Source organism: Phyllopteryx taeniolatus, chromosome 1 (genome assembly GCF_024500385.1).
Source record: "Phyllopteryx taeniolatus isolate TA_2022b chromosome 1, UOR_Ptae_1.2, whole genome shotgun sequence".
Taxonomy (NCBI): Eukaryota; Metazoa; Chordata; class Actinopteri; order Syngnathiformes; family Syngnathidae; genus Phyllopteryx; species Phyllopteryx taeniolatus.
In genome coordinates, this window is record NC_084502.1 from 14896019 (window position 1) to 15040197 (window position 144179).

The following is a 144179-nucleotide window of genomic DNA, read 5'->3' on the forward strand; positions in this document are numbered from 1 at the left end:
AAGTGTGTCTGAATCAATGCGCCGGGAAAAAGGAAGGTCATTACCTTTGTCTACATCTCGGAGTCAAATTACTGATCAGATTCTAAAGTCAGTCTCGGGGACTGCAGCAACCTCTACAACAGAACTAGTACTATCACTACTACTACTACTACTACTACTACTAGATTATTCTGGTTATAGTTAGCAGTTGTGGATAACAGAATATGATATATTGCATCATTATCACGTGGCACAGAATCGAAATCCAGCTCCGTGTCTAAAACCAATCAAAATATCATCTTTGCAACATTTGGCTATCTGGTACACTACTCCTTTTTTGGATGAAGACTCACAACCGCATCAAGGAGAACTAGACAGACTTCCATTACTTTGTGTCAAGTGCAAAGAAGCTTTTGTTTTGAACAGACGATTGACAAATTAAAAAGGTACCATATATGAGGTCTGTCAGAAAAGTTCTCAGCAGGGTGCCACAAAAGATATATTTTATGTTTCAAACCCAAACTAAGAGTTTTCCACTTCGATGTGGGCTGGACAATCAACCAGCCAGATCCTATGGGGTTTGCTTTGTTCAGTCCATGAGAAGAGCAGAGAGTTGTGGAGGACAACAATGCCTAGAGTATCAGACGGAACATCACCTACTCACTCGACATGGCTCCATGGAATTTTTTTCCAGCTTTCCCAAATTCAAGGGGGTCAGCAAGGGGACCCGTTTTGAAGACAAAAAAAACGACAAAGATGGATGGGACGACAGAGCTGCGGAGGTCCCAGAAGAATCCTTCCAAGAGCGCAAGAAGGTGTGGCAGAGAAGCCTGGAAAAGTACATTAGACTCCAAGGGGATTACTTTCAAGGAGAAAACTAGTAGTTTGGATTTTAAATATACTTTTTGTGACACCAGTGCTAGAGCTTTTGACACCTTATAAGTCACTGCAGAGTGATTGACACACCAAGGTCAAAACCGGATCAGTAAATTTCATAAAACAATTGTGCTGAATGTTGAGTTTAAAGGCAATGGTTTTTGGGTTTTTTTTCAAATCACAACCTTTGTGAAGAAAAAGTGCTGCTTTACTTTGCACTCTATCATTAAATGTAATAATTTATTACATTTAAAACCCAAATGCACATGCAACATACGATGACTGACAAGATGCATTTACATTCTGCTGCTAAATATGCAAACAGTTTTCATTCAATACTTGTTAGATTGCTCAAAATTTCATAAAAAGACATCACTGGTTCATAAAATTTTTGATGGCAACATGAGAAAGGTAAGTTTTTCAATTAATTCATGTGGTTGGTTTTTGAACGCTTAATGTCCCTCTGTTTTGGCTGCAATTTTCTATTGGAGCAGATTTTCTTCAAATACATCTATGATCATATAATTGCTGTATCATGACATCATTGTCAAAATAATCAAATCATGTCCCAATTTCCGATTCCCACCCCATTTGCAGTGTCTGCTTCGAGCTACACCAAAATGATTGTGCGAATGACAGTGCTTGCACCCCACAACAACAAAAAAAGAAAACTGTTCAAATGATTTTCCAAGCAAGTATAGTTTAATTAGAGAGCATAATAATAAACTAATATTGCAATAGTTACCTCCAAAGTTCTTTTACTATCAAGTAAATGATGGACTTTAAATCTTTAAGCCACATTGATTGTCTTCTTAATTTGTTTATGCCAATCTGTTTTTGATTTATGAGGGCTTTGTCAACACCGCTTAACAATTCGGACAGCTAAGGATTAGCTTGTGTTTTCCACAATGTCATAGTAACCATAGCCATAAATCAAAGTTTACAGAGTAGTGATAACAGTTTCTGCCAATCACTGAAAGGAACGCTGTTTCGAGGAACAAAATGTATGGCATGCTGTTCATCATTAAAGTCTGACAATTCTATCTACGACACTGAAACACATCACACGCCCGTCCATAATAAAGGTCACCACCCGTGAGAAAAAGGCAGTGTAGGTATACCTGTACATGTGAACGCAGTATTGCACTGTACAAAAAGTAGTTTGACGCCGGTGGACATTCCACATCAATCTGTGAAACTATAACAGATTACCGTTACAATGTACTAGAGAAAAATCTGTCCGTCATCTCTGCATTACAACAGCAGTTTAGAAATCAGATTGAACAGCTCTACAGAAGGACATTAAGCCCTCCAGACATGAACTCCCATTGCTACTGGATCATCTATCTGGTCAATGTTCTGCATTTGAATTAATGGCGTGGACATGGAGCAGAGGGTGCTTCTGATTGAAATTGTGGGTCCTGCGGTGATAGTATCCCCTTGTGGTGCTGTATCAGTAATAGCGGTACCGGGTCAGTCACAGTGCACGATGTCTGCTCCACCAATTGGGACTCGGGGGGGGGCTCCAGGCCCAACGGAGGTCATTGTTGACAGTAGACTACCTCAGACTTGACCTGAATCTGTGCAGGTCACTCGCAATGTCAGAAATCATTGCTAAAAACTGATAACATTAAAGGTTGGGTTAGGATAATACAGACATGCAGGTTTATTTGTCATGTAGTTAACATTTACAAATGGCTGGAATGGCTGCTTCGTAAAAGGAAATAGTCAATACACACACGCACACACACACACTTCAGCTTCACACGCGGCTCCAAACCGTTCCAGTGAGAGTTGAGATCACGGCTTGATGAAGCCAACAGAACCACATCATCTACAAAAAGCAGGGATAGCAATACTGAGGTCACCAAACCAGACCCACTCTATGCCTCAGCTGCGCCTAGAAATTCTGTCCATAAAAGTTATGAACAGAATTGGTGACAAAGGGCAGCCTTGGCGGAGTCCAACCCTCACCGGAAACGAATCCGACTGCCAGCAACGCAGACCAAACTCTTCACACCGGTCGTACAGGGACCGAAAAACCCGTATCAGGGGATTCGGTACCCCATACTCCCGAAGCACCCCCCACAGATCTCTCCGACGGACAGGTCGAACGCCTTCTCCAAGTTTTGCGGACATAAAACCCAGTTTAACAAAACTAACCTCCTCCCTTGTGCTTTGCTGACGTTAAAGAACACTCTATAGAATTATTGATTAGGACACTGGTGCCACCAAAGGAACCACGATTAATAGTACAGATACAACTCTGATAAAGCACCATGGACACTGATATGGGAGAGAGAGACACTCCCCACCTCCCGGCTGTGTGGCTGACAGCGCTGAGATCACATTGCAAGTGTGTCGAGTACACACAAGGCGAACTGCGTCACGCAAGCATGCAACACGCATAACCCGCTTCTAATTTGAATAAAGTCAACAACGCTTGACTTGCCAAAGCAGTCAATATGTAAAAAATAAAAATAAAAAAGTACAGTGTTCCCTCACTAAATCGCAGTACACCTATTGCATAATTCGCCACATCGCAGGACTTTGAGTCTGTGCTGTATTTTTTTGTGGTAAAAATAAAAATCATGAAAACACATATTACAAGGAACAAAATGTACATAGTATGTACTACTTTTAGAGCTTAAAAGGTGTTTAAGAGAATAGAAAGTGTTTATAAGGGTAGAGGTCAACAGAGGTTCGAGGAAGCTTAAGAGTTTGGGAAGCTTCATAAAGCTTTAAAATTAGTATAAAAAATTAGCGGTGGCTACTTTGCAGATTTCACCTATTCCAGGGGTGATCTAGAACTTAACCTCCGCGATAAACAAAAACAAGGGATTATTGTATAAAGGGAAATAAAAGTAAGTGACTCTCACACCAGCCGTGGAACCTGCTCCGGCTGAGCCACTTTCAGGTTGGTCTGGTTTCGGGCCTTATACTGCGTAATCCTCGAGGGTGCTCCAACCACAGCTTCACACCGACTCGTGGGCCCCTTCTTGACAAACCAATCACCCATAACCCTCCTTCCCCCCCACAAACACTTACCCAGCACCTTCTGTCTGTGTCGGCCACAGATCCACCCCCACCCTCACACATCACTGTCAATGGTGGAGTACCCACGTCGAATAAACACATGACGGCAGTGACATAATTCCTTCATAATTCCCACGAACTGAGCAGGCACGTTGAAATGCACACCCTTGGGTGGTGGTACTTTGATGAACTTACCGGTAATTGTTTCGATGAACAGTTTCCAAATTTCATGTCACGATCAGTTTATTAGATTGCTGACTGGGAGAATAAAATAGTCTAGATTGATTGAGGAGTGAATGTGTGTGCGAATGGTTGTTTGTTTCTATGTGCCCTGCGATTGGCTGGCAACCAGTTCAGGGTGTACCCCGCCTCCCGCCCAAAGATAGCTGGGATAGGCTCCAGCAGCCCGCGACCCTAGTGAGGATAAGCGGTAAAGAAAATGGATGGATGGATTGTCAAGCAAAATTTGACAAAACAGGTTTTTCTATGAATGTGTCATTTTAGTTAGTCGAGTCCTAATTGCATTGTCCCCTTTCAAATAAACTGATTAACAAATATCAGGAACACTAGCAAAGTACAACCACAATCATAATCATTGCTAAATGAATATTTGTGAAGGCAGAATATTTGATAAAGATCGTAGATTTGGATATCATTATATTGTGCAAATGGTCATAATGCAGTTGTTGCATGCATACATTTTGGCAATACAATAATTGACAGTGTTCATTTAACATGCTAAAACCAAACCAATGTAGGTCAAGATACGCTTTGCAGTTAAATATTTATAGGGGGAGGGAAAAAAAAAAAAAACAACTAAATATCAGCTTTGGGTCACTGATTGTTACAAACTAAATAGTTAATATTACAATTACATCAGTCATATCTTGGAAACTTCAATCAGCAGTTCAACTTCTCATGACTTATTATTTTCTAATCCTCCTTCCTGTTCCTATGCGGATCATGTTAACGTTATACTTAGAACGTGCAATAGACTAAAAATGAACTGCCAAATGGTTCTCTGGCCAGACTTGATTTAGACAAAATGCGAAATTCCTAAAATGCTCATTTCATGACTGTACCGTCTTGAAAACATGAATAATAAAACATAAGGGGGTGCACGTAAAAAAGACAATATGATAGGAATAGGATTTTGCTTTCATGTAAGATTAGTGGCAAGTTGCAACAAGGGAAAAAAGTTTATAGAGATTACAGTAAGCGTGGCGTTGCACAACCATTAAATTGTGAAAACTTCAATACTTTATGTCTTGTTTGCGGTGGAGGCGATTTACTGTACTTAATTAGATTATTCAGGTATCTGGTATCAGTACTTGAGTATTTATCAGCGATTTTCAGCCACTGACAATTTTCAGCCAAAAATGGCCCAAAAGTGCATTTTTGTTTTTTTTTTGCATGAAAGACTTTTGTGGCCGAAAAACAACGTAATGATGCAAGCAAAAACTGTAGCCAGCGTGCGCTTCTCTGGAGGAAGCTCAGACGGGCCACCAACAACGAGGTGGCGTGCTCTATCTGAATCTCAGGCTCACTGTCGAGCGGCTATGGCTTGGCCACCACAGTCCATCCATGTTCTGACAGACAATACGAATAGCTAATAATTTGAGTTGCTCCACGCTGAACCAACCCTGTATCATCAATAGAACCATGCCAAGTTAGGTTAACACAGATGCAGCACATTAGCAGCGCCACGCAACAGACAGTCATGTTTGTGGTCTACTGCTGCAGCCGTGGGGGAGCACTGGGGTTTAAAAAAATAAATAAACATGTTAAAATTATAAGGCGCGTTTCCTCAGAAGAAACATTGGGAGACAGCCGAAGCCTCAACAGATGACATTGTTGACAAGAAAGGGCAGAAAAATCCGGCAGTGTGGAGTTATTTTGGTTTTGTAAAGTCTGGCAGGAAACAGTAGCGTACACCCCCTCCCCCCACATCCAAAAACAACAAACAAATTGTATCGTTAAAGTCTTGCTACCACTAAGCACAGTTGAAAATAAGGGATTCAAGTGGATGATTAAATGTATTGACCTTCGTTACCAACTCCCTGGGCGTAAATTGGAACTGGAAAATGGTCACATTTCAATTTATAAATATGTTTTACTTGTTTTACAGTTGTATAATGTTCCATGACATGTTCATCCAGATCTCCAAACAGCAAATGAATGAGGCATCTTCAACGATCTTTCCACTTTCCCACATCCACTATGCCGAAGAGGCTGGATTCAGAGTCCGAGCTGGTGTCTATTTATATACTGTATGATGTCTGTGGCATTAACAATGACGACGCAACAGAGTCGGTAGAAGCAGGATATTCCCCATCCATGGGCTTATTTAAGAGATTTTCTTATGCTGTCAGCTAAAAGAATGATTGGTGGTGAATGTCTTGAGGCAGCCTAAATACCACAATCTTCTGGCATTTAACAATTCTCTGTCTCATCTGAAAAAAAAAAGGTATTGTGTATTTTTTCAGTGGTTATCATTAGCTAAGTGAGCATGTTTTGTTAACACGCTCATTTTTAAAACGTAAGGAGTAGAAAGTACAGATTTGTGTAAAAAAGTGAAGAGTAAAAGGTCACAAGAAAAATAAATGCAATTACCATTACCTGGGGGGGAAAAAATAAAAAATAGAACAAGTACAGTAACGAAGAACCGTATTTTCACGACCATAAGGCGCACTTAAAAGTCTTAAATCTTCTCCAAAATGGATGGGGCGCCTTATAATGCGGCGAGCCTTGTGTGCACCGAGTTCCAACATCTATAAATGTTGTGTGATGAGCGCTCCCAGCCACACCCCCAGTAGGGATATAGCGCCGGGGTGTGCGTTGTGCAAAACAACATCGGTTCGGCTAAGGGCCCCCGAGCAGCCGCGAGAGAATTCAAGATCAACGAATCCATGGTTCGCAAGTGGAGGAAGCAGGAAAACGAGCTTCGCCAAGTCAAGAAGACGAAACTGAGTTTCCGCGAAAACAAAACAAAACAAAAAAACACGGAAACAAGGTGAGGTGGCCCGAATTGGAAGACCAACTCGAGCAATGGATTAATGAGCAAAGAATAACTCGGGGCTTGCCATCATTCCGGGAGGTTTGACGAACCGCTGGACATCCGTGTAAACAGGGCGTTCAAAGTGTAGTTGCGAGCGGCGTGTAAGCGCTGGATGACAGATGGCGAACACATCTTTACTAAGACTAGGAGGCAGCGCCGGGCGAGCTACGCCACCATTTGTGAATGGATTGTGGATGCTGGGCTAATGTGTCTGCTTGCACTGTTGTTCGAGCTTTCGCACGGCAACGAGACTGACTCGAACCTGCCGTGTTTGATTGAGAACTTGCCAAGCTGTTCATTTCGGATACAGAAGATGAGGACTTTGATGGATTTGTGGATGACGATTTATAAAAAAAAATAACGTGAGTAAATTGTTAAATACTTCAATAAAGTACAACTGAACTCAGTTTTGCTCCCGCTGCCTTTTTAAAAACATCGTTTTAGCGTGCATGCATGCTACCATATGTTTTAAGCTAGGTATGTTTTACCTTGCCCGGGCCCAATAATACGGTGCGCCTTATGTATGTGCTAAAATGCAGAAATAGACCCTGTAACTGAGACTGCGCCTTTTAATACGGTGCACCCTATGGTCGTGAAAATACGGTACTTGTACTTCATTGCTTGACACCTCTGGCTTCAGGTTTAACTACACCAATTGCAAATTATTCATACAACGGCTAACGACTAGTTTCATAATAGATTAAACTATTATTTTTTTCCATAAATTGATTACGGTTCAGTTAAAGGTTCGGTCCATAATATGAGAATATAGGGAACAAGATCATTGTTTTCTAAAATAAAAGGCATATGTTTGCAAATGTCTTATTTTGCTCATCAGTCTACTTGCATGAAGAACTACTGTAAAGATTTCAGAGAATATTTACTTTTGAGAGTCTGGAATCAGAGAATTTGGACAATTTTACGTTAAACAAGGTCTCTAAACGATGAATAGACTTTCAAAACAGTTGATTAATTTTATAGTCGATTAATCGTGAGACCTCCACTTTCCACCACTTGCACTTGAGCACATTTCAGATTTTGTTCTTTGATTTCAGTAAAAGAGTTGAATCAATACAATCTGAATCAATCTATACTATTCTTTTTTTCCCACAAGTATCTGCTTACTATTTAAATGCAGAGAGTGACTACTTTTACCATCTCTGCTTGTGGGGGCACAGTGAGCAGCTGGTATTATCTGCAAGCAGCAGCGGGCTAGACCCGACCCGACCGTAGAAGCGCCCCGAAAGACTCCCACTTGCCCCATTTCCATCACAATGCACCCAGACTTGAACTGTGACTCCCTGTCTGGGGTTTGTGAATACACGGCGGTCGTCAGCCCATGCCAGCATTCACGCACCGGGCAAGCACCCTTTTCACTCCTTTACAAACGGGCACCAATGCAATAGCTGCCAGTGTTTACTCCCAAACAACACATTTCAGCCACTTAAGTAGGTTAGGCCTCCATTCGGAGAGCGCCCCCCCCCCCCCCCCCCCCCCTCCCTAAAAAGCACATTTGAGCACGTTTAACGAGGCTGCTGAGTCGTTAGCAGCACAACACACACACACACACACACACACACACCCGGAGATAAACCAGGGAGAATTGTTTAGTAAATATGGCACAAATGTGTGATAAACTTGTTCCGCACACGTCCGTGTACATATAAATAAATGAATGGTTATCTTGTTAGCTAGCAGACGCTCCGACGTAAACAAGCAACACGACCATGTTGTTATACTGCGTTTAGCTGCTCGCGCGAATGTGTCGGCAAGCTAGCAAAAAAAAAATTCCTTAATTGATACTTAAAAAAAAATATTTATATATTTTTTTGGGTCAACGCATAGCTCGACGCGGTTAACCAAATCCCCTCCAGTGCACAGCAGCAACAGCGCCGCCATGGCGGTGTGCGAACGACAACCCACACACACGCGGCACGCGCGCGCGCGCGCACGCACACAAACGGTGTGCGAGCGAGACAAAAGCCGAAGAGAGGTGCTCGGCTCGGCTCAAACTTACCGTTCCCGACGGCCAGCAGCCCGAGCAGGGCCAGCAACGCTCGGCCAGTGTGTTTCACAGCCATTGCTCGCACATTCCCATCGCTTTGCGAGCTAAACACGAGGGGAGGGAGAGGGGGGGGGGGGAAGTAGACTGGCTGCAACACAACACAAGCCACAGTCCGACCGCACTCGCCACACACAAACACACACTCCACTCTGAAGTCCACGCGTTACACGCGCACACGGCTAGCCAAGCGCGTGACGTACTTAAAGGGGCTGTGCCAGTTTAAAGGGGAGGTCCGCGTGTCCTCCTCCGAGGTCAACAACAGCAAGTTTTACGACCGCTCCACACGCAACATACTGGAAAATCAAGCCATTATTTATTTATACAGTAAAAATGTTTTTTCCCCCCGCTTATTAACACTGGCCAATAAAAGCGTGCGTGTTTGGGGTTGCATAAAAGCTGCTGAACTCATTTTCCCTTTGCGAATGGCGAGGGGAGGGGGGTGGAGGGGCAATGGCCGGGAAGGAACGCTCTTAATAATGTGTGTGCTGATCTGGATTTCTTTTTCTTTTCTTTTCTTTTTTTTTGTAATGCAGGAATTCCAGGAACAAAAACGATTTTTTTTTTGTCATTTAAAAATGTATTATGTATTGTAATGCCCTCGTAAGTGGAACAAGGATGACACGGTTGCTGATGCATTTCAGTCGTTTCATTACCACGAGCGGCAACAGAATGCACATTAATACAAGAGCTGCTATCGGGTACAATTTACAACCAGGCACTCCACACACAGATGACCAGACTTGAGCCAATCTTAAATGTACCTTTGCCCTTTCTTCTTTGCTGATGTCACAACCGCCAATCACCGGACCCGCCCATAACGGCCTACACTCAGAGCTATTAGCAGCGATATTACTGTATACTGTTTCCAATCTCAGCGCCTTCCAATGTGGCCTTGTTGCATGTACTCGTCCTGCTTAAATTGGTTTTCTCCCATACATTTTCTAAAAACATGCATGTTAGGTTCATTGAAGACTCTAAATCGTTCATTAGTGTGAATGTTGAGTGGGAAGGCGGTGGCGTGCCAGGGGGAGTGGGGGCGTTGGCTCTGGGCATCCACCTTGGGAGGGGCATCAAAATGCTAAACCCCCCCCAATGACGAAAGAATTACGTTGGTGAAATACACAATATGGAAGATAAGAAATTTTCATCCGCATACCCCAACCCTGAAGACAATTAGTGTTCATAGCCTTGTGTGTCCCAGACATCCAGACACTTTTGCACGCTATGAAAGGCAGACTACACCATGGACTGCTAAATCATGGGGCATAGTGGGTAAATGTAAAATGTAATCCTGATCCAAATTAGGATTCCTTAGCAGAGGTATTAATTTCCTGTAAGTAAGGTTTGGGTGTTTAATTCTAAACAAATACAAATTCAATTGGAAGCAATGAATTAATAATGTTTGGGAATATGACTTTTTTTAAATTTAAAAGCATTATGCAGTGTGTGTGTGTGTATTTTTTTTTGGCATAATCATATCATGAATTTTGGTGATACACTTAGCAAAAAAAAAGAACGAAGAGTAAAACAAATGTGGCCCATGTAAACCCACGTATTTAGAAACAGTATTTCATTAGAAATGACTTCCTTTCATACATTATTCAGCGATTCACAATTTACTTCAGACTGAGCCCCAGGAGGATGTTTGGTTTGAAAAAAAAACTTTTTTTGCCTCTAATTGTTGAACACCTTTCTTTATTGCTGCACAATCTTTCCATTATGCTTTAATTGGGTCATTTACATTAAATAAATAAATAAATAAACAATGGCAAACCGGAGATGATTAAAAAACAGTGCGATAAATATATCAGACATATAATTTAGTGAAACAGATCTTTTTTTGAATGAATAGGATAGTTTGAGGCCAGTACTGGGAGAGCCTGATTGGATGATGACTCTAATGATGCTTCTTTGTCTCTGGTCTTAGAGTTGAGATGTCAGTTTATGTCCACTCAACCTCTATGACTGACCATCAATTCTGCAGCTCTGGGCCACTAAGCAGACATATAATCTGGGTTTCCATCAGCAGTCCCCTGAGCCAATTCTGGGGGACCAATTTGGATGAATAAAAAATAATGTTGCATCTGCTTGCAGCATAAACTCTGCAGATGACAAAGTGAGTTTGATGCTGGTTAACAAGAATATAATGGAGCTCAGGTGAGTACAGTAAAAACATCTGCTATTGGGACTTTCTCTGTCCTTGCTACCATCGCCTGTCCGACCGACTCTCCGGAATGCCATAAGTGTGAGGTCAAGCATACTGTCTCCTCTTGGGATTTTCTGTCCGCTGTGCTGTATCTGCGTCTGTTTACAACAAACTCCATGCTCCTCTGGGAAAATCAAAACACATGAGAGGGAAACAGAGGCAGAAGGGAACTCACAGGCAGACAGTCAGGCCTCTCTGATACTCCAACAACACCCCTGCAGTGTTAAAAATAACCAGCTCTTCATCTGACTGACCAGACAGCCATGGGTTTGAGGGACTATTATCTCTTTGGGGTTAGTTCAACAACTACACACACACACAAACACACGCACACTACACACACACTAACTCACGCACACAAATATTCAGACAACACAATGGAACTTGTTTGTACTAACCAGAGGGTACACTTGGTTGCAGAGTTTAATTTGATTTGCTTCACATTAAATTAACTGCTTCATGCTCCAATGTGACCATGTTTGCTCTTCAAATTGGTGAGTCCAAATGGAATAGAGGGGAAATAAGGAAATAGCTAATGATGAAAACAATGCTCAACCATTTGACAGATGGAAATCATCTGAGTATTCACAGTGTGAAAAATAAACACACAATCTTGCTTGAAATGGTTCTTTATTATACTTCATTAATCCCATAGGGGGAAATTATGTCTTTTTTTAATACATCTTAACCTGTCTGGCGTTTTAATTTAAATGTGGCATTTTAATTTCATTGGCTTTTTGCTATGACTTTCCCATTTGTTTTCAAACATGTAATATAAGATGACTAAAAGGAAATGTGAATATTGGTATTATTATAGTATCTATACAATAATGCCTTTCCAATGCCAGCAATCACTTTTTAAAGAAAGAAAAAAACAACAACAACACATTAACCTGCAACACCAAATCGATTGTATTCCACTATTATTGTTTGGTGACCTCTAGTGATCAGAAATAGGATTACGTTTGATTAAAGCCTATAAAAGAAGAGTTCAGACACGTGAAAAATACGGTTTTTATTCAAAATATATAATAAAACATATGTAAATGGTAATTTGTTTCAAGAGAAGAAATCTAGAACAATACTTTGTAATAAATTGTGTTCCGTATACAGTATATACACAACTACATACTCAAGTGTCTGTGCTGCTAAAAAGGTCAAAAGGTGCTTATAGAACAGGCGTTGTGCTAGGTTGAGCATAATAATTCTTATTCTTAAATCTCTTTCTGTGTCTGTTCTCAGGAATTTTGGGAACTTTGATCAGGGGGAAGACAAATAGCCCACAGTGCACAACATTTTAACACTACTGCTGAAAATGATATTGTTAGACGAAAGTGGAGTGAGTACGTGTGTGAGTCATTATCTTAATATGTGCTCATGATATTCACCACCATGCTGGCGGGAATGTGGCACGAAATCACTTCAAGCTTCTTCGGTCTGCTTCTGGCTGACTGGAGTCCAGATGTCCTGTTTGAGTTTCTTGACGGTGAAGTCACTGTCAGGGTCTAGTTTGGAGAGGGTCTTCTTCACTCGCAAAGCTGTGAGGCGGGCTGGTGGGTTCTGGTACCAACACTCCTTCATGATCTTCACTATGGATGACATTATCTGGACACACACACACACACAATATACGGACTGACTATTAAAGTTGGAAATGTTCTGGATGTGGACAGCACTGACACTGAATGGGGCGGTTCAAGGTAGGGGCGCAAATTTGCTGGATCTCGAGGGAGTATTGTGAGTGTCTTTCATATGGAGATGTCGCAAAATTAGTGTATTACTGATGTCACAGTAGAGCCGGCATTTATTTGCCCATGTGTCTGCTGTCAGCGACAACTCCACTGGTGCCTTGAGATACGAGTGACCCAACTAATCAGTTTTTCGAGAGAAATGAGCCTTCATTTGTCAGATTTTTTGTCTTGACTTGCGAGCAAAAAATTGAGATACGAGAGCTCTATGATGGCAGTGAACTCAACTCAGTTCACTTCACAGCAAACACCAGTTTGGCAGATAGTGAACCCATCTTCCAACAACTATTTTTTAAGCTGTTTAATGCCACTCCTGGTGAAAGCTTTCAGTCAAACTAAACACGAAATAAAAAGAATTACACCTCGTGTATTTAAAACAACGACACAGCTTTGCCTTAGGTAAGTCTGCTTAGCTTAACATTAAAAAACAATACTAAACTCCACAGGCAGGCTAACAAATAGCATCAGTGCCTCTGTGTTATAACCCTTTAAGCAAAAATAAATTTGAACACAAACGGTGCAGCAACACATTTAGACAATATAACAATACTCACAGGCATATATTCTTTATCCTCTGCAAACCCCCCCCCCCCCCCAACTAATATAACTGTAGATTACTGAGACACTTACAGTAGTTGAGTGGAACGCTTCTTCGTTTGTCAACATGGCTGTATTATACTGCCGCCTGGTGGCAGAGTAGCCTTCGTGAGCCAATCAAAATGACTCATTTTGGGGGAAATAAAAACAGCCGCGTAATTGTGTTTGCTTTACAGACTTTAAAAAAACCAACATCTTCGTCATTCAGCTCTTAAATTGTGACTCCCCAAACTTGGAATATTTCAGCCCACTTCTAACTTGAGAAAACACCTGGCGGTGTTTGCTGCTTCTTCATGAAGTCATTTAAGTGAATAAAACAAATCATGTTTCTGTAGGGCCCAATGCATGTGTTGTTGGTTTTTGGGCAGTTAAAAAAGGAAATGGTGGCAGTGTGTCGACTCCCATATATTATTATTATTTTATTTGATTTGCTGTTCATGCTCTGATTTAAAAAAAAACTAATCAGATGTTACTCACAAGTTACTCTTTACTTGAGTTGTTTTTTCATTGAGTACTTTGTTACGCTTACTCAAGTAAATGTTTGGATGACTACTTTTTAGTTTTACATATTATTCTAAAGTAACAGTATTCTTACTTGAGTACAATATTTGTCTACTCTACCCACCTCATAACAAATATAATAAAACATTTGAGCCTAATGTGTTTTGTGTTCAATTACAATAAGATTTTTGTTACTTCTATGTTGAAAAACAGCATCAGGAGTTGCCACTAAACCTCCTGTTAATCCAACCTAAAGAGATGTTAGTTGGACTTTATTCATAGAAAGTGTAAATGCATTTGCCATTATTATTATTTGCCATAGTTGTTGGTTATTTCTTATTTATTTTTCCATAATTAATTTTAGCTGATACCTTTACAAGACACAAAATGAATGTGGGAAATTTGACCTGCACTGTCCAATAACCAGATATTTATTTCACAGTCACACTCGTTGAATTTTCGTGACTGAACTGATTTCCAAACCCTGAATTGTTTCGGATCATATTGTTCTGGATGAACCAATATTGTCCTTGAATCGAATCAGCAACCACGAATCGTAATATGAATCAAATTGCTGCCATAATGAATCATTCCACCTCTAGCAAACTGTTTAACTCTTTACACTCTAGTTAGTCATGTTACTACTATATGTTTTTATAAAGCATGATATCATAGCGTGCTATTACATTGGGGTTGTGGCATTTTAATTAATTTCAATGGGGTATGGTGATTTGAGATATTTTGAGTTACTGTACAAGTGTGGTCACAGAACAAATTGAACCACATATGAAGGCACCACTGTACTTCCAACACAACAGGGCGGGAAGGGGGTCAGGGGCTCCATATTCCCTTTCACCCAGCCGTTGTCTTGCATCTGTTAGACCTCTGATACTACCTCAGAAAACGGAACATTTAAGGGTCACACACAACATCAACGCAGGACAAAGGCTGTTTTCTTGGCATAAATAAGTAGTATGAAAGGGGCTTGCGGCGGGACAGCTTCTGTGTGAAAAGGAATACCGGTACTGTAACAGAAAAACCTGGCTGGGGTGTGAAGTTGACCACATGAAACTCACTTCTCCAGCCACTTTGTGTTAAAAGCAATTGTTGCTGTCTGACAAGTATCACTCCATATAATGAGCATGCTTAAACCATTTAAAAGATCAATGAAAAGCGATGTTGTTGTGAAAAAACCATGCAAGTGAACAGGGCAATTCGAGAGGGGATGTTTGAACATGTAATCATGGCCCTACTGGGTGGGAGTGCAGCCGGTTGTGCAAGATGGGCCTCTGCTGGTCCACACAGACCACTTTCTTCATCTCTTCAAAGCTGGGATCGGAGGGCACCAGGTCAAAGAAGGGAGGACGGTACTCTTCCACAATTCCTGAAAAAAAAAAAGATATAAACTGCACAACTTCTACTCTGAGAAATATTGCAACACATTCCTTGAGGCCGAGGGGGAAACTGTGCCAGCTGGAAGGCACCATGTTGTAAGAAGACTATCACCCTTGTGAGAAGACAACTTGTGAACCTCATACTGACATATTTTTTAAATCTTTGCATACATTTTGAGAACGTGGATATCTCTGCACTGCAGGCCTGAAATAGCGATCCTTATTGAGTTAGGTTTTGGTGGGAGCACATTTGATTACACAAGAACACAGGAAAAGATAGAAACTCTCAAGTGACCATGGTGGGATTAGGGAATTGCACGCACAAAATGGTATGGATGTGTGTAGGCATCTAGCACAGTCAATTATTTGTGTGTGTGAGACTATGTGCATGTATCCATCTGCATACTGGCACTCCGGCGTCTGGTGTATGTACAAGCGAGTGCTGACACCAGATAAGACTGTTTATAATTATGGTAGTGCTAATCATGAGAGAGGATAGTCGAGACAGACACAGACAAGGGAAACAGCCAAGTGCTGAGAGACACGGGACTAACTGCCTCTAATGTACATGCAACCAGCCAAACATGTCTGAGAAAACACAACACATACAGAACACAGTGTATTTGCTTCCATTCTTTCCATAAACTCATTATAAGAACTTTGAAAGTCAAACACATGACACTCGATGAATACGGCTTTCTTTGGCTTTAGAACAAATTGTTCCCACAATGCATTTAGAAATAATCTGTTTACCACTGTATCATACTCTACAAACAATATTTAAGTCATTGATTGATAATTATAAATGGTCATACAAGAATAAAAAGGAGCTATCCGCTGATAATTGTAAAATGTCAAAACAATAACTTTGACTGCAGCGTACTGACAAAAGTGTAGAGCGAGGACTGTGGACTCTGAATGAGGATTACTGCTCATTTAACCATATTGTACCGAGCAACCAGGACCGAGACCTACCATAATCCGAGATCAAGAGTCTTTGCCAAATAGTGGCTCGTGAACTACCAGTGGCTCGCCAAATATTTTTAGTAGCTTACCGAAGAGTGAAATAATATGCACATTAAAGTCTCTGCATGTTTTAACAACCATTCAATTCAGACGACACTTAAAGTCCCTGTGAAGGTCAAATAAATGTAAATGTAAATTTGACATACCACAGAGAAGAATATTGTCGTTAACCGTGCTAAACTTCAATGATTTAAAATTGACGACTACTACTCCAATTACTACCACTAAGAATGATAAATTGGTTGTATAGAGAGCTTTTCTATACATGTAAAGACAATTTACAACTAATATATATGTATACATGTGTGTGCGTGTGTTTGTATATATACATATATATAAATTGCTCTTGCATCCTTCGACTTTCCTAAAAGTTTGGGACTTTTCGTTGGGACACCCATGCTGTAGATAGCAACCAAATCTGTGGTTAAGCTCAGAAATGTTTGACTGCCGTACCATTCGACTCTATGCCATTAGTGTGGTTACCATTGACGATTGTTCTGCGTGAAATTTCCCAGAAGACCAAGGCCAGGGCCCAGATGTCTGTTTGTTTGTAGGATTCGAAGACATCCATTCGTATGCTTTCATCCAGCACCTCAGGCGCCATATAGCGTTTGGTCCCCACACGAGGGTTGTGGCCCATATCCAGATAGTCACTGGACTGAGAGTGAATCACAGCCAGACCTAACGAAGAAGTAAAGCAGTGTGGCACCCTGTACAAGTCTTGCTGATACATTGTGAGGAGCTGTAGTTGCTTGTGCTGAATTCTCACCAAGGTCAGCGATGCAGCACTGCCCGTTCCTCTTCACCAGGATATTTCTGCTTTTCAGATCCCGGTGGCCGATGGCAGGTTTGCCCTGGGAGCTCACGATCTCGGTGTGGAGGTGGACCAGGCCACAGGCCACAGACAGACACATCTTCAGGCAGCTCTCAGGCTCTAAGCTGCTGTACTGCAGGAAGTCGTAGAGTGAACCCAGCTCGTGAAAATGGGTGACGAGCCACAGCTGCGTGCTGGAATTCTTGGATGTCATATCAGAGGCTATGAAACCTGAAGTGGGAATAGAAGACAGCTGTTTATAGAATTGGCCTTTTCCCTGATGCTCCACATCTGCTGGTATGAAATGTAGCGCAGTACCCAGAATGTTGTCGTGCCTAAGCTGCACAGTATTGTAGATCTCGGTCTCTCTGAACCAAGACTGCTCGTCTCTAGAGGAAAAGATCTTGACTGCTACACTCTCCCCCATCCAAGTTCCCCTCCACACCTCCCCATACCTGCCTTTACCTGGGATGTCAACAATGAAATGTATTTGTGAAGTACAAAAATAGCAAAAAGCAACAGAAGAGGTGATGATAATTAAGACTAACCAACACATTCGACAAGAGAAATCTGCCTGGCCATAGTCCTTTGGACCAGATAGGGAAGCCCGGTCCCACTCCCTGATGTACAGAACTCATCAAATATACGCTGGAAAACAACACAAAGATTGTCTATACTCAAATTATGTAATATGCTGTAACTCTCCCACATTCAACATCAAATCCCTTACACCATAAGTGGGGTCTTCTCCGTTCGGGACCTTGGACATGGTGACATCTTGGTCATCGGCATTTTTAAGGCGGACGTGCACACGCCGGAAGCGCAGGAAGATCAGCAGGCCGCACAAACTGACAGCCATGAATAAGAGCAGCAGAGCCACGGTAATCCACAACTCTGGTTTGGTTTGCTGCGGCGCTTTTGTGGTCGTCTCGCCATCTGCATGCACAAATGCCATATTTAAGTTTCATAACATGGATGATGTTATCAGTCTAGGCTCCATTTTGACTGTCAGTAAACTGCAGCTGGTGATGTCATTATTAAAGTACAGTACATCAAGAACGGTAGTAGTAGTAGCATTTAAAATTTTCCCGATCATTTTCCCATTCAAAATACAATTGTCAAGGGGGGCGGAGGCGTTGGGTGCTGACAGATATTTTTCTCAATTGTAATACATTGTTCAAAGTGGCTCGAGGGAGTGGCTGTGTTACCCACAACTCCGGAAATTCAGCCGCATTTGGCAGGTTGGTGGGTGTACCGACTATAACCCTTACAGGTGAACTTCATTTGATCTTCTCTAAACTTTAGAATGCAACGTCCAACGGCTCAATGCTACATTACTTTTGCCAACTTTCTGTTCTGCAACAAGGAGATGAAGGTCAAAATCTCAACAGGTGTTTGATCCATGAATTGACTGGTTCAATTAGAATGTGTTTTTAAAGAGTCCTCCCATTTTGACATTTTGAGCCGAAGACAACCGCTAACAATCGATCAACAGTACGAGGCTTCAAAAAGAAAGTGCTTAAGAGTGTCACAGAATGGCATCAGCAGGTGACAACAGAGATACTGGACGAGTCACAGAAAGGCATACAAGTGGACGTCCTTGGAAATTTCAATTCAGCTCCTTGTTAGAGAACAGCAAGTTATGCAAAGATGACTAAAACACTGACCAATTTACAGGTCAAATTATGGGCAAGCTGGAATGTGTTCAACTATGTAGGTATCAAGAATATAGATTGTGAAAAGAAATAATCAATTTTGTCAGACATATTTGTTCACGTATCAGTTCACCTGTAAAAGTTAGAGTGCATTTGAGGTTTATCACGAAGTTTCACTCAATGAATACCGCTAACATGTATTTGTTCAAAGTGGAGTGGCTCTATGAACACAAAAGCACACTGACTTCAAGGTTTCAAAGTGGGAAGTTCATATACACTACTGTACTGTCAGGTTTTGGGTACTGACTGATGTTTGGAGGCGGCGTTGCAATGGCATTGCATTGGTTCTCTTTGCAGCAGTAGACGTGGAAGAGTTCAAAGGACGTGAAGCACTGCTCTCTGTAGTTGTGGTTAAAGAAGCATCCCTTCTCCTCGTGGCCGTACACCCACGTGTAGAAGCAGATGTCCCCCCTGCATGTGTCGTTCACGCACGTGCCTTTGTCATTCTCGCACGTACACAGCAGCTTCCCGTCATCCTTTGAATCTGCAAGTGATCAAGAGGTACTGTAAAGGGATGTGTTGTTTGTCCTTTCACATTTATTACCAATTTCCGGAGAAGTATGATTTGGCAGATTTTTATCCAGACATACAGTATGGTCGGATTACTAATAAAACATTCTATCCAACAAAACTTTGTGGGAACTGACTTTTATTTTTTTGCCCACCAGGAGGCAGAGGAGCGGTTCAAGATGATCACAATGGAGCGCTAGTTTTCATCTTTTGTGAGATTATAAGGTTCGCACTTGCCTTGTACATTATGTCTCTATGTGTCAGTCTTTTGACTGACAGGTGATCAATTCATGGCATTTCACCCCAAATTAGCTGGCATATACTGCACATGTAATAGAAAATGGACAGACAGATGGATGAATGGAACATCTGCATCTAGCCATCTGCAAAAATGATTAGCCGGAGAACTTTAATGAATAGTTGGCGTCATCTAAAGTGTAATAGTATATATATCTTGGATATTTGCACATCATTTCTTGGAATAATTTAATGAATCCATCCATCATTTTTGTCTGCCGCTTGTCCTCAGGGGTACACCCTAAACCAACTCCCAGCCAGTTGCAGAAGTGATTTAATTATTAATTATAATGTGATTTTTATTTTGATTTTTTAAAAGCCTAAAGGGAAGTGTCATTCACTCAGCTGTATACTTCATGTGGCATGCAAATACAGTGCAATACACCAAAAAAGGACCAGACCTCACGCTGTTTTGGAGCTTATTTTCATAACCAAAGATTTTAATCTTTATGATACAGTGTAGTATATGTATATTTTTTAAGACTATTTGAAATTTTACCCAAACTTGTATCTTGGTAACCTAATTGTTTGAAATGTAACCAAATCAACACATATTTAAATGGCAGGCTTCATCTCATTACTGTAGTTTTTTTTGCTGCTTAAACTAACTGGACACGATATTAGGTAGGGCACCGCTATGCACAGCTTTATCATTCACTTACCTGTATAGCACGCAGACATTAACAGCAACAGTCCAACTAGTACCACTGTGAAGCCAAGAGAGCCTTCCATCACTGTGAACCAGACACAGAATAATTAAAAACAGCTCATACAGTAAATGACACAATTAAAAAACCCAATTGTGATTTTGTTGACATTTTAGCAGCTCTGTGAATGAAATCTAAAGTGGTGAACAAAGCCACGGGGGAAGCTATGAGGTCCAAAACAACGGTCAGTGGGCCCAGCCTGTCTGCCTGTGTTCTAATTACTCTAGATGGGAAAAAAAGGACTTGGGGGGAAGGCGACTGTAACAGCACTCCAGAGTGTTTGTATAAGTGGGTTGAGACTGCGTGTGGCGCTGTGCTACCCAGGCTCCAGGCCTGTCGACTCCTCAAATGCCCCGCTTGCAGTGTAAATATTGATGGCGATGCTTCCTGCCATTGAGTGGCCCCACCCGGCTGGCCGGCGAGACAACGGCTGCTCATTGTTTAGGGCCGCATTGCCGGGGGTCACGCAAGTAGCACAGCCTTCATCCAATGCGGAAGCGTGCTGCAGTTGGATGATCCTTTCACATGCTTCAACTATTGATATCAAATTGCCTGATTAGAAAAAACAAGTAAAACAACATCATTTAAAGAATAATTACTTGTAATGGTTTGTTGTCTTTGGCTCCGGGGCTCCCCTACAGTTGAGTTAATGTAATAGTCCCCATTTGTATTTTATTTTTGAAAATGAACTACAAGCAGACAATGTACATGAAAACAGAAAAAAATATGTGAGCTTGCTGAAAGTGTGGACATTTTTGGCTCATGTTAGCGTTTAATGAGCACAAAGAAGGCATTTCTGTAGGGTGCCTGGTGGCATTGTGAGACACAGACAGACTTTAATATGGACTACTGGCTGTCACCGCGGACACCTGCCATCATGGCGCCGTGTCCGTAGTATTTTATCAGCATTATTTTCCAGCATATTCAGCAAGGTTTGGCTATTTAGACCTCCGTGGAGTGACTCTCTAACATGGACTTTCATTTACAAAAACACATTGGTTTTGTCATACGAGTGTCCAGAAAAGACAGCTACTTCTGTTTCACCCAGTTTTGTATCCACTTTGCCCATATTTAGCTCAGATCACCCCGCCCCCTTTCCTCTGACTGGTCGCCTCTGTGTAGAAGACCCACTTGTGAGAGCGCACGTGTTTGTTAAGTTTACAGCGCTGTCTCAGGAGTGGAGAGATTGGCGGAGATCTTCGTTAGTGACATAGATAAGATAGAAAAATTAGAATGAAAAACAGAAAACGCCTGGAACTCAGGATTGTGTGGACGATTAATTCATATTTCATGTTTACTGAGGCACCAAAAAGACAATATTGCATCCCAAATACTAGAAAAAGTTGGTTTGGCAAAATATACCCCCGTTAAATTAGCAATTGAACATAATTTGGGGGTGCTAGAGCTGTTGTGTTCATGTCAGAGTGCAAAGCAATGGGATATGATTGCTTGGGTTCATGAGGCTTCCAGGGATGTGTGTCACTCACCATTGTGTTTGTATCATTTCAAATCATGACACCCGAATAAAGTAGCAATTTTTAGCATATTAGCCACTAAATATAATTTCGGGCTGCTAGCTGTTGTTCATATGAGAGTGCATCAATATATAATAGCAACATAAGGTAGAAGATCAACTGGAACAAAGCGCTGTTTTGAAACTCAAGCCAGCTGTAATTTTTTTTATTTTACTTTCCTGAAAAGTTTTAATTTTGGAGGTGAGGGGATTTGCGACCTAAATCTACAATATATAAAATACGAGTTAATACTGCCACGTTATAGTATAGTACATTCCTTCGTCCGCATCGGTTATGCAGTTTCTCCAGTCGTTTTTTTTCATTTTTTTCCGGAAAAGTTGTCATTTTTCTACCCGACAGCGACAATATATAAAATATGCGTCAAATCAAATGTGAAATCCCTGCTGGACACCATTTCCACCTGACATGAAAATCTGATAAATACCTAACAAACTATCTTTAGACTTGACACCCAACCTGCCACCACCCCCCACTCCCTCCAAATCCGGTTAAGAGCCTCCTGGACTCCAATCTTTAAACCACACACCATATTGGCCCAAACATTAGCGAGCACTTCCTGCATTATGCAGTCTGCAAGTCAGTGCTGGTAAATCTGTAAATCTAGCATAAACACAACTCCACAAACTCAAATTATCAGTGGAGGGGCACAGCTGGGTTTCATTTATCTCGCTATCACATTATCGTTCACGGGTCCCGACATAGGAGGGGACCCTAATCGTGTCTTCCATCGTAGGCCGGTCTGACATCCGACTCCAGCGAGCTTCCTCCCTGAGCCCTCTCCTGTTTGTCTCCGTTCTGTCCAACGCTACACCCCTGTGACCCAAGGGGAAAAGATCCATTGTCATCTCTTCCTCCCATCGACAGCTTAGACTCGAGGAGGCAGATCTCTCATTCCATCTGGATGACTGTGTGTTTCGAGTGGTGGATGGTGGGGGCATGCAACAGCAAAGCAGCCTCTCTGAGCCCCCGAACTGGCCTCACTGCACAAAATCAAAACCTGAAACCGTCTTAATGTAAAGCAATCCTCCAAGTTAATAATAGACAACATTCTATTAGACCATTCCACTCAGATGTGTACAACGCTTGTGTGTTATGTGTTGATGTCGTACAACCCAAAAGTCACAAATCCAGTTTTTGGGACTTTCTGAAAATTAGAGACTGGAATGACTCAGTGTGTCTTCATCTGGCAGACAAAACAAAGCTTGGCAGGCGTCATGGCTCACGTAGTGCCTGCTTGCTCTCACATGCATGAGTGCTATGGAATTAAGCAGTATTGTAATATATGGTTATACGGTCTATATGTCAAATGTGTGTGTGGGAGCATGATGAATGAGTGGCTAGCATATCCAGGGTTTGAATCCAGGCTCCGACCTTCCTGTGTGGAGTTTGCATGTTCCCCCAGTGCTTGCCTGGGGTTTCTGTTGGTTGTCTAGCTTCCTCCTAAATTCCCAAAACATGCATGTTAGCTTCACTGAAGACTCAGAATTGTTTCTAGTGCGTGAGTATGAGTGAGCATTTATCTGCTGCATATGTGCCTTGTAATTGGCTGCCGACCATTCCAGGATGTACTTCACCTCTCACCCAAAGTCAGCTGGGACACACCCTAGTAAGAATAATTGGTACAGAAGATGACTAGATGGATATAGTATATTTATTGTAATATTTCAGCTACCCAATCTTAGCTCCATGGGAGAGGTAAAACATCTCCCATGATGCAGTGTACTTCTACACCTCTGCAAACTACCACTGCAACAAGAAATAATAAATGTTAAATGCGTCAGTCAAAACTGAGTATTGTAAAGGCAGAGTTTTGAAATCACTCTCACGAGTCTGCAAGTGTAACTAATGCAGTGTCAACTGAGTGCACTGTACAGTGATCCCTCGCTTTATCGCAGTTCACGTATTGCGGATTCAGTGCATTCGCAGATTTGTTGCATATTCGTATTGTGCATAATTCGCCATATCATGGGATTGTGAGGTTATGCTGTAATTTTTTGGGCTGGTAAAATAAACACTTCCTACCCTAAAACATTAAAATTGTAAAAATACAAAAACAAAAGGAAAAATCATTAAGAGTTTAAAAGGTGTTTAAGAGTACAGACACTTTTTATACGTGCATGGTAGAGGTTCATAGGAGTGTGGGCAAGTCTGCGGAGGTTCATACAGCTTTAAATTATGTATAAATATTTTTTTTAAATGCGGTCGATACTTTGCAGATTTCACCTATTGCGGGGGTGGGCGGGAACCTAACCCCCGCGATAAACGGGTATTCCATATAATTACTATATGCATATATAACATATTATTAACCATTGCATTTACTCAGCTAAATTATTGATTGCTGCTTTAGGAAATTTACAGTCACAACATGTCCAGCACAGTTGACATCTGAGGATCCAAAAACTGACAGTTAACAGGATAAAACTTTGGATTTGGTCTTTTAAGTCAACATACTGTACACCAGTACAAGAACCACTGAAATTTAAGTGTGAATACAAGTGAATAAATTAGGATCATGGCTCAGTCTGTTATTCGTATTCCAAGCTGTATGATAAACTCAACTGGGGCAAACAAGTAGGACACAATAAGTAAGTTTCTGTTTCATTTACATTTGAATATATTGTATAATAAAAATCTAAATCCTTAGTTACACAAAAACATTAACTGAATGAGTGGGCGAGTCCCAAATTCTGACTGATACTGTACTGGATGAAGAGGTATTGCGATGGCACTCTGATTTTCACTAGTATATATATTTTTTTATGTGATTTCTTTGCATTACATGTCTTAAATCTACACTAGTTAACACCTTGCCATACGATAATAAACTATTGAGCAGTTAACAGTTGCTGTAAGTAGCTAATAGTGAGTGCACAGACACCGGAAAAAATGTTTTGGTTTTTTTAAATCTCCATCTCAAGTGGACACTTTGACGACACCTGTTAGTTCGCTGAAAACACATGTGACTTACGGTTCGGTACGAGGTACAGTTCATACCTGAAATTAATAACATAAGTCATCCGTCAGAAGTAAAAAAAAAAAAAAAAATGCATTTGACGCCATTACCTGTTATCAGTATTCCTTTTAACGTGATGCGTGTGAACACCGCACGTCTCCCATGTCCACTTCAAGTGTCCCCCGTTTACAAGACAAACGTGTCCATGACTTTCGCGACTTTCCTTCCTCCGCGAAAAGCTCAATTGAAGATATTTGATCCAAAGAGAACCCGCATCCTTGTGGACAAAGTGGTCCTCCAAAAGCTGCTGTTTTTTTGAAATGGTCCATAAACCCGCCAGAAGTGTAAAATAATCGAAGACGCCGTCGTGTGAGATTATCTCATCTCGGATCTCGTTCCAAATCTACAGTGGCGCAAACCCAGACTGCTTCCACCCTGTGAGGGCTGCTCAAACAAATTCTGTCCCATGAAGGGAGGCCTTTTGTTGATGTCTGACCGTGATCAAAAGGCAAGATTACTTTTTTTTTTTTTTTTTTTTTTTTTTTTTTACTTAGTGTACAGTTTTGTCCCACCCCTCATTGTCCCGCTCAACTCAACTCTGCTCTGCCTGGAATGTTCTCATAGCGGTTTTCCTGTTGCTAAACCTCTCATTTTCCCTTTTCCCCTGTGGACTGAGCCCGCACTGCACACTGACAGGAATGTTCTTCAAAGACCCCTCCAACCCCCTTTTATTTGTTACTATTCGTTTTCATATTTCAAACATTTCTCCTTTAGAGAGAGAGAGAGAGAGGAGACAGAGGAAAAAAAAATTGTTCTAAGCAATTAGGACATGTAATCTTTATCGCAATGGAAAATCTGACAGTTACATTTTGGCGCTTTCAAGATTAGTGGGCAGAGTTTCAAGATCAGTTTGAAAGTGCAAAAAAAGGAAATCCAGGTATCACTCGCACACGAACACACACAGGGACACAACATCGAGCTTTAGAACATTTTATATTTGCTTTGTTTAGTTTAGTAAAAGGCCAAAATAGCAATAACAATAAACCGGACTCAATGGAAACTATTTGGAAATCTAATAAAAGAGTTGTAGCAATTCTGCTTTTACACCGATAAGAATACTGAGTTTTGATTGACAGAATCAGAAATGTAGTTTGCAGTGGTTGCAGTTTCAAAGATTTCAAAATATGATATCGCTCAGTTATTATGCTCACTCTGACGGTGTATAAATCCAAACTCGGCATTACCGGATCCCACCAGAGGATGATACTTTGGACATTTGCACTGTTGTCTCTCTTCTGAGTCCACCACACACATTTCTATTGAGATCCCATTAAGTTAAAATGTTGTGTGGTTGTATCAGAAGTTGAAATCTCAAAAAGGTCTCCCTTTCTTCAATTTGGATTTTCCACATCATTCGAATGAGGGACCTTATCCTATCGTTGCAGCCTGATAGTCTTATTGAACATCTCATACGGCAGTGATTTTCAACTTGTTTGTTTTCAAATATCCGTTGCTTAAAGGGTTATAACAGAGCGGCACCAGTGCTGCTTGTTAACACCTCTATGGCCCGTATTGTTTGTTAGCATTAAGCGAAGCAGACCTTCCTCAAAGTTGTTAGTCTAGTCACTCATTTCTCAAGGCACCACTATATTTATATTTTCCCGTACGGTTTAGAAGCATACCAAGAACACAGAACATATTAGGTAAGGGACACGAAGTGTAAAGTGTTTCCTCATATATTTTTGATTCAAATCTTGTGGATTCACCTATTCAAAGTTGTTTTTTTTAACCTCTGCTCCGTTATTTCAGAATCAGAATCAGAATCATCTTTATTTGGCATGTATGTCCATAAAACACACAAGGAATTTGTCTCCGGTAATTGGAGCCGCTCTAGTACGACAACAGACAATTTTGAGACATAAAGACATTGACACAAATAACAAAAAAACAGTCACTGAGCAATAAAGGGTTGCTAGTTATCTGGTAATGCCGGTACTTTTTTTTTTTTTTTTTTTGACAATTGTGCAAAAAGATGCAGAGCAGTTCGAATGACTAATATTGCAATAGTCCGGTGCAATGACCATTGTGCAAAGGGCGCCGAGACTTCAAGCGAGTAGTGCAATAATCTGGGACAATGTTGATTGTGCAATTGTTGCAGATTCTCCTCAGTCAGTGTGCAAATGGAGCAGATGCTACTCTGGCATGAGTGGCCAGTATTGGTCAACAACAGATACGCAAATAGTGCAGCGTGGCGAGACTACTACAATGAGTGCACGAGTAATAATAATAATAATTGGCCCGACAGAAATGTGACAACAAACTCAAAACAAAAAAAATTGCCAGCATGTTGCAATGGAATTGTTTGCTGAAAACCCTAGCTATTCAGCACTGTCGAATATAAAAGTATTGATTTGGTACCGGCAGCACGGTGGTCGACTGGTTAGCGCATCTGCCTCACAGTTCTGAGTTTGCATGTTCTCTCTGTGCCTGCGTGGGTTTTACCCGGGTACTCCGGTTTCCTCCCACATCCCAAAAAAACATGCATGGTAGGTTAATTGAAGACACTAAATTCTCCGTAGGTGTGAATGTGAGTGCGTATGGTTGTTTGTTTCTATGTGCCCTGCGATTGGCTGGCGACCAGCCCAGGGTATACCTCGCCTCACGCCCGAAGATAGCTGGGATAGACTCCAGCACGCCCGTGACCCTAGTTAGGCTAAGCTGTTTGGAAAATGGATGGATGGATGTTTTGGCACCATCTTGTGGAATCATGTTGTCATGGAACTATGTTGAAGTAAGTTGTATAGCTTCAAATAGTGCTTTGCAGCAATTATGAGCCATCCAGTATTTGCAACATACTTCCGGATTTGGCAAAATAGGTAAAATCACTTCCTCTCTGCTCTGGTAAATGGTGAAGGGGACCGTAATATAGCACCCGTGGGAACTTTAAATGTCTACAATGTCTTTTTTAACAACAGATGTCATCATAGAGCCACCGAAGATGACAATAGCCGAAGTTTAGGTTTGATTCATGTTTACATACAGCATATCTCATTTGTATAAAGAAAGCCATAAAGAAAACAAAATGTTATCAAGTTCGGCTTCAAAACAATCCTGGCATCAAACCAGTGCTCGTAGTGTAGCATACACAGGATGTCAGCTAAACCGTTTTTCGGGTTTGATCATGTGACGTTCCGCATGTAGCGGATTACAGCTCTATTCGCTGCAGGGGTCAGTCCATATCCCCAACAAATGGTGGGAGAAGACTGTACCTTCCTCACACCTCTACGAACATGTAAACAAATACAGTGCAGCTCAGCCTCGGGCTAGCAGATATCTTGGCTCGTGATATGCTTGCAAAAACGGGGAGATGCGGGTCCCGGGGTCACAACAGTTGAGAACCACTTTCCTAGGGTGTATACGAAATACAATGATGGTGGTTTACCTCTTATATGATTGGTGATTGCCTCTGCTGTATTATTGACGGCAGTCAAACTTTTTCCTGTTGCTCTTTGATGCCAGAAAGAAATGTTTTGTTGTTATTCATCTACATCCCCCAATTCGCTTGTGCTCAGGCTCTGCCATCTTTTTGCTTTCGGGCTTCAGAGACAGCTGGATGCTCTCACATGAGCTGCCGTGTAAAAAAGAGAGCACATTGTTCTTTGTATTTTACACAGGCCTGTATTTGAGGTCGCTTCATCTCAGTAAAAAAAAGCCTTATTTGTTTGGTCTGAGAGTACAATTGTAGCTGTATATTTGTAACTTTGAGCCACATTTATAAGGAGGTCACAGGTCTAATTGTGTCCATCTTGACCCAGGTCACGCCTTATTTACTCATCTAATGTGCTCCTTCACTGCACTCCGGAGATGTATTTATCCCAGCGCTGACCTAAAGTCAGCAAGTTCCCTTGGAGAAGAGGAAATGAGACATTATACTAAAAATATTCTAACGTGACGCAACAGTCTTTAAATGACCACAACAACAACACTAATGTCTTTGGTTTTTTAGCTTTCGTCGCAAACGGAGAAGACACAATCAGCCAATCGAAGTTAATTGTTACGTAACCATCCTGCACATCGGATTAAAAGATTTCTGAGGTTCAGAGTTCAAAAGCCATTGCATGCCACTTGAGCGAGTGCATTATTGGTGCCTTAAGATAACTCAGTGAAACTTAATTGTCAGTGAGTAAGTAGCTAAGGTTACGTGTCAGACAAGAGGAACATCATCCGCAGTCATTGACTGCTATGTACTGTACATTAATTCTTTTCAGAATTTCTATGAAACAGTCAACTTTTTTAAGTTCACGATTGTGGAGATAGCTTTGGAAAATATAGTCTTGTTCCAGGAAGTGGGAACTATACATTGCCTTTATGTATTATGTCACCACATTCAACACATTACGGTAATGGAATTCTTAGCTAGAGGAAGAGAAACGCAGTCTGACCGATGATGTTTGGAATAATTGTCTCCATTTAATAAGATGGACACACAGTATGTTTGAGTTAGAGATATCTTTCAGTGGTAGCATAGAAAACCTAAGATTCAGTGAAAACTAATGGATGTAACTCCCTGAGAAAAGTGATAAAAGTCCTGTCATGAGGACACAAAATGCACCTGGGTTAGGGTTAATATGCCCAAATATGACCTCATTATTACAGGTCAAAATGGTGATTTTGATCCAAATGCTTAAAGAACCTGTAAAGTGAATTGAGAGATTTTGTTTGTAAATATATTATACACGTTTGAAGATAATTTCTGTAAACGTGAAAAGACGGAACTATGAAGTAATCGTGGAGATATAGCGTTAAACCGGTTTTCACCATTTTAGTTTTCCTGATTTTTTGGGGCGTGGCTGAATCAGCACCAAGTGAGGCGCTCGGGGACATGAGCCGCCCCTACGCCACTGTATAATTTCAAACACTACAGCGTGCAGTTAGCTAGCTAGCTATGCCTAGACCTCGAATATGCATCTTCCCTGGCTGTCACAATTTACAGAACAGCTTAAATTCCAAGTGAGGAGGTGACGCCGCAGACTAGCCTGGCGTCCATCCGCCGACCAAGAGGAGCCCTGGAATCCTCTTAGCTTGCAAGCTGCTGAATCTGGTGAGTAGCACCTCCCAGATACACTTTCATACATCAAACATGACGGAATGTGTATAGCTCAGGATGTTGCTGAATGAAGTAGAATCCCTTTTTCAGCAGGACATTGTTTGATGCATTCAGCAGACATGGCCACAGAGTTTGAGAGCGGGAATAAAAGCTTGATTTTTCCCGATTTTGAAGTTTAAATTTGTATATTGGCAATTTGTTTGAACCATTCAAATTTGTCAGGGTTGTTAATGACACCTCTCTCTGTTGTGCGTCAAATTTAGAAGACATTTATGTTCACTTTACAGGGACTTTAACTTGGTAAAATAATGCCAGTGCAGCAGCAAGTGACACTTTTACTACTACTCCTTTATGTTTTATCACCCTACAGTATATAAATGGCTAAAACCTAATTGGAAAATTGCATATTTACGCCATCAGCTCATACACGAACTTTGTGTCAAAATAGTCTTCCACAGAATCAACAATCTTCTTTGGAAACGCTCAATTTGGGTCATGTTTAGTTTCTATTTTTTGGACCCCTTGGATATTCTCTCTTGCTCTAATTCCTTTTCCTTTTCCTTTTGCTTCTTCTCCCTCTTTTTTTCCTCCTTGGCCTCCTTGTACTTCCACACAGGAGGCTCCAGGTAGCCCTTCTGCCTTTTCTTCTTCTTCTCTTTCTTCGGCGTAGGCTCGCCAGATTTGGTCACTTCAATTTTCGGAACACAGCCAGAGGGGAAGATGCTGTTCCTGTGCGCCATGCTGCGGGGAATAAAGCCTCTCATGCTCCCGGGTGGGGCGCTCTCCCTGCGCTCTGCCTCCTGGCAGCAGGAGGTCAGGGATACCGAGGCGACTGATGCAGCGCTGGGAGAATAGGATGCGAGGGATCCGTTGCTGTGAGACACTGTGCTTTCCTCCAGCTCCTTGTTGCTGTGCTTCTCAAGTAGTTCGGGAAGAGCAAAGCGCCTCTTCCCAATTTCTGGGGGGCTGCTGGGACACAGCGGATGGCAAGCGGTGGCTACAAAGGGGCTGTGGATGCTTGTGGTCATACGCACCATGTGGTCCATCACCCCGTTGTCTTGGGGGTCCTGAGGGAAGCTGAAAGTGAAGCTATCGTTTAAGCGCTGCCGCAGTTTCTGACCCGTGGTTTTGGTGGCGGTGGCCTTTGCCACCAGCTGCTTGAGCTCTGGCCACTCAGGTGCGTAGCTGGCACAAAACTGTTCAGCGACAGGATGAGCCTGCAGATAACGTATTCTGTTCAATGTCTCAAATCTTCCTGTCTTCAAAACCCAATCTTTCAGGCCGCGCCCTTGAACATAGTCCATTGCATTCATATCGGCACCTGCACATTGCAAAAGAGGGAATGTATCAATTCAAGTGTATCAAGTGGGTGGCTCAGAGGACAAGAGTACTCCCAGCAACTTGAGGGTCGCTCGGTCGTACCCCGCCTGAGTGCATGTCATCGCTGTGTGGGGCAAGAATGAGTGTTTAGAAAAGTGTGATATCAGTGTAAAATATTCTTATTAGTATTATTATTATTAACTCAAATATTAATTTACAAGTATCAAGCATAATCCATTTCTGCTTCATAACAATGGCTAATGGTTCACAGTTCTGAGGTTTGAGTTTTTTTTTTTCAGTTTTCATTTTTTTCAAGAATTTCAATTCAATTTCAATTGTGTGGCGTTTGCATGTTCTCCCTGTGCTTCTGTGGGGGTTTTCCAGGTTTTTCCAGGTTTCCTCCCAAATTGCCAAACTCTAAATTGTCAGTTGGTGTGAATGTGAATGGTTGTTTGTATGTGCGCTGTGATTGGCTGGCGAAGAAGGTGTAGCTACCCCGCCTGTCGTCCAATGTTAGCAGGGATAGGCGGCAGCACACCTGCTACCCGAATAAGGATAAGAGGTACAGAAAAGGAATGGCTGGATGAACAGACATTCAAAGAACCCCACCATGTGGCCACTTTTGGAACTCAATTCATCGAGTGGATGAACACATCTGACTATGGAAAGCCCTTTTAACATTTAACAGCTAGACTGGATATGTGTTGCAGATATCTGTAATTCAGTTTTGCCTAATCAAAAAGATTTGTTTCCGATACCTGCAATTACTGTCTTCCTGACCACAATTGTCATTTTACACATCTGCAACGTAATTTTGCCAAAAGTCGAAATGCCACTTTTGCCTGTGTATGGGGTTTCTCATTACAGATATGAGATATAGTTCAGTTGCAGATATCCACTAAGTGAATTACGTATATCTGCATCTAAATTGTAGATATCTGGAACTCCAGTTTGTGATATCTACAATCTCATTTGAATAGCAATAATTTCACTTGTACAATGAAGTTGCAGATATCAGTAATTAACATGCAACTGAATTGTTTATATCTGTATGACAAACCCCATACACATGAATGGCAAAAGTGACGTCATTTGTCCAAGGCGAAATGATTGTTGCATTGTTTGACTCGTAAAAACTGGAATACAGATATCTCTATCTGTCATTTTGACTCGTCACAATTGTGTTACAGATATCCAGCCATCCATTATCTATACCACTTATCCTCATTAGGGTCACCTGTGTGCTGAGCTGATCCCAGCTAACTTCAGGTGAGAGACAAGGTGCGCCCTAGACTGGTCGCCAGACAACTGTAGGACACATAGGGACAAGCAACCATTCACGTTCACAGCGAAGGACAATTTAGAGTTCGTCAGTTAACACAAACAATTCTTTTTGGAATGTGGTAGGAAACCGGAGTAGGCTGAAGTCCGGATTCAAACCCACGACCTCTGAACTGTGAGGTGACTGTGCTAACCGGTTGTCTACCGTGCTAGGTTACAGATATCTTGAATGAAAATTCTGACTTTTAAAATGTAACTATGACTAGTCAGAAAGACATTGTTGATATATACAATCCTAATTCTGGACAGTCAAACATAGCTTGTAAATGTTAAATTTGTTTGCCATTCTCTGACACCATATTTAGCTGCAGTATCACGCAATTATACAGGACTGTTATGGGGGGTTCATTTTGAAGATTAGTTACTTAGCAGTTTAAGTTGTAATAATTCATTAACAGACCTCTTTTTTTTTTTTTAAAGAAAACAATAGCATATGTAAAACCTTTAATTATCCCCTTATTGATTGATGCATTAACTTACCATGCATGAGCAACGCCGACACGCAGTCCTCTCTGCCCTGCAGGCCTGCCTTGATCAGGGCAGTAAAGCCACGGGGATCCCTGACCTCAGTGTCCACAGCAGAGTAGTAATTGAGAATGTAGTTTAGAATAGTGACGAAGCCTGGATAAAGAAAACATCGGCCTGAAATGAATGCTGGCTTCATCCCTGGGTGTGTGGTACCCCAATTGTGGTGGAAATTACCAGCTTGGGCTGCAATCATAAGTGCAGAGTTCCCATCATTGTCTTGGTGGTTTACGTCTATTAGAGGGCATACATGCAGCGTAGTGACGATGTCCACAAATCCTTTGCTCACAGCCACCATCAGTCCACTCTGACAGGCAGCAACACAGACAAGCTACATACAGAGTGTCCCCAAAAAATGGACCCACTCTTTCACTGACCATTATTCTTATACAGTGGTGCCTTGAGACAAGAGTGACCTGACTTAAGATTTTTTTGACATATTTGCCGTTGTTCGGCTGATTTTTTTTGTCTTGACTTGCCGGCAAGAATTTAATATATGAGTGCCGTATGGTGGCAGTGAACGCAACTCAACTCATTTCACAACAGGCAGCTGTTTGGCAGATACAATTCTTCAAAAAACAAGCTTCAAGCTGTTTATTGCCAGTCCCAGTTGAAGTTTGCTGTTAAACTAAAAATAAAACAAAGAGAATTATACGTTGTGTATTAAACACAATCCGCTTAGCTTATTACTAACAAGCAATGCAAAACTCCATAAGCAGGCTAACATATAGTGGTGTCTCTGTGTTATAACCCTTTAAGCAAAATATGTTTAAAAACAGTGCAGCAACACATTTCGACAGACAATATAACAATACATATATTCTTCATCCTCGGTGAAAAACAACTGATCTTATTGCAGTTTACTGAGTTACTTTTTACATTAGTTGTAAAACTCATTCGTTTGTGTCTGCATGACTGTATTGTACTGCCCCGGGTGGCCAAGTCATGCACACCAGATGACGCTGCAATGAATTAATCAGATCCACAGACATTTTAATTCTTTACATTCAATTTAATTATGTTATTGCTATTATTATTATGTATTTATAACTTCAATGTTATAGAGTGCTATTTGCCTCATTAAAAAACAAAAAAAACAAAAAAAAAACATTTTGTTTATTTTTTTTTCAGGGAGGCTAGAACAGATTAATGGCATTTCCATTGATTTGAATGGGGAACGATTATTTGAGATACCAGTATTTAGCGTTATGAGCGTGGTCAGGTAACGAATTAGACTCATATCTCAAGGCACCGCTGTATTTTTTTAGTCTTTATTGACAGATACCAGTCTAATAAATTAGATTAAATAAAATAACAACATTTTATTGAACAACATCTTCCCATGGGCTCACGACCTATGGGTGGGGCCATAGGGGTCGGGGGCAGTGCGAGCTGGGCAGTGGCCGAAGGCGGGGACCTTGGCGATCCGATCCCCGGCTAGAGAAGATGGCTCTAGGGACGTGTAATGTCACCTCTCTGGCTGGGAATGAGCCCGAGCTGGTGTGTGGGGTCGAGAAGTTCCGACTAGATATAGTCGGACTCGCCTCCACGCACAGCTTGGGCTCTAGTACTAGTCCTCTCGAGAGGGGTTGGACTCTCTTCCATTCTGGAGTTGCCCACGGTGAGAGGCGCCGAACAGGTGTGGGTATACTTATTGTTCCCCGGCACGGCGCCTGTACGTTGGGGTTCACCCCGGTGGAGGAGAAGGTAGCCTCCCTCCGCTTTCGGGTGGGGGGACGGGTTCTGACTGTTGTTTGTGCCTATGCACCAAACAGCAGTTCAGAGTACACACCCTTTTTGGAGTCCTTGGAGGGGGTGCTGGAGAGCGCTCCCGCTGGGGACTCCTTCGTTCTGCTGGCGGACTTCAATGCTCACGTGGGCAATGACAGTGAGACCTGGAAGGGTGTGATTGGGAGGAACGCCCCCCCTGATCAGAACCCGAGCGATGTTCTGTTATTGGACTTCTGTGGTCATCATGGATTGTCCATAACGAACACCATGTTCAAGCATAAGGGCGTCCACACGTGCACTTGTGAGTCGGTGGGGACAATACTTCGAAGACCTCCTCAATTCCACCCACCTGCCTTCCCATGAGGGAGCAGAGTCTGGGTTCTCTGAGGCGGGCTATACTATCTCTGGGGTTGAGGTCAACGAGGTGGTTAAAAAGCTCCTCGGTGGCAAGGCCCCGGGGGTGGATGAGATTCACCCGGAGTTCCTCAAGGCTCTGGATGTTGTAGGGCTGTCCTGGTTGACACGCCTCTGCAACATCGCGTGGACATCGGGGACAGTGCCTCTGGATTGGCAGGCTGGGGTGGTGGTCCCCTTTTTCAGAAGGGGGACCGGAGGGTGTGTTCCAACTACAGGGGGATCACACTCCTTAGCCTCCCTGGTAAGGTCTATTCAGGGGTGCTGGAGAGGAGGGTCCGTCGGGAAGTTGAATCTCAGATTCAGGGACTTGGAGAAGGCGTTCGACCGTGTCCCTCGGGGGGTCCTATGGGGTGTGCTTCGGGAGTATGGGGTACCGAACCCCCTGATACGGTCTGTTCGGTCCCTGTATGACCGGAGTCAGAGTTTGGTCCGCATATCTGGTAGTAAGTCGGACTCGTTTCTGGTGAGGGTTGGACTACGCCAAGGCTGCCCTTTGTCACCGATTGTGTTCATAACTTTTATGGACAGAATTTCTAGGCGCAGCCGAGGTGTAGAGGGGTTCCGGTTTGGTGGCCTCAGTATTGCATCTCTGCTTTTTGCAGATGATGTGGTTCTCTTGGCTTCATCAAGCCGTGACCTCCAACTCACACTGGAGCGTGGAGTGTGAAGCGGCTGGGATGAGAATCAGCACCTCCAAATCTGAGACTACGGTCCTCAGTCGGAAAAGGGTGGCGTGCCCTCTCCAGGTCGGGGGATGAGATCCTGCCAGATACAAGTGGCTGAAATGAGTTTCCTCCGCAGGGTGTCCGGGCTCTCCCTTAGAGACAGGGTGAGAAGCTCGGTCATCCGGGAGGATCTCAGAGTAGAGCCGCTGCTCCTCCACATCGAGAGGAGCCAGATGAGGTGACTGGGGTATCTGATTTGGATGCCTCCCTGATGAGGTGTTCTGGGCAGGACAGGAGAGAATACATCCTTCGGCTGGCCTGGGAACGCCTCGGGATGCCCCCGGAAGAGGTGGATGAAGTGGCTGGGGAGAGGGAAGTCTGGGCGTCCCTGCTAAAGCTACTGCCCCCGTGACCCGACCTCGGATAAGCGGTAGAAAATGGATGGATGGATGGATGGATGGATAACAACATTTAAATTAGCAAAAAGAAAACAGCCTAAACAAAATATAAAATGAGTAAAGGTTAATTAGCGACCCAATGAGGTCCAATATAAAAGCTGTACAAAATAAATTGTTACTTACATGGCGTCTATTAAGGTAGAGCATTATTATTATCTTTGTAAAAACTGTTATTGTCTTGACGTTAATTACAATTCTTCTCACCCTGCTGTTAATGTCCAGCTCCATGGCCTCTTCCTTGGTAACGCCTCGCTCCAGTATCCTTCGCAGGGAGATGGGATCATTCCGAACACATGCCACATATAGTGTCTTAGGAGGCTCTGCATACTTGTCATCTCTCTCAAAGTTAGGAAGCGTTGAGTCATCAGAAAGGACACTTCCAGAGTCGGAATCATCCAGATTCATCTCAGAATCCTCAGATGGGCCCGCGCCCAAGCGGGGATCGTCACATGTCGAGGCCATGAGCCCCCTACCGCCCGGCTCCTTCTGCCGGGATCACAGCAGGGTGTATTGTCTTCTGTGCACCATTCTCATCTGGAACGGAAAGATATTGACACAAATATAACTTCCTTGTGTGGCCATTTGACTAACCGTAACAGGCGGGTTAATTTACAGCAACCAGAGAGAGCACACTCACTCTACTCAAAGGATCACATTTTCTATTGTCCATTTGATAACAATGGAGCACCTTTGTCGTTAACGTGTTGCAGGTTAGGTGGTGAGCTGAGACGGCTTGATGGAAGCCTCATTTCACCTCATTTCAGCCCTACTTATCCTGATTTACTTGATGCATAAGCTGCCTGTGCATTATACCTTTTGCCGGTATTTTTTCTTTTTAACTCGTCCAGACCATTAACGGACAAGAGAGGAGCATGACTGAATACCCGCTCAAATACAATCATCATTTTGACTTCGACCGTAAACTGTGAAACTACTATGAATGAGTAGGAGCATTGGAGGAGGGAGATGAGGAAGGACATACTGTAATTGGAGCATCAATGTTGGTGTATTTGGGCCGTTCCACCGAAGCAGTGTCATTTGCTTGTTGTAACCCTCGCCAAATAAACAAAATATTCTGTCTTTTTTCAACTCTAAATTTGATCATTGAAAATTTGTTTTGGCCCATATCAGGTAATTGAATTTTGTTTTATTGTACCGAAATTGTACTCATTTGAGTAACAGGACTGAAAGTAACAGCAGGGAGTCTTCAGCATACAACCCCAATTCTAATGAAGTTGGGACGTTGTGTTAAACATAAATAAGAACAGAATACAATGATTAGCAAATCATGTTCAACCTATATTTAATTGAATACACTACAAAGACAAGATATTTAATGTTCAAACTGATAAACTTTATTGTTTTTAGCAAATAATCATTAACTTAGAATTTTATGGCTGCAACACGTTCCAAAAAAGCTGGGACAGGTGGCAAAAAAGAGTTGCGGAATGCTCATCACACACCTGTTTGGAACATCCCACAGGTGAACAGGCTCATTGGGAACAGGTGGGTGCCATGGATATAAAAGGAGCTTCCCAGAATTGCTCAGTCATTCACAAGCAAAGATGGGGCGAGGTTCACCTCTTTGCGAACAAGTGCGTGACAAAATAGTCAAGCTCTTTAAGGACAATGTTCCTCGATGTACAGTTGCAAGGAATTTAGGGATCATCAAAAGAACACCAGAAAGCTAGGCTTCTGCAGCTCCGTCAAAGCTACACTAACAGATGTGGTGGGGAATTGCGAGTCAGACTGTCCAGACGTCAGCAATGCTGCTAAGTGGCATGTGGCAGGTCCGCTAGTGACTCTTCCTGACAGCCTGACGGCAATGAGGGCTGAGACAGGGCTGACGTCACATGCTGAAGGGGAATGATATTTGGGATTTGCATGGGGCCCTAAACCTCTACCAGCACCCCTGGAACAAGCTACAGTCAAAGGTTGGCCTTCATGTTGTGCTGGCAAGTTTATTTGGAGGAGCAGAGACATACGGCACAGTACTACACCTCATGTATTTACTCCTCATCGAGCCCTGATGTCCATCTTTGAGTGAAGCATGTGTATTGAATAGGTAGAATATGTATGAGGAGACTGGAGGAGTAATAAGAAAAAAAATACATTACTTTTTTTTTTTTTTTTATTTAGACATGTTTGAAATCATGTTTCTTCTTTTTCAAAGAGAGGAAGCAAAAACTATAAAACTCTTCTCCATTTTCTCCAAATGACTGTTTTTACGTTTGACATAACGCAAGTACTTCTTTTTTAACTCACAGCACAGCTTTTGATAATTGCTAATAATGTCTCAACAACCATAACAAATGGGTTCCACCTGCTGACAGCTATTACACTTGGCATCTTTTGGATGAACATTTCACCCGACTATTGCATATGCTCTGTTTCCGTCACATTTTCTGTGACTCAAACAAATCGTCCTTAGCACAAAGATTGCTAGTTTTTTTTTTAAACTTCAACTTCTGTTGCGGCTTCGACTTCCTGCCAAGCCGTATCTTCCGCGTCACCTCTCCACTGCTCGAGCTTCTTTTAACTTCCAAACATGACCCATGACTCCTTGACTGCGTTGCACAAATGTAAGTTGTTTTCCCTGTTACCACAAGAAACGTATTGTAGATGCATCGCAATAAGTCTCACCCTAAAAGAATCCAACCAGAGAGAGTCCTCTTCTTTTTCCTCTGTGTTGATGGCTGAAAAGCATCTCGTTGTGCTCGACTCTCCTCTTTTAAGAAACGGGTTAGGTTTAAGTTCCCCAAAGTGACTGTGGCTCTACTCTGCCCCCTCCCTCCATCTCTTGTAATGACCAGTTAGGTTTTCTGTCCTTGCAGGTCCTAACATAGACTGTGCAGTCCTAAGTCAGGCAGCATGCTCTCTCCTTCTCATCCCGATTACAGAAGATTTAAGGATTAAGCCAAAGAAACAGACAGTGGCAACCACCCTTGCTCCCCTCACAGTCTGCTAAAGTCGTCTGATAACCCCTCCCCTCTCTTGCTCATCTTTCTCACTTGCCTCCACAGCTCTCTCAGTCCACTGACAGCCTCCTCGGCCCGTCTGTTGTGTCATCAGAGCAAACCTCTCAATGTCCAAATCAGCTCTGCGACTGAATCACAGGCCCCACCGTGTCTTGGGAGTCACTAGTGTCTTGATTCTCTTTTCCCCATGCAAATCCATTCGCTGGGACAAACAAACCCACTCCTGGTGTTGCGCTAAGCCAGGGGGATGTGGGTGGTAATTGTTCCCATGACAGAGATGACACGCACACACACACATGAATGGAAACACATGGGCATGATGAGGCAAAACACACACGGACACGCTCACACATGCACGCACACACACACACGAGCCAACTCAACTCAGTCCCATAAATAGGAACGGATGGAATCAGGAAGGGAATTCACCCATAAGAACCTACATGCCAAAGCGTCAGCCCCAAAATGGCGACCTGAATAGGAAAAAAAGCTGAAAACAAGAATAAGAACAGTGGTGCCTTGAGATACTCAGTCCACAACAAGCTGCAGAATGGTGCAGCAACACATGTAGACTGACAGTTTAACAATACTCACAGGCTTGTATTCTTTATCCTCTGCGTAAAATGACTAATATTAGTGCAGTTCACTGAGTCTTCCGCCCGGTGCCGGAATGAACTAATCATGATGCACAAACTGTTTAATTCTTCAAATTCTATTTAATTATGTTAGTAATATATGTTTTTATGAAGTAAAATATTCTAGAGCTATATTTTCCGTATTAAAAAACATATTTTTTTTTGTTTTTGTTTTTTGGGGTGGGATGCTGGAACGAATTAATGGCCTTTTCATTCATTTCATTGGGGAAAGATGATTTGAAAAAGCGTTTTGTGTTAAAAGCATGGTCATGTAACAAATGAAACTCGTATCACAATATAGTTCTTTTCGTGTCTCCTCTCTAAAAATTAATTAATTTTGCCATTAACATAGCTGAAGTTAGCTTGGCAGGTTTAAAAATACAGCTTTTTTTTTCTTCCCATTTTTGTCAAGCTGTCGCACCTCCTCACAAGTCCTGCTTCTCCCTCTCAAAACTGTTTGTTTCTACTCTATTCCAAGAGGGATACCAACAATTAAAGCGGATTGCGATTTCTTTCCGGAAGCAACTTCAAGATTCGTGAATTGTTCACCTTGAGGTTTCTCCAATTTTGGACCACACTGCACCCTATTTATGCCTCGGAGCAACTAACTGAATGTGGACAAGAACATCGCATTAACAAGTTTATTCAACGCACCGGGGCCTCAATCACATGTGGTCAAAGAGTGCGTGTAAACCGATTAACCCTGCTGTGTTTTCTCTCGCTCTTGCTCATGCTGCTGGGGTTGTGCAACACTTCCGCTCTACTGGGGATCAAGTCTGCCTCCCTGAGACCAAATAGTGAAATGCAGCACTTGTAAGTGAGTCATGCTTATTTGGTGTGGTGGAACCAAATGTTCAGGCCACATACTGTGCTACCAGCAGAGGTGTCAAAAGTAAGTAAGATGTACAGATACTTGTGTAAGAAACCACGCTGGTAAAAGTGGAAACATTGATTCAACTCCTGTACTCCAGTAAAGTACTGAAGTAGAGACTGAAATGTACTTAGGTACCAAAGTAAAAATTCAATTACATACAATACCTGTTTTCATAACATAATAATAATATGCCCATAAAAAAACAGCACACAAAATAGTTTGTTTACCTCTTTTTTTTAGCGAAGAATAGAATTGAGAAGAACATTTGGAACAATCTCAATTCTGACAGGATAATCAGGATTGCACCTGGATATGTTTTTTTTTAAAAAAAATTAGCTGCTGATAAAAGCATTACATTCGTGTGTTTTGTTTTAGAGTTGACAGCGAATTTTTGAACGCCATGCTGATGTAGGGGCGGCACGGTGTCCGACTGGTTAGCACACCTGACTCACAGCTCTGAGGACCGGGGTTCAAGTCCCGACCCCACCTGTGTGGAGTTTGCATGTTCTCCCCGTACCTGCGTGGGTTTTCACCTGGCACTCCCGGGTTGATGTTTCTCCATCTCGCTGCTGGTCCTGTTTTTTTTTCCAGCTTATGTCCTCAAGATCTCAATCAACATCCAACATTTTCCTTCTTTTTTTAAAAATGTTGTGTCATTGTATGTGGAGGTTGAAAGACGTAACCAGCCTAATTTGACAAAGTAAGGGGTAGAAAGTACCGTTTTCAACTGGAGAGAATACAAGTAAAAAGTCACTAGAGAAATCCTGTTAACAGTACACCTGAAAAGTAACAGAGTAGGCCTGTTTGTTCTTCCCACCATTGACTATCAGACACTCTTTGATGACACCATTGATGATCACAACACATTGGTCACTATCAAGCCATCTTTTTAAGACAATGTGACTGATCGGACACGAAATTAGAATTAGAATGAAGTGCGGCTGATGTAGTGAATTACAGATGATCTGCTATTGAGAGGAGAAAGCATCGGTGATATCGCTTGTGCACACGGGAGGGCAACCTCATACACGTGCACAAACACACTCTTGACGTCCACAAAAACATCCTTTCTTAATGAATCCTTTATTTGACATTTGTTGCAGGACCCCGCCACCCTTCTGGACCCCCATCTCTCAAGTGTGATCCCTCAGCAGGCATAATTCAACCCAGCAGAGGTCAGTGTGAGAGAAGAAGACATTGGAGAGAGGCTTGGGAAATACAGCGCTAAATTTAGCCTGCTTAGTGAGTGATTCTGCATACGGCCATGGGCTCAGCTAATATTAGAGTGTTGGCACTTGGTCCAGGACTGGTTTTACCAGCACTTAACTTTTCCATGTAAAAGAATCCCTGTCTGCTATTGCATCGTTAGGGAATCAAATAAATGGGAGGAGGTCAGTGAGGACAAAGAACTAAATGTATTCATGCCAGGCAAGGACATTTCGAACGATATAGGGAAAGTTACTACGAGGAGAAGTGGATAATTGTACTCGACTCAAGGACACGTGATTATGTCACTTGGCCCAATTTGGGGCCCATGCAGTCTGTACCGGGCATCCTCACTGCAGCAATTTGATCTGATCCAGAGTGGCTAAGAACATTTTATGTCAATAGACCAAAGAGCGAAATATGAGCTTGTGTCCAAGATGGACTAACAAACATTTGGTTGACTATAATTGAGATTTACAATTAGGGAGATGCTGCCGTTTATCATGTTTCATCTCTATGATGTCCCAAAGTATCAGAAGACACAAGAATAACTCGTCTGGTGACAGGTGAGGGAAAACTCCTGAAAAATGCAGAATAATGGCAACAAACCACTGTGCAAGAAAAAAAGGTGACTCTTTTCAGTAACTCTTTGTGTGGGCCCAAGAAGCAACAACTTTAGCTTAGAGTCTGCTCTCGTGATAGAAAAATTTGCACACGAAAAGAAATCCACCCCCCACCCCACAAATACATACTGTAATTATGAATGAACTATAAATTATAAGCTCTATGTAGCTCAATGTAACATGTTTGTGCAGAGGTTTGCAGCAGAACTTCACTTTTTGCATCCTTTTGGGTAAACGGTAGGAACAACTCCAAATGCACAACTTTTTGTAGTATTTCTGACAATGAATATACATTTTAATAACTGTGATGTACATCAAAATAGATGTTACTCAGACGCATGATGTGTGTTGATCTCTTAACAAACATTTTTAACAGAAATTATTTTAATCAGTTTAAATAAAAAAATATTTCCCAAGAAAAGTTTTCAAATTGTGTCAGTCATATTTATTCATCTGGATAGCGTGTTCTCTAAAGTTGAACTGAAGTCGTGCATTATATTCTTCTTATTATAAAATATTTGCAACTAATTTTCAAAGGATATATTACAAGTGTGATGAGTGGCTGTCTTTGAAAAGAGCACTTTATTGACAACAGCTGTGAGACTTCAGTAACTCTATTCTTTGTGGACTCATTGTTGGAATTAAAGACTGTTACGGTTGAGTCACTTCAAATAAAGACCTAATTAACTTTTAAACCAAAGAAATGTCCAATGAAGTACTCAAATTTCAACAACACTTCTAAACACATGGGGCTCAACCATTTTTAGGTAGCGTCAAGAAATACTCCATTGCTCATCAACACTCTTAGCACATGGGCATGTAAAGGAGTTGAATAAGACCTTGGTCCAATTGATGATAGTCTCATAAATAGATGGCTTCTGGGGTTTTGTGTTCATACCTTATTTGGGGCTGCCCCTACTGCTCAAGGGTTCACACACACCATGTGTCACTGGCTGCGACTTGGACGCATTTGTGGCAAGGGAGGGAAGAGGTACAAGTATTCTTCAAAGAAAGGCAAGAAGATGTAGCACAAATTAAGCTATTATGATACTCAGCAAGGAATCCAAGTAATGACGACAAGGAGGGGAAAAATAATGGAAGATGAAGGGAGGAGAGTTTTTTTTTGGGGGGGGGGGGGGGGGGGGAGAGGTGATCTTGTGCAGCCAATGAAGAACTAGACAGGAGGATTCCAGGGAGGGTGATGAGTCTCGGCTCACCAGTTGGACACTAAGAGAAGGACAGGACAGCTCATCAGCAAAACTCAACAAGAGGATACGGATGCAGACGAAGACAGCGCAAGGAGGCCCAAATAAATCTTGGATGCGTTTTTTCATTATAAGATGGGAACAAGAGCGCCTGCACAAGTGCACGTCCCACGTTCCTCCTCCAGAACCAATCGTTCCTTTGTATGAAGTCTGCGGCTCAGTTTAACACACAGGCTCCGGCACGCCCCGAGACAAAAAAAGCGGCAGGACGGGAAAGTGAGGGACGAAAGGGCACAACATTTGACAACTATTGTTGACTCAAGGTTGAAGAGGTGCATCTTCGGTGGCAAGAATGAAGGCGCTTCCGAAGAATCAGGGACGCACTGACCAGATGTTGGGAGCCATGGCTGACATGCTTACTTCTGTGGCAATGCCCAATCAACAGTGGGTGAGTCGGTCAATTGTGATGAAGCATGTGGCTTAACCTATTGTATCTGCCTCACAGCAAGTCAAAATCTCACATGTCTTTTGCGGTGTTTGCATGTTCTTCCTGTGTTATGGGAGTTTTCTGCAGGTAGTTTGGCTTCTTCCCACAGTTCCTAAACATGCGTGTTAATTGATTACTCTTAAAAAGCTTCTAGATGTGGTTGTGAGTTTGAATAATATGTGCACTTTGATTGACAGATGATCAATGTGGGCTTTAAGTTCCAGACTCATTTCTGTATTTGACTGGATCTTCACTTGATACATACTGTATGTCACCGAGGCGCATGGAATCCATACCTTGAACACTTTGCATATCCACTTAACTTTAAAGTCTATCTTAAATTGAGACTCAGAGAAGAGGGAGACTTTGTGACTAGTCTCTCTTGGTTGCCTGGAAGGAATTTAGAAATTAGGGATGAAACACGAGGCAGAATCAAACATGTGATGCGAGATCAAAATGTTATTAAATTATTCATCATCTATTTAGCCCATTCAGCTCAACAAAATACCTGGAATGTCATCATTTTATCACTGTGACCTTTCTTTGGTAATTGGCTCGAATGAATCGGGGAATAATTGCATTACAATTTAGTGTATGCCGTCTTTTTAAATCCATTTTCTATTTTATTCTGTTTATTATTATTATTATAATATTTTTGATTATTATTATTTTTTTAATTCTATTTCATTTTCTACTTTTGCTTGTTGTTATTAGGATCACGGGTAAACTGGAGTCGATCGAAACTGACTTTGGGTGAGAGGCAGCGTACAACCTTGATTGGCTGCCAACTCTATGGACAATCTAGAGTCTTTAATTAACCCCAAACCCAAAACTGTGAAGCAGATATGCTAACCACTAGTACACTGTGCTGGTGTACAATATATATTTTATATAAATCCCCAAATTTAGTTTGTTGCCCCATAAGGTGCCACATTCATTCCAAATTCATTCCTTGAGCATGATGCCATCAAAATGTTTGCGGGAAAGCATCTGGCATTATATTACTATACAGAGAGTCTGTTATTTGTTTTTATTTTTACTGTTTTTTTTTTCTTTTTTCTGGTGGAACAATGTTTATTTTAAAATTGTATTAAAACCTCACCTGACACTCACCATCACTACATAACAGTGACTTCTAGTGCTGCTAGCTTGACTGTATCTTCTGCTCGAGGGCCGAAGGATGGCCTTCAACAATTTCCACTGAATTGCTGCTCATGGAGGAATGGAGGAATGGAGAAAAGCCACTGAGGGCATTATGGAAAAATACAAGCGCAAGAGTTAGGTTTTGTGGTTATGTGACTGTAATCACTCTGCACTCTTACCAAGACTTCCTCCCGGAAAGCAGGACCCCATCTGACAAAGGCATCTCTGTGTGCAGCTCGTGGAGGGTGGTGAGGCGGACCTCCCATCAAGCGAAGAGGAAAGGGGGCCAGTCCAGGGCCGGTGGGAGCCCGAGGGACAGGACTGGGAACAGGTCAGAGAAGGAACAGGTAGGACCTGAAAGCTCCACCGAGCGTGACAGCGTGACAACGCACAATGCTTGTGTAAACACCGGCCCTCACCAAACCAGTCAGAGCCACCGAAACTTCCGAGCTCAGCTTTGGGTCTTTATGTGACACGTCAGGCCTGTAAGATGCCCCGGTCAGCCACTCAATCACTCGAGCTGCACGTATGAGCTGCAGTCAGCTCGGCCAAAATATTATTTTTGTCAAATTGGGCTGGAAAACTGTCTTGTGTCATGGGCCCGTTATGTAGTCATGTTTCAATTTCGAATGCAAGCAGTGCCACCTGCCTATTTCTGATGGTGGTCAAATACAGTGTATTTGATACAGATACAGATAGCATCTTTTGTCCACTGATGGGACATATAAAAAGTGTCCCGCTGCTATTTTTAAATCATCTGTGGCTGAAACATCATGGGCTCTCTCTCTTCGACCACCACTGTTTGTTGCCATGTCACTCATTGTGTGTACAAGTCATTGAAATAATTTGGACGGGGACGAGTATAAGTGGGACTTAAAGTCTGGCTAGTGAATGTTATATGTTTTTTGTCACCTTGGAAATCGACTAAATTAGGAAATAGACTACAGTGGTGCCTTGAGATAAGAGCTTTTCATTTGTCGTTTTTTACATGAATTTGGAAGTAACGCTGCTCATTTGCTGCAATAATTACTGCAATCAGCAATTTAGCAAAAACAATCTGAATGTCGTCACTCTTATTTAAGTCTGCATGTTTATTGCCACAAGCTCTGTTAGTGCTAATTTAGCATGCAAAAGAAAAAGTTCAAGAAAACATCTCCTTTGCCTTTTGCCACTACACTGATGGTTGCACTTATTCGTGCACCTAATTTGTGTGCCATTCCTTTTTTTCCATGAGTGTAGTTGAACAAAAGGAGCTTTGTCGCTGAATCTGAGTTTGGATTGGATGGTGTGTCTATATACACTATGTGATTTCTTGCGGTGGGGACCATATGGCTGGACCACTATCTGTTGTTGAAATCAGTGCTTGGTCTACCAAAGAGGTACTAGAGGTGGCTGGGTGTGGGGCCAAAGGAAGCTGTCAACGATGCTTATCTTCAATGGCCTGACTTGGATGTGGTGTGCTCTTAGAATCGGTCAAATATTCCTTTCAGGAAAAAAAGAAAAGAAAGTTACGGCAATACAGTATATAGTGTACATGGTCGTGTCAAATCAAGGTGACCAAAAGGGAAATGCCCAAACGTGGAAATTTCAGCCCACTTCTAACTTGAGAAAACATCCAAAGTACGTTGAGCTTGGTCTCATGTACAAGGGTTACTGTGCGTCTATATTATTCCCAAGCTATCCAACATAGATAGTGACACTGTGGACGTATGACTGCACTCTGCTATGGTTTGTCAGGCGGAGGTCAGCGTGTTGTTTCCATTTGTTTCCGTGTTTCTGGAAGGGAAGGTAAAAGGAGAGGGCTCTGCCATGGTTCGTAGGGCCATTAGGGCCATCTGTTATGTGTTAGAAACAAGATGCCTGCATGTGGCTTTGCAGGAATCAAAGGCCAGCGCCAACCATCTAAAAACATTTTTTTTTATTTTTTTCAATTTTAGCCATTTCTACATCCCACCCTGTTGCTCATGTGACCACTGGATTTTTCATCGAAGGGAAGTGACTGTCTTTCGCTTTTATTATTTGCTCTCACATCCCCAGTTTCCTAGTTACAGTATTTCTCTTTCCTTTCGTTTCCAATTGTCTCTTATGTGACTATAATGTCTTTAGCTGTGCCATTTTCAACCTGTGATCCTGTCCAGGTGCACAGAGCTTTTAATTATATTTCTTTCAAATCCTGTCAGCATTTCTGGTACAACCAGGGGTGTTTTTACTTAGTGTGTTCTGCAACACCACAGACAGAAGAATCAGGGAGACATCAACCCCATGCATCTAAAATGTACACAATAGTGAACCCAATAAATTACCATGTTCAGCAGTTAAATTACTGTATACAAACAAGCCAAATTCACATGAGGCTCATTATTATATTGGCTAGCATACTAGCGGGAATAGCACACTGATACGACAAAAAGCACAACACAAACAGCATAAGTAATTAACGTCACCTTTTGGCGTTTACACACAACACAAAAATAAACATGATGAAATACAGGTAAATTGCAACAGCAAAGGCCATTAACTGCCTGATTGGGAAAGAAGCAGAGCAAAACTGACTTCATGTTCGGTTTTGCCTCAGCGTACGGTGTGTTCAAGGATGGCCAACAAAATAGGATGGTTCAAACTCAGATGGAAAAAAACTATCACTGAATTAAACATAATAACAAGCTGTCTCTCGGGCCCGCCAGCCAGCAACAGCTAGTAAGGGGCCCTACGTGGCGCTTCATCACAGCGACACGTTGTTGCAGTGTTGTGCTTTGTCATTGATATGGGCCAATGTCAGTCGTCTCCCAGGGGCCCCCTTCGGCTCGGGGCTCCAGGCTGTTGCCAGGCTTGCCTGCCCTTTGGCAGTACTTCTGGGTAACCGTATTTCTTTTATGTCTGTAACACAGATGTGTTTGACCCACAGTCGTGCACACATATGGATCACAGTTACATATTTCTTCAGTAACAGATATGAGTTTTATTTGAATTTCTTTGAATAATGAAAAAAAACAAAAAAAAACCAATCCTTGTTCAAACCAGCAGAGATTAAAATAGGAATGTAAAAGGTTCACCTTGAGATGAGCTGTCTAGCACACCTAGTTTCAACATCTGTCCTACAACACGATCTTTAAACGCACTCCATTAAATGTGAGGTTAAGTGAGCAGAATATGCTTGAAATCATTTATTTCGAGTTTTGTCAGAGGGTGGGAGAGTGCTGATCCCAGAGACCCCTGGGAATGAACTGTGCATGTGACCTTAAATGGGCACAGATCAACCTGAAGGTGCATCACATTGCATTGGAAAGTCCAGAGGTTAAACAGCATTATTTCATGACGGATCATGGCGCAGTACTGTGTATGAAATAATGATTAATTGTGTTACGCTCCATTACATCCTACAACAAGGTTGTCAAACTCATTCTAGTTTAGGGGCCACTTTCACCCCAATTTGAGCTCAAGTGGGCCGACTAGTATATTCATGGCCTATAAACTGAAAACTAATTTGGTTTGGTTGACCCTAATTTCTGAATGGTGCAGCAAAAACAAACAAACAAACAAACAAACAAACAAACCCCCCCCCCCCAACAAAAAAAAAACAGAGCGCAAGTGTACTTACAGGTGCCCAGTCACTTGAGAAAGAAAAAAAAAATTCTGCAACTTGAAAGCAGACACACGATGGGTTTCATCGTGGTCTCTAAACCAATCAGAGATAGCGATGAGCGGGGACCCTCTGATTGGCCGTGTGCGTGTCAGTCTGTGTGCGTGCGCTTGTATGTGTGTAGGCGTTCATTTGAAATGCGGTCGCACGCGTACACGAAGCTGAGTTTTGGACGACGAGCAAATAGCTGCAGTTACCGAAAACTGAGCGGCATAAATGGAATTAGTTCCAAAGCCTCACGCCACCGCGGCGATGTGGGAACATTTTGGATTCAAGCCAGATAAATGCGGCCATCCCGCTAACGGCAAACGAGCTGGCATGACGAATTTGTATGAAGTCGGAAAAAAGACAACACGACTTAAAACCTCAAAGTGACAACATTCATTCAACCATCCCACCCAATTTCTTCAGCTGGGAACAAAAAAAAAAACACGCTGGGACATTTCCCGTTTCCTGTCAGCTTGCAGTCCTGGAACCCTTTGCCCAACAATGCAAATACTAACATGATTATGGCACGTGTATGCTCACATTATATACAGTATGGCATTACTATTTTAAGAGATGTAGCTATTTAATATGTTGACAAAGCAGCGTTTAATGAAAGGCTGCAGACTTTTAAAAAGTAGTACACATCTTGAATCGAAACAGGTTGCTTTGATCTACTTGTGTTGTCATTAATATTCCTACTTGGCACTTTTTCTTAATCAGTTGGAAACTTGTTTGGCAGTACATTGCCTGTTAAGGCATTATTTAAGGTATTTTATTTATTGTTCAACATTACAATATCAATGTTCATTCTTCTTAGAATTGGAATTAAAAGTGAATTATTCTTAAAAAAGATGTACTTGAATTATTACGCTCTAATATCATTAAATCAGTGGCATAAAAAACATCAACGATACTATTGCTTGTCCTGATAGTTTTTGGGAAAATATATCGTCCTAAAAAATTTGCTATCATGACAGGCCTCAACGCATAATATACTGAGAGAGAGCAAGAGCAATCGATAACAGAAAAATGTTGTACAAAACAGTGTAAAAAAATAGAGTTACATCTGTAACGGGACTGCAAAGCAAGAACTGTGATGTAGCGTAGAATTACTGTATCTGTATTCCGTGATGATAAATTGAAGGGACTCATTGTTGACCGGGTTGGGACTCATTGTTTCCATAACATGTGCATGTGACTCATATAGTCTCAAGTGTAAAGTTTTCTATGACTTAGGATCATGCTTTCTCTAAAGCTTCAATCTGTCTTCCCTCCCGTTACTGTACATGTATGCAGTTGGTGTTGGACATGACTGGAGCCAGCAATGAGGTCATATGAGATCCACAATGCTGTACTGTTATTAGTTTTCACTCTCAGGCTAACTTTTACATTATGGATGTGTGTGAATGGGTAAATAGATGTCTGTGGCAATTTTAGCAAACAAATGTAATGTGGAAGTACCAGTGCTCTAAAAAAACAACGGCTTAACCTGCAGTGAGTTCTCAGTAATAAGTCATGTTTTATCCATCACATTAGTACACAGTAGTGAATAATGTGTAATGTTGACTATAGCTGATGGATTGACATTATCTGTCTACATGTGTCGCTCACAATTTGTGTTCAAATATGTGATGCTTAAAGTGTTTTAACACCAGTACATAGATGCTATTCGTAACCCCTTCTATGGCATATCTGATGTGTTAGCATTAAGCTAGTGGACGTTAAGGCAAAGTTATGTGGTTGTTTTAAATACACAATGCATAATGAGTTTATTTTTTTGTCAGTTTTTTGAAGAATTGTTCACTAAACTGCTGCTAGTTTCGAAGAATTGTTCACTAAACTGCTGCGAGTTTTGAAGTGAGTTGAGTTCACTGCCACCACACAGCGCTTGTATCTCCAACATTAAAAAAAAAAAAAAAATCCCAAATTTAAAAAAATCTTCCAAAAAAAAACAGTTAAGTCACTTGTATCTCAAGAAACCCCTGTATTGCTATAAATTTTGAAACTGGGGTTTGCTCTTGTGGAATAATCTGGATTTTAAGGTGTCAAGTATGTCTGTTTAGTATACAACAAAAGTGCATATATCTAATTTCCCATCAGGGATCATAATTGTATATTAAATAATTTTTTTAAAAAGCTAATAATTGTTGAGCCATAGAATGTGGAATTCATATTTTATATTCATAACTGATCAAGTTCAAGTCTAAGTCTGCCTTTGCAAATGCTTGCAATCAGATTGTATCCTGAGCAAAGTACCAAAGTGTCCACAAGAAAATGACGACATAAAAAGAAAATCTTCTCCACACTTTATTACCGATTGCAGGTAATATTTTCCAGACTCTGATGTGTTGCGGCACACAACTCTGCAGGTGGTGCATGTCTCTGGAGTGCCGATGTGCAGCTGCATGGTGGGTGTCAAGTAACTCGGTGCAACACACCCAAACCTACTCCCTGCTGCACGCCTACAACATCTGCTGCTGCTGTAATTAGGCAAAAACCGCAAGTCGTACAGACCTCTCCGGGACAACAGAGACGGAAACATGACAGCGACTGTTTTTCTTGATGGGACGTCGGCCAAAAGCCTAAAACCTCCCGCTCATGTCGGCATGTCCAGGATGCCGGTTTTCCTTAATTGGTTCTTAGCTTTGAGATGACGGTAGAGAAAAAAGGGAGCTGAAGGAGAATAGGCAAGGGAGTAGGAGATGGAAAACAAAATCTAAGCGAGCATATTTTGGCAGGATTTCAGCTGGTTGATGGACTGAGGCTAATGTCAGTGGGGGGTTGGGGAATGATGCAGTGGATAAGCAACTGCATGCGTGTCTGTTGAGGTGACACGCTTGCAATGTCTATCTTTTTTGTTTGTTTATTAAACCAAGCACATGTGCATCATACTGTACAGCACCTTGGAAACAAGGTCACTGTAAATGTGTAGGAGACGGATATGCATTTAAATGATTTTCATTCCCTGTAAAATGAAAAGAAGGCTTTCAAATTTGACACACAACAAAGAAGAGTGTTGTTAACAACACTACCAAATTTGAATGTTTGAAAATATTGCCAAGAATACAAAATGAGGATTCAAAATTGGAAATCTCTAACGTTGTGGGCGTGTCCGCTGCATGTGGGAAACCACACCTTGCTGAAAAATTGGTGTGATTTCGTCTAGCAACTTTCTTTTGCCTACACATCCCTACATGTTGGGCTGTGAAAATACTGGATACCTGCTTGAAGTTTCTGGTGGATGGACTCTATCCCACAGGGCTTTCCATGGCATGACAAGAGGTGCTAGCAACCAGCTAGCTGGCAGGTTCACAGGCTTCTGGAGGCTCCTCAGAGGTGAGCAGCGGCATCACCTCATCGTTTGGTGTTGTTTCCGTGTGTGGGTTCGCATAACAAACACTTCAGGGAAAATTAACCTTTATTAAACATAGAGGCACACGTTATTCAGCCTGTGGCTCACACCAAATGACAGACATTTGAGCGCAAACTTCCTGCTAGTTATAAAGCCCACAATGCTTTGTGTTCCAACATATTACAGAAGCCTGAATAACACAAAATACATGGGAAGTTAAATAACAACATTGAGCTGTTCTGTAAATTGTGGCATCCAGGGAAGATGCATTTTCGGAGTGCATAGCTAGCTAGCTAACTGCAAGCTGTAGTGGTAGAAAGAGTGTCTCACTGGGCCCCATTTTAGCCACACCAAAAACATTTGGAAAATTGAAATGGTGAAAAACAGTTTAACAGTACAGTACATCTCCACACTCCACTAAGTACTACAACTTGTACATAGTTCTCAGTCTTTGGATGTTTTCCGCAATTATCAAAAACTTCACGGTAGTGAGTAATGTGAAAAACAGTACTACGTAGTTCCCAGTCAATGCACATTTTCAGCAATTATCTTTAACTATGGAAACAAATTTCTGAATTCACTTTTGAGGGTCTTTAAATCACCTGACCAAATAAATGTTATGTAACCTGGAAAAGACAACATTTGAAGCCACTTTGAAAGTGAATGTGTAGGTTCATAGAGACGGCTCACACATGAATAAGCTTGCACACGCAGTTGAATCATCTGCTGCGTGTTGTTGGTCTTTAGTGTGTGTGTGTGTGCGTGTGTGTGTGTGTGTAAACGTGGGACATGCAGAGAGCGGCGTGGGGGAGTTAAGGAGAGAGATAAAAGCAGAGAGACAAATGTGTGTAAATGCACGCCTCACCTCTCTTCCGCTCCCCCTTCAAGTTGGGGGAAGATTAGGAACACATTTTTCCATATTTCTGCACAGATTTTGCATGTGTAGCCAGGCTAGGGCCAGTTTTTTCATGATTGCTTCATGGTGCTAACTGATAAGCTCATTTGATTAATACCAAAGAAGTCAGTTTCTTGTTAAATGTGTCTGATGATTAAGAAACCCTACACCACACAAACAGTATTGATGTCTGTTATGCAACAGGTCCTAACTCCCTCTACTGGGTATCTTGTACAGTCACACTTTGGCAGCTTGTTATTTCAACATTACCTTAATGAATGTTGAATGCGCCTAACACTAAATTGTCAATATCTCTGCACTGCGATACCTTGACCTCCACTGAATAAATGGATGCCTTTGCTTCAGCTTGCGTCACTTAAAAACCTCCGCTTTGTGTTCAAATCAATTGTCTGTACGCATGTGCTACTCTGCTCCTAACACAGTTTTTGGAGGCCATATCAGCATCAGACAAGTGACGTCGTTCAGCAGCACTGTTTAATATTCCCTCTGTAAAATTAGCCCTTTAATCACTGACGCCTAAAGCATCCATTACAAGAAAAGAAATTGAGAGATAGCAAGAACCTGGGAGGAAGGGGAGGCAACCCTATCTGTTTGTTGAAGTAAACCAGTGTCATTCTCAAGCCTAAGAATAGATGAGGTTATCTATTGTTGTTAGGTTTGATTCTTCGTCTTCTGTTCCTCCTATTCATGTTCCCACAAAGGGTTACAGTTCACTTTGGTCCACAACGGTGCATTTTGTCAACTCCAAGCTGGCTTGTGTTTACATCCTTGTGTCCGTACTCCGTCGGCAGAATGGCGACAATCATGTCAATAGCGTGACTTTAAACCTACGCATCTGATGCTACCTGCTGAATTTAACAAAGAAGAACAATGCACCACACTAAAGGGTCAATACAGTACAATCCAGGATGCTGGTCCACCTCAGGTTTGTTCAAATTTCCATAGACAATTAATGGACATTAGATTAATGAATTTTTGAGTTAATCTTTAAAGCTAGATTTACGCTGCTGGTGTGTGCCAAGTACAGATTTCAGTGTCTATATCCTATAAACTGTATATATACATGTCGCAGCAATAACAGGAAAACAATTAATAATTGATAAATAAAAATATTAACCATGACATAGCATTTAGTTGGCATTCGTTGGCGCTTTCCTCTGTTGGTATACATATAGCTAAACTGCATTACTTTACTGGCCACTGTTGACCATGGTTTCCATTATCTAATGATCTTCAGTCTGGTATATCATATTTATGCTTTTAGTGTAGTTTAGTTTGCAGTGTTTTTTTTATTTTTTATTTTTGTGCACTACAATATTGTATATTTTTTGTTAACGCAAGTATATGCGTTTATGCTTCGCTGCAGTTGCATTGGCAGATACAGTATTTGATTCCGTCAAAATTTCCATCCAGATTTGAAAGAGGCCTGATTCCGATCCATAGATATCTTATTTCATGTCATGATGCGTATCCGGATTGTGTCACTTGAACAATGTGTAATGTAAATTCATCTTTTGACCGCTCATTGAGCTGAAGTCTTACAAAGTATGCTTAAGTGTCCAATGATGTCATTGTGGTTCAAATCAGATTTTTTTGTGTGCGATTTTTACAATTCTATTTTTCCAGCAAAGTTTGGATGAGTTACAAATTGTACAACCTCGGGGCCATTTAAGAGATCCATTAAAATGTATCTATTGATAAGCTTTTGTTACAGTATTTCCATTATATTCCTGCACTAAATCCATCTAATCCTCCACTGTGAGGATAACATACCATTGTGTTTGGTACATCAGCATAATGGTGCCAAAAAGTGCTGATCAGTTATTTTGCTCATCCTTCACGTTTGACGTTGAACTTTTGACGCTTTATTGGAAACTTGGCTTTGTAGCTTTTGGTCACTTGCTGTATTTAGGGAACTCAAAGAACAAAAGTGAAATCCAACTTTTGAGTGATCTCCAAAGCAATGGATGATCTCATGGTAACGTAAAAAAGACAGCACACCTCAAGGATGTGCAATGCCTTTTGATAAGCTTCTTCGCCAGATGATGCTCAAACTCAAAGAATTGGAGTGGCTTTGCTGCCGGAGCAATCAGAAGAAGTTGGCGGCCTTATCAGATTGCTGCCCATGTGCGTGATGTTGTTGTTAAAGTGAGATGAGATCATGCTTTGAGTCACAGTATTCATGCATATAAAATGTTTTGTTTTTTTCTTCTTGCATAAAGCAAATCATTGATTGGGTTTCCAAACACATGCTATGTACTGCAATAGTGTCATTACCAACCTTATTCTTATGCTATTATTTTGTGGATTATTTAATCAGGCCTGCTCAATCGCTGGTGGCAATTCAACAAGCAGACTTCTTCTGTAAAGGTTGATGAGTCAAAATTTTGATAATAAAGGGCCCGCATCTAAACATGGCAACTTTCAGCTTCATGCCGCTCAACCTGAACTATATGCCGGACAGTGTTGGGGAGTAACTAATTACATGTAACAAGATTACATAATTTAATTACAAAATGTATGTACATTATCCCTCGTTTATCGGTGGGGTTAGGTTCTCTACCACCCCCGCAATAAGTAAAATCCAGGAAGTGTTATTTTAAAAAAATATATTTTTTTACATATTTTAAACCTGTATGAATATCCCCAGTTCCACACTTATCAATCTTACCCACACTCCTACTACCCTCTAACATACTCATAAACATTTCTTATACTCTTAAACACTTTTTATATGCTTGAACATATATAATATTACCACCATATATAATTATATCAGGGCACTCACCATTAAAGTTGAAGTTGGTGCAGATTTTGAATGTACTGCACAGCCAGGAAGCGCATTACAGCTATCACCCTGATATTATTGTCATCATTCTTTATGTACTGACCATGGATTCATTTATGCCATAATGGCTGCCAACAGGCACGAACCTTCTCCTCTCCGTCAACAGGGCGAAGAGTTGCATCTTTGTCATTCAGTTTATTATTTGTGCAAAGAACAAACATGTGGTTAATTCTAAAAGATCTATGGTTTTAATCCATTTTTTTAGAGACATCCAAGGGTCAAGTTGATGGATTCATTCAAAATTAAGAAAAGTAATCAAAATGTAATTGAATGTAATTAGTTATATTACTTTGAGAAATTAATTAAAATAGTTACAATACTATAACATTTTCAACAGGGTAATTTGATAACATGTATTATTCTTTGTATGCTAAACATGAAGGAATGGCATGAATTAAAAATGTTTACACATCTAAACTTACAGGATACAACCCCAATTCCAATGAAGTTGGGACGTTGTGTTAAACATGAATAAAAACAGAACACAATGATTTGGAAATCATGTTCAACCTATATTTAATTGAGTACACTACAAAGACAAGATATTTCATGTTCAAACTGATAAACCTTATTGTTTTTAGCAAATAATCATTAACATAGGCGGCACGGTGACCGACTGGTTAGAGTGTCTGCCTCACAGTTCTGAGGACCGGGGTTCAATCCCCGGCCCCGCCTGTGTGGAGTTTGCATGTTCTCCCCGTGCCTGCGTGGGGTTTCTCCGGGCACTCCGGTTTCCTCCCACATCCCAAAAACATGCATGGTAGGTTAATTGACAACTCTAAATTGCCCGTAGGTGTGAATGTGAGTGCGACTGGTTGTTTGTTTGTATGTGACCAGTTCAGGGTGTACCCCGCCTCCTGCCCGATGATAGCTGGGATGGCCTCCAGCACGCCCGCGACCCTAGTGAGGAGAACCGGCTCAGAAAATGGATGGATGGATGGATCGATGGAATCATTAACTAAGAATTTTATGGCTGCAAGACGTTCCAAAAAAGCTGGGACAGGGTCATGTTTACCACTGTGTTACATCACCTTTTCTTTTAACAACATTCAATAAACGTTTGGGAACTGAGGACAGCTTTGTAGGTGGAATTCTTTCCCATTCTTGCTTGATGTACAGCTTCAGCTGTTCAACAGTCCGGGGTCTCCGTTGTCGTATGTTACGCTTCATAATGCGCCACACATTTTCAATGGGAGACAGGTCTGGACTGCAGGCAGGCCAGTCTTGTAACCGCACTCTTTTACTACGAAGCCACGCTGTTGTAACACGTGCAGATTGTGGTTTGGCATTGTCTTGCTGAAATAAGCATGGGCATCCATGAAAAAGACGTTGCTTGGATGGCAGCATATGTTTCTCCAAAACCTGTATGTACCTTTCAGCATTAATGGTGCCTTCACAGATGTATAGGTTACCCATGCCATTGGCACTAACATAGCCCCATACCATCACAGATGCTGGCTTTTGAACTTTGTGTCCATAACAGTCCGGATGCCCTCCAGTCTCAGTGCCCTTTGCACAATGGTCATTGCACCGGACTATTGCGATATTAGCCATTCGAACTGAGGACTCTGCATCTTTTTGCACAATTGTTGTTTGTTGTTGTTTTTTGTTGATGTCTTTATGTCTCCAAAGTGTTCTGTAAATTGACTGTCTGTTGTACTAGAGCGGCTCCAACTACCGGAGACAAATTCCTTGTGTGTTTTGGACATACTTGGCAAATAAAGATGATTCTGATTCTGATTCTGATTCTGATGGTTCTTTTCCTCTGGCCCAGAGGGCACAACGTCCACAATTTAGCTAGTTTATCAGTTTGAACATTAAATATCTTGTCTTTGTAGTGTATTAAATTAAATATAGGTTGAACACGATTTGAAAATCATTGCATTCTGTTTTTATATATGTTTAACACAATGTCCTAACTTGATTGGAATTGCGGTTGTATTTCGCATATTTCTCAAAAGCTTGGTCAAACTCCAAATTGTACAAATTATCAGTTGTTCCTTCTTTAAGGTATCTAAATGTAGTCCCATCTATAGATTTTAGTACAATTTTTCACATTTGCCAGGAAATTAACTATGCTGAATAAAAATGTAAATACAACAGTTTTATTTTTGCTCCTATTTTTCAGGAGCTGAACTCAAAGATCTAAGATTTTATCTATGTACACAAGAGGTCTCTTTACCTGAAATACTATTCACAAATCGGTCCAAATCTGCGTTAGTGAGCACTTCTCCTTTGCTGAGATAATCCATCCATTTCACAGACAAGGCATAGCGGGATGCTGATTAGACAGCATGATTATTGCCTTAGGCTGCCCACAATAATAGGCCACTCAAATGTGCAGTTGGGGGAAAATTAAGAACCTATTGGGGGGGGGGAGGGGGGGGGCAGAAAACCAGTCAGTATCTGGTGTGACCATCATCTCTTTTGCATAGAGTTGATTGATCAGGTTGTTCATTGTGGCCTGTAGAATGTCAGTCTACTGCTCTTTAATGGCTGTGTGAAGCTGCTGGATATTGGAAGGAACTAGTATACGTTGTCATATGTGCCATTCCAGGGCATCCCAAACAAAAACTCAACGGGTGATATGTCTGGTGAGTACACAGGCCATGCAAGCACTGGGATGTTTTCAGCTTCCAGGACTTGTGTATAGATCCTTGCAACATGGGGCTTTGCATTATCATGCTGCAACATGTGGTGTTGGTCATGAATGAATGGCACAAGAATGGGCCTCTAGATCTCATCATGGTATCCTGTGCATTAAAAATGCCATCAATAAAAGGCACCTGTGTTTGTTTGACGTCATCAAGTTGGTGACCTGGATGGGCTTCCCTGTAACGGTTGGTGACAATTTGTGCAAAAATTCTTTGGTCATACAAGACAATTTTTGCAGCAGCTGTCCGGGTGGCTGGTCTCAGACGATCTTGGATGTGAAGCTGCTGGATGTGGCGCTCCTGGGGTGGTGTAACTGCAGATGCCCTGCGATTGTGAGACCAGTTGAATGTACTGCCAAATTCTCTAAAATGCCTTTGGAGATGGCTCATTCAATTCACGTGCAAAAGCCCTGGTGGACATTCCTCTATTCAGGTTGTCAATTGTACGCTCCCTAAAAAGTTGCGACGTCTGTGGAATTGTGCTGTATGATAAAACTGCACATCTTAGACTGGCCTTTTATTATGGGTGGTTTAGCACACTTTAGAAAGGTTTGTGAACAATATTTGAGAGAAGTAGACCTTTTGGGTGCATGGAAAATGTTGGAGAAATTTGACTTCATGAAAAAGTGTTGCATTTATAATTCTGTTTAATGTACACCATCATTGTATACTCCACATTGAAAGCAGATCTGATTTGGTTTGCTTGTCTCCTCTTTGCGCGTGAAGTACATCTGGGATTTGTTTGTCTGTCCTAACACATTAGCGATTCACTGAACCTAAAGATGAATTGTCATGTCAACTGAGACAAACACACACGCACACACACACCGACACACACACACACGCACACACACACGCACACACGCACGCACGCACACACACAAAGAATGCCAACATTGTGAAATTTGAGACCCCACTGCTCGCTCCATGGAAAGAAAGAAAATAGAAAAGCTTGGTGAAGTCGACTCTTGGTCATTCAAGAAGACAGACACTGCCTGGAAAGACACTACACCAAGCCTCAACCAAAGGCATTCTTGCATGTCACTTAAAAGGAAACTGCAGTATATTACACCTACGACCTAACATGGCTTCTCCTCTGTTCACAATATTATATGTCAGTAGGGGTGTCGCTGTGCTGTAGAATCAACTCAGTCTGTGCAGAGGCGCTTTTCATCTGCTCTTGCATTTGGAAATGTAAAAAACCCTGTAGACGGGAGGATAAGAGAGCAGACGGAGGTAGAATATGAGAAGGGAGCAGAGGAAAAAACAGCTGAGAAGGAAAGAAGAGGTGGAGGCGGTGGTTGTGGTTTGTTGGTGGGGGGCGTTCAGGAAGAGAGAAAATTAGGGGAGTGGGAACCTTATCCTGGAATAGCCAGTGAGGAGAGCTTGCAGACTCCACCCTCCATCCTCAACCCTCCCCTTACTCTGTCCCCCCCTCCCATCTCTCTGGCTCTCTTCTCTGTCTCTCTTAGCTGAAGCAGTCTGTCATTTGACCAGGCAGTTCACCAAGGCGAACACACTCCATTAAAGACAAGCCAGAGATAAAAAGATACGACAGGACAATATGCTCAGTGGAATCTTTGCATGGCTGTTTATCACCGACTCACTGGATTTCTTCGCGGCTTCTTTTGTGGACTCCTCTGGACGTGAAGTGTCAGCGGTCAACTAAGAAGGAGGCCAAACTGACCTGCTTTTTGTTTCTGGTGGGATTTGAACTTTGAGGGGGGTGAACCTGCAGGGAGCGGGAGCAGGAGCGGCGGGCCATGCCCACCCCTGCTCATGGTCCAACAGCATGAAAAGGGGCCACCCTCACCATCACCATCGTCACCACCGAGGCTGCTGTGGCTGCCAACACTTGTTCCGGAAAGTCCTGACTAAGTGTGGCTGCTGCTATGCCCGAGTCAGAGGTCAGTGTCAGACACGCAGTTGCGCACACACACGGCCACACACACTCAACTTGTTCCTCTCCTCAACTCCATATTTGCTCCTTATCTCTGATTTATTACGTGAAAGCCTCAAGCCTCAGTCTCCCCACAACAGGTGTGACACACACACTCCTGAGAGTGAGTGAAAAATGAAGTAGGGCTCACAAAAGACGGGCAGAGAAGGAACAGAAAACGAGGATCTGCAGCACACATTCTTCCATTAAAAACGAGAACGGAATGAGTGTGTTTATGTGAGGCCAAGTTGGAAGTGTCTTCCTGCCGAAGAGTGCGTCAGTCGGGAATGTGCGGCACGTGGCTGGATGAAACACATGAGGGGAAAACATTCCTCGACCCAAAACACTGCCGCCCCCCTACTGTGCTGTATATGTTGTAATGAAGCTCAGCAGGAAAGGCAGCAGTCCATTAGGCTATAGTGCGGCTGAGTAAAAGCAGTGGGAGGTGTGGAGTCAACGCTCTCGTTGGGCACAAAAGTCACTATTAAGTCTGTGTAGCATTTTGCCACCAGTGTACACGCTGAATTATGAGCGTGGTCATGTAATTAATTGAAACTTGTATCTAAAGGCACCGCTGTGTTGCCTCCATTTTAAATGTACAGCAACCTCTTAGTTTAACTATTCATGTGAGGCTGATATATACAGCCAGCTCATTCCACATGTAAAGTACATTTTGCTGGAGCTGCCATTATTTAGTAATAGGTATGCTGTACCGATCACATATAGTTTCTACAGTAAAGTAGCATTGATTAGAACGGCACTCTATGGCAATTGTTGTAGGACAGTATATGCAGTTTAGCATCTCTCAGTTTAGCAACACATTCAAAAATGATACTTAAGACACACACACACACATATATATATATATATATATAATGACATGTGATGGTAATGACATTTCAAAGTTTTTAGCTAACTGTGCTATGCTGGTAGAGTTATCTTAAATTTTTCTTTTAGCTAGCTAATCGTGTACAACATTTTATAAGATTATCAAGTTTTTACAGGAAAATCTTTAAACATATTAACACTACAAGTCGTTTGGTAATGACATACAATAAAAATATTATGTGACTTAAGGGTACAAATGAGGAACAAACTTAGTCTTCCAGTTATCAAAATGTCTGACTTGTCTCTGACCTAGCATGTGCTTGAGTGACAAGACAAAATGACACAGGGAATTAAAGAATCAGATTTTGAATAAACATGATTGATCTGAAAATGGTCAATGTGGCGGTAATGACAACAAATTTTAGACAAACATATTTTAGTAAAAATAAGACAGAATTTGAAGTTGTATATGATGACAAATCATTAATTCTATTATATTTTAAGGAAATTATGGGTGGCGGCACGGTGGACAACTGGTAAGTTCTGAGGACCGGGGTTCAAATCCCGGCCCCACCTGTGTGGAGTTTGCATGTTCTCCCTGTGCTTGCTGGGATAGGCTCCAGCACGTCTGCGACCCTAGTGAGGGGAAGGGGCTCAGAAAATGGATGGATGGAACTTATGGTCAAAGTTACACCATTTTAGCATTTTTTAGTAGAACGATAGAGCTTCACATATCCAAACCATGTGCTAGGGACAGGCTGAAAACACCCATATACCATTTTTCTCATTAAATTGAAAAGTAATCCATACATACAAAGAAAGTAGAACAAATAAGCTCACACATTTAGTTGTGTGTAATAATGTGAAATGACACAGGGGGAAAGTATTGAACACGCCAGCTGGTATTTATTTTATACTGTACAAAAGCCTTTGTTTGCAATGACAGCTTCAAGACGCCTCCTGTATGGAGAAACTAGTCACATGCATTGCTCTGATGTGATTTTGGCCCATTCCTCCACACAAGCAGTCTTCAAATGTTGAAGGTTCCGTGGGCTTCTTTTATGGACCTTGAGTTTCAGTTCTTTCCATAGATTTTTGATTGGATTCAAGTCAGGTGATTGGTTGGGCGATTCTAGCAGCTTTATTTTTTTCCTTGAAACCAAGTGAGAGTTTCCTTGGCAGTATGTTTTGGATCATTATCCTGCTGAAATGTTCACCCTCGTTTCATTTTCATCATCCTCGTAGATGGCAAGCAGTTTTTTGTCAAGAATGTCTCGGTACATTTGCCCATTCATCCTTCCTTCAATACTGTGAAGTTTACCAGTACCATTTCCTGAAAAGCAGCCCCACACCATCATGTTCCCACCTCTGAACTTCACTGTTGGTATGGTGTTTTTAGGGTGATGTGCAGTGCCATTTCTCCTTCAAACGTGGTGTGCATTATGGCATCCAAAGAGTTCAAGTTTGCTTACCTTCTTCTCAATACTTGTTTTCACAGAAATCGTGGTTTTCCTCCAGTTTTTATTCTGAACATCGGTCAAATCTATCAATTTTTCATTAAACGCTAAATAACATTCACTTATACTAACATGTTGATGCACAGATGCGGAGTCTTCTATCAGGCTCTGAACCTCACTTTCTGTGGTGGTTGGTACTGTATGTTGGTATGCCTGAGCAAAAGTGACGAAGTTATGAAAAAGTGTAACCATTGCAATCGTATATATTTTTCCGCCACAATTTTTTATAAATTTTCCAATAAAACTAAAACCTGTTTCGTTCAAATTAGAAATATATAAATATTATTTAAAATGCTGAAGCAGCAAAGTGAAAAAAATGTGTCGCTGCCAAATGAAAAGCCATATTATACTTTTCATTCTAAAAATCTCATGGCACACTACTAAACGAAATGTATACTGTATAAAGAGAAATAATGATGATCTCATCTCAATTTACGCTCAAATTAACTATGAAATCTGGGCCGACTGAACACTTTGTTACAATTCCATTGGTTCAGTGTACCTTCTGCCACCTTCTTGTGGAAGAGAATTTTATTGTTCTGCCTGTCACTATACGTTGCTGGCACAGACGGATGAACAAAGATACATTATTTGGAGTAAATCAATTACAACATTTTGAACTGATAAAGTGAATTTAAATTATTTTCTGAGGAGTGCCTCAGAAAATTAGTTAAATAATAATTTAAATTATTTAAACGATCTCCATGTAATTTTTAAAACCCATCTTTATTCCTTAGCCTTCAACAAAGCATGAGACTCTACCCCACTGTTTTAATGTCTTATTTGTTTTTATTTTAACTTTCTTTTTGTTTTACAGTTTTTAAAACTTACTATTTTATGTTGAATTATCTTATGTTCGATTTATATTTATGCACTGCACTTTGTTTCAGATGTGCTTGTTTTCAAAGTAGCTCATCTGCTTTGAGTTTGAATGTGTTGCATGCCCGCAGATGCTTTGCAGCATCTTCGCTCTCATGAATTACTGTTGCCTTTGCTGTCGGCCCGCACCCTTCTGGCCTTCCTGCTCAGATGTCGGCCATAAACCTTATTTGCTGGGCAGTCATGGAATATTTTTGTCTTGCATTTTTTAAGGCCACTCTCTATAATGTATAAAATTGATGATGTGCATGTAAATCCCTGTGGATCAGCTGTTTCTGAACAAGTCACAGCAGACCATCTGTCACCACCAAGCATCCCGGAAGAGGGAGAAATTTAATGATTAAAAATAATAATAATTGGAACAGCCAATTTTCCTAAGCATCATCTTAATTTAAAAATTTATAAATTACTTTTTTGTCTTTCAATTCATTGATGTGTATTACTCAAATCCCTTATCCATGTTTCTTTCATGTGAATGACTGTTACAACATAGTTATTTGTGTTGTAAATGGTCTTTTAACAACAGTAAACACAAGATTTCATGTTCATACATTTTTTTCATTGGTCTTGTTTTATAGGGGAGGGATGGCATAGTTTATCAATCCCATTCTTTTTATTTTAACAACAACAAAAAATGCAATTGACGCTGACGAAAATACAGTGCACGGCATGAGTCATCGCCTACTTAAGCATAATGACATATACTTGCCTGCTGGATGACACACACGCACTTTTATGCACACGATATGCAGGCTTTCATTCACACAATTGTGTACCCATCACTTCAGCACTCGATAGGACATTGCATTCAATTGAATTTGCGTTATTCCTAAACCTTCACTTCTCTTAACTAGACTTTACGCCAATTTTATCGGCCTTATCGGTATCGGCCAATAATTAGCATTTTATGCTGCATAATACGCCGATCCGATCAATGACGTCATCGATCGGCTTCGCAAAAGACATTTACTCCGCGTCGCCATCGTGCACAGTATATTTGAATCCAAAAGCTATCTTATTTTTAGCCTTGTCGCATGTCTTTTGACGTAGTCCTGGAAATATCTGACGGCCAATAAAGTTATTTTAAAAATAAAGAAAAAACATGTCGGCGGTGTGGAACAGACAACACGTCTGAGACAGACAACCCGGATGAGACTACAAGACAAATTTGCTCTTTCAAGATTGCACTATGTCACACTACTGCAATAAAATCTCGTATTCCGATACCACCGCATCCCGTTTTTTATACTCATTGGGCTTTATCTTGTCAACTCAAATGCGACCGGATACATTCGTTACCGTGGCGACGACAACAAGAGTGGAGCGCGCCGACGGTGTTATAAGGAGGAAAATGGGGAAAAACGTGGTGGTGGTGACCGGTGCTGAGGGCAGGAGCGGACGTTTGTTTTAGGCTTGCTTGAGATATGTTCACGTACTTTGAATACGATACGGCTCGCAAGCAGGCAACAAAAACGTTATGTAGCCTAGCAAGCTATTGCTAGCGCTAACGGTTGTACGTAAACATGCCACCGTTCTGTCGAATCATGCTCTAAAGTTTCGGTGTGGGTGAAGTAATTTAATTAAAAATAAAGTCATTTAATTGCAGTAAGTTAGCACCCATTATTTCTGTCATGTTGTAATGTTGGTTTGACCTGACTGATTAGAATACACGGTCTGACTAGAGCAGTGATTTCCAACCTTTATGGAGCCAAAGAACATATTTTACAATTGAAAAATCTCACAGCACACCAACAAACAAAAATGTCACAAAAAGTGGATACGTTAATGACTGTATTTACTTCCTGCCATCTAATAGAAGACCATTCATTTGTTCCTTCTGTCACTATGCCTCACTGGCATAAATAAATACAGGAACAAAGAGACATTATTTATTGTAAATATAATGTTTTGAGCAATTAAGTACATGAGTATATACAGTAAATGAACAGGTCATTTAAATAGACACATTCCTCCATCTTGTGATCGGATCGGTGATCGGTTATCGGCTTTTTAAACTCGCTGATCGGTGATCGGCCCCAAAAATCCTGATCATGTAAAGCTTACTCTTAACCTACCATTCCACTCTTAATCTAATGATTGACAGTCTTGCTTCCAATACGTTCACGTTTAATCAGAGAGTGTTGGCCATGCATTAGAAGAACAAGTAACTCAATACACAAATCCTCTGTAGCTCACCTCGTATTTATTTATTTATTTATTTTTTCACAAATACACAGACATGATGGAACATAGGAAGCAAGACATGACACTATACGGAAAAATGATTTACGTTAGTTTTGTTTTACGGCCGACACTGGCTGCGTGAGGGAAAATACAGTGTAAGAACAGGATCCATCGGTCCATGCTGTGCATCGGGGAGGAATTATTCATCAGAACTCTACTCAACAGGATGGGGGCCGTAGGGTGGAGAGACCGGGACGATGGACAGGTGGAAAGATGAGTATAATGCAAGTAAATATCAAACCATGTAACATTTGAGCTGTGTGATGTTAGCGCTGTTTTGCACAGCACAATAAAGGGGAAGTTTGCAGTGTTAAAACAGCTGGCAAAATTTGAATGTATCCTCACATCCCTAATTCCCACCCCTCAAGTCTCTTACCAAAGCCACGCCCCTCACTGATGTGCACTAGCACAATTCTGAAACATGGCCATATTGGCACACAATAATAGAAGTGCGGAGTCGTGATAAACAGTCAGAGAGAACGCATATCCAGCTTCAACACTATAGCAGCGCTAGCAATACTAAGCTAGATTTAGCACTGTAAACAAGCCGACATTAGCCACGCCTGCTATGTCGGCAGCATGACTTATTCTTAGTGATATCATAATGTTATTGGCTAGAATTTGTCTTTTGGGGGTGGGGTGGGTCAGGCGGAATGTAAAATCAGTTAAAAATCAAAAAGATGTGATACACCTACCTGTCGAGCAGATATCCTTTTTAATAATTCTGCTTCTGTTTTCTAGTCTTACGCCTAGTTGTTGCCAAATGACAGATGAACATTTTTTTTTTACTCATTTTCTGGAGTTGGATATGCTGCCATAGTTTTAAGCATATCAACCTGTGGATTGACCAAATCAGATCTGATACAAGTGCTTTGGGGAGCTGCTTAGACTAGGGTACAGATAGCGACTGACCAAAACCAGTTCAGAATCCCCACTGTGAAATCTGAGAAGGAATTCACATTACATTAACTGTTCTTTACTTATTCATACATGGTCATGTTATACGCCTGATACAAATCTCTGCATTTTCACGAATTTCTCTACATGCATATTGGTAAGTGTTTAGGATAACCCTTGACATATAAGTTATAAGCCAAGAACGTAATTCAGTACAAGATGCTTACAACTGGCTTGTCAATTTTTTTTCAAAATACAGATGCGGCCACACAAACATTGAATGACAAATGTTAAAGAACCAATAGAGAAATCACGAGTAAAGCAATTATTATTATCATCACTTTTTATTATCTATGGCGTACATGGACACCCACTGGAAATGTCGTTAGATTCAAATTTGATGATTTAAAAACTCATCAAGTACTGCATGTAAAATGAGGCTCCAAAATCGTGAAAAATCAACCCATTGTCTCCGCTCTCAAATGCTATGGGCGTGTCTGCTGAATACCACTTTTACGATTTGGAAACTTGGATGCTACTTCGTCTAGCATCTTTCTTATTCCTATACGGGGCTCTACACCAATTTTTGCATTAGTAGCACCAGCACATGATTTGGTCGCACCCTTTTTTGAGGAGGTACAGTGTGACCATGGCATACCAAAGTTACGTGTGAAGGTTGACAGTGACTCGAAATATGATATTTGCAAACAATTTTACAGTGAAGACGTTTGTCTGCAACAAGCAGTGGCAGACAAAACAGGCCATATGATTGACATAATGTACATTTAAAAACAATTGCATTAGTGTACCACCACCAAGTATTGTGCACTCCAAAATTATTCAAGCCCTTCTTTCATGCAACATATTAATTTTTTGTTTAATTTTCTAAAACAAATCCAATGAACAACTTATACAAATGTGTTTCATTTGAAATTTCAATTGGTACCGCCCATGCAACGCTCAGACACTTGTTCCTTGCGCTCTCAGCTTGCTTTCTTTAGCGGCATTCGACAATTTGTGGCGACGCTGCTGCGGAGAAAGAGAGCTGTAATTTCTCTCCCTGGTGAGTACTGATTGTTTTCTTTTTCGTTTTTTAAAAACCTTTCCCAAAAGACCGCGAAGACCGTCAGCGTAGTTGGGGAGGCATTATGGGCTAGCTAGCTAGCTATGCTAGGTTTAACTGCTAAGATGGCCGACACTAGAATGGAGTTTGAGTAGGACTACTCGTGTTTGTGGTTACTCTAACTAGTGTTTTAACCGCAGAACGTGTTCTGGAAAAAGTGTACGTGTACGGACATCAATTATTAACTAATAATTTGTTTTGGCAGATGCCCCCTCCGCATAGCGCCCCACCCCTACCACTCGTGGATTCTTTTGAATGTATGTATGAATTGAAAGTTCAGTGACGTTTGTGCTTTTTTCACTTATCAAAAATCGCCATATGAATGCAAAGCGGGTCATTTATGGGGCATTTATACTACAGTATAGTGTTAAAACACCAAAGGGTAGCTAAATAGCCCATTGAGAGACGAGTAGCACTTATTCTTTACATTAACCGCACTGGTCTGTTAATGCAGTATTTTGTTTGCTAATACTGAATCAGTGCTATTTTTAGCTGCTGCGCCACTGTTGCGTTAAGAGTTTACAAGATGGCTCGTGCACACATTTTGTTCTACCCCATTCTTTTGACCATAACAACTGATAAACGGTTGCTTTAAACTGCTGTATGTAATTTTGTATGTGGATGTTGTCCCCCATGTGTTTCATTTTAAATCATTTGTTTTCTGTGTTTGTGTTGTTGTTCAGCCCGCGGTAGCTAAGGATGCAGAAAGGAACATCACCACCATTTACACAATCCGAAAAGATGGACACGAGGAGCCAGAGGATGTGGGAATTGTGATCGAGGGCATTAAAGTCCGTAACAACGTTGGCAGTGTCATCATGGTGTTGATCTTGCTGTTTGGGCTCATCAGGGCACTTCATCTAGTCTTTCCAGAAAACCTGAAGTAAACCTCTGAGTTTTTCCAGACAATCATTATGAACTTGGATGGACCCAAGCTAAATGCAACGGTACAGCAGCTGAAAATCTAACTTTTTTCATAAGGGACAGTCTACGTGTGTGCTCACAGTCCAAGACTGTCATCGAAGATGCTTTTCTAGTACTTAAAATGTGTTAATTCAAGATGCACTAACCTGCGTTACTATATGAGTGACTGGACTCAAAGGTGTTTTATACAACTACAAAGAAGCTTCAAAATGTAAGCATGTAAAGTTCAAAATGCATTTCCAAAGAATGTAGTTTTATTTTGTGAGTTTTCAATAAAAACACATTTACCAGATTTTTCGTTGTGTTGTGTTGTGTTGGGTAAACACTAAGATGATTTATTTTAGACTAATTATAGTAATTTGAGTTGGACTGATGTGAATAAATGTACTTATTTTAATTTGACTGTTTTTGATGAAAATGGGTTTGGCTGACTCAATTATATCACATTACACGGAACTACTAAGTTTGAGTTGGAGTCACACAAATAAAATGGATGGAAAACCTGCCCGAAGTTTATTTGTGTTCATCCAATGAGTCATATTTTTGAGTGTGTATGATTATTCACACTATTTTGCAAAGTATTTACTAGCAAAACAAACCAGTTTACCTATTTAAAATCATCGTCTCAGACAGAACATGGATAAATCATTACTACCGCAATTATTGCACTATGCAATCATCTTTAAAAGAATCTGTGCTTTTTAACTTTGTACATAACTTTATATGTCTATGCTATCAACAGGGTTGGGACTAGGCTTACTACATAGATCGATAGTTTTGCTCGCTTTATAACAAAGTTAATCAAACCTTTGCACATGACTGCAATAACGAGTGAAATCAAAACGAGAGACAAATTAATCAGGCAATCTTTGCAGTTAGCGATAACTAACTAACATCAAACTAACTGCACATAACAAGACTCGCTTGTCAATTTAGCAGACCAGTCTGCGCCATTCTGGGCGTTTCGGTGCGACAGAGGGCATCCTTGGATATGTGCCTGGTGGAGTGACACTTGGGTGGCAGAAAGTTGTAAAGCCCTGTATAATGTATTAAGCAACAAATCTCTGAATTCACTTTGCACGATCTTTAAACATAACTTTTTTTTTTTTTTTATTTTTAAATCTGAGTTGTTGTTTTTGTTTTCCTCCTTATCAACCACTGACCCACTCTTTCCCCTCTTGTTGAGGAAGTCAGCAGCTGTATCTCAGGCCAACACGGCGAGCAAAAATGCAGCAATTTTCCCCAAATTTGACATCTATTCTTTTGCTTTTCTTCATTGTCTTGCTTTTGCTTGTTGCAGTGAATGGAAGACGCAACTTGTATGTTGACTGATGCGTTTAATAGGTTAGCACGAGGATACCCTCCAGCATTACACAGACCCAAACACACACGTGCACACACGCATGCACGCATACACATACATACACACAAACAATCCACTGCATGTGTGTATGCTCCAAATGTAACCGCAAATAACAACAGTACAGTTAATCCAAAATTGAATTATTAGCCATGAAGGTTAGAGCAAAGCCTAAAAATCAGTTTTGGTGTAATCTGGCATGGATACACAACCTGACAGAGGCACTAATTCAATAAAGCTGAGGCAAATGGAAAAAACAAAAAAGACACAAAAAAAACCCACTGTGTTTCGAAGTGAAAACTTCCATCACTGTTTCATCAAACAGATGGGCCTATTTTCAAGCTAAATTGTTTGTGTGGTTTATAAAATACAGGTATAGAAACGATACGGCAATAGAAAATAACAACAGTTTGTCAATGCCCTTGAGCAGAGTTTCTCTGCATCTAAGCCTGAAGAAACTTGGCTATTTTTTAATGACGAATCGATTGTGCTTAGACAAAACAGCCCTGTTGGCAAAAGTGGGGGAAAAATGTCGCGACAAAAGCAGCGTGCCTTTTTATGTCTCAGCTGGAGAACCTATTTTTCCCATCAGCTTATAAGGCAGACTTCAGACATTATGGAAAAAGCAACAAAAATAGCTGAAATGAAGGTCTGCTGCTGCACTGCTGCTACCCGACCTCATGTTCTGAGATATTTTTAATCTTTGCCCCTGAGCCCACTCTGTACCTCGCCATCTCCCACCCTGCCTATCTGCTGTGCAACCTGTCTCCATATTGTTTTTTTTTTTTTCATTGCCTCATGCGAGGAGAGGAGAGGACAGACCGAGGGAAAGGACGAGGTGACCTGTGTTCGCAGCATGAATTTTGGGCCGAGAGTTGTGTGAGGCTTGGAATTTGAAGAGCAAGTGGAGCATTAGGAACCTTCCTTCCCGTTTGGCCCCCTCCTCCTCATCCTCTTCTTCTTTCAGACTATCCGGCATACAGCCAGTCAAGCGGTTATTAATTATGGCCTCCCCCCTTTTCAAGAAGTTCACTGTCTACCTCTTTTTTCGCTCAGCCTTTGCTTTTTGCTCCATTTGCCCTGACTTATTTCCACGGCTCCCGTGCGCCTCTCCTGCAAGCTCATTTTTCTCTTCCTCAAGGCTCTATTTGTAAATGTGAAGAGGAGGCGAATGAGGGAACAAATTATGAAACACAGGAGTGCATTCCATACCTTGTTTAGAAAGAATTCTCTTACAACACAGGAGAGCAAGAGCAGCCTCTTATTTTCAATTTTAACCCCACTTTTATCTCATATGGCTCATTGGATGTTTACATCTTTCATTTTACTTAACTTAATTTACATCATCCTTTTCTTGTATCCTACCATTTTTTCCCCCTGCAATGTTGTAATATGATTCATTTGGACACTTTTTCTTCAACAGTCTGAAAATTACAGCAACAAGTTCAGTGTCGGTTTCTCAAGTCGATGCTCCTCTCAACACTTTTTCCCAGAAAAGAAAGAAATTTTAAGAAAAAAAAACATGAGTGATTGCAGTGCAGACAATGTTTTTTCTGAGTGACTTAACTGCAAATCGTTCTTCTTTAAGGACTGAGGGTGTTTGTTAACTATCGTGTTAAAGGCAGCCAGACACAAGGATTGATGGTTATTGGATGCATTGGTGCAAAGTAGTATTGGGGCCAAGGAAAGGAAAACAAAGTAAAATTCAGATGAAGAAAAGTCTTAAAGTTAGGAGAATAAATGTAATATCACAGAAAAAAAGTCTAATAATATTGTCCATGTCAAGCTTCTCACCAGAGAAAGGTCTGAGACCATCATTAAGTTAATTTCCTTAAATACTTCAATAGTCTCGTAAAATTTTCAACATATTTTCTTGAAGAACAATAATTTTTTTCCGGTAATATTGCAAATTTAATCACGAAGCCCAGATATTTTTTGTTGTCAGTGTGGTCCTAAAACTCCTCCCTATGGTACATTGAATAAATCAACTAATGAAATAAATATATATTTTTGAATGAAAACAATTATCAGGTGTCCATAGAATCCATGCAATTAGGACCTCAGTTAATCTTTTGGAAATTATTTTGCTGATAAGAAAATTGGGTTTTTGGTTGTATCCTTATGCCCTGGTCATTTCATACCATCGGCATCGTGTCTTCCCCCGCGTTTTCTTTGTTTCCTCTCAAAATGAAAAAACAAGTCATCTTGGACTTGAGATCAGTTTTGCGCGACATCTTGAAAAACCTTAGTTAGTGTTCAGTATTGCTATTCAATTCAGGACTCAAAAGTTAAAACCAACAACGAAAGACAATATCAGGTTGCAATCAACTACTGCAATTAGCCCTACAGTCCATGGGCTCTATCTGAAGTAAGCCTATGTCATATTTTAGAGCTAATTCCAAATCCAGGTCATATTCAGTGTGGTTTGTGAAGGACTGAAGGATTTTGTGTATTCGTGTGACATCATTCTAATGGCCAGAATGCTTCCAAGTGCTGGATTTGAAGTGGAACAGTCAAAGGCTTACAGGTGCAGAGGATTTGAATTTGAAATGAAGCCATCTTTTGTTCTCACAGTATTGTTTTACAAATAACAACATTCAGAGCCGTTTCTCTATGAATATTGATGAAAAATCTATGCTAATTATGACACATAAAAGTGCCATATCCTATGTTTGTGCGCCCAAAAGTGTGGTTGTTTTCTTAACTTAACATTGTGTAATATTTTGTGTGGCTGTCCCTCACTTTCTCCATTTGGGTTTTGTTGCTATGGGGATGAGCGGGAAGTGAAGTGAAGAGCCATGAAAAGGAATGACAATATTTGTCTGGAAAGCTCATCATGTCTGACTGAGAACTGCACTCACAGCGCAGCTTTCTCGCAGCAGGGGCACATCTGCGCGTCAGTGTTCCACGTGCATGTCTGCACTGGTGGCCCTATCACGCTCTGCTCAGTTCTACTGCATACGGACGGCATCTGAAGGTGCTCGGAATGCTGACACTTGGCTGTGAGTGCTTCCATGTCATTGGTTTTCCGCTTAAACAATTAGACCCCAAATGAATGGAATGGAAATGACATTCATTCGTTCAAGACAAAACAAAAATAATTGAATGTGTTTTGACACAAGAAAGTCAAGTCAAGTTTATTTGTATACCCCATAATCACAAAAAAGTCTCAATAGGCTTCGCAGTCCCACACTTGACAAAGATCGATGACATGCCCTGATCTAAACCCCCATCCGGGCAAGGAAAAACTCAAAACTCCATTTGGGGAGAAAATGCTGCTGTCTGCTCTTGGTGCAGATGGCTCCTTGAGATGACGTTTCCCTCTTGGTTTCTCTGTGCCCAGCCATAAGTCATTACATTATTATTTTCTTACTTTTTTTTTTTTTACTGTGTGTGCCCGTGTGTGTGTGTGTGAGTGTGCGTGTACACTTGTAAGTATTTGTGTGGATGAGTGGTGGGAGGAGATTGATTTTAACTATGTGAAGCACTTTGAGATGCATATTGTATGAGAAGTGTTCTATAAATAAAGTTTGATTAGATTTTATTTAAAAACCTTGAGAAGGGACCACGGATGGAGGGATCCCCCTTTCAGGATGACCAGGCTGCGATGGATGTCAAGCGAACAACATGTATAACATCGTATGTTGCTGTACAATGTTAGTTAAGAAGACATAAGAGTCAATTTAAAGAGATGAAGCGCAGCAAGTAGATGCCTTCAGGAAAGTGGTTGAAAAGAGAGAGAGAAATAAATAAAGAAAGAGTGAAAGAAAGAGAAAGACAGAAAGAAAGAAAGAAAGAAAGAAAGAAAAAGAAAGAAAGAAAGACAGAAAAAAAGAAAGAAAGAAAGACAGAGAAAGAAAGAAGTCCAAAAAACTCACAAGTCGGGTCACTCGACACTCATGGCACCACTACATCACTTGTAGAGCAAATAAGGTATTACAATGGCTGGAGGTCATTCCAATTTTTATTTCTAATGGAAAATAAATTCTTAACAGCTCTATACCAGCATCCTGGAACAAATTGTGTTCAACTTCAGAAGTTCCGCTTCTTACTGCTGAAATACAAGTTTATCTCTAGTTCATAGACATGCGCACATTTGCACACAATACTTTTGGGAAAACTGCAAGTGGACATCTGATAGCACCAGAGTAGTTGTGGGTAAGTGGGGTCAAAGCGATACTGTAGCCACGTCCAGGTAGGCACCACTTGGTCTCCGAGCTCTTCTCGCACGCATCCTGACGACCGCAGTTGCCATATGGAATCACAATCGCTTTTCATTTGCTCTGTGTTCTCAGCCATCTCCGACTTAATGGCAGCCTTGTTTGCCAACGTGTGACTCATTCTCTTTCCGTCCTTTGGTGTATGCCCAGATAATCATTATGATGATCAACAGTGTGTGTGTGTGTGTGTGTGTGCTACCAACTGCACCCCTGGCTTCAAAGTGCACAACGAAACAACATCTCAGCAGCAGAGCACGCCTGAGTAGTGTGTTGGGCCCCCCCTCTTCTTTCACCGACACACATCTGTGACACCAATATTAAAGTAACTCACACAACAGCAGAATGAAATAATAATATTGGATGTATACTTAATTCTTTCCACAATTGAGATGTTCTTGCTCATAAATAAGATTTTTTATTTTTAAATGAAATTTGATATGCTCAGATTAGTGATGGGCACGGCAGTTCTTTTGAGTGTACTGAATCATGCGAATCAGTTTATTAAAAAGATTAGTTTAAAAGATTCGTTCACCGAATCGTTCAGTTCTTTTTCACAAAATCATTCAAGTGCTTCCTCATTCAGTAAATGATCCATCCCTGAGGTTCACGGTCACTCAACACGTTCACTGAAGGACTGTGTCGTTGTTGTCGTGTATTGTAAACTAGGAAAGGCGGGGAGATTATTTAACAAAAATAAATAAATAAAAACTTCGGCTATATTATCATCTCCTTATCTCTTTCTCAGCAAGCTCTCGAACACCCGGCTTCGGTTGTGAGTCATGAACATGCGTGCGGCGGGCTCAGCTACCGACCATCCTTCCGCGCCCCCTGCCGTCCAGCTAGGCTCTCACCAGCCGGTGTGACTTTTCTGCAGTGGACGTCGCTGACACCAGCCCCCGCCAGCCGGGCTTTCTGCTCGCTTACCTTACTGTTATTGTCATCTGATTAGTGGAAAGTGTCTTTGAGTGTCTTGAGAAGCACAATAGAAGTTCAATGTATTATTATTATTATAATTATTATTATTAAATAAAAAGCTTTAATAATCACATTAGAGACACAGAGGGAAAGATATGTATGTGTACATATATACACTTCTTATTAATTTACATTTATTTGAAATATGTGTGCTTGCTTTCATGTGCTTGACTGACTCAACAATTAGCCGTTAGCTTGAAGCTGCTAGTGAAAGCGATCCCCACGAGGACGTCAGGACTTGCAGTTAAAATCACTCATGAGGACGTTCACTGCGTAGTTCGTCGTTCCTTGGGCAAACGAATCACCCATCGTACTAGTTCATCGCTCTTTAGCGGATCACAAACGAAGAAGTTCAACAAACGAATCACCTGTGTCTAATGTATCGCGAACAATAAGTTTGACGAACGAATCACTCTTCAGTTCTTCAGTTCCTCAGTACACCAGTACACCAGTTAACTGAACAAATCACTCTTCAGTTCCTCAGTACGCCAGTTCACTGAACGAATCACTAAGTCCCTCCCCCGCCTGCACGGCGCTGCCCGACGCTGGCTGCTCATTGGTCATCTGCCGAAGATTCAGAAGTGAGTGACAGAACGCTTCAACAGTTCCGTTTCCGCTCCCAGCCGACTCGCTCGCCTCACGGCGGCCAAGCTAGAAGAACGAATCATTTCATAAACTGATTCGGTTCAGTTCATTCACTAAAAAGATTCGTTCTTCTGAACAAAACCTTCGCGAAGGTCACAACACTAGCTCAAATTGGAATCGGGCCTCTTCAATTGAGGTGCTAAAACAAATAACTATATGAGTCAAAATTTCCTTCCACAACAAAACTGATGTACCAAAATTTCTCGTGTATAATATGCTCTCGAGTATAATAGACACCCCCAAAATTGACCCCTAAAATCAGGAAAACCCTTCTACCTATGTGTAAGACACAACATAGATTTACTGGTATCTATGCCAACACGCTGCACTATTTGCATATCTGTTGTTGACCACTACTGGCCACTCATGCCAGAGTAGCATCTGCTCCATTTGCACACTGTCTGAGGAGTATCTGCAACATTTGCACAATCCACATTGTCCCAGACTATTGTACTACTCGCTTGAAGTCTCGGCACGCTTTGCGCAATGGTCATTACACCGGACTATTGCAATATTAGTCATTCGAACTGCTCTAAGTGCTAGAGGACTCTGCATCTTTTGGCACAATTGTCAAAATAAATAAATAAATAAATAATAATAATAATAATGTACCGGCATTACCAGATAACTAGCAACCCTTTATTGCTCAGTGACTGTTTTTCTCAATGTCTTTATGTCTCAAAAGTGTTCTCTGTCAATTGTTGTCGTACTAGAGCGGCTCCAATTACCGGAGAAAAATTCCTCGTGTGTTTTTGGGACATACTTGGCAAATAAAGATGATTCTGATTTTGATGATCAAAACATGAAGCATGAGGCTGCGACTGGGTGGCCGTCCTGCGATGACTGGGCATTAACAAAGAAGTCAGCATGTTGTGATGGCTGACTAGGGAAAGAGCTGCATTGTCATTGCGGTCCTTGTTTCCAAGGACAATAAAGATTTCTGCTTGATTTCATTATATCTTACAACTAACGTACTTGAAAAAAATAAGCCTACTCAAACTCCTGATTCAAGAATAGTGTTATTTGGTAGTCTAGTAGTTTGGACCAGGTATATTCAGTTCAGGAGGGTTACAATAGCAATACTCAAGGGTGACAATGATATGGCTGGAGGCAAAAATTGTCTTTGTGACATTTGTGGAAAAGGAAAAAAAGATTTATAACTTATGAGCATTTTTATCTTTTACAATAAAAAATGTTACTGTAAATAAAATGCCCCAAGTTCTATTGAGCTCAATAATGTTCAGTCTTTGTAGTTAGAGTCAGTGGTCTTTTAACTACATCGGGAAAAGTTCCTGTGGTTGTGGCAGTGTGAGCGGTTCCCATGTGATGGCTTCGACAAGAAAAACAGAGAAGAATGTTGTTCTCAGATCACGGTTCTGTGTTCTGGGTGCAGGCCCGCCATCTTCATCGAAGGAGAATCCTATATCGAATCTAGAGTCTTCTTAGTCGGCACCAAGAAAAAGGAATTAGCTAAGTCGAGTTTTAGCATGATCACGGTACTGGACACCGTCACAGACCTCCCGGTCCACACTTGCATTTAACAAGAGGCTCCATTAGCTTTAGCAAAATAAAGGGATTGTCACACTGCTTCTCTCATGTGTGTCCAAAGCGTGAAAGAACACAAAAGCTTGAAACCGTGTCTTGAGGAGGAGGGATATATCTTTGACAAACATGAAGGCAGCCATGGCCAAGTGGTTGAGATCTTCAGCTGCCACCGTGGGGACTCGGTTCAAGTCACTGACCGTTTGAGGAATGTAGGCAAAAATAACGTCAGCTTCATCAAGTGGACAGAGCTTGAGCTTCCATAGCAACAGACCATCCAACTGCAATGTGCTAGAACAACATGGGAGTTGTCAAGGCTGGTCCACAAATATTTCTGAACACTAAAATAGCTGATCTGGCTGATTTTTAAGATGTTATTTTTATGAGGAAGAAAACTAGTGATAACTTTAGTGTAGTAAATATTATGGTACTTTCCAGCAGAGTAGCTTCCTGGAATGTGTTTGTGAAGTGCCTCAACATTTGATCACTTATGATATAAGTATAGTATATAAGCATGTGTTGAGAGTGCCTGAACCACCAGTGATTGACGCATCATCTCTACTCCAAAGAAAGACGGCATTCACAGCCTACGTGAATCCTCGGTGCAAGGGGCAGCAAGCTTTGTTGCATCAGTGGACATTGACATAAATGCCCAACCTTGGAAACTTGAAATGCACCACTTAAACCTGTACTGACCGCACAGTTTTGGATCCATCCATCTTTTGCAACTGTTCATAAGTACAGGATGAGTGGCTTCTTAGACATTGGGCAAGCAAGCCTTTCTCCTATGGAGGTTTCTTTGTTGCTTTACACTGATTAGCTTCTTCCTCTGTTACTTAACTGTGACCGTGTGCTCCTGGAAGCATGGTAGTGAGTCTACCCCAAAAGTGGGTCAGTAGGAGGACAGGAAATCTCTGTTCCCTTGTCTGTCTCCCTGCACTGTGTTGATTACACACAGACAAAGATAGACAGACACACACAGACAGACATACAGACATACTGTATACTCTTTAATATCTGCAAAGAAAAAGTTCATTATTACATAAACAAGTAATGTCCGTGATTAAGATAAGAAATGGCGTGTTTAAACACATTTGAAAAGAACCTTGCACCTCTTCCCCTTTTTTTTTTTTTTTTACAGTCTGATTCTCAAAGTCCCACTAAAGGATTTAGCTTCAGGTCATGCCCAAACAGTTGATCCATTTCTTTTTTGTTTTTAAAATGTATCCCATAATCATTGAAACGTTTCAAGAATTGTTTGTGTCCAGTTAAAAAAAATATTGTATTCTGTCTCCCAAAATGGCAGTTCCATCTGGATGAAATGATAACGAACCTTTGTGGATACACACTCATTTCTGTGTAGACATGGCCTGCAGTCTGCTTGTCTTTTGTCTACCTTCCCTCATGATCTACAGTGGTGCCTTAAGATACAAGTTTAATTGGTTCTGTGATCAGGCTCTTATCTCAAATCATCTTTCTGCATTGAAATGAATGGAAAGGCCATTCCAGGCTACCCCCGCTTGTAAAAACATATAGCTATAACATAATTAAATAAAATGTAAATAAACAGTTTGTACATAATGATTAATTCATTGCAGTTCCTTCTGGTGTGCACGACTTGGTCACCGGGTGGGGGACGGAATCAAACAGTCATGCAGACAAACAAATTTGTTTCACAACTACTGTAAGGGAACCAGTAAGCTGCGGTAATATTAATCTTTTTTTAAATGTTTTTTTTTTTTTTGCTGAGGATAAAGAATAGATGCCTGTGATTGTATTGTTATAGTTTCCGTTTACATGTGTTACTGTCCTCTTTGCTTTCAAATATCCATTTAAAATGCTATAACAGTGCCAGATACTATTTGTTAGTCCATCTATGGCATTTTGCATTATGTATTACCATTAAACTAGCAGAATTTAAAGCAAAGTTATGTGGTTGTTTTAGATACACAAAGCGTAATTCTCTTTTTATATGTTTCATTTGACAGTAAACTTCAACTGAGAGTGGCATTAAACAGCTTTTGGCCACTTTTGAATAATTGTTTACTATTTGCCAAACTGCTGCTTGTTGTGAGTGAGTTGATTTCACTGCCACCATGCAGCGCTTGTATCTCAAAATTTTTAGCTCAAAATTCAAAGCAAAAAAAAAAAGAAAACGACACCTCATTTCAGTTCTCTCATATCTCAAGGCACCACTGTATACCTAAATCATAAATAATTACAGTACTCTCTTTTCTATTTGCTTTTAGTCTTTAAACTTTGACCTCATTGCAGTTTTCATTTATATACACATTCAAACACATATTCACAAGAGCAGAGGTGCTTTTCTATTTTTTTTCATTTCAAAAGAAGACTTTTCTTAAAGTCTGAGGGAAACTCTGGTTTTTCTGCCAAGCTGCTTTTGCCTGCATGTGCCACTCTCAGCAGATTTGTTAGCGGAGCTGTGCTTTGCGCACGATGAGGGAGTTATGTGTTGACATCCCAGGAGCACGACCCAGCCAATAGTGCAGTGCAGACAGATGCAGAGTGAACAAGACACAGTGGCAGGGTAAAAGTATTTGGGGGACGGGGGGTGATACACAGCGCTGGGGTGAGAGGGTGGCCAAGCTGAAGAGGGAGGAAGTGTGGAAAACGGACGGGAAACGTCAACTGCCGGTGACTACAGGTCCACACGAGCAAAATGTAAACACACACTTACACAATATGGACAAAGGTAATCATTACGGATACTGGACTGTTTTGGAGTGTGTCTGTGGGAATTTCTGTCCATTTATCCAGAAGAACATTTGTTCAACAAAGGTCACCAATGTGGCCTTGATAGAGTGCCTGCTCGCTGACCATCTCTTTTCTATTTCATTCCGTATGTATTTGATGGGTCTGGACTCTCAAGCCCTTCCGCACCAAACCCTACACACAGTTCTATATGTTGTGCTTCCAGCTTTGTGGAAACAGTTTGGGGAGGGTCCCTGAGAGCCTGGTAGGATCCATTTTGAAACGCATTTTCGTCTCAAGTTTCAGGAAATTTAAAGCTGGAGTGTTTAAAAAATAAATAAATCACCCAAGCCATTACGAGAGGAGATGACACAATGCTGATTAAGGCTATCAGCTCCTCTAACATCTTGCTGTATTTTTCAGTATTTGATCTTTTATATTTTGTGGGACCAGCAACATTCCCGTGCTCTGGTGCACCTTAAATGACATACGACTGTAAATTATGCATTTAACGAGCAATTGTCTCCCATTTGTAACAAGCTAACATAATATATTCATTTGCATTTCTCTAGCAGGCAAACTCTGTGTGCACCCATTCCCTCACCCACCATCGATGAATGCTTGTTCGAGAAACTCCGTCTGCGAGTATTGTTTATATTGTCGGTCTAGATGTGTTGCTGCACTGTTTGTCTTGAAATTCATCGTTTAAAGGGTTACAACACAAATATGCTAATCATTTGCCTACGTGCTAATCACATGCCTATGGCGTTTCCCATTAGGCTTTAGCATCAGTATTAAGATAGACTACTAAAGCCTAAGCTGTGGTTGTTTTAAATGCACATGTAATTCTTTTTGCGTTTAGTTTGACAATAATGTACAGATTGAGCCTCTTTTTTTAAAGAATATTTACTCATTCTATCTGCCAAACTGTTGCTTGTTGTGAAGTGAGTCAAGTCACTGCCACCATACATTGCTTGTATCTCAAGTTTGCATCAAGTCAGAGCAAACAAAATCAGCCGAACGACGGCTCATATCTCAAAAAACTTGTGAGTCAGTTCATCAGTATCTCAACACGTCACTGTATTACATTACAAAAATAGTGTGGAGACTTCAAACGTGACAGGTGAAATAAATTGTGGAAAACATCAGTCGATAAGCGATGCAAAACCTGCCTCAAAGGATCCTGCACATTTTGAGAGAATATACTAACCCCTCAATTTTACAGTTCCCGTGATCCAAACCCACACTTGTGCTCCTAATGTTTCTCTTTTGAGTAAAGCTCCTTTTAGTCGAAATAAGCCAATAGTGCAATTTCATCTAAACCAGTAGGATTGAATGTGCCTATGGCAAGTGAAAGGAAATATTATGGATCTGTAGAAGTGCTAAAATGTATTTGCCCTGAGAATGACAGCTGGTAATCTATGGAGTCCATCACAACACCGTTTGTGATTTCCAGTCTATATGACTATGATACTAAGTGCCTTGTTGTCTCCCTTGTCAGTCTGCACATCCTCCTTGCTGAGTGTCCATTTCCTCTGAGTGGGTGAAATGCAATATACCAGTAGCATCTGGGATGAAGAAAATAAAGTCATCAGGGTGAGGCAGAAGAGATAGAAATGCGACGTTGTGTTATTCGTGGGACTGCCCTACTGCTACACCCCTGCCGTTGTAATCTGGAGGTGCTGTCATTGATTGACAGTGCCTCAGCTGGATATCTTTACAGCTGTGATGACTGCAAGACCATCTGCTTGCGGCCCACCCAGCTGCCTCGTATATATCGGGCATTTGAGACGACAGAGACCTCCAAAGTGGAGTTGCTGTGAACAAGTGTGCTCCATTACCTCGACGCTTTTAGCCTGATTCATCTAGTCAGCAGCTCTCTCAGACCAAGCGATCAATATTAAACTAAAGTTGGATCAAACAAAGTAGGGGGAATGCTCGCAGCCCATCCATCTCTATCTACTCAGTCAAAGCTGTTTTGCTTGTGTGATTTGATATTTGCTTGCTCTCCACTTTTCTGTCGCGAACCTCGACAGCTTTGAATTAGTCAAAGGGTTGTGACCCTCTGGAGACCATTCCGCCAGATATTTTGTCCCTCGTACATGACTGGGCAAGTCATTGTTTAAATTCTATTTAGCACAATAAGGGTACGCCTACGGCACACTGATCTTGTGAAAATATGTTTTCCTTTTGGATTTCTGAAAACTAGAAATAACATTGTTGTTAAAATGATTCATGCTCACATGGACCTACAGAAACATTTGATAATGCATGCAATGCCTATAATTGGCAATATCCTTTTGTATTGCTATCAACTGCTTGTTCTTCTGAATCTAGGGCTTCTCCAAACTTCGCTCCAAGTAGCGGTGAAGTAAATGTGTGTTATAAGTACAAACAAACCTGTGATTCACCATTTCTGTTTTGGTTGTGGTGTACTCATGCGTGCTTACAGTGAACACAATGCACGCTCAATGATGATCATTTTCAACTTTTACACAGAAACCATTGTTGTGTAATGAAATTATGCTGTGACGAGACTAGCCATGGGCAAGAAAACTGATCTTAACAAGTTTTATTTTTGTATTGTACAATCAATTACAAATCTAAAAGAGGTGATAAACTTGCCTATTGGGCAGACATTTTGTTAATTCTGCATTAGTTCTGAATCCTCTCAGCTGCCTGTGGCCCCACCACCCCTAACGGCAGCTCCTATGATTGCCCTTATTTTGTCTCGGTATCAGTCCAATTCCTTCTTTTTAACTTTTGTTTCTAACCAGAAAAGGATATTCCGTGAAAGTTTTAGCAAAACTCCTCAAGCCCAACCTAAGTGGTGTCGCGTATATTAGTTGAATAAAAATGTAATTAATTTAGGAGAAAATAATAAATTGGAAGCGACGCCTGCGTTACTTTCGGTTTAGGGTAATTTTAAATTACAGCGTTATAAAACAAACTATTTTATCTAGAAAGGGGCACCGTGTCAGATGTATAAAACTTCAGGAAAAAGTGACGACAAACCTTTTATCCTCAGTCTCATAATTTGAAGGTTGCTACATGAATTCGTGGAGTTCTAGATGACTTTTTTTTCTCAAACCCAAAGACACACAACAATGCAGGGAGTGAATTTTATGGAAAACTTAATGATCTAAAGCAATACAGAAAAACGAAGGACAGACTAACATTGGCAAATGAAAGCGACTTGTGATGTGAACGTGGGCTGAGCGTGTAGTGACAATGCATAGAGCTGGGGATTCCTGTTCTCGTTAATTGGAACCCACATATGCACTAATCTGCACTTTTAGTAGACCACAATGTTGGACTTACGTGTCTTGAACACGATTGAGGCAGGCAGGTCGAGCTTCCGGGTGTTCGGCCGCCCGGTCCGCACGGGGAACAGGTGGATTTGGCGGAAAGGAGGAGCACAAAAAGTTCCCAGGCAGGACGGCCGGAGCCCGGGTGTCTCTGCTCGCAAGACGTTCGGAGCGGGCGTGTGGTGCCCGCTTCCGTCCCCACGGAGTGTGCCCAGGCCGCCAAAAAGGGTAGCTCGGAGCGCTGGCAGGATGCCCTGCAGTGGGGAAGGGTCTGATGTGTCCTCGACACCTCGTGGTGAGGTGGGGCATCCTGGCTGGGCCAGTCTTCGGCAAGTTGGTCAGATGAGACGAGCGCCGAGCCCGTGGGTAGCTCTGGCCTTTTTATGGCCAGGCGAAAAAGGGGGTGCTCACCCCCCCTTCCTTTCCCACCACCTTCGGGACCGAAAGGGAAGCTGGACCGCCTCTGAATGTTACTTTTCCATTTTAGGCCGAGACTTCAAGCGAGTAGTGCGATAATCTGGGACAATGTTGATTGTGCAAATGTTGCAGATACTCCTCAGTCAGTGTGCAAATGGAGCAGATGCTACTCTGGCATGAGTGGCCAGTATGGGTCAACAACAGATATGCAAATAGTGCAGCGTGGCGAGACTACTACAGTGAGTGCACGAGCAATATATAATTGGCCCGACAGAAATGTGACAAAAAACTCAAGACAAAAAAAATTGCCAGCATGTTGCAATTGAATTGTAGGTTAGGTTATTTAAGAAGTTGATTGCAAGAGGGAAGAAGCTGTTGGAATGTCTGCTAGTTCTAGTTTGCATTGATCGGTAGCGCCTTCCTGAGGGAAGGAGCCGGAAGAGCTGGTGACCGGGATGTGGAGTGTCCGAGAGGATTTTGCACGCTCTTGTCTTAGTTCTGGCAGCGTGCAAGTCCTCAAGGGTGGGTAGGGAGGTACAGACAATCCTTTCAGCAGTTTTGATTGTCCGTTGCAGTCGGAATTTGTTCTTTTTTGTAGCCTTCAGAGCGAGAGTCTCTCATGCCATTGAAAATACCAAAAAATCTGTTTTCCCCATTGCTGATCAAGGGAATGTACTCAAATGGCCATCCCGACACTAAACATTTGTCTCTTGAGGGTTGCCATCACACTTCACCACCATGAGTGAGTGGACCACAACAATAGTCTACAAGAATGAAACCAGTTTGATGCTGCCCTGCTGCTTCATAACTGTCACAAGCGCAATAGTTAAGATGCATTACCTAAATCACTGTGGGTAAGCTTTGCTTTGAAGCCCCATTATCACAATGAATTGTGTGAGACAGTATCAGCACACAGCAGGGGCGAGGGAGAGTGGGGAGCCTTTTTTTTTCCCAATTTCCACAGTGTGGGTGTATAACATAAAATCACCAATGCAGCAATGTTGTCGGGGGAGCATGTTGCTTTGAGTAGGAGCTTGTCATATTCCTTTGTGCTTTCCTGTTGCTGTGACTAAAAGCTTCCGCAGAAATCATCATGGTATCATGGTGTGGTTATGTAGGTTTCATAACCACAGCGAGATTAGGCTTTACTGGGTCAGCTGGGAAACCATGGTGACAGATGTTGACGTGATAAACATTGTCCATGATGTGCACGCCGCGTTATAAAAATGTGTAATTCTGTTTCGTTCTGCGGAAGAGCTTCACGTGCTCTCTCCACTCTGTCAACTGCCTTGTTGAACGAGTGTCAGGCTTTCTTCCCATTCTCTGCTCTTCAGATAAGCTCTCCCTGCTGATATCTGGAGCTGCTTACGAAGAGTGTCACTGGCTCTGTGCACTGTGACCCTTTCACCTCAGCCTGGATGAAGCCATCCAGTGAACTCTGGGAAACACAAACCCTCAGGGCCTGTTAGAGGTCAGAGAAACTGGTCATGGGTGGTATGGGGTCCATATATCATCATTTGCCAGCTTCATTGACATTTATTCTGGGGACCCTCAGAAATGGTGCTGGCTTTGCATCAAACTTTTTACGTCATAAATGCAATGTCTTTCAGGTGAGTTTGTCATCTCCAACTATAACAGTTTATACTGTGCAAGGCGAAAGCTCGATTGCTCAAATTTTGTGTCCTTGCTATGCAGGGGGGTACACAAAGATAACGGCCAAAGCTTTTGTCTACTTTCAAAAAAACAAAAACAAGGCTCCTTCATAAACAGCTTGGGAATGTTTCTCCATCTGTAGAAAAGGAATGATCAAGGGTCGAAACTCAGGTCAGGGCCAAAAAGATGGATGTCAAGCATGGTTGAACGTACACACACAGAGGAAGAGTTGATTATACTTGAGCTTGAGGAAGACGGCTGGAGTTGGAAGGAATAGGTCAGGATGGGAATGGGGGACAAGAAAAGAAGAAAAAAAAACACTTTTCTTTAATGAATCGCTTCCCCGCCAACCTCTGGGTTCACTTCCTTTGCATGTCTGACATCACAATATCTCTAGAGTGTTTAAGTCTTCACACTGTACGTCTTCAAAAGCAGAATATTCTTCTACCTCTCATCCGATCGCATGATTGGATTCAAACTGAAAATGGTCTGCTTCCTGTAAACAGCGGGTCAGCTCACAGGAGCACAGCTGTGTCTTTGGGGCCAGGCTATTTTTATATATCCACTCTTTGTTTTTATTTCTTTCTCACTTCCAGTCCTACTAGCGACCTGCACCACTGCCGTCATTTTTTTGCGGACGCTTACAAATATACTCCGTAAAATACTCAATACTGCAATTTTTGCTCCAAGATTTATTGATGACGTGATTCTTGCACAGTGAACATGGAGAGTAAGGTTGCGTTATGATGTACTTTTATTTACCCTTTAGAGGCCCAGTGTGATTACCTTCTGCTCTCTTTGCTCTCTCTACAGACTCGTATTCGGCAGCAGGCAGCGAGGGTAGCATCTCTACCTCTGTGGCGTCCCTGCCTCCGCTGGCTTCCAGCAGCTCGGCCCCCAGCTCCCCTGGGTCCAAGCGCTCTGTAAGCACCCTTAAGAAATGGCTCACAACCCCTGTTCGCAAGCTCAGTGCCGGGTCCACCGCCAAAGGGGAGCGTCAGATTCGCAAACTGGAGGGAAAGCCTCCTCCTTTTCCGTCTCACAGTCAAAGCCAGGATCTGGGCAGCTCCCTGAGGCCTGATGAGCCTCTCACCATCCTGCCTGTCACACATACAGAACTGGTGAGAAGTGAACATTTTATTTTTACTCGTCATGTGCGCAAACACACAACACTTTGCCTGCTTTCGTTCAATGTTTACTTGAAAAAAGTAAACTTCATCATGCTGGTTCTGAGGGGAACTATGAAAGCTGCAGTCTAGGAACAAAAGAAATGTACATTATAGGCTGAGGGCAATGGATTGATGGGTCTTTTACGTAGCCCTCATGAAAATACATTTGAACGTATTTTTAATGCATGAACATAATGCATATTCTCAGATGAGGAAATAAGAGAAAGTGTAGAAGAAGAACAATGTTCACATTCATCAGCCAGTTGAAATTTGTTAAGAAATGATTGCAAGTATAGTATAACCTGAACTTTGCTTCCAAACTGTATGATGATTATGATGTGATTAATTATGCAGTACTCATCTCTGTTTGAAATATTTTGACGCTGATTGCTTTGCTTCGCGAAAGGTCAATTGACATATATTTTAATTGAAACTAGCAAATTGTTTTGTTTTTTTTTTAGCTTTGTGACTTCAGATATTTAAAGAAGTACCCTAGATCTTTAAAAATGATGAACAGTGATGCTTATAAAAAATATTACATACACTGTACATTAAGGTTATGGCAGGTATGCTGGAAAGTGATTACAGCAAGAATTTAAACCATTTCATAATCTTGCACATACCTGGATTCATGGTGAGTGCTGAGGACCTGTGACAGTGCTTCTCTGAGGCATTGGACGTGTGTTTTTATTCACAGCAGGAGGGGAAAGACGGCCTGGCTAGCCCTGAGGATCTGTCGCCGGCGACACTCCAGTCCCCCGCTTACATAACCAACTCACTGATTGGCTGCACATCGGTGCCTCACACGCAGGTCTGTCTCTGTAAAATACTCCACGTCGTCACATCTTGTAGTAAAAAAGCAGAAGACATATTAGTGGCCTTTTTGCCAATATAGTCAACTTTATGCAGGAGGAGCATGAGTTTGACGACATTTCAGCAAACTCTTGCAGACAGCGTTTGTAAGGGGGGCTATTCTGAGTATGGACCCAGACATAATTGTTCTTTGTCTCCATGGCCCTCGAGTAAAATGTGCAGTGACTAATTCTATTGTTGGTGGCGGTGCTCATTTATGAAGCAAAAGCAAACACACAGTGCAGCACATAGGAGAAAGAAACAAAAATGCTCAACTACACAAAAATGTGATGAACCCCAAACATATGTCAGGGAAACTGAATGAATACAAAGCTCAAGTATGTCATGATTCCAAAAAGCTTATTGCAGTATTTGGGTACCTTAAAAGATATCAGAGTGCATTAGGAAATTGTCTAATTTCACTCTTATTGGGCCAGAGAAAATGAAATATTTGGGGTTTCAACTTTAAACATGGTAACTGATAACAGTCAAAAGAGAGTTTACAACTTTCCTCATTCCTGCCAGGATATCAGCTCTCTTTTAATACATTAGGTCATTTTTTTAACGCTATAAATTTCCCAATACATGACACTTTGGCTACCTACATTTAATATTTACACTGCTTCTTTTGCATTCCACATGATCCAAAACTCATTCAGATATAACAATCGTTCTGAAAAATGTTTTATTTGGCTTTGGATAATACTGTGACGTGAGTCCAATCACGGCTAAGAAGGAGGTGCTTCAAGCGGCCTCACCACCGTTATTGACATATGTGCTGAACGATGACTCCACAAAGAACACGATATGCTTAAAAAGAATGCTTTCATGTCACCATCAAACATGCCAGCAGCTCTGTTCGGTTTTCAGTGTGCTTCAGAGCATAGATGAGTCGACAGTGCCTGCATACAGCCGGTAAAAACAAGATCTGAGCCCTGGAGGCAAAAAACAATATTGTAATTTGTGTGTCTCAGCAACACATCAGAAGGGCCTAATAAGATTACATCAGGCACGTGAGGTCAGTGCTTTGGTGTGTGCACTGCCAATCTTTAAAGAGGGAGAACGAGAGAGGTGGAGGTAGATTCAGTTAAGTGTTGGAGCTGTCATTCTTGAGCTCCGCTTTCTCTCTCTCTTCCTCTTCTCCTCCAGTGACCGTGGAGTGTTGCTTTTCCTCTTTTCAACACACTATTGTCTCTAATCGAATACCCCACCCCCCACCCACACACAAGATCCTCAGCAAGCGCATGGTTTGTAAAGCTTATTGTATTTCGCTGTTAAGCGGCATAAGCAACAAAAAGCCTAAAAATGGAAGCTGAAGCAACAGATGACTACATTTGAATGGTTTTTCTGAGGAACAGGCTGTACAACATGACATCTTGACCAACATTAGAGCACATCAACAATATAATGTTTTACAGAAAGGAAATAAGTGGCACTGTTATTGGGAGATATCGTCAAAGTCGTCTTTGGCTTGCATGGGATGCCAACAACAGAGCGCCTCAAATGCATTTGACCTGACTTTGACATAATGAGCGCATGTGCAACAAACTGTTCCTTCTCACTGGTTCTTCTTCCAAGCCAAATTATTTGTGCTACCACCAACCACCGCTAACAGCGAATTTGAATGAACTTCATCATATCTGTTCCGCATGATAAATGGTATAAAAACAGAGAATGAATACAGACCACATACTGTATAAGCAACACCAGACAGACATGACTTGAAGGGGAAATGTTTTGTTTTCAGATGAAACGTCAACATTTCAACACATTTAAACACATTTATGCATAAGTTGTAAAGATTTGTCTCACAGTGTTCCAGATATATGTTCCTTATTTATGGGCCTGCTGGTTGAAAAACAAAACATGCATCCGAGGGAGACAGAAATTATTCTTCCTGTGGGCTTCGCCACAACACATCTGGATGTGATCAGGTAGACACGACGACCTGCCAGCCGGGCTGGAGCTCTCCTAGTGGGCCAAAACCAGCCAGCCAGGGGAGTCGCGGTCTCCATGGAGCCTCCCTGTCTCCTGCTGTGCACCTCTCTCTCTCTCTCTCTCTCTCTCTCTCTCTCTCTCTCTCTTTCTCTCACACACTTTTCAGAAGATCATAACTTGAGTCAGTCATACACAGCAGCTGATAATGTGGCATAAGGCATGAAAACCAAAACAAAAAATATCCCCTTCTCTTCTTCATAAGTGTATTTATGCTTCTCTATTTATTTCTTCAGGATTAGTTGTATACAGGTATACCTGGGGTGTGTGTTTGAGTTTGGGAGGTTCTGATTGACTGGGACGATGGTACACATGGATTTGGGTGAAGACAGACAGCTGTATATTTAGGTTTCTACCATCAATGGAAAGTGCGTAAGCCAGTGGCTCATAATAGAGCAATAACTTTGTAATATGATCATTTCTGTCACAGAGAAATAGCTGGGGAAAAAAAGCGGTATGGAGGTTGAGTTAGCACCGATTTGAGATGCATAAAATACGTACATCTGGCCTCTATATTTCGCTCCAGGAAATTGTGTCAGTTCCAGGAAAACAGCACGAGAAGGAGGCTGTTATATAGCACTGAATACAGTCGATTAGTTCACAGCGACCTTGGTTTTACTATGCATGCATATGCAGTCAAGGAAGGACGTGTTTTCGGAAATGGTGCATCAGAAATCTAAACATACAGTACTGGTGATGCATCGCATATGGGCTCAAATTGTCAGATGGTAAACAAGAAAATAACATTTATGAGTTCATAAATCAGCACTGTACTGTGCTGCTCATCCTCCGAAGTCAAAACTCAATCAATTTTCAGTTCCATTACGAACTTTTCATGCTTATCTCCTCATCTTCTTCCCTCCATCTCTATGCAATTGATGTTGACTGATCTATAACAGTGACTCTCTCCGTCAGATCTTATCGTTCAATTCCTCATGTGTCGCTGCTGCCTTTCGTCACCTTAGCAACGTGCATCATTATTGTACACCTCCTGCTCTTTATCACCAATCATGCACATTATTTGCCACATGATGCCACAATAATGGTGCGCCACCTTTGATTTACACTTCCTCTGGTTGTCTTCCTGTCCTCAGGACACTCTGGACAGTCAGTCTACCTCTGTTGTACCAGATGACAGCGGCTCTATCCTGATGGACGACACCTCCAGTCAATGGTCTTCAGCGGCTGACACTGAGGAGGAACGGAGGAGCGCTCTGGAGAAAAGCTTGTAGGTCTTCTATTCAAGATCCAAACATTGCCTTATTACTCAGTACAGTACAAACCTGACAGTAAGAGAGACAAACAATGTTGCCGCAGTCGAGTGAGCTGTTTAGCTCCTTAGCTCGCAGGCTAACGAATGTAATAAATAGTTACCGTATTTTAACGACCATAGAGCGCACCGTATTCAAAGGCGCAGTCTCAGTTACGGGGTCTATTTCTGTATTTAACACATACATAAGGCGCACCGTATTGTTGGGTGCAGGCCTGGTAAAACATGCGCTAGCTTAAAACATACGGTAGCATGCATACACGCTAAAACAATGTTTTTAAAAAGGCAGCGGGAGCAAAACTGAGCTTGGTTGTACTTTATTGAAGTATTTAACAATAAAGTACAATAAAGTATTTTTTTGATCAATCCTCATCCACAAATCCATCAAAGTCCTCATCTTCTGTATCCGAAATGAACAGCTGGGCAAGTTCTCCATCAAACATGCCGGGTTCCCTCTCGTCATTGTCAGAGTCAGTCTCGTTGCCAGGGGGCTGTTCAGCAATGATGCCGGCTTTCGCGAAAGCTCGAACAACGGTGCAAGCAGATACCTTAGCCCAGGCATCCACAATCCATTCACATATTGTGGCGTAACTCACCCGGCGTTGCCTCCCAGTCTTAGTTGCACTTGGTTTTTCACAGCAGCTGTGAGATGGGCGCGCATGGAGTCACAGATCAACAGGGACGGTGACGCGTGAAAAAAAACATCCGGTCTCTTTACGTACACCTCACTCAGCCACTCTCTCATTTCTCCTCGTCCATCCAGCCCTTTTGATGGGCCTTAACGATGACTTCGGCTGGAAACGTTTCTTTAGGCAGCGTCTTCCTCTTAAAAATCACCATAGGTGGCAGTTTCTGTCCATTACCATGGCAACCAAGCACAACAGTGAAAGCTGACTTATCGTGCCCCGTTGTGCGTATCGCTACCGTGGTGGTCCCCTTATTCTCTACAGTGTGCTTCACCGGGATGTCGAAAGTGAGCGGCACCTCGTCCATGTTGGTGATGTGGTTGGGCTGGATGTGTTTGTCGGCAATCTTTTTACTGTAGTAGGAGCGGAAGATGGCCTTCTTTTCCTTGTAATCCGCCAGAAGTTGCTGCACCATGGTAGTCCTTGCCCGGATGGATAGATGGCGCCGTTTCATAAAACGAAAGCACCAAGACGGACCTCCTTGAAAATGTTCGATTTTCATTTCTTCTACAAGCGTTATTCCCCTCAGTCGAATGGTGACTGTAGATACGCTTCTCCCTGCTGTTCTTTGCTCATTAATCCATTGCTCGAGTTGGTCTTCCAACTCTGGCCACCTCGCCTTGTTTCCGCGGAAACTCAGCTTCGTCTTCTTGACTTGGCGAAGTTCGTTTTCCCGCTTCCTCCAGTGCCACTCGATTCCCATGTTCCTCCGCGTAACTGATAGCTTGCAGTTTAAACTGTGCTTCGTAAGCGTGTCTCTTCGTAGGCGCGCTAAATACCTACTGGGGGCGTGCCTTTAGCGTCCTCCTTCACGCGCACCCTTCCCCCTTTACGTCCGCATGCTGTCCTCAGCCACGTCCGCCTTTCCTCTATACAAGCAGCGTGTCGGCAGGAAATGCTCCCAGACAGTCAAGCGGGGCGCTCATCACACAACAACGTTTATAGATTTTGGAACCCAGTGCACACATAAGGCGCGCGCATTATAAGGCGCCCCGTCCATTTTGGAGAAAATGTAAGACTTTTAAGTGCACCTTATGGTCGTGAAAATACGGTAAATTTCCCTAAAGTTTCCCAGTTGTGTGAGTCTATGCAGCAAACACCGTTCTGCCAGCAGCCTGCTGCGTCGTGAGCGACACGGCGGGTGTTAACACAACAGTTAAAACATATGGAGTCCAGAAACCCAGTGTCCATTGTATTTCTCGAATGATAACCCGCCCTACTCTGCCTCTGATTGGCGAGCACCAAGACATGAGTCGTACTTTTAGTGCATTCCTCCTTTGAATTTATGTGTGTGCAACTCTTCACCAACACACACAGACACACACACACACACATATGTAGGGCGGTTTTTCAGCCATGTGTCTACAGACACAGATTGAAATCACATCATGCATCCTGTTAATTTTTGTACATCTCAGATGCAGGACGCACAACAAATGAGATCGCTGCATATATATATGACCCTCCAGCACGAAACCGATCAGAAGTCACAAGGCTGTGTTTTGAGCTAAAGCCCATAAAGCATTGACTATGTGAACAAGATGCATTTTCAGATGTGACTTTTCTCAGTTGAAATTGATATGAATTTCTTACCTTAATGCCTTGAAAAAAATGTTTTTATTGAGAGGGTAGAGTGAAATCTCCATGAGAAAAGTCCGACAATGACGAGTAATCAACAACAGTCCCTGTGCAATGTTGAGGTAAAATCTTGACTGGAATGACTCAATTGTATCGTGCCAAGATGTGCTTAGCTATGTCATTGCCAGGATTTATTGGCTGATTTCGATCTATTATTAGTCGTATTTGAGGTATTACTCATGTTTGTTGATGAAATAATAACATGATTTAGCGAAGACTAGATGTTGATTGTTTGAGAAGGTCAAGATGTTAAGAACATGCAGGGTGAATATCAAAGGGGAACAACGTTTTTTTGGTAATTGGGGCAGGCAGCATTATGTCGCATCATACATGCAAATTAGTTCATTAATTTATGAATTTTCACATAATTTTCTGTATGCACATGGACAGTATATTATGTTCTTCATCAAGTATTCTGAGTTCCCAGAAGAGGTCAAGATAAAAAGTGGATCAATCCACAGCAATCTGCATGATCATGTTTGGAAGACCTAAACAGATTTTGCAGTAGATCTAAACAAATCCCATTCTGCTTTCTAGGAAACATACTGTTGCATACTGTAAGTCTACTTTTTAGTTAGCACAACACCATGACCTGTTCCAGAGAAATTCAAGTGAAAATGAACTCACACATGCATTGATCTTTCACCATTTGTCTCTTTTCAGGTATGTACTGAAGGAGCTCATTGAGACAGAGAAGCATTATGTAGCAGACCTGGGCCTCATAGTGGAGGTAACGCTAAAAGACCTCAAAATGCTTATCGTCACAATTTTGGCATTTTTCTCCAGCCGGCGCTGTCTCCAGTTTGAAACAGATTTGAGGAATTATGAGCTTGTGGAAGCATCAAGGCGATGTCTCTTCTGGTGCCTGAGATAGCTTCAAATACCCGGCACTTTGGGTCATACAAAGGTTGTCGTCTTCTGAAAGTATCATGTTCGAATAAATAAGATGATGTGCCTTTGCACAGGGTTACTTTTCTTCCATGGTCACATATAAGATAATTTAGAGGGATTTTACATGAAAAAGAAATGCACTCTTTACTTTTGACACTCAAAATGTTTTAGTTTTCATTTTCTGGTTAACTTAATTTAAAGGTTTTCAGTATTATACTGAGTATACCTAACGGGTGTAACCTGGGGGACTTTTGCTTGTCTTTTTATTGGAAACTGATTTCTGCTTTTATGGTACATAATATACAGCAGGGATCTTCAATTAAAACTTGGGGGGGTCGTTGTTGCATGGGATTTCTCAGGGCAAAGGTCTGGACCTCAAAATGTTTTGATTTGCGTAGCCGACCCGTTGAACAATATCAAAATGGCACATTTATTATTATTATTATTACTAGTAGTAGGGGTAGTAGTAGTAATCGTAGAAGTATTAATTCCCATTTCCTTTTGACAACATTTTATTTGTGGTTTTGAAAATATGTTATGTTCTCCATGAAACTATTTTGATTGTGGTAAAGGACAACAATTTGTAAACACGAATAAATGTATTCCCATGAAAACACAGAAATACAAAGTGCTTCTAACCCCACACATCACACACTCAAATACAAAGAACACAAATAAGTTAAATATCTACTAAACAGGCACAAACTTGTCAGGCCTACCTTTCAGTAAAACTTTTATTTTGAGGCCTGCAACTCAAAAAGAAAGGCTCGCAAACAATTTGAAGAAAAACAGTGCTTGGATCTCAGGCCTAAATTTCAAGTAACACTGAACAGGCAAATTAAGCCAAATTTTCAAGGTAATCAGAATAGGTAGAAGCACATTTCAAGTAAAAAAGTGAATTTATTTCCCTTTGAGTATTGTCTTGGCAGCTGCATTGACAGATTCCTTTACAACCGAAACGTCGCCAAATGCTCGTTTATGTTGCCCCAAAATCCACGCTACCCGGAGGGAACATTCATTCGCTCTTTTTTTGAGTTGTCAGTCATGTAGCTCTGCTGTACTGTGCTCTCAGTTCTGTGGTCATGATTGCGCTGGTCTCTGAGTTCAGTGGATATGCTTGGTCAAAGCTTGTGTTTCGTTCGGAAGTGCTGTTTAACGGTCCCACTTTGATTAAAGTCAGTCTTGCTACATGCAGTATGAGAAGTATGCTTGCGAAAGAATAGAAAAGCACTGATCCGTCCACTCATTTTTAAAAACTGTGTTTTCTGAGTCAACATTCCAAACTTATGAGCAAGCCATGCCGCATCTTCAATCCTGCAAATCATCACAACACGGTACGATTGGCTCATCATGGTCGCGTGATCACAGCAAGACCCAGAGGTGTGGACTCACGTCACATGACTTGGACTTGGACTCGAGTCAGACTTGAGTCATGAATGTGATGACTTTAGACTCGACTTCACAATATGTTAGAAGACTTGCAACTCGACTTGAACAGCAATGACTCGTGACTTCACTTGGAATTTAACCCATTGACTTGGAAAGACTTGCTACTTTGACAAAGCGCTGAAGAACCAACTCTTTGTAGCTTTGTCTTTCTGTAGCAACTGTTTTACTTCAGGAAAACATGATAAGTGACAACATAATGCTGAAGGACTTAATGATTATTTCTTAGGTCAAAGTGTCCCACGGCATTTTGCTCACATGTAGTTAGCTGTTATTATCTCTGAACAGTTAAAACTTGTTGGGCACACGCTGGTGGAGGAGTTGACCAAGAGGTCATTCTTAAGTAATGGTTAGATTTAAAAAAAAAAAAAAAAAAAAAAATCAACAATAAATGTGTCAGCTAAATAAGGTATACATTCCAAGAACCACTGTTATCATACACATAAACAACAACAACGTTTAACGTAAGAATAAGGACGTTAATTATTGCAACAACAACAAAAATCCACATTGCATTGTGGGTATCGCACGGGTTGACGTCACGTACACTTGTTTTCATTAGCATTAGCAGTTAGCTTTGTGAGCAATCACGCAAACAGTGACACGGCGGGACAGCCGTCCGCTGTCTGGGCTTCCTGTACATTATAGCCTGGTTTAGTCAGTATAGTGTTCTCAAGAATCATTCTTGTACTGTATTTCTTTTTTTATTCACTTCATTTACCAATCGATCAGCACACACCTAATATCTATTCGACATGAAGCTAAATTCCTCTTTGTGTCATTTTCTACGCCTCTTTTTGACGTAATATTTTTACATAACGCCCCCTCGTGTTCTGACTGAGATATCACAGTTTGATACAATTGTACATTTATAACAAGATGACAAACTAGTGTTCCCCTTTTTTTTAAATTAATGCCTTATGTTTTTATACACATAAGAAATGCCAAGTTTAAACTGAAATATATTTATGTTTGTGGTTGAAATTGCCTCTCTAGAAATGTTTGTAGACAAGAAAATGCAGTTCCCTGCTATATGGACAATGTGAATTTAATAAAAATACTGTTGATTATCTAAAAGAGGAGACCATTTGGTTTTTCAATATATGTCTCATTTTCTCATTCATAATGGCTATTTAACTGAGCAAAAGTAGATTTTATCCTTATACTTGATTATTCCAATACAATTATCAGTACAATACTTGATGACTAATTGCAACATTACTGAATGTAAATTGTTATTTGTGACAGGTCTGTTTAATGTCACTTCAGAAATAAAGTGAGAAAAGGTCAGTCATAGCATAGCATTTTTCTAGAATAACTGAAAACCTTCTATCAAGCTGTTTTAAAGGGGAAATAAACTAAGACCCCCCCCCCCCCCCCCCCTTGATGATTGACTTTGAAGGTGCAAAAAGATTTTTGATCAGCCCCCTAGTTTTCTTATAAAGGTTCAATGCACTTGTTTATCAAATTTGTTTTGATAAATAAATGTATATAATTTTAATTTTATATATATATTTTTATTTAAAAAAAATAAAAATTAAAATGAATATATAAATGCAGAAACTAATTTATACATATTAATTATATATATATATATATATATATATATATATATATATATATATATATATATATATACAGTGGGTACAGAAAGTATTCGGACCCCATTAATTTTTTCGCTCTTTGTTATATTGCAGCCATTTGCTAAAATCATTTAAGTTCATTTTTTTCCCTCATTAATGTACACACAGCACCCCATATTGACAGAAAAAATGGAATTGTTGAAAATTTTCAAGATTTATTACAAAAGAAACACTGAAAAAATATATTTTTTAAGGACTCGAAACTCAAGGTGTAGGACTTGACTCGGGACTTGCCTCTATCGACTTGGGACTTGAGGGCAAAGACTTGAGACTTACAAAGCAATGACTTGGTCCCACCTCTGGCAAAGCTACCATCCCTCCATCCATTTTCTAAGCCGCTTCTCCTCACTAGGGTCGTGGGCGTGCTGGAGCCTGTCGCAGCTATCATCGGGCAGGAGACGGGGTACACCCTGAATTGGTTGCCAGCCAATCGCAGGGCACATACAAACAAACAACCATTCACACTCACATTCACACCTACGGGCAATTTAGAGATGTCAATTAACCTACCATGCATGTTTTTGGGATGTGGGAGGAAACCCGAATGCCCGGAGAAAACCCACGCAGGCACGGGTCGAACATGCAAACTCCACACAGACGGAGCCGGGGATTGAACCCCGGTCCTCAGAACTGTGATGTAGACGCTCTAACCAGTCGTCCACCGTGCCGCCGGCAAAGCTACCGTAATACTGAATATAGCCATGTAAACCGTCTGTGTTGAGAAAGTTAATCTTCAATGAGAACTAGGTCAAAGTTCAGTTCACAACTTTTAAAATGAACCAATTCTGTTCATAGTTCATAATCCAAACTTTTGAACAAGTGAATGAACTAGTTCTTAGTTTTTTTTTCTTCTTCACTATCTTGCTGATAGACTATTACCCTCAAAATACTTGATAAACTAAAAACTAAAAAAATAAACACAAACACGCAACACAGTATGACATAAAAATAGTAAAGTTCCATTCAATCTCCGACATTGACTACTTTGAATTCCTTGCAGCTCTGGCTGACTATAGTATCAAACTATTTTATCCTATATATTCTTATTTTACAAAACAAAATAAATTCCATATTCTGACAGTGTGATCATCTAGTGTTTTAACTGCAGCATTCTGATACAAATAATAATTTTCCTAGCAATCCATTTTCCCAATGTATTACAAAAGACTCAAAGACCACATTCACTCCCTTTTACGGCATGTCCCTGAACGCACCCCAGACTTCAGGCAGCCGCGACATGACCGAATGTAAACATGAATGGTGGCCGCACTAAATCGGTTGCCAAATATGCTGCTTATCCCCCGACATATAAAGGCTCGTAGGCCTGCTACTACTGTGTTCAGCTAGCTTTTCTCCTTGAAGTCCCTAACACAACCTGGCACTCTTGAACAAAAACGAGCTGTCATTCAAAAACCGTTCACAGACGGCAGAATGAGCGCATTCTCAATAATATTCATCAGGCAAAAATAAACTACGTTCAGTTCACGATCGCCCAAAATATGAACGAGTTTATGAACATTTGTTCATTGAACTCATTCTTGTCCAACACTGCCGCAATAGCGGCGTATATGAAGAAAAATATGGCCACGTTCTTCCTTTATTTAACAGTAATTAACCATGGGTCCACATGACAGCTTGACCTGGTCCGCCATTTGAACATAAAGGTTACACAGTGTCATAAGCAAGGAGGATGCCCATTGGAAAACTAGATCTATGACCAAGCATTCCTTGTTTCCGAATATGGTTCCTTGCTTGATAAAGTTTAATGCAAACACCCGAAATGCACATAGTAAATGCATTTTTTAGGACAAAATGTACATTGTCTCCCATGCTGGTGAAGGGTGTTGAAGTCACCTACAGGAGTATATGGCCCTGAGTTTTTGCACACACGTTTACATGTGATATATACTTTCCCATAACGTTATTATGAAAAATAAGTACAGCATTTGTCATTCTCTTGCAGGGCTACATGGCCACTATGAACGCTAAAGGCATACCGGAGGACATGAAGGGAAAGGACAAAATTGTTTTTGGGAACATTCACCAAATATTTGACTGGCATAAAGAGTAAGCCCTTGATTTAGTTTCCTCCTGCCTGCTGCATTGTGTTAAGTGGAGGACAAAGGAACAATGGCTCAGGAATGACTACATGCACATGTGTGTGTGTGTGTGTGTGTGCGTGTGTGTTTCCTCTCTAGCTACTTCCTGGGAGAGCTGGAGAAGTGTGTGGCAGAGCCAGAGCGACTGGGTCAGCTCTTCATTAAACATGTGAGTATTGTGGCACTGTACACACACACACACACACACACACACACACACACACACAAAACTGAAGCACACAGGAAGTCTGTTGATACTGGAGCGGTACCTTGGAGTTCGAACTGTCAACGCGCCTCAGTAGACCTTAAAGGAAAGGAGGTGGTAAAGTAAGAAGCAGCATATGCACCAGAAGTTATTGTGAAGTTAGTGGATGACTAAGCAAAAGTGCTCCTTTGCTAAGAGAAGAAGAAGAAGAAGAATCATCTTTTATTGTCATGAACATGCATGCATGCACACGAAATTTGTTCTCTGCATTTAACCCATCACAGTGAACACATACACATGTTAGTGGAACACACTGGAGCAGGGGGCAGCTGAAGCGCCCGGGGAGCATTTCGGGGTATCAGTGTCTTGCTCAAGGACACCACAGCCGTGAGTCCAGGGGATGTTGGCGGATGGTCCAGTCGGGGTTTTGAACCTAGGTCCCCCACGGTGGCAGGCGATGATCTTAACCATTGGGCCACGGCTGCCCAAGCAATGTTCCGTGCCGTAACTTTTATTTTGGAGGGTTTGTGCTTCTTGTTCTTGTTCCATTGACGTTGCCTTGATAGGCGTCTCAGTCACTATCGAGCTTTGTGAATATTGATGGACTGACCTGGACACCTCTTCCTGTGCTCACGCCTTCGTTTCCATCCATTCATCCATCTGTCCATCCATCCATTTTCTTCCACTTCTCGGGGGTCGGGTCGCGAGGACGGCAGCTAAAGCGAAGAAGCCCAGATTTCCCTCTCCCCAGCCACTTCGTCTGGTCCTCCTGGGAGATCCTAAGGCATTCCCAGGCCAGCTGGGAGACATAGTTTGTCCAGTGTGTCTTGGGTCGTCCTCAGGGCCCTTGCCTGGAACACCTCACGCTTTCTAATCCGATGCCCGAGCCACCTCATTTGACTCCTCTCGATGTGGAAGAGCAGTGGCTCGAATCTGAGCCCCTCCCACCTGACCGAGCTTCTCACATTATCTCTAAGGGAGAGCCCAGACACTCTACAGAGGAAACCCATTTCAGCTGCTCATAACCATGATCTTGTTCTTTCGGTCACGATTCACAGCTCATGACCATAGGTGAGGGTGGGAACATGGATCAACTGGTAAATCTTTACCATTCTGCTGAGATCCTTTTTTGCCTTCACTTCCTTAAATTAGATATTATGCATTTGATTAGGATCAAGATTTTCACCTCCAATAAGTGAATTATAAATGAGTGAAACAACAAAGTGCAATATAAAGGGCCTCCCAAAAAGCAAAAAAACTTGTTTCCTTACTGTTGCTTTAAGTATGAATTGTATTTTGTGTTGCATAAAAGAGTTTATACTCCTATGGAGTCACAGGGCTAACACTGAGTTAAAAAATGTGATTTGTTTGGATTGGTTAAGTGGTAACACATGTCGACAGACTGACACTGACTAATTCGACCAACTTTGCCGAATCGCTTCTCTGTAGCACTTGAAACATGACCAATGAAGTTCAGTAGGTGAGAAAATCGACTTGCAGTGGAGTAAAGAAACTTGTAACTAAATCTGAGCCTGGTGTCACACTGCGAAAACAAGCATAGAGGGAACTAATCAAAAGCAGAGGATCCAGTCTGCTTTTAGCAAGAGCTACTTCACCATTATGTAGCATGTGTGCACGTACAAACATTCACATAGCGTACTTGCAAATGCAATAACAATCCAGGCCATGCAGTGCTTCAAGATGTCCATATTCAGGTGGAGCCGCTCAGCGGTTTCTAAGTAACAAAGCTTGTTGCTAGGTACAACCTGGGGCTGTCGACGACCGCTAAAATGTCTCCGGTTACACACAAGCGAACCTGGGTAAATTATACATAACTTACATGCTGCATTAGGACTCTCAGGACAGCCCCCTTCCAAGGTCAATTAATCACACAAGCTTAAACCTTGGAAAGAAATCATTATCATAAGGTTTCGTTTTATCCTAAAACACACTTTCTTCAGCAATTGCATACCATGTATTTTTCTTGTATTTGAAATTCAGTGAAATAATTCCTCTCATATCACAGTGAAGCATTTGGAAACGCCTCACTTTCACTTTTCAGACAAGTATAAATCAAGTTTGACGCAATAATCCATGTTTGCCCTCCAGGAGAGGCGCCTGCATATGTATGTGGTGTACTGCCAAAACAAACCCAAGTCAGAGCACATTGTGTCAGAGTACATCGAAACTTACTTTGAGGTGAGTATCTCACACTCTTATAACAGACTACTATTGTGTTCGAAAATACGGTGGAACTTCGGCAATGTCACAATCGACAGATTTGTTGAGAACAGCAGTTTTTCCTTTAGGAAATACTGAAAATAAATATAAAGCTGTCACCATCACAAAACCTCTATGAACTGTATGGGCAATTTCTTAAGTGATATACACTTCTTCCATTCCGCTTATCCTCACTAGGCTCGCGGTTGTGCTGGAGCCTATCCCAGCCATCCCAGGGCGAGAGGCGGGGTCGCCAGCCAATCGCAGGGCACATATAAACACACAACCATTCGCACTCACATTCACAATTACGGGCAATTTAGAGTCTTCAATTAACCTACCATGCATGTTTTTGGGATGTGGGAGGAAACCGGAGTCCCCGGAGAAAACCCACACAGGCACGGGGAGCACATGCAAACTCCACACAGCGGGATTTGAACCCCGGTCCTCAGAACTGTGAGGCGGATGTGCTAACCAGTCGCGTATATTTAACAATATCAGTAAAATAAAATTAAAATACTCAGTCAGCTTTAATGAAGACATAACATGAAGATGATTTGTGTCACACCTTGGTCGTCTCACTTTTTGACATTCTTACTTGTCACATAAGTGTAAAAACAAATTAAGCACTGTAATATGTAACAACTAAACATTTGACTAAGTAACAATTTCATGTTAATGCTGGAGATCTCTGAATCTGAGTCTGTTTATTTCACCTACAGTGAATGAATACACCCCAACAGATTTCTTAGATAACTTTGTGTTTTCTTTTAGAGTCAATATCATTAAGAGGGCATACTGTATTACAAATGAGTCCCACAAATCAAAAAGCTTGTACACATATAACTATATTATTTTCTAACAAATACATGAGTTGTTGCAAAAATAAGAACGTAACAATGAAATTCAGACAAAGCTACGTTTTAGAGAAAAATATTCACAGATTTTCAACTACAGCTCAGTCTTCATCACAAGATGCTGGGAATGGATACTATTCAGTAGGGTGGCCAACGTTTTGGTGATGCCCCTCAAAAACCAATCGGCGACAGGGTGGGAGGTGCTGATCATATGTTTTCCCCCCTTGAAAACCGATCGTCAACGCTGGGTGGGAATGGACTTTTGTCTGTTCTTCCTTGGTGTCTTGTGGCTCATCACAAACGAAACGAAAATTTGCGACAAAAACACGCTAGGTGGGTATCCATCGAGTTTGCCGAGTTTCTGTCTAACCCCCTGGCTATGGCCCTAAACGCATTTCATCGTTTTGTAACTGCCAAATTCTGGTACTCTTCCTAATTGGGAAACATTAATGTAATCATTATAAGTGTTCATATAGCAATGAAAGCTAAAAATAGGAATACATTGGAATGTTCTTGAATAAGCATCTGGATCCAGACCCTTTTACTTCATTGATTAAGTGAATGCTTCTCTCACTTCAGTGCCTTATTCTTCTCTGTCACATATGAGAAACATTAAAATAAATATTAACACAATGTATAGCACTTGTTGCTGTGTTACGTGTCACGTTCAAGGGTGTCGGTGCAGTTGTGTCCAACTTTTTTATCCTTTTCTTGCTTCCAGGAGTTGCGTCAGCAACTGGGTCAAAGGCTGCAGCTCAATGACCTGCTCATCAAACCTGTCCAGAGGATCATGAAGTATCAGCTGCTGCTCAAGGTGAACAGCGGGGTACATTGCATACCATGCACACTCACTACATACTCACAACATCAGCAACTGCTGCACAATCTAATGCACAGGTGTCAAATTGAACGCTCTCGGGCCAGATCTGGGTCTCCATGTCATTTTACGCTTGCCACAAATTCTGTTCAAAACTAGCCATAAAAATGATTGTAGTGGTGAAATGTAGGGGCAATTATGTTGCTCTATTCGTAGGGTTCCTACACAGAACATATTACGTAAGGGGCATGGACTGTGCTTAGTATGTAAACAAATACAGTGCAGCTCAGCTTTTGGCTAGCAGACATCATGGCTAGCTATATGTTTTTGGTTTTTAATAGTGCTCTACATACACAACTTTTAGCAGGATTTAAATAATCTCTCTCAGGTGCTACAGATGAGGCCAAAGCAATAACAAATGTCAATATTCCACACAACCCCTTTCTTCAATGACTTTTACAATGTTTAGATATTGTACATTTAAAAACATCTCTTTCAATGCATAAAATGCCAGAGAACAGCTTTGTTTCTGCCCTCTAATTTTTAACTTACTGTATGCCATTTGTAACTCTCCCTTCTGTAGTCGGTAGAAATAAAATACATATAATTCACACTGTTCAAACTGTTACTGTTGCACTTGTCTGCATCATTTATTTCCTAAAAAGAAGTAGAACTACTGATGTTGGACTTTCCTAACAAGATTGGAGCAGTTAATGTTTCATTTTAAATGTCACTGAATCTTTCGCTGTTTATCGAAAAGATAAGTAGTTAGTTTGCATTTTTTCCCCAACCCAACCATTGTCTCGCATGATTTAAAAAAAATACATTTTCCTTTAAGGTATTATCACTATTACCAGCCCCCTGAGGCCAAACATAACGACGATGTGCTCTGCGATGAAAGCAAGTTTGACCCCCCCTGATCTAATAAGAGAGCTGTGTCAAATTTCTGATGCTTCCCTTTTCTTTGTAAGGCAGATACAGTTCGTGTACAGTATTGGCTCTTATGTGTAGGTGTTCTTAATAAGGTGTCTACTGTAGTGAGTTTGCACATACAGTATAAACACAGTGGCCATTCAGTGAACTACCTTTTAGGTATGATTTAAAAGTGTTTTGATACAAACCTGTAAATATAAAACAAATGAAAGGTGCACTGAGCACCCATGAAAACTGGTCCAGATGTCCTTACCTCTGAGTAGCAAGGCTGGAATGCTCTGGTGACCATGCTGTGTTTATTTGAGCAGGACTTCCTGAAGTATTACACTAAAGCTGGGATGGACACAGAGGAGTTGGAGGTGGGTGTTCTGCTGGATAAAGTTTTAATGTTGTCTTTTGTATTTGCTTTCGGGTCACATATTATTATTATTTTTTTATTATTTTTTGCATTTTGAACAGAAAGCAGTAGAAGTGATGTGCTTCGTGCCAAAACGTTGCAATGACATGATGAATGTGGGCCGACTTCAAGGCTTCGAGGTAAGTCCCAGGCTTTAGGAACGCAAGTCCAAAGGCAAAAACACACTCCTTGTGCTAACTTTAGCACAACCACTTCCCCTTTTTGTTGTGTTTCTCTTGTGGTGTGGGTACAAGGGGAAGATCACAGCCCAGGGGAAGCTGCTCCAGCAGGACACCTTCACCATTACCGAGCAGGACAGTGGCTTCCTGTCCCGAGCCAAGGAAAGAAGGGTCTTCCTGTTTGAGCAGCTGGTCATCTTCAGTGAGCCCATTGATAAGAAGAAGGGCTTCTCACTCCCCGGGTACATCTTTAAGAGCAGTATCAAGGTAAGTGCCTGCATAAGAAACAAATCTTCATGCAGTAGGTTAAGTCTCTTGAGAAAACACATTTTGTTAAAAAAAAAAAAAGGAAGAAAGAAACTTTAGGTGGGGATCACAAATGCATGGAAGTACATTCGAGGATGACCAGGCGGCATTGGAAGCCAAAAAGGAAACATTAATGAAATGAAATGATGCTATACGATGTTAGTTAAAATTTAATGAAACGAAGCGCTCCAGATTGAAGCCTCGAGGAAAGTGATTCCCCTCAGGAAACCTTCTCAGTTGCTCGATGCCAAATGCTCCACAGCAACAGCCTCAGTTCGCTCATTGCCACCAATCCCTAGGAGAGGGGGTAGGAGAGAAGGGAAGCAGCAGTAAAACAGGCCAAGATGTCAGTGGGTGAGGCAGGGTGAAGGACTAGTTGCATACTAAGTGTAGTTTAACCAAATGCAAGAGTGTAGAAACAAGTCTCAAATCGAGATTTTAAAATTTCTGCAGAGTTTGCCGCTGTAATTTTCGCAACTAGGGCATTCCAGAATACCTGAGCCGAAATAGAGAATACTTGAGAAACTGCTGACTTTTTTTTAACTCTTTGAGTCACCAAAAGTCCATCATGCTGTGAGCGTAATGCTTGGGATGGAACATAAGGCACCACAAAGTCAGCCAGATAGGGTAACATGGAATAGTAGCATTTGATTGTCAGTCCTCAATATATGTGGAACACAAAGAAGGGCTGAAATTACTTTTCCAAGAGGCCACTAGCACAAAAACAAAAACATAAACCATAAAACCTAAAGACATCCATTCACTTTGTTGTATGAAGCAGTTATAAATGACAAAACCTTAAAATCCCACTGTGCACAGTGCAAGTTGGTTAGATGAAGTCAACAGGATGGAGTTCTCACTTGGAACGTGTTCCAGGTGAGCTGCCTAGGGGTTGAGCCTGCTGTGGAAGGTGATGACGCACGCTTCGTGTTGACATCGCGCAATCCCGATGGGAGTTTAGTGCGCTTCCAGTTGCTGGGCTCCTCGCCGGAGACGTGCAGAGCCTGGGTCAACGACTTGGTACAGATCTTAGAGACACAGCGCAACTTCCTCAACGGTGAGCTTCAAACGCCTACACCCATAATTGTGTTGCAGCTCTGGTACAATTCTCTTCAATGAGCACTAATGCATCATAAGAGGAGGAAAATCACTGTCAAGAAAGCATTTCAGGCCATGGCAGCAGTCTAATGGAAACTCACAGCAAAACCCTTAACTTTTATGGGTTTATTTATCCAGTTTTTGATCTAAATAAGTTGTGTTTCGCTCAGCCTTGCAGTCACCTATTGAGTACCAACGGCGAGAAAGCAAGTCCAACAGTTTGGGTCGCTGCATGAGACCCCCCGTGTCCACCGCCAGTGCCCTGAGGCCCCACTCCTCAGCGTCCATTGACCGCCACAGGCTGCCTTCCCTCCATTCGCATAACACGTCCCTGCCCGCCCTTCATCTGCCCAGCCAAGGCCCAGCTCGAGGACCCAGTGAGACTTACTTACTGCAGAATGTAAGTTACCTCACCTGTGTTTATCATACAGTCACATTGTTCTGACCCAAATGCCCCCTTGAACACAATATTTTGCATTTACAGCCTGTTCTGGTCCAGCCATGTCCTCCTGACTCCATTTCTCCATCACACGTTCAGCTGAGCTTGTCAGATCCGTCCAGCTGTCCCGCCGTTTCAAATGGGCTGTACACACTGTCTACACAAACTACACAGGTAAAACAATATTCTCTTGCTGGCGCTAAATTGTTTTTACTCCAAAAAGTGAACTCATTAGGGAATAGATTAAAGGGACTTTGCCTCAGTTAAATCCATTGGTGGGACTAATAAGGGCGCTGAGGCAGTTAATGCCTTTTCACACTGCACTTGCTCAGTGTGAAAGGCCCCCACGTCAAAGCGCAACGTCGACGGCAACGGGGATGCGGCCATTCCATATTTGGAATGCTGACGTAGCAGCCAACCAGGAAGTAAACAGAAAGGGTTTTCCCGCTGAAGAAGTAGACCGCACCTTGGCAAGATGTCGGTGTCTTTTTAACAAATGAAAGCCCTGTTGTTACACATTTTAAGGAGGAGCATGAGGAGGAGGAGGAGGAGGAGGAGACGAACTGCAGATTAAAAAAAATAATAATAAACAAATAAATAAAAAGGATATGGCTTCATCTCATTTTAATGGCTCATCAGAACCTCCGAGAATTTCGGCCTGTTCGTGAGCTACAATTTTACCAAGACTGCGTTGATGTATATTTCAGGCTAAGCAGACATTTTGGGAAAAACCGCATGTATTAGGGCGTCCTTCATTTTCCCCTTGCCGTTTACAGTACTGCCAAACTAGCACTCAGAAATCACTTTGCCAGCCTCTCTCGCATTGGAGGAACTTTTTTGACATCACCACGTCAATGCTCCAGAACGGAACATTTTTGCAGACGCCCTCTGCATTAGCGTCGCGTCATGTCAACACGCGCTGACGCCCCCGCAGCACATAAACAATGAATGGGAAAGTTGAGGGCGTCAGACGCCTTGCCAAGTGTGGTATGAAAGAGCCTGTACTCATTACGTTACACTCTCACACCTTGTGGTAGTGTCCCTTGAAAGACTCACGCAACTCGTTAGTGTGGCAAAACAGAAACAATGCTTGCGCGACCCTCTCCCTGGGAAATTTCTTAAAAAGCTGATTTCAATCCTAGGACCTTCTATTCTTAACATGATTAATTTCTCCCTCTCTTCTAGCATTGTACCTACAGACCCTTTCTTAATAGACCCAACCTTGACCCCGAGAGTCAAATCAGCTCTCGACAAAGGTCGAATAACCCCTTTATCTTGAGAATTTTTGAAAAAAATTGTAGCACAATAGATTAATAATCACATTGCATCTTAATGTAGCAATACATTTGAACCACTTCAGTCTGGATTCAGACAGATCAATCTACTGAGATGGCCCTCGCAAAAGTAGCTAACAATTTTTTTAATAGCTTTGGAAATTGACACGTCATCAATAGTATTATTACTTGACCTCAACTCTGCCTTTGATACCATCCATCCATCCATCCATTTTCTGAGCCGCTTCTCTTCACTAGGGTCATGGGCTGCTGGAGCCTATCCCAGCTATCTTCGGGCAGGAGGGGGGCTTCACCCTGAACTGGTTGCCAGCCAATCACAGGGCACATACAAACAAACAACCAACAATTTAGAGTTGTCAATTAACCGACCAGCATGTTTTGGGGATGTGGGAGGAAACCAGAGTACCCGGAGAAAACCCACGCAGGCACGGGGAGATCATGCAAACTCCATTTGAACCCCAGTCCTCAGAACTGTGAGGCAGACGCTCTAACCAGTCGTTCTCCTTTGAGACTATTGATCATAATATACTACTAGATTGCTTTGAAACATCTATCGTGTAAAGCCTAAGCACTTTTTTGGTTTCGATCTTATCTCTCAGCGAGGACACCATGTAAATTCATGGCAACGTGACCACCGAGTATTTTATTGTCACCTAGCGGTTTGGGTCCCGCTGTAGGCAAAATGTAAAAATGGCAACTAGTTGTTGTAGAGATGCTAGTCTGCTCCTGGCTTCTGTCGAGTTGCCCTTAAGCAAGGCACAGTCCCCATGCCCCAGCTCAAAAAGCGTAGCATTGCAATTTGCCCCTTTCACACTGACATCTCTCTCTTTACATGCCGGCATTTGCGTATATTGGTTCTAGGTGAGGTGCGCGACACAAAATATATAGTAGAGTGTAAGTTAAATATTCCAGAGAGGGATTATAATCAGCATAATAAATTAACATTCCTTAACAGTGGGATGATAATTTTCTTATTAATGCATTTCACACCAAAGGTTATCTTAAAAGCCTTTTCAAACATTAGACCCATTCTCCATATGGATTGTGAAACTCTACATAAACAGAACCACTTGTACAGAAAGAAACATTGAACAGAACCAGACTGTGTGGGGCCACGATCTGCCTTATTGGTTGTCACAGAAATACAGTGGCAAAAGGGGGTTGGGAGAGCACTACACATACCAATTGTGGAAAGAGTGTAGAGGAGAAAGAACAAAACGAGTAACATATAAACAACACATGTCTGCACTTGAGCAACAGAATTCTGGAACAGCTGGAGACTCTATGGAGACTTTTTGCAGCAGCCTTACCATTTCTGAATATAAATGTTTTATCATGTTACAAATACAGTACAAAGTAGGGAAACTTTTTCTTTTTCTTTTACATTTTGAGATTTGCATCTTGTTGTCTAGCATTACTTTACAATCAACAACTCTGGGGGGGTTCGGGTATAACAGGGTATTAGTTGTTCACTGCTTTCTCAATTGACTCAAGCTGGAATGGCCTAGTACATAACAAACAGGAAGCAGGCTGAGCCAGACGAGGAAGTGGGTAAGTGATGCCTATCAAAAGCAGATAGTTTCCCATACCCGTAGTGCAGTGAATAGGAGGAACTTCACACTGAGGCTGTAAACACTGCATTGCATTCTTTCAAATTGCTGCATAAATATTACATTTTTATGAGTAGGAAAAATCAGTAAAGACTTCACTTTTGCTAAAAGGTATAAGGTGACTTAAATGCACAGGATTGAAATACTTTCTGTCGGTGTGTCAAATGTTCTGTACCGCCTGCAGAGAGCAGGCGATGGCTGCCGCAGGGGTCAAGTGGCGGATTCTGGAAGCCAGGCTCCATTTTCGGGTCCCTCAGCTGGACGACGCCCGAGCAACCTGGCCCAGCTTGCTGAAGATGACCTATGAACTCTAAATGGTCTCGTGAGCCTGAGGGACAGCATGAAGACTAGAAGTCTGTTGCTCCAGAACTTACAACTAGTTCGGGAATATGAAGGAACCTATGAAAGAACTTTAGGGAGCACCTGTAAAATTACTCTTTTTGAAAAAAAAAAAAAAGGTGAAGTGACAAGCTACGGCCACTCTGTGTGTGCACATGAAAACAAATCACCCTGCAGGAGGTTGCTGGGCACTCGAAGGAAGGACAATCAGTGTTATTACAATTACTGCATTTGACTAGTTTAAGAGTTTGGAGAAAGGGTGGGGAGAGTTGGTTTGACTATCAAATATTCATTCCTAATTGGGGCGGTCACTGGAGTGTGCCTTTCAGTTTGTATGCAACAATACATGGACGTTTTTTTTTGGGGGGGGGGGGGTTTCCTGCATGAGAGTGTGCAAGGATCTGCATGTGCTCTTCCTGTACTCTCAGGTAATAAGACACAACTAGAGTAATACACTTGGTGATTCCTCTGCTGATTGTTGAGCTGACTATTTAGGGTGACAATTTCAGGTAACACATTCTGAACATTACACTAAATTCAAGAGTCAATAAAAGAAGGACTTTGTCTCTGCCCTATGCTCACATTCAGCAGCTCTCGTCGGGTGCATGTGCCTATTTTGGTTTTCCAGTCTCTCTCTCTCTCTCTCTCTCTCTCTCTCTCTCTCTCTCTCTCTCTCTCTAAAAAGACATGGTTCCCTAGCAGAAGGCCAAGTGTGAACAGTGAAGAAGAAAGTGAAACATTTTGCTTTCCAATGTGCTTTTGCTGGACTGATGGAGACCTCTGGATGGCGCCAAGCGGCAAACACTGCTTCAAGTAGCAGGCTGTGTGTTTATTTGTTCACCGCAAGATTCTCTGGTGTATCTTTAATTTTGTTGTTGTTTTTTTTTAAACAAATATTTTAAACTTCTCTACAAAACTGAGAAGTGACTTTTTTTTTCTTCAGAGGACTGACACGTGAGTGTGATGTCCAATGATTAAAAACCTGTAATCAGTTTTTTGCTCTCTGTTTTTTCTCCCCAAAGTATTGCTTACAATTAACCAGTGGCGGGAAGTAACACATCACAAATATTTTGTTACTGGACTTAAATCGATTTTTAAGGTATCTGTACTGACCTTGAGTATTTTTTCTCTTATGACTTTTTACTTTTCTTCTCTCTATTTGAAAACAGATATCTGTACTTTCATCTGCTGAATTTGTAAAAATAGACAGAGGGAAAGTCAATTGCGTTTGATAACTTGATTGATTGTGATCTTATCGTCATATAAGGTGGGGAAAAAAACAGGTCCGGAGAAGCAAGATAGTCCTGATACATGGCCTTATGTAAGAGAATTGTTTTATATTGTTGGCCACCAGTAATACCGGTAATGCATTTCTCAAAGCATCTCATTTCTGTAGCGCCACAAAATGTTTGAGTAACAAGCAGAGTAATGCTTTCCTTTCCTCAGGAGAGTAGTTAGACTACAGTTACCTCTTCTAAACAATAATAGTTACTTTTGCATCATCAATGCCTTTCACCAAATATGAATTTGTAGTAGAAGATTTGAGCAAAGAGCAGTCCAGCTGTGCAGAAGCAATTACACAAGACTACTCTTGTTTTCTAACAAGTGGAAGAAAGCGATTGGGAAGTGATTGTTGATTCTACAATGCACAGTTACGGTGCAGTACCTTAAAAGTGCAATGAAATGCACGATTTCACTGTCACCCAACTATTTTTGTTATTTTCCTTAGTAAAAACTGTGTTTTATTGTTGTTCCTTTTTTTATTTACACATTAAGAATACAGCTTAACTGGCGTGTTAAACGCACAATGAGTTGTGGGTTAATTATACAACTCGAAGTGCGCGGTCATAAATCGGTCACAGAGGGTAAAGACTGTCTCATTGAAGGACTTACAATGAAAAGTGAGAACTCTCAACTTTGTCTGGAGTCCGGACTGTGGGCTGGTTGAACGCGCTGCACAGCTGACATCACGTAGTAAGACAAAAAGGTTTTCTCGCTCTTCGCATCAAGATTACTGTGGTGGGAGCAATGGTGTCTGTGTGTGTGTCACTCTCACATTTACGTCCACGCATGCACAAACGCGTGCACACACACACAGTTGCCTTCATGGACCACAATTGGCAGTGTACTGAGAATGGTGTGCTTGTTTACGTTGAGGCACTTACTGTATTGTGTTGGCATGTCAAGTCTGCACTAAGTTTCTGATTTAATGTGGCTTCAACTACACTAATATTAAAATTATATAAAATATTAAAATATATAAAATTATTGGTTCATGTTGATGACATCATTCTGTAACTTGTGTGGCGTACATTACCAAGTAATGGTACGGTTAAGCTAATGCTTTTTTTGTACTGTGGATAAGTGATATTCCTGCCAATTGGCAGCTGCTGAAAGTAAGTCAAAAGTTACTTCTTCCTAACTTACCGCAATTTCTCGTGTATACTGCGCATTCCCACCCCCCCCCAAAAAAATTGTCAAAAGTCAATAGTGCGCATTATACATAGGTATAGGATAAAATAAAAAAGACTTTCACATTTTATAAATGTATGCTGCCATCTTGAGGTCATTCTAGTATGCCACCTAGAGGTTATGAAAAAGGTGTAGCCTCCGCTTTCATCGCAATATGACAGCAGTACATATGACTGCATATATATACAATTGCGCTCATAAATTTACATACTCAGGCAGAATTTGTGAAATATTGTTTTGTTTTTAATACGACTGATGACTGAACAGCAACCATCATTAATTTCTTTATGGTTATGTTTTGTTTAATGATAATGCTTTTCTGAAATGCTTGACAGTTTAATTTGAATCCCATTAAAATAAAATTAAATGTGTTTCGCCTGGTCCTTCATGTTTTCTTAAAAGAATTGTACATATCTTACAAATTCTGCCTGGGTAATCAAACATATGAGCACAACTGTGTGTTTTCTCATTTACTAAATAAAAGTAGGGCTGTGAATTTCAAAATAAGAACAAGTAAATAAAAATAAAGTATTATGTGTTCAAATAAAGTGCTTAACTTCAGAATAATTCTTTGAAAAAAACTAACAAAATACAGATAATACTTCATGTTTTGATCATATGGGTGGAAGCAAAATCATGCATTGTAAAAATGCATTATACATAGGTAGAAGGGTTTTCCAGAATTTTTAGCTCAACTTTGGGGGTGCGCATTATTCATGGTTGCACGTTATACACAAGAAATTACGGTAGTTACTTTTGAAATCAAGTAATCAGTAAAGTAACTAAGTTACTTTTAAGCTCAAGTAATCAGTAAAGTAACTAAGTTAACTGTGGCAGCACTGTTGGCCACAAGAATTATGTGGCGGCTTTAAAAAAAATCAACAGCTTCTGTTGTTGAAACAATTCTAAGTCAAATCTGAAAAAAACATATACAAGTAAGGTATATATTTTTAGCTAATTTTTAAATTTTGACCAACTAAGTTATCGAACTGTGTATTGTACAGAATGGACAGTAAAAATATTTTTTTACTTTGTACATTTTAGTCTGTATATTTTTTAAAAAACCTTACTTAAGTACAGGAGGTTATTCAGTACTTCTACGTTACTGGTAGTTTTTTCTATTTCTTTTTTTTTCCATGTGTCTGTACTTCTACATTAGTACAGTGTAAGTACTTTTGCGGCCTCTGAAATTGACAAGCATTTTGTCCAAGTTTGCTGAAGCTGTGACTGGACACGGGTTGAGCTGTTCAATGAAAAAAAAAATAATAATAAAAATAAAATAAATAAATAAAGGTCAACAGAGCCCCCTAGTGGTGGTCTTTAGATACATGAACAGAAGAAACAACCAGTTAATGAAGACGTCTCTTCTGTCAAAAAAACGTTTTTTTTTTTTTTTTTTTTTTTTTTTGCCAGTAGAGGACGACACAGTGCTTCCTCTCCAACTATACAGTACACTCTATGTTGGAATCTTATTAGGCCTATCTATCTATCTATCTATCTATCTATCTATCTATCTATCTATCTATCTATCTATCTATCTATCTATCTATCTATCTATCTATCTATCTATCTATCTATCTATCTATCTATCTATCTAATCATGTTTTTGAATAATTCCACATTCAGAAGAATAAACGGAAATGCTGTAATATGCATGCCAGGCCAGTAAGCGATATAGCGATAACACCTACTCAAGAGAGAGCTCGCACACAAAGCAAACATGTGTCCTCGTGTCTTTTGCATACACTATGTTGGTATACAGTACCGTGAAAAAGTATTTGCTCCCTCCTCGAATTCTTTTATTTATTTAAAAAAAATGTTGCATAGTTTGCCCACTTTATTGTTTAAGATCATCAAAGAAATGTAAATATAAGACAAAGATAACCCAAGTAAAAATGAAATGCAGTTTTTTTTATACCTGGTCCTGTGTGAAAAAGTAGTTGATCCCTTGTTAAATCATGAATTAACTGTGGCTAATCACATTTTTGGCAAAGCTGAGTTCATTTTCACTGACAACCCCCAAGCCTGAATACCTCCAGACGTGATCAATCAAGAAATCACTTAAATAGACCTGTTTCACAAAATGAAGTCAGCCAAAAGATTCTTAAAAAGCGGTTCAAGTAAATTTCACAATCCAAAGAATTTCAAGACTTCTGTCCGTCTTGAAAGGGTCGCAAAGCCATTTCGGAAGCTTCTTTTCTGATTGAACAGAACTTGTACTTGAAGCAGTTGCAGCCAAGAGAAACGCTGTGACTGTTGGGAATAAATTAATACAATGATTTGAATTTTGATTGTAAATGCTTCTAATAGTGTTTAGGCCAGCAGAGAAGGCCTTGCTGACCCTGACCATTTACCACTATTTTCTAACGAATGTGGATGGAATATGAATCTGGTCATTGATAGTGTAGATTAAGTGGGAATGATTTTCTGTCCATATATGTGCGCTGTGATTGATTGCCGACTAAACTGCCGTTGAGTCTGCCTTTCACCCTAATTGAGCTGGGATTGGCTCTCGCTTGTCGGTGACCCAAGAAAGGTTAAGTGGCATAGAAAATGGATGGTCGGATGATGTGAATCGAAATATTCTCCATGTGATCTATCATCATTTCATTCACTGCGTATCTCAACCACTATACATGTTTCATTTACTTACCGTGTTCGGCGTGTCTGTTTATACATAAACACACAACAGACCATGTGATAAATGTGAAAGAAATAGATTCACATTTCCGGTAGTAAATCTGTCAAGTTACTGTCATTTGAGTTTGAGTTTTCATCACTTAGAAGCAGTTTTTCTTCCTCCCAAATAATGTTCGTTGGGTGTATTTTCATATTCAACAATGTTTTGCATGCTCGATGATGCGCAAGGCAACAGCTCTGCTATTATATAGATATGGTCATTTATTGTAAATGATTTTCTTCCATAATATCAAACATCACACAACTGCTGTATCATGGTATCCACTTTGAGAGCTATTTTTTTGTTTAGAAAGTTTTCAGTCTCCAAAATGAAGCTTTCAATTGAAGTGTGCTACGCTTCAGAACCCCTTGATAAGAATTCATGCTCGGCTCTGACACCCCCCTTGAAGAAAGTTCAAACAGACTTCAAAACAAAGAGAAGGAACCCCTGGATGAGCAGACATCTGGTTGGCTGGTCTCGGAATAAAGGCCCATTCTGGGCTGTAAAGCACAGCCTATCGTAACACGACTGTGATAAACGACGGCGGGCTGTAGGGGGGGGGGTCGAGGGGTATTAACTTTCACAAGGGTGCAAAAAAGGGAGTTTCTGTCACCACCGAGGGGGGCTCAGCAACAGGGGTCCCATTCACAGGGAATTCCTCGCCAGTGCATCTGTTGACTCAATCTTCTCCGTGGAGCGAAAAAAAACAGCCATTAAAAGGCCACATGACTGTGAACTTGATTGCAGAAGGCGCAACAAACAGCCCATCAATGGGATGAGTATTTACTCAGAGGCGTGAAGGTCTTTGAACAGCCCACCATGTTGGGCTTCCTTCACGCCAGCAGCACAATGGGGCAGCATTGGTATTGTGCAGAGGATCAAATGATCATTTAGATGGATATAAAATGTTAGGGTTTTTCCTGAGCTCTGCAGGGTAGTCACACATTTAGTGAAAGAGCTGGTTTAAAGAAAAAAAAAAAAAAAGTAGAAGAAGTGAAACCCATTGTCATTGGTAATTACATTACTCGTAAAGGTGTGAGAAAGTAACATTGAGGAAGAGTCCGTCGTTTCAACACGGAGATTGTTTATTAAAATTTACATGCAGCCATTAAGTCGATAACATAATTCACATTTATACATAATTTACAGCGAAACTGGAATGTTCCACATACAATTTCTGAATCCCCAAAAATTAAAGATTGTGTTTTTAAAAAAAGTGAAACGTGAAGCAGAAAAATCAGGGCTACAATTAAAATATCTAATTATTCTAATCAACATCTTGGAATTCTTATCAATTCATCCTGGGCTTTCCTCTATGGCTTACCTTTAATCCTGCTCATTATAATATATAACAAACATATTAAAAGAACCCATTGTTTTTTCCATTTTCATATCAAATCCAATTCAGAACAAACGGATCATCCTTTTTTCTCTATTCTTTATGACCTCTAAAATAGTCTTTGCTCGCCTGCCTTGACAAAACACGACGTACTTGCCCCAGAGTGCAAACCTATGGCGTTAAGTCAGAATAACACCCTTTCGATTTGGAATTTCGGTAAACTGGATGGCAGACGTTACTCTCTCTTGATGCTGGTGAGCAGAGTGTCTGAGCCCTGTGACGGCTGCCCAGACCTGCTCTTCCTGGTCTGGTGGGTCTTGACGTGTTTGGAGAGGTGGTCACTCCTCATGAATCTCTTGCCGCACTGCTGGCACCCGAACCGTTTCTCCCCGGTGTGTGTGCGCAGGTGCCTCTGCAGCTCATCCGACCGCGTGAAGCTTTTGCCGCAAAAGAGCCAGTTACAGATGAAGGGCCTCTCGCCGGCGTGCCAGCGCAGGTGGGCCTTCAGGTGCGAGGTCTTCTTGTACACTTTGCCACACTCCGGGATGTGGCAGATGTGCAGTCTCTTTTTGCCAAACTCCAATCCTCCGCCGCTGGCTTGGCAGTTGGGGCACTTGCAGCGCCTGCAGCGGCGCGTGGAGCTCAACAGGCCCTTGGAGGTCCCCTGGAGGAGAGCGGCTATCTGCGGCTGGTGGCCCAAAACCAGCTGTCTGCCCAGGGCGAAGGGATGGTTGGAGGGTGTTGCGTTGGTTTGGGGAAGGCTCCACCACTGCTGCCCTTCCTCCCCGTGGCCTCCAGGCAGGTGATGCCTTGCTGAAGAGTTCTGGAGGAAGCTGGGGAAGTTTTGTCCCACACTGCTGTGTTGTGGGTAGTAGGACCCGTTGGCCTGCGGCTGCGAGGACAGCACTTTTACAGGGGAGAGTTCGAAGGAGTACGACGACACGGGCTCAGCGGGAGGGGTGAGAGGAAGCTCGTGGTGGTGGTGATGATGATGATGGTGGTGGGGGTGATGATGGTGGTGGTGCCCCAGGCCAGACTGCACGTGTCCAGGAAACTGCACCTTGGGCACGGTGAAGGTCATTTGGTGTGTGCTGAGAGCCGTGCTGGGCGCCATGTCGTTGCTCCAGAGCTGGAACATCCCAGATGCGGAGCTGACGGTGCCCTCGTAGGGGAACTGGGAGCCCTCGGAGGCCGTGGTGCTGCCCACCTGCCAGGCTTGGCTACAGGTGGTGGCCAGGAAGGATAGGGCGTTGGGGGGTCCCTCCGGAGAGGAGCTGGGCGTGCGGTCCTGTTTTGGAATAAACACACTTATACAGTTTGTATACAAAATGTTCAAAAATACAAAATGCGCTATAAAGGATGGTTAGTGTAAATAATGCCAAATGTTAGCTTTAGTTCATCAAACTGTTCGATATGATTGTATTTATTCGTCAACACAAAGAATTAAATGAATCCTACAGTAACTTCATAAAGAAATTCGATAAATACAATAGTGTGGAACAGGTTGCTACAAGAACAGGAGATATCTTCTGAAGTGGCTGTCTTAACGTTTCATTATTTTTTATTTCACTTGACTTTATTGACTTATTTTTATCAGTGATTAAAATGAATCATTCTTTTGATACATCTCATACTTGAAGTTCCGTCACTATGCACACATTTGATAGAAAACAGCAACAAAATATTGACTTCAATATCATTGGCTTTAGTAAAATCCCTTTTAAAAAAAAAAAAAAAAATCTATTTCTATTTTGTAGCATTTTTTACCTTCTTCTCTGTATATTATGATATTGAATCGTCAAAAGGTGGTAAATGAATCAATTAATAATACTAATAAAATATTTGGTTACTCAACCCCACCAAGTCAGTGTACTAATGTTAAACTGTTAACGTTAAGTTAAACACAAAAACTTAATGTAATGAAACGCAACTGGTACGTCAAAACCAATTCATCAGCAGAACACAATCATTCAGCAATATGAAGTTAATCTTTAAATTAGTGCGACACAATCTTGCGTTAATGGAATTTAAAACATGATGTTCAGAAAGTCACCGCACTTCAGATTTTTATCAACAGGCATATTTCAATACAGGAGGTACAAGGAATTGTATTGAAACATGTCTTACAGTAACTTTCACTGTTTACTTCTTGTACATTGTTATTCACAGACGTGTTTAAATAAAGAATACAGGAGGTCCATTGAAATTGCATTGAAACGCGTAGGTAAAAAAAAATATGCACAGTCATTTTCCGATTTCAAATGATGGGACAAATTGGCACTCGGTGCAACAAACCTGTAAAAAGGTGTGCAAAAAGTTGTCAGTCCTTTGTATGGTGAGCGCAGCCATGTGTGCTGGCGTCGTTTCTTCTCCACGCGAATGCAACCCAAGCGTCCACGCGCGGGGGGGAAGTACACCAAAGTGACGCGCTCACTCGGTCGCTCTCGGCAACAACCACGCGGGGACAATCCCGCCACATTCAAAACAAGGTCCACGCGGGTGTCTGTGGAAAGCTGGTCGCGCTGCTCCAGAGCGTGGGACGTGAACGCGCGCGCTCTAAATCCCCGCGATCAACTCCTGAGGAGTCTGAGTTGCTTGTCGTCTTTATAGAGGCGAAAGATCCGCTCAACGGGGTCTCCCGTGATGCAGGAGAGCAAAGGAGGGGAGGGGAGGGAGGGGGTCGTCAGATGAAGGGGTGGGCCGCTCATAATTTCACTGCCTTTCAACCAAAAGATGACCCTCACAATTGACCCCCCCCCCCCCCCCCCCCACCTTCCGCTGATATGAACACAACCCCAGTGAGGGCAAAACAAAAATTCGATTTCACTTTAATACACCGATAAGAGCAATGACAAAACATCCTCTTTATAGGACTTACTTTCCTTTGAAATCAGGGGTCACCGACATACCCCTACTCCCCATGCACCACATGGACCAACCCGCAGGCCTGCTCTGAAAATAGCTCTCCATTGATGGGACATTGTGATTTCCAAGGAATCTTATAGAAGTGATCATTTGAAATGTAAACACTCGCTGCATAGAATCAAAGTGTTGCATATTGACGGTTATCTCTTTCCTACCCTGTTAAATTATTGTTGATAATTGTTGTGAGAAGTCAGGAACATTCAACTTCACATCGATGAAGATCATGAATGATTAATAATAACAACATATAATGAGTTAAAAAGGTCATTTGAGCAAATTTGTTTTTTCAGTGTGTATCAAACTGAATGAATACCTTCGCATGAATGAATACCGAAGTAGCTCTCGGTTGGTGGACCAAGATTTAATAATCATATTTGAATAGACTGCAGAATAAAAACTCCCTTGCTAAGAAGAAATAATATGGCCAAATACCATGGCCATCTTTGATATTTGCCTTGGCCAAATACTCTTAATAATCGAAAAGTGTGCCCTCAAATAATATCAATGCAAACAATACAATTCTAAATAACTTTTATTTGACAGATAGCCGCTGCGGTCATCACAACCAACACACAGTCGGGACTTAATAAGAAACCAAAGTACTGTAACAGGGACAGTAGTGATACATACCAACTGAATGAATGATTTTAAAATCCCAGTAGGAAGCATTTTATACGTCAGTAAAAGTGGACAAAAGGTTCAAATGCGTTCTAACTATTTTCATTAGTAATGCTTTACATTGCTCTGTTACAACAAAAACTAGAAATAGTTACTAGAACCGGAAGTGTATTACTTTTGTCAAATGTTGTTGGAGGAGCCTTACACAAAATGTAAAACTTCAGCAACTTTTAACAACTACGCTGAGGACAAAAATCCTGCTTAGTCTGTTAAACTAAAAAAAGAAAGATTAAACATTCATAACGGCAGCTCTGTCAAAAACTATTTTTAACATGAGAATTATTGCTTCAACTACACCGTGGGAATTTGAATAATAATAGAATTATTCAAAACACAGCAGTATCTGATGCACATGTTGAAATGGGAAACTGCAAGGTTGGGTTTACAGTCAGCGAAATTAAACATCAATATGATCCATAACTGATGCAATCTTTAGCTTTGAAATTTAACACAACTAACTTTTTCTGACAAAACAGACTGAGAAACCAAGAGAAGCCAACATCTGGTCATCTACAGCATTCGTTTTCTTGGCAGTATGAAATAAAACACACATCATGTTTACTGGCGATATTGGTCCTCTGAATGATACGGTAAACTTTATGAGGAATAGAATGAATGCTACTCACTCACGCGCGCACACACCTCCCCTCGCAAAGCTAATTGATATAACTCAATCAAAGAGAGTTCTCACCAGTAGGTGACACATCAAATAGGCCGCCCTGTGTGACATTCTCACATTTGCGAGTTCAAGCGGAGGCCGCTTCAGATGTGCTCCATTAAATGCAGATTGAGGCTTAATCTCATTCTGTAACTCTGCTCACCATTACAATGTTAAGAGTTTAAATCCAGGCTGGGAACCCGCTTCTCATGTAAATTCGTAGCTCTCCGCTTATCTGCTGCTCCTTGTTCCGCTGACTGCAATCCCTGAATAAACACACCTCAAGGAGAAGGCAGCTAAAACTCGTATTACAAAAAAAGTGATAACACATTTTGGGGATTTTGTATATCTGATTTAGCACAGAATTATTTAGATAAAGAATACATTATTATGCATTACTATGATTGTATTTTCATTCTACTCTGCTGTATAAATGATGGTGGGCCCACATTTTTTTTTTTTTGTCAGCGTTACCAGGGGACCACATAGATCCACACATTCCTAACCAGACGTATGACAAAAATGCCATTTTAAATATGGACAAAATATGTGTATATGTCTGTTTTTTGACTGAACAAATCTCCATCACAGTATCTTAATATATTTCATGCTCATATGCATGTATCAACGATTCACTCTTCAACAACAAAGGTTTCGAAGCAAACAAAAAGTAAGTGATTTTTTATTATTTTTTTTCCGAGCACAAAAGGTTCTCTAACATAAAATATCCCGCAAACAGCAAACCGAGATTAGGTGCAAGAACTCACCAAAAAATGTCTAATATTATGCCATGTTTGTCCTGCATGCCATTCCAAATTCCCAAATGATTGGGCCGACTTACTTTGCAGTATAGTGCAGTTCAGTCTGCTTTGTTGAAGGAGCGCTCGTGTGTCTCCCCCCGTCCCTGCCGCTCGTGCGAGCCACCATACGCATTTGCAACACTATTGATGGTGTTCAATATGTTTTTGGAGCACATATTTTAGTAACTCCTCATGCACTTTAAAAAAACTGTCAACGGTTCTTCTGAATTAAAAAAAAAAAAAAAAAAAAAAAATCAATGTTGTTAGTGTACTTTTGATTTGAGAGCTTGGCAGCTTCATATACTTCTTGCATGAGCTTTGGTTCCCAGCATGCATTGCGCCATGCAAAGCTGAATTTTTGCTGTAGTCAGGACATTAATCATTATCCTTCAAGTGTGCTTCTGTTACCCGTAGTTGGTTGAATGTGTATCTTAATTAACTGTCGGTTTACATTTATGCTGCACTTTGTTGGCATGAAATCCTGACTGTGAGTTGCGTGCGATATCGTAACCTCTCGCTCAGTTCTCTTCTATGCTAAGCGCTACCTGGAGTCTTACCAAATATACACACGATGCCCGTGTGTAATAACGTGTGTAATTATGCAACAAAGTCTCCTTTTTCTCTGAGGTGAAAGAGTTAACATATCCCGTCTATGATTCATCAGTACAACAAAATAAACATGGCTGATTGCATCTCTAAGCCAACTAGGGAGATAGAAATTTGGTGACGATATAAAGCTGCCTATTCTTCTCTGATGGAGAAGTTGTCTGGTTTTGCGATGAGGTCTTTGAAAGAACTTTTCAAAAAAAGTTATTATTATTATTATTTTTTTTTAGGTTTAATCTTGAACCAGAAGTAAAATAACTAAATTGGAGGCGTCTGCTTTTGCATTTGAACTATTCATTTTGTTATAAGCTATACCGATACGTATAAATACACAAAACTCTATCTAACTCTATCATGTTGTAAATGTTCCCACAGTGTTACGATGTAACCGTCGAAAGAGGACATTGAATGAGGAAGGATGACATGAGGCAGAGGTACTGTATGCTGTCTCGGCTTTATTACGGAGCAAAAGTTGTTAATTACCCCGACTCTTATTTCCTGTCCCCTCTCATCAACCCCCTCCTCCTTCCCAAATATCCCCCACCATCCTCCGACGCACCCCCTCCACCCGCACCCCTAGCGCGCTGCCTCCCAGATGAGTGGCTTTGAAGTGCAAAGTACTCTCTCCTCACTTTGAACTGTGAAAACAATGCTCATGTGGCTCTGCTTACCTTCCCCATGTCAGCTCATTTAAATAGACCTGGATACGGCTTCCACCGTTTTCATGGGAAAACCCATTTCCAGAGAAAGAGGTCCCTGTGTTCATTAAACAGCTGCTGAGATGGCCGCTAATCAGGCCCGCACCGTCACACATTTGGCGTCTGGCCCGACTGACTGCATGGCGGCCGCACACTTCCACGCAACAACTTGACATGTACTTCGATCCTGGGAAAGAAGTGGCACACGCTCCTTTTCAAGAGGGACCACGAACATATTCCTGGAGAAAATGCAGTAAAATCACCAAATCCCAGTGGGGGGCTATGCATTTGGTACCTGGGCCTTGAGTAGGGATTTACCTGACTTCATCCAACTCCTAATACTACCGCCACTATCACCTCGCAATTATAGAAACCATCACTATAGTACAAAAACGCAATATAGCAGGATGCAACTGTGGCGAATACGTCATCTGAAGCTGTCCATATTCATCTTATTACATGGCAAAAAAACATAAACAAATTCATCATATTCCCCAGAGATGCTGATTATTAAAATGCATTAATGTGTGGAGATTGCGATAGACATGTTTTGCTCGTCAAAGTTGGCTGTAACAAGTTATGCTGCAATCAACCAATCAGAGGATAGAAAAATGCTTGTGTCAGCAAAGGCCAGCGCTCCGACCCTGTGAGGATGAATTTGAAATGTGATTGATGAAAGCAGTGATTTTCAAAGTGTTGTACTAGTATCACTAGTAGTATTCGGGCTCCCTCCAGTGGTATGCGAAAGAATCACTGAATAAAATGTTCAAACGCTTCAAAATGTGATAGTAGCTTATTATTATTATTATTATTATTATTATTCAATCAAATCCATTTGATTAATATAGCACAATTTAAACAAACACAAGTTTCCCTGATTGGCTGGCGTCCAGTTCGGGTGTACCCCGCCTCTCGCCCGAAGATAGCTGGGATAGGCTCCAGCACGCCCGCGACCCGAGTGAGGATAAGCGGAACGGAAGATGAATGAATGAATGAATGAACAAGGTTCCCAAATGTATTTGTTTATAAAATACAGCATATTTGTTAAGTACAGTTCAGTTGTATTTCACTTTAAGTACAACATGCAGACACTTCCCAAAAAATTTGAATATCATGGAAAAGTTTTTTTATTTCCATAATGCCAATCAAAAAGTTAAACTTTCATCGTTTCAGGGCCCACAATTTAAACAATTTCAAGTATTTATTATTATTTTTTTTCATAATTTGGACTTCCAGCTCATAAAACCCACGACTCCCACGGCATTACCTGGGAGTTACAGAAGCCCAGATTTACTTGATGCTTTCTGTCAGTTCTTTTTTGTTGGTCGGGTGCACCTCATTTTCCTCTTGATAATACCCCATGCATTCTCAATGGGGTTTAGATCCGGCGAGTTGGCTGGCCAGTCAAGCACTGTGATGGCATGGGCATCAAACCAGGTTTTGGTGCTTCTGGCGGTACGGGCAGGGGCCAGGTCCTGCTGGAAGATAAAATCTGCGTCTCCATACAGATCCTCAGCAGAAGGAATCGTTAAGTCCTCTAAAACATTCTGGTAGACTGTTGCGGTGACCTTGGATTTAAGAAAGCAGCGTTTACCAACACCTGCACTGGACATTGCACCCCAAATCATGAGTGACCGTGGATATTTCACACTGGACCTCAAGGTTCTGTTCTTCACCCGTCTTCCCCCAAACCCTTGGAACTTGATTCCCGCATGAAAGGCACACTTTGCTTTCATCAGAAAAGAGGACCTTGAACCACTGGCCAACAGTCCAGTCCTTCTTCTCCTTGGCCCAGTTGAGACGCTTCCTACGTTGGCTCAGGCTCAGAAGTGGTTTGAGACGAGGAACCCGACAGTTGTAGCCCATCTCCCGGATGTGGTGGTTTTTGAAGCTGTGACTCCTGCTTCATTCCACTCGTTCTAGATCTCCGCTTGATTCTTGAATCTTTAAAATAAAGATAATAGACTTATGCAATTTGATGGAACATATATTAGAATTTCGATTGTAAATGTAGTGTAGGCTAGTGCTTCTGACTGACCACTAGTGCCAAATCCAATCCATAGAAGAGAGTGCTATCTTTCAATCTCAGGGCAAGAACCCTATTCATTTGAAAGAATTTCTGACTCAAGATAGTGGAGGTCAAAAGTGCATGTTGCTTGTCGTCATCTTTACACTTCTGGGGATCATTGTTTTGTGTCAAAGCTCTGACACCAATGATGTGATAGTGATCTCAAAGAACACACAGTCCTTGTTGTCACTCTACCAACCAAGTGGTACAGGGATGACAGTGCCACAACTCAAAAGATTTTGAACTAAAGTCAAACATACTAGAGACAGGAGTCTACTGTCATACTGGTTAAAGTTTTTTGAACCAGTTCAATCATTTTTCTTCTTCATTTTTTCAGTTAAAAGCTTGAATTTATGTTTATCTATATTTTAAGGAAACAAACACAATGGAAATGTGTAATTCCTATATCACACTGGCATTACATTTGTAATAATTACATTTTAAAAATATTTTTAAGCAATCATAGACTGCTTCCAAAATGCCCTTCAGCTGCTGGCAGTCAGCATTGTCTTCCTGGTGCGACGTATCTAGCTATTCACGCCTTAGTTGCAGTCGCCAATTTATTTATTTTTTTGCATCATTTTGTCATTTTTGGAGATGTGTGCCTTTGTGGGATGCTGAAGTGTGTGCATATCTAATAATGTTTGGCTTTCTATTAGGCGTGAGAATTGCAGAGTAACTCACAAAAATCTGTTACATTTCTGAGTCAATATCACTAAAAGGTTCCTTTGAGAGATTCTTCGTTGAATTTCATAATCTTTGTATTATGTAGATGTTATGCTGTTAGAAATGCATGTCTGTCAATCTCCAAAACGTTTAAAAAAAATTATAATCAATTAGCTGAAAGCAGACAATGGAAACGCAAACAAGAAAATGTGTTTTTGGCTAATGTTAGCATTTAATGAGCACATGGTGGACCTTCACTAAGCAACCTGACTGTGATTTTAATATGGAGACCAAAGGTTCTTCATAGTGATATCGACCCTTTTGTTGTACTTGTATTTTTGTGATAGTAATAATATCACAATACCGGTATGTGAAAATTGATATTGTTATATTGCTATGATACTAAAAATCACAATATCCATGTGAAGCTAAAAGGAGCCTTTCAAACTATCTCGTTGCACGAGAATACAAAAATATGCTTTCCCAGTGCAATGTTAAGCAAATTTCTGAAATTAACATTTGCTTTCAAGATTCAAAGATTTCTCTCTCACTTCATTTTAGTAAAAAAAAAAAAAAAAAAGAAAGAAAGAAAAGAAAAAGCCTAGAAAATACAAAGTACGTACAATACAGAAGCAATTATGGAAGTCGTGCCGATGGTTATTTTAGATGCTAAAAGACAGTATGCAGCAGATATCATATTCAGCATGTAATGTGTCAGAGCGGATTCATTGGTAGCTTAGTATATCCTTATTGTAAAGTTTTTGGTTGAGGATAAAGCAAAATATTCAAGCTCAGTGGAGAACCTTGAATATTCGAGTGGCTCGTCAAGCTGTTTTTATCATGCCTGGAGGACAGTTTTAAGTTTTAAAAGCCTCATCACTAAATTGTCCCAGCTGTCTTGGCCATCTGCACTAGAACAAGGACGAGATCCATAGAGGAGAGGGGCCTTTGTGCTGGTGGTCATGTCAAAGAGGTCATTTTACAGCACGCCGCTGACTCAATGGCCCTCATGTGACAAATGTGGCCTAATGGATGAGACAGACAGCATGCTGCTAAATGTACTGCTTCACCCTGAACCATTGAGCTCCAGGACAGGACAAGATGGGCCGTAATTAGCATGACACTCCGTTTCATGGGGATGAGGAGCAACATCAACAGCTGGACTTTACAGTGCAACAATTTGATACCTCAGCCAGGAGTCTGTTTCCTGCTTCCTAATGAGATCAAACTGTCTTTGTGTGTGTGTGTGTGTGTGTGTGTGTGTGTGTGTGCATGTGTGTGAGTGTTTGTTTGAGACATATGCGGACCAGACACTGAGCTTTCAATGGGTTTTTAGGAAGCACATAGCGTGAGGGGCAAATCTTGGATAATACATTTTGAATCAGAATATTATAATATTATAATACAGTGCTGCGTTGAGATATGAGTGGCCCGACTCACAAGTTTTTCGAGATAAGTGTTGTGAATCGGGCATTTTTTCTGCTTTCATTTGCATGCAAAAATTTGAGGTACGAGCACTATATGGTGGCATTGCACTTAATTGGCAGATAGTGAACGATTTATCAAAAAAGAGGCTTCAAGGTGTTTAATGCCACTTCAAGTTGGAGTTGGACTGTCAAACTAAAAAGAAAGACAAGACGTGTATTTAAAACTACCACACAACTTTGCCTTAGAACTGTCCACTGGCCTAATCCTGACAAACAATGCAAAACACCATAGACAAGCTAATGAATAGTATCAGTGTCACGGTTTTATAACCCTTCAAGCAATGGATATTTGAACGGTAGACCAACGCATGGATTGTAGACAGACAATATAACAATACTCACAGGCATATTTTCTTTATCTTCTGCAAAAAAAATACTACTATTATTACCGGCAGCTTACTGAGGAGCTGTGACCGTCTCCATGTGTATCCGTATGTCTGAACTATAATGTTCCCAAGTGGCCATGGCATGGATACCAGAAGGAGCAGCACAATGTCCATTGAAGTGAAGCAAAAAGATTGATCAGTACTTTATGATTTTATAAAGTACAATGTCAGAGAGTGCCATTTTTCCATTTTTATTTTTAATTTTTGTGGGAAGGCTGGGATGGACTAATTGCATTTCTATTAATTTCAATGGGGAACGATGATTTGAGATACAAGTGTTTTGCTTCAAGAATATGGTCACAGAATGAATCAAACTTGTATCTCAAGGTGCCACTCTATCAGTGAGCTTTGCAATGAGTCAATTATTGAAAATGACATTAATTAAATAACAATTGCGAAATGCTTTACACTCCATTGAAAAAAATTAATGAAATTTGTTGTTTGCAAAAATGTCGTAGATTCTCAGTAATTCGGGCCATGGTAATTCGTAGTGAATATCAACATGTCACATCTCCACAACTCATTTCAATGAGATGTACATAAGAGTACTACTTTTAAAATAAATCCAATAGGTCACTGTTCTAGTGTAATGTGCAAAGAAAATTCATAATAAATAATATCTATTTAAACTTTATGATAATAGACCACAACCCTTTAGGCTGGGCCCCCTTGTTTAGAATGCTGAGGAGAGGACTGATTGCAGAAAATATTACGCAATTAAATTTACTATTCATGATGATGTCACAGTTGACATGTTGATTCTATAACTGATCACTAAGTCAAAAGTTCACCAAACGCTTTTTGATCCTCAAAGGCTGCCATACTCAGGTGTTTATTTGGCAACTCGGGAACTTGTGAGCTAGCTTAGTGACACAATTGAGAGTACAAATAAACATGGAATCGTGTTTTTAAAATCTGTTTCCTGAAAAACGGATTTTACCTTACTAAAATCAAATTTCGTTCAAAATAAGTGAACGTGAGTGGTTGTTTGTTTCTATGTGCCCTGAGATTGGCTGGCGACCGGTTCAGCCTCCCGCCCGAAGAAAGCTGGGATAGGCTCCAGCAGCCCGCGACCCAGGTGAGGATAAGTGGTAAAGAAAATGGATGGATGGCTAAGTAGATGAACGCCAACAGAAGAGACACACACTCGCTATCAAGGTGCCTTCTGGGGAACTGTAGTATCAGCTGTATAAAATACATAATAATTACATCTACCACTAGAGGTATTCTTTGGATAGAAAAGTTGAAATTTAGGGTCTTAATGTGCCCATAATGCAGATCCACATCCTGAAAAACCTCATGCCATGCCACCTGTCTCTTTATGGTTTTAAACCACTCTCTGACTCATTACCAAGGTCCCCATGCTCCTAATTATTTTCCATCTTGTGCATTACCCTGCCAAATGTCTTTTTCTTTCGAAGAAGAGGAAAGAAAACAGTTTTGGCCTTGATTGCATACACGTCACATATTCCAACATTGAAAGAGCAATTCTTCTTCTTCTTTTCCTTTCAGCTTGTCCCGTTGGGGCTCGCCACAGCGCATCATCCTTTTCCATGAGAGCCTATCTCCTGCATCCTCCTCTCGAACACCAACTGCCCTCTTGTCTTCCCTCACGACATCTATCAACCTTCGCTTTGGTCTTCCTCTCGCTCTCTTGCCTGGCAGCTCCATCCTCATCATCCTTCTACCAGTATACTCACTCTCTCTCCTCTGGACGTGTCCAAACCATCGAAGTCTGCTCTCTCTATCTTTGTCTCCAAAACATCGAATCTTGGCTGTCCCTCTGATGAGCTCATTTCTAATTTTATCCAACCTAGTCACTCCGAGAGCGAACCTCAACATCTTCATTTCCGCCACCTCCAGCTCTGCTTCCTGTTGTCTCCTCAGTGCCACTGTCTCTAATCCGTACATCATGGCTGGCCTCATCACTGTTTTATAAACGTTGCCCTTCATCCTACCAGACTCTTCTGTCACATAACACACCTGACACCTTCCTCCACCCGTTCCAACCTGCTTGGACCCGTTTCTTCACTTCCTGACCACACTCACCATTGCTTTGGATGGTTGACCCCAAGTATTTAAAGTCCTCCACCCTTGCTCTCTCTTCTCCTGTAGCCTCACTCTCCCCCCACAACCCCTCTTACTTCGCCTAATCTTCAGTCCTCTGCTTTCCAGTGCATGCCTCCATCTTTCTAACTGTTCCTCCACCTGCTCCCTGCTTTCACTGCAGATCACAATGTCATCTGCAAACATCATGGTCCACGGGGATTGAAAGAGCAATTCATTCTCCGTAAAAAAAACTCAAGGCATCAATGAATGATTGATTACTTACATTTTGCTTATCCCCTAAGAGTCACCTATCTTGTAATCAGAATGAATAATTGGTGGATATTTGAGTTTTTTGAGGACGTTTTAGTCATACAGTATAGCACCAGTTCACAACAGACGTTATCTGAAGGCACTTTACACATTGAGCAGGTCAAGAACCACAATCCTCCTAGGCGGAAGTACAGTGGTGCCTTTAGATATGAGTTTAGCTCGTTCTGCGACCACGCTCGTATCTCGATCATCGTAGATCGTCTTTCCCCGTTGACACAAATGGAAATGCCATTAATCTGCTCCAGCCTCCCAAAAAAAAACAACTAAATAAAGAAGGGAAAATAGCACTCTGTAATACTGTACTTTATGAAAACATACAGTATAATTAAATAGAATGTAAAGAATTAAAGAGTTTTTTGCCACATTTTTTGCTTCAGTTCAATGGACATTGTGCAGCCCTTCCTGGTGTGCATGCCTTGACCACCTGGAGGCAGTATAATACAGACATATGGATATGCATGGTGACTGCCAAAACTTCCTAGTACGCTGCAGTAATATTACTTGTTCTTTGCAGAGGATAAAGAATATATGCCTGTGGTTATCGTTATATTATCTGTCTACATACAGCTACTGTAAGTGACTAAGTGAGTTGTTTTTCGTTGCTGCCCTGTTTGTTTTAAAATATCCAATATTTAAAGTGTTATAACACCGCGATACTGATGCTATTCGTTAGCTCATTTTGCACTGTTCGTTTTGGCAAAATAATAATGAACAAAGCAATCTTCTCTTTGTGGTATTTTTCATCACAAAAAGCTATTTACAGAGTATGTACACTAAGAGAGATTACAGAGTATGTACACTAAGAGAGAGAGAGAGAGAGAGAGAGAGAGAGAGAGAGAGAGAGATGGTCTGAGAATGGGGAGTGAGGAAAGGGAAAGATGGCTGGAGCTCCTAATGCTCCTTAGAAGCCCCCACACTCTCTCTTAAGCCGAGCCACGAAAAACACAGATTATAAGGAAATTTCTTCAGTCAGATTGAATTAATTTCCATGGGACAAAGTTCACGCACAACATCCACCAGAGAGCTGTATCCTTATCAATATAGGCAAGCAGAAGCAAAGTGGACATACTGGAGTGAGTTATATACTTATATGCTAGTTTAATACAACCCCAATTCCAATGAAGTTGGGACATTGTGTTAAATATAAATAAAAACAGAATACAATGTTTTACAAATCATCTTCAACCTATATTTAATTGAATACACTAAAAAGGCAACATATTTAATGTTCAAACTGATGAACTTTATTGTTTTTAATAATCAATAACTTAAGAGTTTTATGGCTGCAACACATTCCAAACCACTGTGTTACATCACCTTTTCTTTTAACAACATTCAATAAACGTTTGGGAACTGAGGACACTAATTGTTGAAGCTTTGTCGGTGGAATTCTTTCCCATTCTTGCTTGATGTACAGCTTCAGATGTTAAACAGTCCGGGGTCTCCATTGTCGTATTTTACGCTTCATAATGCGCCACACATTTTCAATGGGAGACAGGTCTGGACTGCAGGCAGGCCAGTCTTGTACCCGCACTCTTTTACTACGAAGCCAAGCTGTTGTAACACGTACAGAATGTGGTTTGGCATTGTCTTGCTGAAATAAGCAGGAGCGTCCATGAAAAAGACGTTGCTTGGATGGCAGCATATGTTTCTCCAAAATCTGTATGTATCTTTCAGCATTAATGGTGCCTTCACAGATGTGTAAGTTACCCATGCCATTGGCACTATCACAGCCCCATACCATCACAGATGCTGGCTTTTGAACTTTGCGTCTCTAACAGTCCGGATCGTTCTTTTCCTCTCTGGCCCGCAGGACACGACGCCCACAATTTCCCCCCAAAAATTTTAATGTGGACTCGTCGGACCACAGAACACTTTTCCACTTTGCATCAGTCCATCTTAGATGAGCTCGGGCCCACAGAATCCGGTGGCGTTTCTGGGTGTTGTTGATAAATGGCTTTTGCTTTGCATAGTAGAGTTTCAAGTTGCACTCACGGATGTAGCGCCGAACTGTATTTACTGACATTGGTTTTCTGAAGTCTTCGTGAGCTCATGTGGTGGTATCCTTTACACATTGATGTCGGTTTTTGATGCAGTGCCGCCTGAGGGATCGAAGGTCACGGGCATTCGATATTGGTTTTCGGCCTTGTCGCTTACATGCAGTGATTTCTCCAGATTCTCTGAACCTTTTGATGATATTATGGACCGTAGATGATGAAATCCCTACATTCCTTGCAATTGTACATTGAGGGACATTGTCCTTAAACTGTTTGACTATTTTCTCATGCACTTGTTCACAAAGAGTTGAACCTCGCCCCATCTTTGCTTGTGAATGACTACATAATCATGGCACCCACCTGTTGCCAATTAGCCTGTCCACTTGTGGGATGTTCCAAACAGGTGTTTGATGAGCATTCCTCAACTTTCTCAATCTTTCTTGCCACCTGTCCCAGCTTTTTTGGAACATGTTACAGCCATAAAATTCAAAGTTAATGATTATTTTTCTAAAAACAATAAAGTTTAGCAATTTGAACATTAAATATCTTGTCTTTGTAGTGTATTGAATTAAATATAGGTTGAACATACTTTTCAAATCATTGTATTCGGTTTTTATTTATGTTTAACACAACGTCCCAACTTCATTGGAATTGGGGATGTACTTTAAACCTTATAAAGGATAATATACGTAATTTTGTTAATTCGTATAAGTAATTTTTGCGGCACGGTGAACGACTGGTTAGAGCGTCTTCCTCAAAGTTCCGAGGCCCGGGGTTCAAAATCCCCGGCCCCTCCTGTGTGGAGTTTTCATGTTCTCTCCGTTTTCCTCCCACATCTCAAAAACATGCAGGTAGGTGAATTGAAGACTATAAATTGCCTGTATGTGTGAATGTGAGTGCAAATGGTTGCTTGTTTATGTTGGCTGGCAACCAGTTCAGGGTGTACCCCGGCTCCTGCCCGATGATAGCTGGGATAGGTCTCCAGCACTCCCGCGAACCTTGTGAGGATAAGGGGCTCAGAGTAAGTAATTTTGTCAATTCTTTGACCTATCTAAAGCAAAGCGTGTGTTTATTTAAAATGTATAAATCTCTTCATTTTGAATTTCTCAGAAAACTTGAAGTGGGAGAGGAATGAAACAGCTTGAAGCCTCTTTTTCAATGAACTGTTCACTGTCTGGCAAATTGCTTTTTATTGTGACGTGAGTTGAAGTGCGGTCACTGCCACCGTAAAGCGCTATTTACACTCGCAAGTCAAAGCAAAATTCATCCAAATGTATCTTGTAAAATGAGCTCGAGATCGGTCACTTCTATTTCAAGGCACTATTGTACAATGATATAGGAGGCGTCAATTAATTGTGTTTTTATCGTCTGGTCCCGAAACCCCAAAATAGCACGGGTTTACTCTATGCGCAAGAACTACGGCAGCCCTTGAGGGTTAAATGGGCTCAATTGTCAATACCCAAGTCAGTTACGGGACGTAAACACCTGAGTCACTTGTGCCGTGTGAAATTTTTTGATGCCATTGCAGTGTTCCCACTTTTCAATGTGAGAGGCACAAAACTACAAGTCCCTCATCACTTGTCCATTAACATGCCCCCCAACCCCCACCCCCTGCATAAAATCTCCAATCAGGCAGAAAGGTCCCATCTCCACTTGTCAAAGGAAACTTTTATCAATACCAAGAGCACTTGAAGTTTGTTTGCATTTTGTTTTCCAGCACTCTTAACAACTTCAGAAGTCAGATCACAGGAGTATCTGATCAAAGCGCTTCATGGTTAGTTCTGGAAACACAGGAGTGCTATGCCACGCTTTGATACTCCACATCAATATTTCAATTCAACAATCGCTTGACATGCACCCATACTCCCAGAGACGGAAGACGAAAGGGAAGTGAGTGAACATAGCAAAAAAAAAACGGCTTGAAGATATGGCTGCCTTTTCACCTTCTCTTAAATAAAACCACCTTGGTTATCATTTACAACAAACATTTTAAATCTCAATGGTGGTCGTAATATCGTAAGACGACGTTTGTTTAAGGAACATCATGTCACAAAAATGAAATTGACTTTGTGAAATACGCACATCCGAGATTTCACGACAACCCCACCAAAGCAACATGGTGAATCTTGAAAGTGTGAGCATAGCATATGTTTCATGTTTTATCAAAGGCGAGTAGCGCAGGAGCTCGACTGCGATAAAGACGAACACAGTCCATCTGGCGCATGTCACTTTCATGCTGCCTCATAATCATTTCATCATCTCGACAGGATACGACACGCGTCTGAAGGCTTCTGCACGTTTGATGTGAAAGTGTGTGAGCACACTTGTAGTCTGTCAACTTGCAATGAGTGACACAGCTGGCTACTAAATGGTGTAATACTCTATTTAACCAAAGAAAGAAAATAACTACTTTTGTTTTCTTTTCTTGGTGAAATATTTAAAATCACCCTAGTGAGGATAAGCGCTTCAGATAATATAGGCATGGATGAATGAGTCTGGAAAACGATGCAGCAGTCCAGACACTTATGAAGAATTAAAATTGTCAAACAGTGCTAATTTCCATCCATCCATTTTCTTATTAGGTTGAACCATAGTCTACTCTCGCATAGTATTAAATAAAAGTAATTATTAATTTCAACGGAAGAGCTCAAATGATTATCAATGCCTTGATAGGTGAGGTCAAAGGTCAAATCATTTATTTACAATGTAACAGGTGCATTAATACTTCATCAAAATACTTCTTGAAAGTCAGTAGATTGATGGAGTGGTCTTTAGTAGTAGTGGGCAAATCGATGTAACAATTGTTACTATCAATACTGATGTTGGTAGTGATATTGATTGATATCAGTATTATGAGATCAATACAGAAGATTTGGTTTCTCTCCTGTATGCACTGCTGCAGTTTTATCTAAGAGTAATATTCAAACCAACCTTATTAATATTAATTTTCAAAGAGCCACTGGGCCTTTGCTATGTTAGCGCTCAAAAGTATTAATTATGCTTAGACCATAACGCGATGTATCACATAGAAATTTGTTATGACAATAAATACAGTTACTGGAATTTGAACAAATGTACAAATACAATACAGCTCAGATTTTACTGACGAAATACATTTTGGTGTTTACTATGAAAGGGATCATGTATACTGTACCTGCTAATGCTATATTTACTGTCCACTATTGTAAGTGAAAAAATATATTGTAGTAACTAAGGATTGTCCATTCAACCATCCATCCATCCATCCATCCATCCATCCATCCAACTTATTCCGCTTATCTGGGCTCGGGTCGCAGGGGGAACAGCTTATGCAGGGAAGCCCAGACTTCCCTCTCCCCAGTAACTTCGTCCAGCTCTTCCGGGGATATTGTCGACATTGGCCTGGTATTTACTCGATACCGAATCACACAGGATCGCACAGCACCTGTCTGTAGCTTGTGCTGTCTGACGCTTCTTTTCTACGTGCTCTAAATCTATGTTAATCCATTTTCCCCAGTCTGGCATTCAAAATTGATGACAACTAATTTATCGAGAAAAGCGCAATTGTTTATTCATTGCAGTTGCTGTGCAAATTCCCTAAAAAGATTAATTCCCAACAATTGCTTCTCGTTGCAATGCCACATGGAATGAATAATGAAAATGCAACGCAGAGACAAAAGGGGGAGAAAACAAACAACGGGATTATCAATCATAAAGCGTCTCTGAACACATTTAGACAAAGACGAACAAAGATAAATAATTAGCTGTAACGCTTGACAATATCATTTACAGCCATCAAGTTAAAGTGGGTATTGTAGCATCCAGGCAGCGCCGCCAATTGATCTTATGGCTTTGTTCTTCGGCGATGGGCGACAAGAGCACCTGTCATTGTGATTCAATCTGCTCTCACATGCAATGGATGCAAGCAGGAGTTACCAGGAATTACTTCATTAATGTTTTATATCACCACCAAGATAACATTTAATTTCACCAGGGGGAGAAAACAAAAATGTGTAAGCTGCCAATGGACCCTTTCATTCAAGAAGAAATTAAAAGAAAGGAAGATCCTAAAGTCAGCGGCACGGTGAAGGACTGGTTAGCACATCTGCCTCACAGTTCTGAGGACCAGGGTTCAAATCCTGGCCCCGCCTGTGTGGAGTTTGCATGCTCTGCCCGTGCCTGCGTGGGTTTTCTCCGGGCACTCCGGTTTCCTCCCACATCCCATAATCATGCTTGCTCGGTTGATTGAGGACTCTAAATTGCCCGTAGGTGTGAATGTGTGCGAATGGTTGTTTGTTTATGTGCCCTGCGATTGACTGGCGACCGGTTCAGGGTGTAATTTGCCTCTCGCCCAAAGATAGCTGGGATAGGCTCCAGCACACCCGTGACCCTAGTGAGGATAACTGGTGAAGAAAATGGATGGATGGATGGATGGATGGAGGATCCTAAAGTTCCAAAAGGTGTTCAGTGTTTACTGAATAAAACAAGGCAAGCATAAGAAAGACTGAATGTTGCTACATGCTTTAGACATGGTTGAGCCATCAGGGCCACCAATGCCTTCTCTGCCGGCCTACTCAGAGGCACTCGCCTACAGTTACAATTAAAATTCAAGCTGAAGAAGAAGTCCTATTGGGCCTTTTTGGCCTGTGGGACTCCTGAGGCAGTTGATGGGTACCGGCTGGCCAAGCGGAATGCAGCTTTAGTGGTCGCTGAAGCAAAAACTTGGGTATGGGAGGAGTTCGGTGAGGCCATGGAGAAAGACTTCCGGACGGCTTCGAAGAAATTCTGCTCCACCATCCTGCATCCACCGGGAGGACACCCCGGGGACGACCCAGGACACGCTGGAGAGACTACGTCTTTCGGCTGGCCTGGGAACGCCTCGGGATCCGCCCGGAAGAGTTGGATGAAGTAGCTGGGGAGAGGGAAGTCTGGGCGTCCCTGCTAAAGCTACTGCCCCCGCGACCCAACCTCGGATAAGTGGTAGAAAATGGATGGAAGGATGAGGTTATCCTCACAAGGGTCGCGGGACCGCTGGAGCCTATCCCAGCTATCATCGGGCAGGAGGCTGGCCGATGACCCTGAACTGGTTATATAAACAAACAACCATTCGCACTCACGTTCACACCTATAGGGCAATTTAGAGTCTTCAAATAACCTACCACACATGTTTTTGGGATGTGGGAGGAAACCGGAGTACCCGGAGAAAACCCAAGCAGGAAGGCAGAACATGCAAACTCCACACAGGTGGGGATGGGTATTGAACCCCGGTCCTCAGAACTGTGAGGTAGATGCTCTAACCAGTCTTCCACCGTGCTGCCAGAAATGCACGAAAGAGCATGAAAAATGGAAAGGCAGTTGGTCCTGATTCCATACCTGTGGAGTTATGGAAGCATCTAGGAGAGGTGGCTGTGGAGTTTTTGACCAGCTTGTTCAACAGAATTTTAACAGGTGAGATGATGCCTGAGGAATGGAGGAAATATGTGCTGGCTCCCATTTTGGTTCCCAAACAGTACATATTATAACATCAATATAAAAAGCTAAATAAAACTATGGTATATACAGTATAAAAAGTATTAATTGAATGTGCAAAAAGATCAGGTGACGTGTGCCACATCGCCAAGGTCAGAGAACCAAGGCAAATACGACATATATAAATTAGATGACAAAACCCCAATGCTGTTAAAGTGGCTGATGCGACCCTGAGTCTGGTGTGTGTGTGTGTGTGTGTGTGTGTGTGTGTGTAGGGCGTCAGAGTTCAGATTTCAGGCGGGGAGAGGACATAAGAGGTAGAGGGGACACAGCAGGCAGAGTTCAGATTCCTGACAGCCTGATGAATAAAACTGTCTTTGAGTCGGCTCGTCCTGGCCCGCAGACTCCCCGGTCTCCTCCCTGATGGCAGGAGACTGAAGAGGCTGTGTGATGGATGGGTGGCATCCCCCGCTATGCGGAGGGCTTTGCGGGTGAGGCGGGTGCTGTAAATGTCCTGCAGGGAGGGAAGAGAGGTTCCGATGATCTTCTCAGCTGCCCTCACTATGCAGTGGAGAGTCTTGCGGCAGCATGCGGTGCAGGCTCCGTACCACACAGTGATGCAGTTGGTCAGGATGCTCTCTATGGTCCCTCTGTAGAACGAGCACATGATGGGGGTCGGGGCTCTGGCTCTTCTCAGCTTGCGCAGGAAGTAGAGATGCTGGTGAGCTTTCTTGGCCAGTGATGAGGTGTTGCTGGACCAGGAGAGGTCATCTGTGATGTGCACTCCCAGGAACTTGGTGCTGGGCATTCTCTCCATCGCAGCACCGTTGATGTTCAAGGGAGCATGCTGGGAGTGCGCTCTATGAAGTCCACAACAATCTCCTTTTTTTTTTCCACATTGTGGGAGAGATTGTTGTCCGTGCATCACCCGGCCAGGCGGCTCACTTTGACACACGGATAGTCGTAGCCGGGATTCGAACCAGTGACCCTTTGGTCACTGGACGACCTGCTCTACCTGCTGATCCACAGCCGTGGATTAGTTATTAGTTATAGAGAAAAGGAAAATGTTTCAGATGTTCAAATTTTGACATATTGGGGGCAGTCCATTATAGACTCAAAATGTAGGTATTGCTTTAACTTGGGTGCCAGTGTATCCGTATGTTAGTGGAAGGGAATTTTATTCATCGCCTTTTCCTTTTTCAGCTTTGACGGGTGTTTGTATTCACTCATCTTTTTAACCTGTAACTAGCTACTTTTACACAAAGGCGTTTGGTATCCCAGGGGTCGGTCTGAGACTGTGGGTGGGTGGGTGGGAGGGATGGAAATAAAATCTGAGGTAATCCACAATGTATGTAACAACAACTAGCCACAAGAAGTAATCATTGTCAAATAAATCACAGAGATTATCCATCAGATTTGATAATTTATAATTTCTCAGGGAATTGAATCGATCGCAACTGGACTGTTCTGTTTGTCGCGATCGACTGAATTTCCTGAGAATTAAAATGACTTAGATGAATGAGATTATTCACAAGCATAATTTAGAATTATTATTAAATAACTCTTCTGCAAAATGAAAAAAAAAATGAGTTAGCCCACTATAGTTCTCCATGGCTTAATCATGCCTTATAGGACATTAGCATTCTGGTTAACAAGCGAACAACAGAGAAACATCTTTTTAAGGATGATGCAAGCACATTGCTTACATTGGAGCAAGTAAATGTGTGCCTGTTGATGCTTGATTTTGGAAGGAATCAAATAATTCTGTGATTTGTGATTGTAGACATTGTGCACTGTTACACTGAAGACATAATAACTCAAACATTACTTCCTGTATTAACAATTTTTTTTCATACACTTCTCATCAAAATATAATTGTGGCAGTGGCATGCAAAGTTTGTGTGTGGGTTGTGCAATGGGTGTGCAAGCCATGCCCATTAGATGCCCCCCACCAGGTGGATGCCCGGGGGCCACCACACCGTCTGCACCCCCCCCCCCCCCCCCCCTTTGCACGCCAGTTTAATAGAACCAGTTATTTGTGTATTGGAAGCTGGAAGAAGTAAATGGGCCCTTTGGGACTTAACCATTTTGATTCTGGTGCAAAATATGATAGCAAGTCAAGTCAAGTGTATTTGTGTAGCCCTCATCACAAAAAAATTCACAGGGGGCTTCACAGGCCCACAGTTGACTCAAAACTCAGACCAAAAAGAGAAAATACATCTCTGCATGCACCTTTATCCAGATTCTCACCAGAGTTGAACTTGCTATGCCTTGATATAGTGATAGAATTTTCTGGAAATCAGGTGTTGCAGTTTTCCCTACAGTGAATGAAGGTTATCTATCTTATTTTAGCCTCCTCAACAAACACTGATTCAGACAATACTTCTCATTCCTTGTGCTTTAATGCTTGGTTGTGTTTACAAGAAAGAGGGAGAAAGAAATAAGAGGCCAAACCTGAAACATCATAAATATTCCATGTGATGCCCCAACATGCCATCTGGGTAGGGGGCCTAAATTCGGCATGCTAACAGGATCTCATGGCAGGACTCCAGTTGAAATCAGGCATGCAAAGCAGGCGCTGAGCTACAAGGGACTACATAGGCGAAGGAGCGCCACCCAGCCAGCACAGCACTAGACTTATTTGTAAACGCCGGCCTGTGATGCCACTATGTGTTAAGCCCCTCCGTCAGCTCAGGCTGCGTAATGTGAGGGGAAGTGTCATCCTGTCAGCGCTGTGCCGTGGATCAGCCTGCTGTTTATGTGTGTGTGCTGTGAACCCAGCCTAGCTCAACGGAGGAGGGGAGCAAATGACACAGAGGCTCTTTCATCTAATCCTTGCGGTGCATATTTGCACCTCACTAAGTTTAATTGATGACTACGGATCAAATACTTAAAAAATAATTTAAAAAAAAATCATTGGGATTGTTATTTTCCTCTTCAACCTGCAAAAAGAATTCTTAATGCACCTACCTGATGTTCTGAGAGCTTGAACTTACATATTCCTACACATCTCCCACAGATATACATCACAATATTTGCTGCATTTCTTTGCAATTAGTTCAAGATTTGCGCTGGGCAAACTTCATCAGGCAAACTCGAAGAGAGAGTACGTGTGAGAAGACCTTTCACAGCGACGAGCACCTGGTTCCTGTGCGTTCAACTTCCAGCAGGCTGCGCGTCACCGTCATTCAGACAAACGGAGAGTGACAGGCCGAGCTTTTCGCCGTCACAGTCTGGCTTCTCTGTGGGACTCAGACGCCGCGCTCGTCCCACAGCTGAACAGAAGGCTGTGCTTTGCAAAACAAACCAACAAACAGGCAACCTGAAGAGGCTGATGAAAGAGTAAACAACACGGCCCCGCTAACATGGCCCATAACCATGACACCTCCAAAGTAGGTTAACAATTTGACATGTCTGAATTAAGGACGCCCACGTCATCCCCGCATGGTGTCGCAGATGTAACCTTCAGGACCTTGGATACTCAACCAGGCCTGTACCTCGGGCAGTTGATCATCAAGAAAAAAAACCAAAACGATTGGGAGTCAATCTATTGATGTTGCTGAACTAATTGTAAAGCAGGGGATTCAAAAGCAGATGTTGCATTTCAAAGCAGTTGTGCGCAAGGAGACAGGTTATGATTTATGCTAAAATGTGTGGCTTCAAAGCATTGAGAGAGCCTTCTAAACAAATTGAACAAGTCAAGCGCTATTCACCTAGGACCAGGAGGGGGCCCGGCGCATGCAGATCAGAGGCGCAAGGCTGCTGCTTGTAATATTACTCGCTGGTAGGAAGAGGGGGGAGTGTGTGGGGGTCCCACTGGAGGGAGGCAGCACATGGAGGCTAACACTGAGCAATGCCTGCACAGAGAGGAATTATGTACGAATGCAGCTGCAACACCTGTGCAGACGCAAACCCCCACCAATCCCCCCGCTGCTACCCTCCTGGAGCATCATCCACACATGGAGGAGGGGGGCAGCACCTTGAGACTTGACATCCTTTCTTTTGGATGGCAAGATGATTTGGGAGGAGATGGAAGAGTTGGTAGAAGGTTTGTTGCTTGTGTCAACACACTGACGCAATTTTCGGAAAGCCACAAAGCTGGCTACTTGTTGGTGGAGACTGGATGATGGGGGAGGCTTTGGGGGTAGTAGGTGGTTGTGGTTTTGGTAGTGGGGAGGCGGGCGTCTTTCAAAAGTGTTTATCTCAGTTGTCTTCTACATCACACAAGAAATGTCAAACACAAATAACTTCCAGTGGATCTTTTAGTAAGATTACATTTCTATAACCATGTTTGAAGAAGCAGTAATGGGAAAGTTCCATATTCTCGTGGGTCACAGCATTAGGTACACCCACACATTCTAATCAGATCCAATAAAAGAAATCAAACATTCAAAAATGTTTTCAAAGATAAAAATGCTCAATCTTATTGAGACTGTCAAAGAGGTATTACTTTAAAATTGTGTTTATTATGATCTACATTTTTAAATACTGATTCCAAGAGTAGCTAAATGATATAACCAAAATATGAGGAAGACATTGCAGTACAACACTGATTTTATTTGCAATAAAATATTATCACAATATTTTGCCAGACAATGATAAACATTGAGATACAGTGGATATGTACTATTTAATATTTCCTAAGGAAATTAGCGGTGATAATTATATGTATTATAATATGCAAGGATTTAGATAAAAAAATAAAAGAAATGAAAGTAACGCAATCCTTTCCTTTTAAAATATTTCCATAATTGAATAGTCTGATGACACAATGATGCAAAAAGAGTATTTTGTAAAAACTCAGACCGCCACGGTATCGATACATGATGTTAGTGTCGTCTTATTCGACACCACAGTAAAGTTACAACCGGAATGAATCAATTCCCCTTGGTCAGTGTCAGTCAAAACTGAGCATTTTTTCAATTTCATAAAATATTCTTTTTTGCATTGGATCCCATAGATCAGTGGTTCTCAAGCTTTTCATGGCGGTTACCACCTGATAATACTTCTGTCCAAGTATCACCATAATGACCAATATGATAATACAGTAGCATAGTAGGCCTAAGTGTTCATCAAACATTAGGGAGTGGTTGTATTTCTAAAAGGAATATTGAATATTATTGTAAGCCACTGTAACATGATGCACAGTTTGAAGGTTAACACTGTGCTTAAATACAAGAAAATAAAAACATTGACTCAATCATTTTAATGATTCAATTAGAAAGGACTTTACGCAAATGTTAAATCAAATTTGCACAGCAACTAACAAACAGTTCGAAAAGATGAAATGCAGACGTATTGTATTTAAATCTTAAAAGTTAAATGCAACTGAACTATACTTACATGTACTGTACTGGATTAAAACAATAAATAAATAAATGTTTAGGCCACTGTAACATTATCCACAGTTTGCAGATTTAATTCAGTATCTTTTTTTTCACCTACAACTACAGGGAGCCCGTGTACCGCTATTGGTATTTGTGCCACACTTTGAGATTGTTCAGATGGATCTAATGTTAAGGCCTTTGAGCATATAGCTTCATTAAATGAAGGCCTTAGCCTACGTTTCCGATGCACGCTCTATGAAAATGAGCAAAAGTTGGATATCTGTATAACATGCTGAACTTTGACATTACAGAAGCTTTTTGGCACACATGTACCAAGACAGACCGCATGCACGGACTTCTCTCACAAGTCATTTTTCCGTCTGTTTTCTCCTATTTGATGCAACCTAAATTGGGATGGGAGAAAGGAATCGCTAAATTTTTAATTAACTTCATAACATCTGCACTTGTGCTTTGAGAGAGCAGCGAGTTTTCCTTTTAACCTATTCCAGCACATTTGCACACCAAGGTAAATCTTGATGCTGGCACTCTTACAGAAAGGAAGAGGAAAATCAAAAATGGAAATGAACTCTCACTTGTGTGTGTGCAGATCAAAGAGACAGAATTATTCAACTTTTTGCCATTGCTTGATCTTCAAAAAAAAAATAAAAAATTGAAAGAAAAAGTAGGGAGGATCAAGATGGATGAATCAGTTTGAATTAAGAGAATTCTTCAGTTGTTCTATCAACGTTCTTTCCCCCCACTATGATGTGCATTTGCTTCTAAATTGACACTCAGCACGTTCTCCTCAGAGTTCTGAGGTTGGGGGTTCGACTCTGGGATCCGGCCTTCCTGTGTGAAGTTTTTG

At 41.5% G+C, this 144179-nt stretch overlaps 4 protein-coding genes across 13 annotated transcripts in view; 1 reads left to right on the plus strand and 3 right to left on the minus strand.

Moving 5' to 3' along the window:
• acvr1ba (activin A receptor type 1Ba) overlaps positions 1-9201 on the minus strand; it is a 25351-nt gene extending 16150 nt beyond the window's left edge. Inside the window, exon 1 of one of the 2 annotated variants that reach the window (XM_061774556.1) lies at positions 8967-9201. In XM_061774556.1, coding sequence (XP_061630540.1) covers positions 8967-9030 — 64 coding nt within the window. In that variant the 5' untranslated portion in view covers positions 9031-9201. The remainder of the gene's footprint in view (positions 1-8966) is intronic. The other variant, XM_061774564.1, reaches the window with a different exon arrangement.
• A 3019-nt stretch (positions 9202-12220) lies between these two features.
• acvrl1 (activin A receptor like type 1) lies at positions 12221-39548 on the minus strand. 4 transcript variants are annotated; one of them, XM_061774586.1, is made up of 10 exons: positions 25131-25543; positions 20485-20556; positions 19263-19499; positions 18031-18236; positions 17849-17948; positions 17619-17765; positions 17256-17531; positions 16970-17167; positions 15320-15450; positions 12221-12825 (listed from the first exon to the last, which is right to left on the minus strand). In XM_061774586.1, exons 2-10 carry the CDS (start codon positions 20552-20554, stop codon positions 12643-12645), a joined length of 1548 nt encoding a protein of 515 aa, XP_061630570.1. In that variant the 5' UTR covers positions 20555-20556; positions 25131-25543; the 3' UTR covers positions 12221-12642. The 4 variants fall into 4 exon arrangements, 3 of the variants coding, with proteins under 3 accessions (XP_061630570.1, XP_061630560.1, XP_061630578.1); XM_061774576.1 differs by having other exon boundaries at positions 17256-17765; positions 25131-25546; XM_061774594.1 differs by lacking the exon at positions 17619-17765.
• A 4560-nt stretch (positions 39549-44108) lies between these two features.
• Positions 44109-111694, plus strand: arhgef25a (Rho guanine nucleotide exchange factor (GEF) 25a). 6 transcript variants are annotated; one of them, XM_061774613.1, is made up of 17 exons: positions 44109-44553; positions 45971-46082; positions 87130-87437; positions 88144-88296; positions 91427-91560; positions 94590-94656; positions 99870-99973; positions 100105-100174; positions 102320-102409; positions 104009-104101; positions 105346-105396; positions 105497-105574; positions 105689-105880; positions 106796-106976; positions 107188-107417; positions 107502-107630; positions 110546-111694. In XM_061774613.1, the coding sequence occupies exons 1-17, from the start codon at positions 44458-44460 to the stop codon at positions 110666-110668; spliced, it is 2211 nt and encodes a 736-aa protein (XP_061630597.1). In that variant the 5' UTR covers positions 44109-44457; the 3' UTR covers positions 110669-111694. The 6 variants fall into 6 exon arrangements, with proteins under 6 accessions (XP_061630597.1, XP_061630615.1, XP_061630606.1 ...); XM_061774631.1 differs by having other exon boundaries at positions 88186-88296; XM_061774622.1 differs by having other exon boundaries at positions 44110-44553; positions 88183-88296.
• A 5225-nt stretch (positions 111695-116919) lies between these two features.
• On the minus strand, positions 116920-119754 carry sp5l (Sp5 transcription factor-like). The gene is made up of 2 exons (XM_061784902.1): positions 119487-119754; positions 116920-118479 (listed from the first exon to the last, which is right to left on the minus strand). The coding sequence occupies exons 1-2, from the start codon at positions 119538-119540 to the stop codon at positions 117427-117429; spliced, it is 1107 nt and encodes a 368-aa protein (XP_061640886.1). The 5' UTR covers positions 119541-119754; the 3' UTR covers positions 116920-117426.
• Between the last annotated feature and the right edge of the window lie 24425 nt (positions 119755-144179).

Bases quoted from the DNA above. Each gene is read 5' to 3' on its own strand.
- acvrl1 (XM_061774576.1), bottom strand. From the start codon at position 20,554: ATGGAAGGCTCTCTTGGCTTCACAGTGGTACTAGTTGGACTGTTGCTG. The intron at 19,500-20,484 runs GTAAGTGAATGA...GATCACTTGCAG, and splicing joins AATGTCTGCGTGCTATACAG to ATTCAAAGGATGACGGGAAG. The intron at 17,949-18,030 runs GTAAGGGATTTG...GTTGTTTTCCAG, and splicing joins GAGAAGACCCCACTTATGGT to CGTATATTTGATGAGTTCTG.
- arhgef25a (XM_061774613.1), top strand. From the start codon at position 44,458: ATGAAGGCGCTTCCGAAGAATCAGGGACGCACTGACCAGATGTTGGGA. The intron at 104,102-105,345 runs GTGAACAGCGGG...TTATTTGAGCAG, and splicing joins AGTATCAGCTGCTGCTCAAG to GACTTCCTGAAGTATTACAC. The intron at 107,418-107,501 runs GTAAGTTACCTC...TTGCATTTACAG, and splicing joins AGACTTACTTACTGCAGAAT to CCTGTTCTGGTCCAGCCATG.
- sp5l (XM_061784902.1), bottom strand. From the start codon at position 119,540: ATGGCTGCGCTCACCATACAAAGGACTGACAACTTTTTGCACACCTTT. The intron at 118,480-119,486 runs GTTTGTTGCACC...ATTCCAAAACAG, and splicing joins TTTTGCACACCTTTTTACAG to GACCGCACGCCCAGCTCCTC.